This window comes from Mesocricetus auratus, unplaced genomic scaffold (genome assembly GCF_017639785.1).
Source record: "Mesocricetus auratus isolate SY011 unplaced genomic scaffold, BCM_Maur_2.0 Super-Scaffold_100037, whole genome shotgun sequence".
Classification (NCBI taxonomy): Eukaryota; Metazoa; Chordata; class Mammalia; order Rodentia; family Cricetidae; genus Mesocricetus; species Mesocricetus auratus.
The window spans coordinates 6,308,158-6,410,616 of record NW_024429215.1 but is presented as its reverse complement, the minus strand read 5'-3'; the positions used below and the strand labels follow the sequence as shown (position 1 = coordinate 6,410,616).

Below are 102,459 nucleotides of genomic sequence, written 5' to 3'. Positions count from 1 at the left end.
AAATGCAAATCAGCAACTCTGAGATACCATCTCACTCCTGTCAGAATGGCTAAAATCAAAAACACCAATGACAATTTATGCTGGAGAGGATGTGGTGAAAGGGGGACACTCCTCCATTGCTGGTGGGAGTGCCAACTGGTTCAGCCACTTTGGAAAGCAGTATGGAGATTCCTCAGAAAAATGGGAATAAACCTACCACAAGACCCAGCAACTGCACTCTTAGGCATATATCCAAAAGATGCCCATTCATATAACAAAGATGTCTGTTCCACTATGTTCATAGCAGCTTTATTTGTAATAGCCAGAACTTGGAAGCAACCTAGATGTCCCTCACCCGAAGAATGGATAGAGAAAATGTGGTACATCTACACAATGGAGTACTATTCAGCAGAAAAAAATAATGGAATCATGAGATTCGCAGGCAAATGGATGACACTAGAAGAAACCATCCTGAGTGAGGTAACCCAGTCACAAAAAGAGAAACATGGCATGTACTCTCTCATATATGGATTTTAGACATAGATCTGGGGAGTGCCAGCCTACAATCCTATTGCCAGAGAGTCTGGGAAACAGAAACTTCATTTACTGGCTGGTTAAGTACTGAGCTGAACTCAAGAAAGCCAGTATCAGAGAGGGAGGACTGATGATCAAAGGGATTAAGACTGGGCTGGTTGAACCCCCAGAAACAGCTGACCAGACAAAGGTTAACTCTTGAATCCCAGGCATCAGCCTGGGAATCCAGCATGGGACTGATCAAGACCCCCTGAATCTGGGTGTCAGTGAGGAGGCCTAGGTAATCTATTGAGCCTTGGACAGCAGATCAGTACCCATCCCAAGTATACACACGGTCTCTGGACTCCCATAGAACAATGTGAGGTGCACTCTCACCCTGAACTCTTGGGGAAGGGTCTAGGCCCTGCCCTATATGAAATGACAGACTATGGACACCCCCATGGAGGGCCTCACCCTCCCTGGGGGAATGAGGGGATAACGGGGGGGGGGGATGGGGGGAGGGCACAGGAGGAGGGGAGGGAAAGGGAGAGGGACCTCGTACTGACTTGTGAAGCAACCTTGTTTCTTATCTAAATTTAAAATGGAAAATAAAAAAAATATTAATATAAAAAAAATAAAAATAAAAATGAAAAAAAAAAAAATAGTTCAAGACTTCAAAGCTGAAATAGAAGCAATAACGAAAACACAGAATGAGGGGATGCTGGAAATAGAAAAGCTGGGTAAACGATCAGGAACTATAGATGAAAGTATAGCCAATAAAATACAAGAGATGGAAGAGAGTATCTCAGGTGTTGAAAACTCAATAGAGGATATACAGTCATTGACCAATGAAAACCTCAAGTCTAACAAAACCCTATCATAAAATATCCAGACAATATGTGACACCATAAAAAGACCAAACCTAAGAATGATAGATATAGGAGAAGGTGAAGAAATACAGCTCAAAAGAATAGGAAACATATTTAACAAAATCAGAGAAGAAAACTTCCCCAACCTAAAGAGAGATATGCCTTAAAAGTACAAGAAGCTGACAGAATACCAAATAAACTAGATCACAAAAAGAAGTCCTGTCCCCACATAATAATCAAAACACCAAACTTACAGCATAAAGAAAAATTATTAAGAGCAGGAAAAGAAAAATGTGAAGTAACATATAATGGCAGACATATCCAAAATACACCCAACTTCTCAATGGAAATTATGAAAGCCTGAGGCCCTGTAGATTTGTTCTACAAACACTAAGGGAACATTGATGCCAGCCCAGATTACTGTACTCAGAAAATCTTTCAAGCACTAAAGATGGAGTGGCTAAAATCAAAAACACCAACGACAGTTCATGCTGGAGAGGATGTGGAGCAAGGGGAACACTCCTCCACTGCCGGTGGGAGTGCCAACTCATACAGCCACTTTGGAAATCAGAATGGAGATTCCTCAGAAAAGTGGGAATAAACCTACCACAAGACCCAGTAATTCCACTCATAGGCATATATCCAAAAGATGCAAATTCATACAATAAGGACATCTGTTCCATTATGCTCTTCGCAGCATTATTTATAATAGCCAGAAATTGAAAGCAACCTAGATGCCCCTCATCTGAAGAATGGATAGAGAAAATGTGGTACATTTACACAATGGAGTACCACTCAGCAGAAAAATACAATGGAATCTTGAAATTTGCAGGCAAATGGATGGCACTAGAAGAAACCATCCTGAGTGAGGTAATCCAGTCAAAAAAGACAAACATGGTATGTACTCACTCACATATGGGTTTTAGACATGGATCAAGGAAGTGCCACCCTACAATCACACTGCCAAAGAGTCTGGGGAAAAGGGAGGACCCAAAGACGTAGGTATGGTACCCTGGAGAAGGGGAAAGAGACAGGATCTCTGGATGGGATCAGGAGCATAGGAGAGGGGAAATGGAGCTGGGAGAAAGAGAGGGGGGAAGAGGAAGGGTGAAGAGGACATAGGGGAGCAGGAAGTTTAATTGGGGTAAGAATAGAGATGAGGAGGATGAGAGATACCATAATAGAGGGAGCCATTATAGGTTTGATGAGAGATCTGGCACTAGGGAGACTTCCAGAAATCTACAAAGATGACACCAACTAACAATCTAAGTAATAATGGAGAGGATACCTTAAATGCCCTTCCCCTATAATGAGATTAATGACTACCTTATATGCCATCATATAAGGCATAGAGTATCCAAGTGACTGATAGAAGCAGAAGCAGACACCCACTGCTAAATACAGAACTGAACTTCTGGAACCCAGTTGCAGAGAGGGAGGAGTAATGAGCAAAGGGGTCAAGTAAATGCTGTTGAAACTCACAGAGACAGCGGGCCTGATCAAGGGGAGCTCATGGACCCTAGACTGAAGACTGAGAGGCCAGCTTGGAAATGATCCAGACTCCCTGAATGTGGGTGTCAGTGAGGAGACCTCGGCAATCTATGTGACCTCTGGTAGCAGATCAGAATTTATCCCTGGTCTAGGAATGGACTTAGGGAGCCCATTCCATTTGGAGGGGGGCTCTATTAGCCTGGACACATGAGGGAGGGCCTAGGCCCTGCCCTGTATGATATGACAAACATTGGAGATTCCCCATGGAGGGCCTCACCCATCCTGGGGAGCAGAGGGGTTTGGAGTGGAATGTTAGGGGCCTGGTGGGGGTGGGGAAGGAGTAGAGGGAGAGGGAGCTTGATTGACATGTGAAGTAAGCTTGTTTATAATTTAAATAAAATATAATATCAAAAAATTTTAAAAATAGAGTTGTAATGTAAAGTACACACATCAAAAAGTTACATCCAGAAAAAGATAGTGCACAAGTGATTTTGGTTTGATTTGGTTTTTAAAGATGTATTTATTTTATGGTTTTATTTAAATTAGAAACATGCATGCTTCACATTTCAATCCCAGCTCCCTCTCCCATCCCTCCTCTCTTGTTCCTCCACCAGCCCCCCAGCCCAATCCCCACATCATTCTCCAGAAAGGGTGAGGCCCTCCTTGGGGGAATCTCCAGAGTCTGCCATTTCATCCAGAGCAGGACCTAGGCCCTTCCCCATGTGTCCAGGCTGAGAGAGCATCCCTCCATGTGGAATGGGCTCCCAAAGTTCACTTGTATGCCATGGTGAACACTAATCTACTACTCAAGGCCCCAGAGATTTCTGAGGCCTCCTCACTGACACTACATTCATAGAGTCTGGATCAGTCCCTGATTGTCCTCTTAGCAATCAGTCTAGGGTTCAAGAGCTCTCCCTTGTCCAGTCAGCTGTCTTTGTGGGTTTCACCAGCACAGTCTTGACCCCTTTGCTCATCACTCCTCCACCTCTGTCACTGGATTCCAGCGGGTCAGTTCAGTGTTTAGCTGTGAGCATCTGTCTCAGCCTCCATCAGTCACTGGATGAAGGATCTAGGATGTCATATAAGGTAGTCATCAACCTTAACATCAGGTAGGGACTATTAATGTAGTCTCTCCGCTATTACTTAGTTTTCCAATTGGTGTTATCCTTGTAGATCTCTGGTAATCTCACTAGTGTCAGCTCTCTCCTCAAAGCTACAATAACTCCAACTATTATGGTATCTCTCATCCTGGTCTCCTCTTTTCTTACCCCAACTCAAATTTTGTGCTCTCCCATGTCTTCTACCCTCCTCTTATCCCCGTCTCTTTTTCCTAGTTCCCTCTCTGCTCCCCCCATATTCAACATCTGCTCTGGAGATCTTACCTCATGAACATTGATGCAAAAATACTAAATGAAATACTGGCAAATCGAATCCAAGAACACACCTGAAAAAATCATCCACCATGATCAAGTAGGTTTCATTCCGGGGATGAAGGGATGGTTCAACATATGAAAATCTATCAATGTAATCCACCATATAAACAAGCTGACAATCAAAAACCACACAATAATCACACTAGATGCTGAAAAAGCCTTTGACAAAATCCAACAACCATTCATGATAAAAGTCTTGGAGAGATCTGGGATAACAGGAACATACCTAAACATAATAAAAGATATATACAGCAGACAAACAGCCAACATCAGACTGAATGGAGAGAAACTCAATGCTATTCTTCTAAAATCAGGAACAAGATAAGCCTGTCCCCTCTCCCCATGCCTCTTCGATATTGTACTCGAAATTCTAGCTAGAGCAATAACACATCAAAAGGATCAAGGGGCTACAAATTGGAAAGGAAGAGGTCAAACTTTCACTATTTGCAGATGATATGATAGTTTACACAAGTGACCCAAGGAACTCTACCAGGGAACTCTTACAGCTAATTAACACTCTCAGCAAAGTGGCAGGCTGCAAGATCAACTCAAGAAAATCAGTAGCCCTACTATATACAGATGATAAGAAGGCTGAGAAAGAAATCAGAGGGAGAGGAGGCTGGGAGTCCAGGGAAGCGGCGGTTCTTCCAGCAGCATCAGGTAAACAGGCCGGCGTCCCGTCCTGTGCTCCAGTGCCTGCAGATCGCCTGGGACCTGCACAGAGCTCCCAATCCCGGCGGGAGCCAAGCACCCCAGACTCCGGATCTTCGCTCCCACCAACGAGACCAGGAAAGGAGAGGAGGCTGGGAGTCCAGGGAAGCGGCGGTTCTTCCAGCAGCATCAGGTAAACAGGCCGGCGTCCCGTCCTGTGCTCCAGTGCCTGCAGATCGCCTGGGACCTGCACAGAGCTCCCAATCCCGGCGGGAGCCAAGCACCCCAGACTCCAGATCTTCACTCCCACCAACGAGACCAGGAAAGGGGAGGAGGCTGGGAGTCCAAGGAAGCAGCTGTTCCTTGGACAGCATCAGGTAAACAGGCCGGCTTCCCGGCCTGTGCTCCAGTGCCTGCAGATCGCCTGGGACCTGCACAGAGCTCCCAATCCCGGCGGGAGCCAAGCACCCAGACCCCAGGTCTTCTCTCCCACCAACGAGACCAGGAAACCAGAGGACCCAGGGAGACCAGGGGAGTAGATGTTCTGGATCAAGTACAACAAGACCCAGCATAGGGTCCAGGGGACCAGGTAAGAGGATAAGCGCCCCAGATTCCTATTCTTCTTCTCCACCCATGGGACCAGCATTCGGACAAGGAATAGAAGAACCACCAGATTATTGGACTTGCTAGCACCCACCAAAAGGGAACTCTGGTCCCCAGACCAGTAAGGGGATCTTTCTGCACCCACTAGAAGAAGAGATGGGGAAGAGACAATACAAAAACACAGTCAGCAACAGAAAAACAAATATGACACCGCCAGATTCTAGAGACTCCACACCAGCAAGACCCCAACATTCCAATGCGGACGAAGCAGAAGAGAACTACCTTAAAAGCACTTTCATGAAAATGATAGAGGCCCTAAAAGAGGATATTGGAAAATCCCTCAAAGAAATGGAAGAAAAAACAAACCAAAAAATGCAAGAATTGGAAGAAAAAACAAACCAAAAAAGGCAGAAAATGGAAGAAGAGATGAAGCAAAAAATGCAAGAAATGGAAGAAAAAACAAAGCAAAAAATGCAAGAATTGGAAGAAAAATCATACCAAAAAAGGCAGGAAATGGAAGAAGAAACAAACCAAAAAAATGCAAGAATTGGAAGAAAAAAACAAAGCAAAAAATGCAAGAATTAGAAGAAGAAACATACCAAAAAAGACAGGAAATGGAAGAAGAAACAAAGGAAAAAATGCAAGAAATGGTAGAAAAATCAAAGCAAAAAATGAAAAAAATGGAAGAAGAAACAAACCAAAAAAGGCAGGAAATGGAAGAAGAAACAAAGCACAAAATGCGAGAAATGGAACAAAAAACAAATCAAAAAATGCAAGAAATGGAAGAAAGAACAAACAAAAAAATTCATAAAAGGCAACAAACGGACGAACAGATAAACAGAAAATTGCAAGAATCAATGCAAACACTGCAAGGGTTGAAAACTGAAATAGAGTCATTAAAAAAAACACAATCTGAAGAAAGGCAGAAAATAGAAAAGCTGGACAAACAGACAGGCACTACCAATACAAGCATTACCAACAGAATAGAAGAGATGGAAGAGAGAATCTCAAGTGTTGAAGATACGCTAGGAGAAATGGATTTATCAACCAAAGAAAACCTTAAATCCAACAAATCCTTAACACAAAACATCCAGGAAATATGGGACACCATGAAAAGACCAAACCTAAGAATAATAGGTATAGAAGAAGGAGAAGAAATCCACCTCAAAGGGGCAGAAGGCATATTCAACAAAATCATAGAAGAAAACTTTCCCAAGTTTAAGAAAGACATGCCAATGAAGGTACAAGAAGCCTACAGAACACCAAATAGAGTGGACCACAAAAAAAAATCCCCTCGCCACATAATAATCAAGACCCCAAACATACAGAATAAAGAAAGAATATTAAGAGCAGCTAAGGAAAAAGGTCAAGTAACATATAAAGGCAGACCTATCAGAATTACACCTGATTTCACCATGGAAACGCTGAAAGCCAGAAGGTCCTGGATAGATATTCTACCTACACTAAGAGACCACGGATGCCAGCCCAGACTACTATACCCGGCAAAGCTCTCAATCACTATAGACGGAGAAAACAAGATATTCCATGACAAAACTAGATTCAAGCAATATGTGTCCACTAACCCAGCCCTACAGAAAATTTTGGAAGGAAAACTCCAACCCAAGGAAGCTAACTACAACCAGAAAAACATAAGCATTAGAAAATCTCTCTCTACCAACAGCCAAAAGAACAAAGGGGTGAAACTCCACACATAATTCCACCAACAACAACCATCGCAAATCGAAGAAGGATGAGCAATCATTGGTCATTAATATCCCTCAATATTAATTGCCTTAACTCACCTATAAAGAGACACAGACTAGCAGATTGGATTCGAAGACAGAACTCTTCCTTCTGCTGCATACAAGAAACACACCTCACCCTTAAAGACAGACATTACCTGAGAATTAAAGGTTGGGAAAAAAATTTTCAATCGAATGGACCCAAGGAACAAGCCGGGGTAGCAATCCTAATATCTAACACACTAGACTTTAAAATAAAATCAATCAGAAGAGATGAATGAGGTCATTACATACTCATCACAGGTGAAACCCACCAAGAGGAAGTGTCTATCCTGAACATCTATGCCCCAAATACAAAGGCATCAACATTCGTTAAAGAAACATTATTAGAACTTAAATCTCATCTAAAGCCCCACACAGTTATAGTGGGAGATTTCAACACACCACTCTCACCACTAGACAGGAATACCAAACAGAAACTCAACAAGGAAGCAAAAGGGCTAATAGAAGTAATGACCCAACTGGGATTAACAGATATCTATAGAACATTTCATCCACATAAAAAAGAATATACCTTCTTCTCACCACCACATGGAACATTCTCAAAAATCGACCACATACTTGGCAACATATCAAACCTCAGCAGCTACAAAAAAATTGGAAAAACTCCATGCATCTTATCAGACCACCATGCTTTAAAATTAGAATTCAACAACAACACAAATTGCAGAAAACCTACAAACTCATGGAAATTGAATAATGCTCAACTGCACCATCCCTGGGTCAAAGAGGAAATAAAAAAAGAAATTAAAGACTTCCTCGAATTCAATGAGAATGAAGACACAGCATACCCAAACCTATGGGACACTTTGAAAGCAATGCTACGGGGGAAGTTCATAGCACTAAGTGCCCACATGAAGAAACAGGAGAACAGTTATACCAGAGAATTAACATCACAGCTGAAAGCTCTAGAACACAAAGAAGCACACTCCCCCAGGAGGAGTAGACGCCAGGAAATAATCAAAATGAGGGCTGAAATCAATAAAGTAGAAACCAGGAAAACAATACAAAGAATCAACGCAACGAAGAGTTGGTTCTTTGAGAAAATCAACAAGATAGACAAACCTTTGTCCAAACTTACCAAACAGCAGAGAGTGAACACGCAAATTAACAAAATCAGAAATGAAAAGGGGGACATAACAACAGACTCTGAGGAAATCCAGAGAATCATTAGGTCATACTTTGAAAACCTGTACTCCAGAAAATTCGAAAATTTAAAGGAAATGGATGACTTCCTGGACAGCTATCAATTGCCAAAACTAAATCAAGAACAGATAAGCAATTTAAATAGACCTATAACCCCTATGGAAATAGAAGCTGTCATCAAAAGTCTCCCAACCAAAAAAAGCCCAGGTCCAGATGGCCTCAGTGCAGAATTCTACCAGAAATTCAAAGAACAGCTTATACAAATTCTTCTCAAAGTGTTCCACACAATAGAAGCAGAAGGGTCTTTGCCAAACTCTTTCTATGAGGCTTCAATAACCTTGATCCCCAAGCCACACAAAGATACAACTAAGAAAGAGAACTTCAGACCAATATCCCTCATGAACATTGATGCAAAAATACTCAATAAAATACTGGCAAATCGGATCCAAGAACACATCAAAACAATCATTCACCACGATCAAGTAGGTTTCATCCCAGGAATGCAGGGATGGTTCAACATACGAAAGTCCATCAACGTAATCCACCATATAAACAAGCTGAAAAACAAAAATCACATGATCATCTCACTAGATGCTGAAAAAGCCTTTGACAAAATCCAACACCCCTTTATGATAAAGGTCTTGGAGAGATCTGGGATAACAGGGACATACTTAAACATAATAAAAGCTATATACAGTAAACCAACAGCCAACATCAAACTAAATGGACAGAAACTCAACGCAATTCCTCTAAAATCAGGAACAAAACAAGGCTGTCCACTCTCTCCATACCTTTTCAACATGGTACTTGAAGTTCTAGCTATTGCCATACGACAACAAAGGGGGATCAAGGGGATACAAATTGGGAAGGAAGAGGTCAAACTTTCACTGTTTGCAGACGATATGATAGTTTACATCAATGACCCAAAGAACTCTCCCAGGGAACTCTTACAGCTGATTAACACCTTCAGCAAAGTGGCAGGCTGAAAGATCAACTCAAGAAAATCAGTAGCCCTACTATATACAGATGATAAAAGGGCTGAAAGAGAAATCAGAGAAACATCACCCTTTACAATTGCCACAAACAACATAAAATACCTTGGGGTAACGCTAACCAAACAAGTGAAAGACCTGTATCGTAAGAACTTTGAATCTTTAAAGAAAGAAATTAAAGAAGCCCTCAGAAAATGGAAAGATCTCCCATGCTCTTGGATAGGTAGGATCAATGTAGTAAAAATGGCAATCCTGCCAAAAGCAATCTACAGATTCAATGCAATCCCCATTAAAATCCCAGCACAGTTCTTCACAGACCTTGAAAGAACAATAATCAATTTTGTATGGAAAAACAAAAGACCCAGGATAGCCAAAACAACCCTGTTCAACAAGGCAACGTCCGGAGGCATCACCATCCCTGACCTCAAGCTCTATTATAGAGCTATAGTCCTGAAAACAGCTTGGTATTGGCACAAAAATAGACAGGTAAACCAATGGAATCGAATTGAAAATCCGGGTATTAACCCACACACGTACGAACATCTGATCTTTGACAAAGAAGCTAAAAATATACAATGGAATAAAGAAAGCATCTTCAACAAATGGTGCTGGCATAATTGGAGACTGGCATGTAGAAGAATGCAGATCGATCCATGTCTATCGCCATGCACAAAACTTAAGTCCAAATGGATCAAAGACCTCAACATAAATCCAGCCACACTGAACCTCTTAGAAGAGAAAGTTGGTGGTACCCTTGAACGAATTGGTACAGGAGACAGCTTCCTGAACATAACACCAGTAGCACAGGCAGTGAGATCAACAATTAATAAATGGGACCTACTGAAACTGAGAAGCTTCTGTAAGGCAAAGGACACAGTCAGCAAGACAAAAAGGCAGCCCACAGAATGGGAAAAATATTCACTAATCCCACATCTGACAGAGGGTTGATCTCCAAAATTTACAAAGAACTCAAGAAGCAAGTCTCCAAAACAGCAAAGGACCCAATTAAGAAGTGGGCTGCAGAACTAAATAGAGAGTTTTCAATAGAGGAGTCTAAAATGGCTGAGAGGCACTTGAGAAAGTGCTCAACATCCTTAGCCATCCGGGAAATGCAAATCAAAACAACTCTCAGATACCATCTCACCCCTGTCAGAATGGCTAAAATCAAAAACACTAATGACAATTTATGCTGGAGAGGATGTGGTGAAAGGGGGACACTCCTCCATTGCTGGTGGGAGTGCCAACTGGTTCAGCCACTTTGGAAATCAGTGTGGAGATTCCTCAGAAAAATGGGAATAAACCTACCACAAGACCCAGCAACTCCACTCTTAGGCATATATCCAAAAGATGCCCATTCATACAACAAAGATGTCTGTTCCACTATGTTCATAGCAGCTTTATTTGTAATTGCCAGAACGTGGAAGCAACCTAGATGTCCCTCACCTGAAGAGTGGATAGAGAAAATGTGGTACATCTACACAATGGAGTACTATTCAGCAGAAAAAAATAATGGAATCATGAGATTCGCAGGCAAATGGATGACACTAGAAGAAACCATCCTGAGTGAGGTAACTCAGTCACAAAAAGAGAAACATGGCATATACTCTCTCATACATGGATTTTAGACATAGATCTGGGGAGTGCCAGCCTACAATCCTATGGCCAGAGAGTCTGGGAAACAGAAACTTTATTTAGTGGCTGATCGAAGAAGAGGCAGACTCCCTTGGTTAAGTACTGAGCTGAACTCAAGAAAGCCAGTAACAGAGAGGGAGGACTGATGATCAAAGGGATTAAGACTGGGCTGGTTTAACCCCCAGAAACAGCTGACCAGACAAAGGTTAACTCTTGAATCCCAGGCATTAGCCTGGGAAGCCAGCATGGGACTGATCAAGACCCCCCTGAATCTGGGTGTCAGTGAAGAGGCCTAGGGAATCTATTGAGCCTTGGGCAGCAGATCAGTACCCATCCCAAGTATACACACGGACTTTGGACTCCCATAGAACAATGTGAGTTGCACTCTCACCCTGAACTCTTGGGGAAGGGTCTAGGCCCTGCCCTATATGAAATGACACACTATGGACACCCCCATGGAGGGCCTCACCCTCCCTGGAGAAATAAGGGGATAACGGGTGGGGGGGAGGGCACGGGAGGAAGGGAGGGAATGGGAGAGGGACCTGGAACTGACTTGTGAAGCAACCTTGTTTCTTATCCAAATTTAAACTGGAAAATAAAATTAAAAAAAAAAGAAATCAGAGAAACATCATCTTTTATAATTGCCACATACAACATAAAATACCTTGGGGTAATGCTAACCAAACAAGTGAAAGACCTGTATAGCAATAACTTTGAGTCTTCAGGAAAGAAATTAAAGAAGACACCAGAAAATGGAAATATCTCCCATGCTATTGGATATGTTGTATCAATGTAATAAAAATGACAATCCTGCCAAAAGCAATCTACAGACTCACTGCAATCCCCATCAAAATTCCAGCACAATTCTTCACAGACCTTGAAATAACAATTCTCAAATTTATATGGAAAAACAAAAAACCCAGGATAACCAAGACAACCTTACTCAACAAAGCAACATCTGGAGGTATCACTATTCCTGACTTCAAGCTCTATTATAGAGCTATAGTCCTGAAAATACCTTGGTATTGGTACAAAAAAGATGTATTTGTTTTTATGTATAGTGTTTTGCCTAGATGTACTTAGAAGGCACCAGATCTCATTACAGAGGGTTGTGAGCCAGCATATAGTTGCTGGGAATTGGACTCAGTAGCTCTGGAAGAGCAGCCAGTGCTCTTAACCTCTGAGCCATCTCTCCAGTCCCTAGTGCACACTTGTAAGACAGGACTGTAGACTACAAGGAAGTGGATTATACAGTTTACTCCATGCAGGTGTGGACACTGAGACCTGTCACAGAAACCTTCATGTATTTTGAATGTGAAGAAGTATTTCATATAAAAATGTGTAAAGGAATAAAGCAAGCCCACATGAAACTTGTATTTCTTATGTGTAATATTCATTCATGTCTGCTATCACCTGGTCCTGACAAAGATGAGGATACAGGAGACAGATGCTGATGAGATTTGGGAAATGACAGGCATTAAATATTGATGGAGTCTCCTGCCTGGCCTAGCCACAGCCTTGGGGAAGTCAGAGCCTGGAGCCTGAGGAGGGCAGTTCCCCTTCCTGTGAGGCTGCTGAAGTACAACCCTGTCATAGGGAGGGCACTGCCTCCAGAGGCCACACCCTGTGTCTCCTGTCCCTTCAGACGGTCTCTGTAGCTCTGTCAACAATAACAGCTGCAGCCTCCAGGAGGAGATGCCATGACCTTCACCTTCACAGCTCTGCTCTGTCTGGGTGAGATGTGGAGAGGGGGAGGGGACGCTGTGCTCTGGGGTTGATGCTGCCCCACAGCTCAGCACTGCTCAGTTAGGAAACCCCAGGGTCTCAGGAGGTTCTGCAGAGGGGAGGACCTTCTCAAGCTTCAGGGACAAACCTCTCACAGGGAACTCTCTTCCAGGACTGAGTCTGCAACATGGGACACCAGTGCTGGCAGGTGAGTGAGTGAGTGTCTGCAGATGTCCTGACATCGCTTCTCATCATTCCTGGAGCCGGGCTGGGCAGTGAGGATGGAAACCAACACATGTGTGCTGACCGTGGGGATGGCTGAGGATTGTGGTCAGGTCTGCAATCTGGAGATATCTTGCCTGTGTCCTACCTGATCTTTTCCTTGCAGGAACTCTCCCTAAGCCTATTCTCAGAGTACAGCCAGACTCTGTGGTCCCTGAACAGACTACAGTGACCTTCTTTTGTGAGGGGTTCACAGGAGCCCAAGAATACCATCTGTATAAAATGGGGTATTTCAGGCACACAGAGATTCCAGCGAATCCTAACAACAAGGCTGAATTCTCAATCAAAAAAATAAGCCGTCATGAAGCAGGGCAATACACCTGTCGATACTGGACCCGTAATAGATGGTCAGGATACAGTGACTACAAGGAGCTTGTGGTGACAGGTGAGTGGACGGACAGAGTACAAGCCTCATGTATGACTGTCAAGAAGTAGTTCTGTACATAGGGATGACTCCACACAGCCCTGGAGGATGAGCAGTTTGAGGACAATAAACTCATTCCTCCTTCTCTCCTAGGGGCCTACAGTGAACCCAGCCTGTTAGCTCAACCCAGCCCTGTGGTAACTGAAGGAGGGGAAGTCACCCTCCAGTGTGTCTCAAGACAACCATATTACAAGCTAATTCTGACTAAGGAAGGACCACAAGAGTACTCTTGGATACTAGACTCAGAGTATGACCGCTCTACTGGGAAGTACCAGGCCCTATTCCCTGTGGGCTCTGTGACCTCCAGGCAAAGGTGGATATTCAGATGCTACAGCTTTGACAGTAACCAACCACTAGTGTGGTCAGAACCTAGTGAACCCCTGGAGCTTCTGTTCTCAGGTGAGGAGGCAAAAACATTCCACAAAATAATGCTGAAATGACACAGATGCTCAGGGAGGCCTTGGTGTGGTGTGTGTGTGTGTGAGAGAGAGAGAGAGAGAGAGAGAGAGAGAGAGAGAGAGAGAGAGAGAGAGAGTATCCAGGGCTCCTGAGTCCATTGACAGAAATCATGGGAGACAGAGGGACACAAGATACAGAATCCAAGGCAGACATTACAGCAGGGTCTAGGATATCTAAAACAGACAAGAATCTTCATGGATCCCTCTGTTACTCTAGATAAGCTTAACTGACATCCATAAGAACACAGGAAACTCCACAGAATACAGAGAGGAAGGCTTGTAGGAGCCAGAGCACTCAGGACACATGGAGAACACAGCCTATGGTATCAACTAAGCAGGGATCATGAGGGCTCACAGAGACTGAAGCAGTAACCAAGGTGCATGCATGGACTTTCCCTAAGTCCTCTACACACATGCTGAGCTGGTTTACCCTGGTTTCTTTTTTATTTTTATTTTTTTGTTTTTTAGAGGTTCACTGTGTATCCACATCTGTCCTGAATCTCACTCTATAGACAAAACTGGCCTTGAACTTCCATAGATCTGCTTACATTTGCCTCCTGAGTGTTGGGATTAAAGACATGCACCACCACTGCCTGACTGGCTTGGGGTTTTTGTTAGAATCATAATAACAGGAATAGGGAAGTGCCTGACTCTTTTTCCCTCTACTGGGTTGCCTTCTCCAGTCTTAACAGGAGGGTGATTGCCTAGTCTTACTGCATGTTGTTATGTCATGCTCCATAAATACCACTGGGAAACCTGCTCTCTTCTGAAGGGAAACAGAGAAGCAGTGGATCTGGGGGAGAGAAGAAGAGAGGGGTCTGCTGTGAGGATGTACTGTTTGGCAGAAGAATAAATTAAACAGAAAAAATTACTGTCCACCCTGGACAGTCTATGGGGCCTGTGGTAATGCATCAGTATTTATCCCTGGTTTACTTAGGGACTTTGGGAGCCCATTCCCTATAGAGGAATACTGTCTCAGACTAGACATGTGGGGAAGGGCCTAGACCCTGCCACATATGATGTGACAAAACTTCATCATCCTGCATGGAAGGCATCACCCTCCCTGGGTAGCAGATAGGGGAAGGAATGAGGGTTGTTAGGGGGGGGGAGGGGAGGGAACTGGGATTGATATATAAAATAAGATTGTTTGTAATATAAATTTTTTTAAAAATTACCTTCCCGAAGTGTGACTTTCTCTTTGCCATTTTCGCACAGACCCACCTCCTCCTCTCCTATTTCCTTGCAGGGACCCACCACAAACCCACCATCAAGGCTGAGCCAGGCACTGTGGTTGCCTCAGGAAGCCCCATGAACATCTCATGTCAGGGAACCCAGGATGCAGAAATGTGTTTTCTGCATAAAGAGGGAAGCCATCAATCCTGGGGTACACAGACCCAAAAGAAGTCTGGAAACAAGTCCACATTCTCCATTCCTTCTGTTGCAGACTACAGTGGGGGGGCAATATCGCTGTTACTGCTACAGCTCAGCTGGCTGGTCAGAGCGCAGTGACACCCTGGACCTGGTGGTGACAGGTGAGGGGACAGTCAGAGTCTCAGCCCCAGGCTCTGCTCTCAGGACTGTTCCCTTCCAAAGCCTACCCCTGAACAGCACTGTGACTGTGTGAGCCCATGTAACAGCCTAATCCTTCTGTCCTAGGACTCTATGACAATAAACCACGCCTGACAGCACTGCCCAGCACCGTGGTGACCTCAGGAGGGAACATGACTCTCCAGTGTGTCTCACAGGAGAGATATGAAAAGTTCATTCTCACCAAGGAAGATCAGAAGTTCCTCAGCTCCCTGAACTCACAGTACAATCGCAGTATTGGGCAGTACCAAGCCTTATTCTCTATAGAGCATGTAACACCTAACCACACAGGGACATTCCGATGCTATGGTTACTACCAGCAAAGGCCACTGCTGTGGTCAGTACCCAGTGAGCCCGTGGTAATATACATCTCAGGTGAGTCAGCCCGATCACTGACCAATCATTTTTGACACCCCAATCCGTTTGCCATGGGCCTGTCCCACTGTTTGTTTGCAGGTAAAGAGTGACAGAGTGAAAAGGGAGGGGTCTGGTTGCTGAGCCAGAGCCCCACTCCTGGGGAGAAGCAGTGACATGTGCAGAACAGGACGGGCAGGGATCAGTGCTTGTGAAACCAGGTCCCCAATCACCAGCCTGTCACCTTCCCTCTAGGCCTGTCTAACAAGCCCTCTCTGCTGACTCACCAAGGTCATATCCTGGACCCTGGAAAGAACCTCACCCTGCAGTGTTGCTCTGACATCAACTATGACAGATTTGCTCTGTACAAGGTGGGAGAAACAGACTTCACCCAGCTCTATGGCCAGAGGACCCAGGCTGGCCTCTCCTTGGCCAACTTCACACTGAACCCTGTGAGCCGCTCTACTGGAGGTCAATACAGATGCTATGGTGCACACAACCTCTCCTCTGAGTGGTCAGCCGCCAGTGACCCTGTGGACATCCTGATCACAGGTGAGCAACTAAATAGATTCAATCTGGTACCTAAGCTCTGCATGAGTTCTCATGTGGACCTAAGAGCTGATGGCTGGGATGAGGAAAGGGATCTTATTTGGGAAGAGATGGAGACACAGAGAGGAGGAGAGAGGGAAAGGCGGAGAAAAGACAGAGTCACAGGTGCTCAGATCCGACCCGTGTGAAGTCTCAGATCAGAACACTGGAGACAGCCTCTCACTATCTCTGTTCTCTTTAGGACAGTATCCTGACAGACCTTCCCTCTCAGTGAAGCCAAACTCCACAGTGCAGTCTGGAGACAACGTGACCCTGCTGTGTCAGTCAACATACACAGCTGACACTTTCATTCTGTCCAAGGAGGGAGCAACACACCAACTCCAGAAAATAAAATCCAAGTCACAAGATGGGGAGCTCCAGACAGAATTCTCCTTGAGTGCCGTGACCTCTGCCCACTCAGGCACCTACAGGTGCTATGGTTCTCATGACTCATCTCCCTACATGTTGTCACATGCCAGTTTCCCTGTGGAGCTCTCTGTCACAGGTGAGGTGACTCTGAACTCTCAGGGTGACTTACAGACCAAGCATTAGGAGAGTCCTTGACTTGGTTTGGATTAAGGCGACAATAGGAAGCATTAGTCAGGAGTCAGTTTCCCTGCAGATACATGGATGCGAGCAGGGTCCCTCAAGTACTGTGCACTGCTTCCTCTATCACAATCTAGGTTTGGGGTAGACAGCAGGAGGATCTTGGGGAGGTTACAGGTCAGATGTAGGAAAGACAGCAGAGGCAGATTTCTGAATTAGCATCTATCCCTAACCCACTCTTGTTCTGTTTCCTAGGTCACATTGGAGCCTCCATCCCACCACCCTCAAGTCCTTTGCCAACAGCTGGTAAGTATCAGGCATCCACTGAAGTCCTGATTTCTCTGTCACTTCAGCTTGTGAGTGTGGGAGGGAAAGAGACCCCATCAGAGACCCCAGAAGCCCAGGACACAGAGGTTAGGTTACGGAAGATTGTGCTCAGAGAGAGATCTTTTGGCTCAGTCTGGAGGATGGAGCAGGTACTTAGTGAGAGGGAAGGGATCCCAGACACTCACCTCTCCATCTGCCTCTAGGGTCCTGAGAACACACTTCCCACCTCATTGATTCAGGGACGAGAAGCCTATGTAAAAGTCCTGTTGGATGTGGTACCCAGATGGGCAATAGTTATGGGCTTGATACAGCAGCTTCTGGAGATGCTGACTTAGACAAGTCCTTCCCACTCTGACCTGGCTGCTGTTTCCCCGGCTATAAAGGGAGAGCCCTGGCCCATCTGTATAAATTTCTTTCTGTGCTGGCCTTGGATGTCAGCTCTAATAACACAGGAGTCCTGCACATCCTGAGTCTGCAGTAGGAATGTCCCACCTTGGTGGTGACATGGGCAAGGGTGGGACACAGGATCATGGCAGGTCATTCCTGCTCCTTCCCTCCAGCTCCTGAGGCTCAGCTCAGGTGGAGAGAAAAGAGGTGGAAGTCAGAGTCCCTCTGTTCAACTCCCAGCTCTGCCACTTCCAGTCAGGTGATCTGAGGCATGTGAACTCTGGGGATAGAAGAAGAGACAATTGCTCGATGCATGATTGTGAGGTTGGCAGATGATGAGTGCACCAGAGTTCTGTCACACAGTAGGTGCTTAGATAAGCATCAGCAGTCCCTACTCATGGTGTCCTTTGTACCTCAGGTCTGGAACAGTACCTGAAGGCTCTGATCGGAGTCTCTGTGGCCTTCCTCCTGTTACTCTTGATCCTCATCTTTCTCCTTCTCCAGCGAAGGCATCAGAGAAAGTTCAGGAAGGATGGTGAGTTCAGTGTGGATGACCTAGGTCTCAGGTGGGGATGGGTTCCTCAAACTGGGGCTGTGGAGTCTAGAAACACTTGCATGTCTCAGATCAGAAAGCATGTGATCTCAGAACCTGTGTGACATCAGGGGTTCTGTGACCTTTTCCATGTCCTGGGACATTTGCTCACTCAACCCTGCTGTAAATGTCCCTTCCTTCCTTCCATGCACATGCATGGGGGTGGCCCCACCTCCACTAGCTGAGACTCATCTCTTTTGCAGCCCAGAAAGGGACAGAATTGAAACTTCCTTCAGGAGACGCAGAGCCAGTAACCACAGACAGAGGCTGCAAGAAGAGGTAACTCGTGGCCAGGGATATAGACCCCACCTTCCTGACACAACTCACTGCCAACCAACACCTCCTTGTCTTTCCAGATCCAACCTAGCTGCTGCTGTCCAGGAAGAAAGCCTTTGTGAGACAATGAGGGTCCTGGGGTGGAGTCTGGGGTCTCAGCATTGCAGGGGTGGTGAAGAGTTTCTGAAGTCTTTGCTGTTTGTGTCTGAACTCACACTATGAACACGGGGACATTACAACACTCCCTGCTTCCCTGTCCCCACTTGAGTAAGGCAGGAAACTTGAGGTCTGAGACATCCCTAGACTCTGGTCAGGAGACATTCTGTGTTTTCTGCTATGACAGATGCTTCAGTGGAGGACATGAAACCTGAGGATGAGGTCAAGCTGAACACTTCGGTGAGGTCCCTGTCCCAATTGCAGTGCTAAGAACTAAGGGCCCATTTTAGTCCAGACAGCCTTCTTCATTCTCCTTCGCTTGGCCCTCAAAAACATCCATAGCTGACCCCTCCCTTCTCCAACCACCTGGCTCCTGTGTGCAGTGGCCTCACTCTGTCCTGGGTTTCCTGGGATCATGGGTCTCATCACTGCTGTCTGCTTTGTAGTTCCTTGTCATCTGCCTGGTTGTGATCTGAGGGGGCAAACCTGATGGAGAAACCCACAGAAACATCTAACAGAATAGCAACTGCAGACAAAGGAACTTGGGCAGAAACACGTGTGGTTCTGTAGTTTATTGTGGGGAGTGGTGTTTTGCCTGTACTTTTGTCTGTACCACGTGGCTGTATGATGTTCTAAGTGACCAGAAGACAGTCTTAGATGCCCTGGAACTAGAGTTACAGATGAATATAGGTCATCATGAGGGTTCTGGGAAGCAAACCTGAGTCCTCTGCCATAAGGGTCAGTGCTCTTAACTATAGAGCCATCACATTAGACCCCAGATATGGGATTTTGGGAAGATGGACTATGTGGGTACCGCCAAGACAGCAAGGATTAGAGTGTCAGGATAAGAGGCCAGAACTGCAGGAAGGAGGCCCCAGAAGATCCCATCAGGGATGCTGTCATCTAAATGGGTCACTCAGGCCATGCCATGGAAAACTAGACAGAAGAAAGTCACAAAGTGACTGTAACAATCTTTCTTCCCAACAGACACCTGGGTCCCATTACTGCTTTAGTGCCCAAATAACACATGAGACACTATATTAATTATGAAGCTGTTCAACTTTTGTTATATTTCTCATTGCTATCTCTGACTTAAATATTAACCCATAATTACTAATATATGTTTTATAAGTTATTATCTTTTCTAGGACTCACTCCTGATGCATCCTTTCCTCTAGGAGATCACCCCTCACTTGACTAAATTTCCCAGAATTCTCCTTGAGCCCTAGTCCCACCTATCTTGCTTCCTTATTGGCCTACAGTGATTTATACCATACAAACAAACATGCATATACTCAAAAGGACTTCGCCCATCAGGTGATATTGTCTGTACCTCACTTTTTTCCAGCTACAGAGACCATACACAGAAGATTCCCAGGGAGAGACATATGACCAGGTGAAAGACTCCAGGCTAAGGAGGGCAGAAGCTGTCCTACCTTCTGTCATCTCAAGGGAAGTCCCACAAACAAAAGATGAACAAGCAGACGAGGACAGAGAGACAGACACTCAGGTTGGTCCTGTACCCTCTGGTCCTTCAGCATCCCGCAAGTCAAGCATATTCCTTCGTCTCATTCTCTCCCACTCCAGGCTGCTGAAAACGAGGAGCCACAAGATGTGGTCTATGCCCAGCTGTGCAGCACGTCACTCAGACAGGGGACAGCTGTAACTCCTCCCTCCCAGGAAGGAGAAGCCTCAGAGGAGCCCAGTGTATATGCTGCTCTGGCAGTCGCTCAACCAAGTCCTGTTCCCAATAATGACGATCAATGACCCTCTAGCATACAGGAGACCTACGGAGACCTCTGAGGGATCCTGTGAATTTTGGGAACCTGGCTGCATTTTACTAACATCATACATTTTGCAAATGAAGAATATTACTCAATAATCAATAGGAATGAGAAATGATATAGAAAGGAAGGATTTTACTCTGAGTAATAATTTTTATGACATTCATCAAAGCCATGAAATGAGAAAAATTTCAGGCACAGATCCATAATCTCAACCCATGTGAACATGAGTTAGGAGAATTTCTTTGGTTTCTTAGCCATCTTGGAATACCTAGAGATTTCATACAAGCTTGGGCAATGGAGTAATACTTGTTTCAAACAACACTAACTTCCATGGGCCAGGGGGAGGTACATATCAGAAATGCTACCACTTTGGAGGTTTCAGCAGGTGCATCAAGAAGACAAGGTCATAGCGTAGGAAGAAGAGGCCAGCCTGGATGACATGTGACACTGTTGTAAATAAATAAATAGGACACACTTGGTGGCACATGCCTTCAATCTCAGCACTTAGGAGGTAGAGACAGGCAGATCTCCAATGCCAGCTGAGAGAATAGTGAGATCCAGAACAGCCTGCCGCATCCGCTGCGCAGCCGGTGTCCGAGAACATGCAGAGGGTCTCAGGGATTAACAACACAGAGACTTGTTCAACGATGTAAAGAAAACTTTGACCAGGCCCCAAAAAGGCTCAAGAAAACTTCCCAAGAAAGGCCTCCCTCCAGAAAAGCTTCTGCTCTCTCCTCTCCCCTGGCTGGTTCTGCTCTGACACCAAAAACTGATCTGGGTGTGTCAGAAGAGGCAGTTAGTCTTTGGACAAGGTCGAGGTCAGGGAGATTCCCGTGGGCCAGCCCTTTTCAGGAAGTTATTGCCCTGGTCATTGTATTGTTTTTAGTAAACATGTTTTTGCTAAACATTGTCTTACAGCTGCCTACTCCCAGGCTGATGGGGAAGTGGGTCTTTGAACAAGGTCTGGTGTCACCACAATTCCCCCTTTTTTTATTTTCTAATGAGGCACTCCTGGCTTAGGTCAAGTAGGGTCACCCTCCCTTGCCCGTCTTCGGGGGACCTTGAATCCCTGTCTTAGGTGGGAGGGCTCTTCCCCACAGGTTGTCTGTCAACAGAATAACCTCATCCTTAAATCATCTGTAACCAAACTTCTTGGCTATCGGAATTGCCATGGGCTAAGCTAAGCAATACTTGGTTACGGATCTCTTGCCTCTGGAACAAGGCACGTTTGAGCTCGGCATAAAGCCAGAATGCCTACCGCCACTGCCACCATTTCCAGGACCCCCATTGACATAGCGCCTCTCCATCACCGTACCCATCACCAGATCTGGGCCATAACATTCTACCAGCCTTCATCTGTTACAAGGGTAACCCGCATGTGATTTACATTTACAATTTGATGGTCAAAACAGTGATAAAGTTTACAATTGTTCTAAGATCTGCTCAGGAAAGCATTTAGAAAGTGCACTTGCACCGATACATTAGGTACAATCATTGATGTTACACATGTAGCATTATAAAAAATATGAACAAGAGGCTTGTTGCACTATCCACAGAGCACCAATTTGTTTCGGTGGTGATGCAGTTTGTTGATTTAATGTCAGTAACCTCAGCTGAATATGTGACTTGGGCCAAAGTCTCTTTTTTGTCGCATTAGGACAAGTTGCATTTCTCCAGAAAAATACACTGGCGTAGGCTCGATTCCAGAAACAGGAACCACCAAGTCTGATATTTCAAGTGACTATGTCCTGTTCAAATACTATAAGGAGGCTTTTGCCACTCATCACAGTCCATACCAATGTCCAAGTGTTTTAAATGGGTCCTTTTTTCCCCCAAAGGGAAAAACTGGCAAAATGAAACTGTTGTTTCAAGATGTGTCAAGGGCAGACAGTTAGTCTTTCCAGTTCTCCGTTAGCTTCGGGATGAAAACTCACGGGTCCGGGAGGTTGATGCAGCAGTCCTGTTGAGAAACTGGAAATCTCGAACCGACTGTTTTCCTTCTTTCTCGGGCTGTAGATTCGATGACATCAAGAGTCAGGAATACTGATTTAGGAGATCTCACTCGAACTGGCTTAGGTAGGCTCCCATGGTCTCAGATCCAGTTTTTCTCTGCTCCATGCATCTCACCAAATGGTCTGACAGCTGCCGAAGCTTTATTCATTCCTGCAAGAAAACACAAACATGCCCTCGACCCCAAGTTAGGGTCTTCTCCACTGTCTAGTGCACGGATGTCTCCATTTGACCTGAGCAAGAGTTGCTCAAGTTCCATCATGCCAAAATCTGTCTGAAGAAGATTGCTCACTGGCATTCACATTTTAAAATTTTTAAATAAGGAGTGCATTATTTGATGAATCATGTGGAGACTGGGGACATTATTCCCCCTTTTTTATTTTCTAAAAAATTTTTTTGAACTGTTGAAGTTGGACCATAACAGTAGAAGGATTTGTCTACCCTCCTTGGTTAACTATCTAGGTGAACTGGGATCACTACCTAGATTATTTGTAGATGCCCTTTAAAAAGGACATATCCATTAAGTATTTGCCAAAAACTTCTGAAAATCACTCAAAGATTGTAAACTATATTGTGTCCCAAATAACTTTTGAAAATTATTTGAAGCCTGTGAGCAGTCGTTCCCAATCTAACCTGTAGAGCTCTCACTAGCTGACAAGGCCTCATTTGCATCTTAACTTTTCTGTTAAAACATTAACAGACTGGCTGGATGTTCCTTTTGACTATATTTAAAGCAGTCTAGGTAGCTTTTTAACTGTTTTTTAAGGGATTTAAGTATCCTTTTAATCATATAAGCAGTTCACACTCACACGTTCGCAATCACATTTCATATATACCGGTGTGGCCACACCATACATTCACAATATACATGCATCTTTCAGTCATCCTTTTTCCCTAGGTCATGATTAGTCTGTTGAAATGAAACTTCCTTAATTAAAATCTCTGTAACAGAACAACTCCAGCCAATCCTTGAACTAAAAAGGTTAAAAAGTCCTGTCTGCCCCTCATCATTCCTCCATTTGAGCTACAGTCATGGGGTGCAGCCGTATCTACACCTTGTAACTCTGTAGATGCAAGGTGGAGAGGCCAGGCTTTTGGCCAAAAGTTTTTAGAGATGACTCACAAAATTGACCTTAAATGCAAACAAAATTTTCCATTCCATATACCTTTGTCTTTTTCTTTTTCTTTACTTAATACCAGTACCTCTTTACTGTTACCAAATTTTTTTTGATTCACCCATTTTTTTTCGAGACAGGGTTTCTCTGTATTATTTGGAAGCTGTCATGGTACTTGCCCTGTAGACCAGGCTGGCCTTGAACTCAAGAGACCTGCCTGCCTGTGTCTCCCGAGTACTGGGATTAAAGGCGTGTGCAACCACCGCCCAGCCATTCACCCATTTTCAATCCATCCTTCAACCCAGGATGTTCCCTCATAAAGGCATGCTGGGATTAAAGGCATGTGCCGCCAACTCCCGGCTTCTCTATTTAACACTATGCTGTTTCTTTTACTTTTTTCCTCTCAATCCTACATATATTTTTAAACACACTGTAAACCGTTAAAGGTTTTTCTTCATCCAAGTCGGAGTTTACTGTAAATCTTTATGTTTTCCTGGACACGTGTCTCATCTGTTAAAACGGTGGCTGTTTAAACTGCAGTTTTTCTAAGATGGCGGGAATAAGCATGACTCCAGACTATCTCCTTGGTCTATGCTGACATCCAGCAAAAGCTGCTGGCTTGGAGACGTGGTCACTTCCACTGCCAGATGCAGGGGTCATATACAAGTTGGTTTTGGGGCCCTGGGGCGGGGCCCTCTTCCAGTTCCCCTGATTATTATTAGCAGGAAGGAAATTTCCATTCCGGTAAGTATTAGAGTAGCCATCATTGGGCAATGATATCCCCTTCGACAACGGGGGCATAAACCAGGTCTCTTGAGACCGGTAGTACTATATTGAGGGCACACTCTATGGAAATGTCCTGCCCTACCGCAGCTGAAACATGTTTTTCTCCCTCCCTGATTAAGTCTTCCATTCCCCACTTGTGGCTGAATAGCAGCAGCTAACTCTTGGCCCTGGATGAAGTTCCCATCAATGTCCCTACAGATCCAGATATAGTCATTTAGACTTTTATTGCGATAGGGGCAAAGGGCTTCCTTACAATGTTTATTTGCATTTTCAAAAGCCATCTGCTTGATGGCTGGCATCGCAGGCCCAATGCCCCCAAATATTCTTTCTGCTACCTGACTGAGATGGTCTAGGAAGTCTTGAAAAGGTTCGGAGGGTCCTTGAAGGACTTTGGACAGATGATCCCCTCCTTTCTTGGAAGGCAATGCTTTCCAAGCCCCTTGGGCCGCTGCTGCCACTTGGGCATAGGCTGTGATGTCATATTGCATTTGTTGCTGAATGGTGGCGTATTGACCACTCCCGGTAAGCATCTCCACATTTCTCTGGGGCTGTCCAGCCTGTGCATTTCTTTGGGCTGTCTGGCTGCATCTTTCCTGAAACTCACCCCTCCAAATCAAATAATCTCCCCCAGATAGAGTCGCTCTGCAAAGCTGTTGCCAATCACTAAGTGTCAAGTTAAGAGACACAAAAGATTCCATTAAGGAAAGTGTAAAGGGAACCTGCGCTCCATAATTTAAAGTTGCCTCTTTAAGTTGATTTATATCTTTAAAACTTAAAGGGTAATGACGCCAAATGACCTGTCCAGAATTGGTCGGGTCTGGAGCTTCTATTACCGGGGCTACCACCGGGCAGTATTGGACCCCTCCTTTGGGTCTTCCATCGAGGTCCAAGAAGGACTGGGTTATATGATAGGAGGAGTCCCTTTTTTCAGAGTATGGAGAAGGGTTTCTCTCCCTATCCTGTCTTTTCTTAATTCGAGTCTTTTTTAGTTCATTTTTAAGGGCCGGATCTCAGGAAGCAACCGTTCCTTCTCAGAGTCTGACAAGTCTGAGTCTGAGCTACTTCCAGTTTTAGGTCTGACAGAGAAGGATATAACAGATTCTGACCAGAGTCCTTCTTTTTGGGTCACACCCGGAGATCTCTACCCGTTTATTTTTTGTTGTTGTTGTTGCTAAGAGACTCCTCCTCATCCTCACAAACAATGGAGTCTCTAGTTTCAGTCAGGGTCTCCTCATCCTCACTCTCTGCCCCTGAACTCAAGGAGTTCTATATACAGAAACCTTGTCTAGGCAAATTAGAGAGATCCAGTCCCCAATAAAGGGAAAAAGTAGTTCTAGGGGTATAGCTCAGTGGTATAGCACCTACTTTGTTTCTTTTGAGTCTTACTGTGTAGCTCTGAATGACCTGGAACTACCTATACCAGACTGTCCTCAAAGATATGATCTTCAGGATTTTGGGATGAGAGGCATCCATCACCATATCCAGTTTAGGATTTTCTAGTTCTTGGAAGAATGTCATTGGAATTTTCAGGGGGACTGTGCAGAACCTCTATATCACTTTGGTTCATATAGAATTTTCACACTGTTGACTCATGAAGATAGAAAAACATTACGTATTCTGTTGTCTAGAATTTCATGTATTGCGCATATGGGTGATGTGTGCATATTTGAACACATGTGTATGTAGATTCTCAGGTCAATGCAAGATGTCTTTATCCATGGGTCTCTATCTTGTTGGAAGGAAGTAGTAGGGAAATAAGATCCAATGTTTATCACTGAACCCAGAACCCTTGAATTTGGGTTGGATGGGTGGCCAATGAGCTCCAGTGATCTTCCTGTCTCTTCCTCCCCAACATTGGGATTTTTGAGAAAGTCACATGAAAACTTTTGATGCTGGCCTTAGAGCATGGCTTAAGTTACATGTTCCATTCTCTAGATATGACTATGCAGATGCTTGGGTAGGCTGAACTCAATTTCTCCATCTACCTAAGCACAATTCTTTTGTTTTTCTTTGTTTTATTTCCTTGTTGTTGTAGTTGTTTTGAGACATGGTTTCTAAACAGAGCCTTGACAGTCCTGGAATTCACTATGTAGACGTGGGAGGTCTTAAACTCATAAAAATCCACCTTCCCCAGTCTCCAAAGTGCTAGATTTAAATGGATGTGCTGCCACCATTAACAGCTGAGTAGGCCGTAGGAGAGGACACTAGCCCACACCATCAGTATACTACCTGGCTCTGTCCTCAGGGAAAACATTACCTGGTCCTATCATACTTTCATCTAACTATGATAAACAGAAGTTGTCACAGAATATAAAGCTGGTCCTGATGGATGATGTCTAGAGTGAAAATTAGACACTAATTCTCTGATAGTTAAAACATTATAGGTCAGTAGAAGGGGTACAAGGACCTGGGAAGACACAAAGCACAAACCAGCCCAGATACTCTAAGGTTGTTTTCTACTCTGTGCACAACACTAGTTCACAGGAAAGCATACAACACCATGAAGGAGGAAACTTGCTAGTGGAATCATGAGCCTCCAGGAATAAATGGTTGTCTTAACTTCTAACCCTTACCAATACTTCCTACACTTAAGATGCTTCTGCAAAGAGATGTGGGAACAGGGATAAGCAGCATCAAAGTGAACCAGAAGAGAAAGGGCTGGATACATCCAGCAGAGAATCCCAGTATCTGTGAAATTATAGACCCTCCTACTATACCTAAGTCAGAATACTATATACTGGCATCAAAGGACGTAAGTGAATGTGTCAATAGTCCCAAAATTTGCCTCCATGTATTATGCTTTTGAGTGGTAGCATCATGTTCTGATGTCTCTTTGCATAAATTAAATAAGAAAATGTCCCACAGATGAGTACAGGCTAATCTGTTCAAAGCCCTACTTCAGTTGAGGTTCCCAATACCCAGTTGGCATTAGTCTATGACGAATGACAACAAATAGCCAAAGATCAAGCCTTATGGAGTAAGGAAACTAATGCACAGAGACCAGTAGGTCTTTAGGAATATGAGCAGATAAATGAGGACAGAAACCTGTGGACACAACGAGTGAGACAGTGGCCTATCTCTAAGAAACCCAACTTTCCTGGGAAAATGGGACCTGAGGATTCACTTTGGTTTTTTGTTTTTCCAAAAGAGGCCATGATGTAAAAAGGAATTCAAGAAAAAATAAAAAAGGGCTTCAGAAGATTAATCTAGAATCTGAGCATTGGAGGGACAGACACTTAGGATAAAAAAGGACAGTGCAGAGCTAATATGGTCTCTGATGCAAATTTGAAATGAGAGAAGCAGGAAGTTTAGGAAGGGTAAAGTAGGTTCAACAAAAAGAAAAACAAGTGGGTTTTGACTCGGTGGCTAAGCAAAAGGAAGTCAGGACATGAGATTAAACTGGAATGTGATTTGGGTCTGTGGGAGGCTCTTTAACATACTTCCTACCCAGCAATGATGACCTGAGTTCAATCCTAAGGACCCAAGTTGGAAGGAGATCTGGCTCCTGAAAGTTACCCTTTGACCCCTACTGGTCCATTGTGGTACACATGACCCAACACACACACACATACATACACAAAAATAAATAAAACATTATAAAAATAGCCATTGATCTCTCCCATTCCAATTCATATTCTCACACATAAGAATCCACATACGAACCCTCCCATTAACCAGACTATTTGCTTCTCACATTAACCTTAAAGAGAGGCTATTGCCCTCATTTTACCCCAAGGAAGGGTGGAGGGAGATTATTCCCAACTTCAGTTTGAAATTTGGCAACTGGTATTCTTGGACATCAAATAGAAGTCAGATAATTTGATCCCCTAATCATTAGTGAGAAAAGATATGCAGTGTCATCAGAAATTGTGATCCAGATATAAAGTAAGCCGGGCGTTGGTGGTGCACGCCTTTAATCCCAGCACTCGGGAGGCAGAGGCAGGCGGATCTCTGTGAGTTCGAAGCCACGCTGGAACGACAGCCTCCAAAACAATACAGAGAAACCCTGTCTCGTAAAAACCAAATATATATATATATATATATATATATATATATATATACAGATATAAAGTAAAAGGAGGAAAATATAGTAAGGAGGATAGGCAGCAGAGATTGGAGTCAGAGGGCCTTCCTGTGACAGAAATGAAGAAGTCAGATGAATGAGGAAATTACAGTTACAACCACAAGCCCAGGCAAAAAGGAAATTCTGCTTCCCCAATGGGTCACCTAAGGTTTGCATAACTCTTTCTAAACTTTCTCTGTCACTACCTGTGTAGGTCATGGTTGATAATCCAATCAACCTCAGGAGTGAAGAAGTTTAAATTCAGTTTCTCCATCGTTCCATTGTCATTCAGATACTAATCTCAAACATTCCCAAGCAGAGCTGTTTCTGTCCTGTCTCTGAGACATTGCACAGCCCAAGTGCAGTGAAGACTCAAACATCTGTCTATACTCTACAGATCCCTGGCCACACATACTCCATTTACCTGATCACCTCAGTCCTGATTCTATCATTATACTCTGGTCTTTACCCTCCTCTATGATGATACTCACTACAGTCGTTTCCTCCTGCAATATCACAGAATCCCTTCCCACATATCATTACTTATCTCCCAGCAGACTCATTCTACCCAAAAGGCAAACTCAATTAGGGAACAATAAGAACCTAAATCATTAAAGTACCTGCACATCATACACTTGCTTTCCTAGGACAATGAAAAACTAGAGAAAACCACTGCAGATTCTGAACACTGATAGAAGCAGAGAAATATACTTATGTTGACTTATTGATTAGAGAGAGAGAGAGAGATTCACGTACAATTCACTACAACAATGGATGCTTTGTATTCAGATACCTCCTGGAGATTTATCACAATTCAGTTCAAATAGGTTCCTCCTAGAACTGACTCCCCAAAGCAGCCACAAGGTCAAATATTCCTTTCCCTGAAGATTGCCATAATTTATAGAAAAACCATAGATCATAACTATTGAACAAGGGTGAGAGGGAATCACAGTAACTTGTGAAAGTGTCATCTTCAGGACACCAGATGGTCTTTCTAGGTGGGTAAGCATGCCTAAGTGTGTTACCCTCTGCTCAGGACTAGACCCCACCCATCTTCAATGAACCTTATGCCTTGACTCACTTGACTTCCAACACTAGAGACACTTAACTATAGCTCCCTCATGTGTAGAAAGATGCCACTAAATTGCCCACCATTGGCACCTTCACAAATATGCTTCATCAGTCTCAGGCAGTAACCAGGTGGTAACAACAGTCAGTTTATGCCCTGGGAGTAAGTGGATGTCACATACTTTCAGGGGCTAATCATTACTACATGGGTATTTGAAGGAAGGAGCAAATCTTTCTCTATAGGTCTTCGAAGAAATTGCTTGACTCAACATGAACTGTATTCATGTGCTCAGTGACTGTGTGGACTTGCACAGCCCGGAACTTAACAGTATGTAAATTCACCAAAGCAATTTAAGGACCAGAAACATGAATAGTTGTCACAAGAAGGCAGGCACTGTCTAAATGGACAGGTTGAAGAAATGAAGGACAAAATGAAGACACTTCCACTTAAGAGTGGATAACTACTGAGCTTGTCTTTCAATGTCTGGGTTACCTCACTCAGAATGATTTTTTCTAGTTTCATCCATTTCCCTTCAAATTTCATGATGTTAATATTATTTACAGCTGAATATTACTCCGTTACATAGAGTTTCACATTTTATCCATTCTTCAGGTGATGGGTATCTAGGCTATTTCCAGGTTCTGGCTATTAAAAATAATACTGCTATGAATATAGTTGAGCAAGTTTCCTTGGGTTATGATTGAGCATCCTTTGGGTATATAACCAAGTGTGCTACTGATGGATATTGGCATAGATTGATACACATTTTTCTCAAAAGCTGTCATACTGATTTCCAAAGTGGCTGTAAAAGTGTGCACTCCCATCAGCAGTGGAAGAGTGTGACCGTTACTTGACATCCTCACCAACACAAACTGTCACCAATATTTTTGTCTTAGCCATTCTGACAGATTTAAGATGGTATTTCAGAGTCATTTTGACTTGGACTCATCAGGGAAGGTGAGACATCCCACGGAGAATCACCAAAGTCTGTCACATCAGTAGGGGCAGGACCTAGGTCCTCCTCCATCTATATGGATTGAGAGAGTGTCCCTCCACAGGGAATGTGTCCCCATAGCCCATTCATGCACTAAGGATAAATACTGGTTCCATAGCCAGATGCTCCATACAATGCCCAAGCAAACAACTGACACCTGCATTCCGGGGGCCTGATTGATCTTATGCTGGTTCCTCAGCTGTCAGATTGAGGTCTGTGAGATCCCACTTGCTCAGGTCAGACATTTCTGTGGATTCTCCAGCATGCATTTGACCCCTTTGCTCATCACTCCTCCCTGTCTACTATTTGATTCCAGGAGTTTGGACCATTGTTTAGCTGTGGGTCTCTGCTACTTCTTCCATCAATTGGTAGATGAAGGCTCTATGATGGCATTCAGGTAGTCATCATTCTCATTGTAAGGGAAGGGCATTTAAGGCAGCCTCCTCACTATTTCTTAGATTCTTAGTTGGGGATCATACATGTGGATCGCTAAACACTTCCCTACTGCCAGATTTCTCTTTAAACCTATAATGACTCCCTCTGTTAACCTATCTGTTTCCTTGCTCTCCTTCTCTGTTCTTCCCCCAACTCATCTTCCTTATCCCTCAGGTTCTTCTCTCCCTTTTCTCCTTCCCCCCTTCACTTTCTCCTTGACCCTTCCCCCCTGTGCTCCATAGTGACTCAGGAGATCTTGTCCCTTTCCTCTCCTCAGGCATCCATTTCTGTCTCTCTCAGGGTTCTCCTTCATTCCTAACTTCTCTGGGGTTGTGTTGTTATACATTTTAAACCTTAGCAACTCAATTCCCCCATACCAAACTCCCTTATCTCATTCTCCCCAAAGGAGACAAATACTGAAGCAATTCTCAGTCACAGAAACTCTCAGTTTTCAGAGTCCTCCTACAACCAACTTTTGCATAGGCTTGAACCTTTCAGGAAGAAGTCAGATAAGATTTACAGACTCACACAGAGGGTAGTGAACTCAAAAGCTAGCCATCTCAAAAGGAAAATCAAAGCCCAGGCGCTAACACTGTAACTTACATTGCACAACCAGGAGAGGGCAGCACTTCTGCTCACTAACAATGATGCCTGTGGGAAGTAGCAAAATTGCATTGAGTTCCAGCCCTATCAGGTCTACATAACCAGCTCCCAGACAACCAGGGCTCCACAGAGAGCCCTGCTTCAAAACAACAACAAATATGACTGAACACATAAGCATAAGAAAAAACAGCACATAAAAAATTTAAAGGAAGATCAGAAATTTAAAGTTACAGGATAGAGCAGATCCAGGGAGACCAGGGGAACAGCTGGCCCGGAAGGACTAGGTACAACAGGCCCTGCACCTGGGCCTGTGTTCCAGTACCTGGGGGGGGTTGCCTGGGATCTGAGCAGAGCTTCCACTTCCGGCAGGAGCCATGCACCCCAGATTCCAGGTATTCTTTTCCACCAATGAGACCAGGAAACCAGCAGATCCAGCAAAAGTGCCAGGGGACCAGGTGCGACGGTAAGCATACCAGATTCCTGGTCATTTTCTCCACCCATGGGACCAGAACAAGGACGAGGAAGAGAAGAACTACCAGATTATTTGACTTGCTAGCACCCACCAAAAGGGAACTCTGGTCTCCTAACCAACAGACCAGTAAGGGGCCTTTCCTGCACCCACTAGAAGAACAGAAGGGAAAGAGACAATACAAAAACACACTCAGCAAAAGTAAAAAAAAAACACAACCAGTGAAAGACCTGTATCACAAGAACTTTGAATCTTTAAAGAAAGAAATTAGAGAAGCCCTCAGACAATGGAAAGATCTCCCATGCTCTTGGATAGGCAGGATCAATGAAGTAAAAATGACAATCCTGCCAAAAGCAATCTACAGATTCAATGCAATACCCATTAAAATACCAGCACAATTCTTCACAGACATTAAAAGAACAATAATCAATTTTGTATGGAAAAACAAAAGACTCAGGATAGCCAAAACAACCCTGTTCAACAAGGCAATGCCTGGAGGCATCACCATCCCTGACTTCAAGCTCTATTATAGAGCTATAGTCCTGAAAACAGCTTGGTATTGGCACAAAAATTGACAGGTAGACCAATGGAATCGAAATGAAAACACTGATATTAACCCACACACATATGAACATCTGATCTTTGACAAAGAAGCTAAAAGAATTCAATGGAAAAAAGAAATCTTCTTCAACAAATGGTGATGGTATAACTGGAGGCTGGAATAAGAATGCGGATCAAGATCAGCCCTTCCAAGACCCCAACCCCAGCAAGTCCAGCTTCAGGAGAGATTGGGTCTCCAGCAGGACCCCCTGCCCAACACCCATCCCCTTGATCTTCCTGGACTGCTCCTGGCATCCAGAAGACCCACCCACACAGGAAACACATCAGCCCTTTCAAGCCCCAAACCCCAGGCAGTCCAGCTTCAGGTGAGATTGGGTCTCAGGCAGGAACCCCTACACCCCCACACACAACCCCCCCCCGGCCAACACCCATCCCCTTGATCTTCCAGGGCCGCTCCTGGCATCGAGAAGACCCGCCCACACAGGAAAGACATCAGCCCACCGAGTGAGACCAGCTTCAGGTGAGATTGGGTCTCCAGCAGGACACCCTGCCCAACACCCATCCCCTTGATCTTCCAGGGCCACTCCTGGCATCCAGAAGCCCCGCCCACACAAGAAAGACATCAGCCCTTCCAAGACCCCAAAGAAGAAACAAGGAAATCCCTTAAAGAAATAGAAGAAAAAACAAACAAAAAATCCATGAAATGGGGGAAAATTTCAAGAAATAAACAAATCTCTCCAAGACTCTAAAGAGCACCAAGAAAAAACAACCAGAAAAATGAAGGAAACAACTCAAACAATTGAAGGAATGAAAGCTGAAATAGAAACGATAAAGAAAACACAGAATGAAGGGATGCTGGAAATAGAAAAGCTGGGTAAACGATCAGGAACTACAGATGCAAGTATCACCAATAGAATACAAGAGATAGAAGAGAGAATCTCAGGTGTTGAAGACTCATTAGATGATATAGAGTCATCAACCAAAGAAAATCTCAAAACCAACAATTCCTTAACACAAAATATCCAGGAAATATGGGACACCGTGAAGAAGCCAAACCTGAGAATAATAGGTATAGAAGAAGGCATAGAAATACAACTTAAAGGTACAGAAAACATATTCAACAAAATCATAAAAGAAAACTTCCCTAACCTAAAGAAACATATGCCTATGAAAATACAAGAATCTTACAGAACACCAAATAGGCTGGACCAGAAAAAGAAGTCACCTCGCCATATAATAATCAAAACATCAAACATACAGAGTAAAGAGAAAATATTAAGAGCAGCTAAAGAAAAAGGCCAAGTAACATACAAAGGCAGACCTATCCGAATTACACCTGACTTCTCAATGGAAACGATGAAAGCCAGAAGATCCTGGACAGATGTCCTACAAACGCTAAGGGAACAAGGATGCCAGCCCAGACTACTATATCCAGTAAAGCTCTCAATTACCATAGATGGAGAAAACAAAATATTCTATGACAAAGCCAGATTTAAACAATACGTATCCATGAACCCAGCTCTACAGAGTTGCTAGAAGGAAAACCTAGATCCAAGGAAGATAACTACATTCACAAAGACACAGGCAATATATAATCACACTTTACAAAACTCCAAAAGAAAAAGGGAGGAGAAACTACACAAAATAACTTCACTAACAATAAATCAAGCACAAACAAGAAACATCAATCAATGATCATTAATATCCCTCAATGTCAACGGCCTCAACTTGCCTATAAAAAGACACAGACTAGCAGAATGGATATGAAGACAGAACCCTTCCTTCTGCTGCATACAAGAAACACATCTCAACATCAAAGACAGACGTTATCTCAGAGGAAAGGGTTGGGAAAAGATCTTCCAATCAAACGGTCCCAAGAAACAAGCGGGTGTAGCAATCCTAATATCTAACAAAATTAGACTTCAAATTAAAATCAATCAAAAGAGATGAAGAAGGACACTTCATATTCACCAAAGGAAAAGTACATCAAGATGCAGTCTCAATTTTAAACATCTACGTCCCAAATACAAAGGCACCTACATTCGTGAAAGAAAAACTACTAAAGTTCAAAATGCACATAAAATCTCACACACTAATAGTAGGAGACTTCAATACTCTGCTCTCACCGTTAGACAGGACCTCCAGACATAAACTTAACAAAGAAACAAAAGAACTAATAGAAGTCATGACCCAACTGGGTTTAACAGACATCTATAGAACATTCCACCCAAATACAAAGGGATATACCTTCTTCTCGGCACCACATGGAACCTCTAAAATTGACCACAGAATAGGAAACATAGCAAATCTCCGCAGATACAAAAAAATTGGAATAACCCCCTGCATCTTATCAGACCACCATGCATTAACATTAGAATTCAACAATAACACAAATCGCAGAAACCCTACAAACTCATGGAGATTGAATTATTAAGTTTATGTCTGGAGGTCCTGTCTAACGGTGAGAGCAGAGTATTGAAGTCTCCTACTATTAGTGTGTGAGATTTTATGTGCATTTTGAACTTTAGTAGTTTTTCTTTCACGAATGTAGGTGCCTTTGTATTTGGGACGTAGATGTTTAAAATTGAGACTGCATCTTGATGTACTTTTCCTTTGGTGAATATGAAGTGTCCTTCTTCATCTCTTTTGATTGATTTTAATTTGAAGTCTAATTTTGTTAGATATTAGGATTGCTACACCCGCTTGTTTCTTGGGACCGTTTGATTGGAAGATCTTTTCCCAACCCTTTCCTCTGAGATAACGTCTGTCTTTGATGTTGAGATGTGTTTCTTGTATGCAGCAGAAGGAAGGGTTCTGTCTTCATATCCATTCTGCTAGTCTGTGTCTTTTTATAGGCAAGTTGAGGCCGTTGACATTGAGGGATATTAATGATCATTGATTGATGTTTCTTGTTTGTGCTTGATTTATTGTTAGTGAAGTTATTTTGTGTAGTTTCTCCTCCCTTTTTCTTTTGGAGTTTTGTAAAGTGTGATTATATATTGCCTGTGTCTTTGTGAATGTAGTTATCTTCCTTGGATCTAGGTTTTCCTTCTAGCAACTCTGTAGAGCTGGGTTCATGGATACGTATTGTTTAAATCTGGCTTTGTCATAGAATATTTTGTTTTCTCCATCTATGGTAATTGAGAGCTTTACTGGATATAGTAGTCTGGGCTGGCATCCTTGTTCCCTTAGCGTTTGTAGGACATCTGTCCAGGATCTTCTGGCTTTCATCGTTTCCATTGAGAAGTCAGGTGTAATTCGGATAGGTCTGCCTTTGTATGTTACTTGGCCTTTTTCTTTAGCTGCTCTTAATATTTTCTCTTTACTCTGTATGTTTGATGTTTTGATTATTATATGGCGAGGTGACTTCTTTTTCTGGTCCAGCCTATTTGGTGTTCTGTAAGATTCTTGTATTTTCATAGGCATATGTTTCTTTAGGTTAGGGAAGTTTTCTTTTATGATTTTGTTGAATATGTTTTCTGTACCTTTAAGTTGTATTTCTATGCCTTCTTCTATACCTATTATTCTCAGGTTTGGCTTCTTCACGGTGTCCCATATTTCCTGGATATTTTGTGTTAAGGAATTGTTGGTTTTGAGATTTTCTTTGGTTGATGACTCTATATCATCTAATGAGTCTTCAACACCTGAGATTCTCTCTTCTATCTCTTGTATTCTATTGGTGATACTTGCATCTGTAGTTCCTGATCGTTTACCCAGCTTTTCTATTTCCAGCATCCCTTCATTCTGTGTTTTCTTTATCGTTTCTATTTCAGCTTTCATTCCTTCAATTGTTTGAGTTGTTTCCTTCATTTTTCTGGTTGTTTTTTCTTGGTGCTCTTTAGAGTCTTGGAGAGATTTGTTTATTTCTTGAAATTTTCCCCCATTTCATGGATTTTTTGTTTGTTTTTTCTTCTATTTCTTTAAGGGATTTCCTTGTTTCTTCTTTGAGAGTCTCCATCATCTTCATGAAATACTTTTTAAGGTCTGTCTCCTCTTCTTCGTCTATGTAGTGCTTTTCGGGTCTTGCTGGTGTTGGATCCCTAGATTCTGGTGGGGTCATGTTGGTGTTTCTATTGCTGAGTGAGCTCTTTTTCTGTCTTCTTCCCATCTCTTCTTCCAGGGGGTGCTGGTGGGGTCTTTCTGTCTCCACTGGTCTTTCCTGAAGCTGAAGCTGGGGATGCTGACAGGGAGTTTGGGGCCTGGAAGGGCTGATGTCTTTCCTGAAGGTGGGCTCGCTGGAGTTTGGGGCCTGGAAGGGCTGATGTATTTCCTGCGTGGATCAGTCTTCTAGATGCCAGGAGCACCCTGGAAGATCAAGTGGATGGGTGTTGGGCAGGGGGTCCTGCCGGAGACCCAATCTCACCTGAAGCTGGACTCACTATGGTTGGGGTCTTGGAACCCTTTGAATCCATTCTGCTAGCCTGTGTCTTTTTATGGTTGAGTTAAGGCCATTTATGTTTAGGGATACTAATGACTATTGATTGCTCATTCTTAATCGATTTGGAATGGTTGGTGGTGGTGGAATTATGTGTGGAATTTCACCCCTTTTTCTTTTGGCTGTTGGTAGAGAGGGATTCTCTAATGCCTATGTTTTTCTGGTTATAGTTAATTTCCTTGGGTTGGAGTTTTCCTTCCAAAACTTTCTGTAGGGCTGGGTTAGTGAATATGTATTGCTTGAATCTAGTTTTGTCATGAAATATCTTGTTTTCTCCATCTATAGTGAGCAAAAGCTTTTCTGGATATAGTAGTCTGGGATGGCATTCATGGTCTCTTAGTGTTGGTAGAATATCTATCCAGGACCTTCTGGCTTTCAGAGTTTCCATGGAGAAGTCTGGTGTAATTCTGATAGGTCTGTCTTTATATGTTGCTTGGCCTTTTTCCTTAGCTGTTCTTAATATACTTTCTTTATTCTGTATATTTGGGGTCTTGGTTATTATGTGGAAAGGGGACTTTTTGTGGTGCACTCTATTTGGTGTTCTGTAAGCTTCTTGTACCTTCATTAGCATGTCTTTCTTAAGGCTGGGAAAGTTTTCTTCTATGATTTTGTTGAATATGTTTTCTGCCCCTTTGAGGTGTTTTCTTCTCCTACTTCTATACTTATTATTCTTAGGTTTGGTCTTTTCATGGTGTGCCATATTTCCTGGATGTTTTGTGTTAAGGATTTTTGGACTTAAGATTTTCTTTGGTTGATGAATCCATTTCTCCTAGTGTATCTTCAACACTTGAGATTCTCTCTTCCATCTCTTGTATTCTGTTGGTAATGCTTGTATCGGTAGTACCTGACCATTTGCCCAGATTTTCTATTTCCTGCCTTTCTTCAGATTGAGTTTTTTATTGTCTCTATTTCAGTGTTCAACACTTGGAGTGTTTGCATTGTTTCTTCCAATTTTCGGTTTATCTTTTCGTCCATTTGTTGCCTTTTATGAATTTTTTGGTTTGTTCTTTCCTCCACTTCTTGCATTTTTTGGTTTGCTTTTTCTTCCATTTCTTGTATTTTTTGCTTTGTTTCTTCTTCCATTTCCTGCCTTTTTTGGTTTGTTTCTTCTTCCATTTCTTGCATTTTTTGTTTGTTTCTTCTTCAATTTCCTGCCTTTTTTAGTATGTTTCTTCTTCCATTTCTTTCAATTTTTGCTTTGTTTTTCTTCCATTTCTTGCATTTTGGTTTGTTTTTTCTTCCATTTCTTTGAGGGATTTTCCTATATCCTCTGTTAGGGTCTCTATCATATTCATGAAAGTGGTTTTAAGGTCATTTTCTTCTGATTCATTTGCATTGGAATGTTGGAGTCTTGCTGGTGTGGAGTCTCTAAAATCTGGTGGTGTCATATTTGTTTTTCTGTTGCTGAGTTTGTTTTTGTGTTTTCTCTTTCCCATCTCTTCTTCTAGTTGTTGCAGAAAGAGCCCCTTACTTGTCTGGTGGATAGGGGACCAGAGTTCCAATAATCTGGTAGTTCTTCCATTCTTTGTCCTTGTTCTGGTCCTGTGGGTGGAGAAGAAGACCAGGAATCTGGGGCACTTACCCTCACACTTGGTCCCCTGGACCGTTTGCTGGATCCACTGGTTTCCTGCTCTCGTTGGTGTGAGAGAAGACCTGGAATCTGGGGTACTTGGATCCCGCCAGGATTGGAAGCTCTGTACAGTTCCCAGGCGATCCCCAGGCACTGGAACACAGGCCCAGATGCAGGGCCTGTTGTACCTGATCCTGCCGAAACAGCTGCTCCCCTGGTGTCCCTGGCTCCTCTCAGCATACCTCTTTTTCTGTCCATCTAGACAGCTATAAATCAGTAACTTTGGGCATGTAGTAATTCTGTGTCATTGGATATATGGGAATGGCTCAGATGGAATGCTTTTGCCTGGATCCTAACCACTGACCAAATAACTGTCAATAAGGAGAATTGCAGCAAGGCATATGATCTTCCACACCTAGACTATGTGCAGAGTGAGAGACCTTGAGACAGGCAGTCCTAAATAGAACATCTTCATCAAATCGCTTCCCCAAAATATCAGAGGACCATATGGAAGTAGAGGAGGAAAGGGTGTAAGAGACAGTGGAGATAGAGAACACCAGGGAAATAAGACGCTCTAAGCACAGCTGGACTAAAGCACATATGAACTCACAGAGACTGTGATGGTAGGCAGAGGGACTGTATGTGTATAGGCCAGATAGAGTCCCAATACCAAGAGAGGAAGTGAACACAAGACCCCATCCGGAACCCAGAAGTTATCTTCAGTTGACAAGTGCTCCCAAAGGAACATTTAGTTTTCTCCAATGGAGACTTACTGATTATACAAACCACTCTTAAGGTCCAGCCCCATACTCAGAAGTAGACGCCAAAACACTATAAACTCAGTGACATTTTTGGAAGTTCTTTGTGTCATAATGCTTTGTGAGGACATTTTCCCCATTTCAGATCTTTTGAATTTATATGATACGTTCCAATGCTGTTTTTTCTGGGATTTCTGTGTCTCTACATGTATCTTGTGCTTTTTCTTTGACTTTTTTTCGTTCTTTTGTCCTAGATTTTTTATTTATATTAGAAACAATCTTGTTGGGGTTTTTTTGGAACAACTCAACAAAATAAAATCCGGTTTATTGCTGAACATTGTTTCACACATACATCAAACAGGCCAAAAACATATATTAAAAATGCAACTTCACAGACAAAAAAAGGATGGAAAAAATAAGGAAGCCTTTTATCTTTGGCCTTTTTAACCATCTCATACAAACTCTGCTTAGAGTACAGGTAGGTACCTACACAAAAATGGTTATTGGAATGCTCAGAATAAGATTGTTTTGTTGTTTTAACAGGGTTTTTATTCTACTTTGAGATTATAATTAATATGGTCAAACCACAAGTAACGTTAGAAGTAAGACAGAGAACACTCTGAAGGCTCGTTTGGTCACCCGTTACTGTTAAAAATGACTGACTCCTTAACATTATGTACAAAAATGTAAACAAAAAATACAAACAAATTTTCCTTTTAGAGTGTTTTTAAGAAAAATAGCAGGGCCTTGAAAGTTTTGGTTCTTTTTTTCCTCCCCTGTTGCAAATTCATGTTGTGGTTTTGGTGGGGTGCTGGAGAGCACGTGTCATCGGTGGGTGACACTGCCCACTACGCGCAGGTGGCGCCTGCTCCCATATTCGAAGGTGACCACATTTAGATTCTGAGACGGGAAGTGGAGGGTGAAGAGGTCACGGTGGCCTCAAGTTCAGCTTTTCCTTCCTGCTGTCTAGCCATCCTCACGGTCTTCTGCTTCTCGGTGTCAACATCACCATCGTCATCATCTTCAGCCACCTTCCTGCACGTAGGAGCCTCAGCTTCCTTATCTTCCTTTCCATCCTCTTCCTCACCGTTTCCTTCTTCCCCTTCCTCCTCTTTCTCCCCATCTGATTCCTCCTCTTCATCTACCTCATCGTCAGCCTCCCGCTCCCCATTTCCCTCATTTTGAGCATTCCCGTTGGCATGTGCGTCTCTTCCATTCACTGCCTCCTCCACAACTTCCTTCTTCTCCTTCAGGTCCTTGGTGGTGACCTCGGAGCTGGTGTCGAGGGCCACCTCTGACATGGAGGGGGGAGCACGCAGGTATCTGATGCTGCAGCAAGTGAGGAAAGAAGGTCCAGGACTCTGGAGAAAAAGCTGCCAGAGCCCGCCCCAATGGAGGAGGGGGCAGAGGGTGGCTGCAGTGAGCAGAGAGCAGGACCAGGAACAATGCAAAGACAGCTTTCAGAGCAGCAAGTCTAGAAACAATCTTATTCTACACCAGCATCCCGGTTCCCCCTCCCTCACATCCTCCCATGCCACCAAACACCCATCCCACTTCTGCTCCTTGGTGAGGCCTTCCATTGGCGATCATAAAAGTCTGTCACATCATTTGGGACAGGGCCCAGGCCCTCCCCCATGATTCTAGGCTGAGAGAGTATCCCCCTATGGGGAATGGGCTCCCAAAGTCCATTCATGCACTAGCGATGAATACTTTGACCCTTGTTTTTATTAACTTGTTTGTCCTACTTGTTTGATTTTGTTCTGTCTTGTAATTATTTTATACTTGTGTTTTTTTTTTGACAAGAGAAACAAAGGGTGGGGATTTGGATGAAAGAGCAGATAAGAGGATGTTGGGGAAGTTCTGTGTATATGTCAATAAATTACTGCTGGCCAATAGGAATCTAGATAGGTGGGGCTAGGAGTCCAGGAGGATTCTGGGAAGGAGAAACACAGGAGAGTTCGAGATGTAATGCCCAGAAAAAAAACCAACAAGGTTCTTTTAAGAGACTCTGCTAACGATTGAAAGGTGTGTACGTACAGCTGGAAGTGACAGCTTTTGCTGGATGTCAGCATGGACTGAGGCGGTAAGCTGCAATCACGCTTGAAAAAAAGGCAGTTTAAACTGCCGCGGTTTTACAGATAAGACACATGGCCAGAAAAACATAAAGATTTACTGTAAAGTCAGACTTGGATAAAGGAAAGCCTCTAAAGGTTTACAGTGTGTTTAAAAATATACGTGAGACTGAAAGAGAAAATGAAATGACAAAGTGGTAAATAAATACAAAAGCTGGCGTTGTGGTGGCACACGCCGGTAAGATTTACTCCAGAGGCAGAGGCAGGTGGATTTCCAAAGAGAAACCCTGTCTCAGAGAAAAATAAATAAAAGTAAACTAAATAAAGTAATAATAGATAAATAAATAAGCCAGGTAAAGATGGAAAATACACAGAGAGTCTGGATACTGTACTCTATTGTGTTTTTCAGTTTTTTCATTGCTAAGGAAGGAACAAATGCTAAAGTACACTTGATTATAAATGCTGCTGAATTAATTCAACTTATATCTTTTGAAAATGCCTTGACTTCAAAATTTAAGTATAAGGATATGTTACTTGGGAAAGGAGGAGGCCCGGAATTTTCTCCGGTAAGAGACATACTTAGATTAACACTTATGGGGTAATTACTTAAGTCAAAGCTAGCCAGTAAGAAACAAGTAAGGCCAACAGCTTCATAACTAATATAGCCTCCTGTGTGTTTATTTGGGACTGATGCGGGTCTAGAACCAGGCTGGCGGAAAGGCTTTTCTCAAAGAAAAAGCTTCTCTTAACAGGAGGACATTGAAGGAGATTAGGGATAAGGAACCGTAGTCAGAATACATTGCATAAAAGCCTATTTTCAATTTAAGAAAAAATAAAAATGTTGTAGCATGCATATATGCCTTGGTCCAGCTGGGACCAAACGTGGAGCGGAGACCTGTGATGAATGAAAATATTGGAACAGGAGGCGGGAGAGAAAAGACCACAAGACAGGATGCGATCAAGTGGCAATTTTACTTTTTGCTGGGCTAGCTATGTAGTCGGTTGAGCAGGTTTGGAGGGGGTAGGTATTGGGGGTAGTTGGCATGTAGCTGCAAGGAAGGCTGGATGTTAGAAGACAAGAGAAGGAGGATGCTTGGCAGGGTGCAAAAGGTGCAAGAAAGGTTGCCTTGGTAACTGTGCCTCGTGGGTTTAGCCTCTGGGGTTGAGCATGATAGGGGAGGTTTATTCCTTGTTAAGGGCAACTCTAAGGTTTCTAGGAACTGGCTGTGTAACTGTTCTAATTAGCTTGGTCCTGTGGCCAGAAGTTCTATATGTCTTAGTTGGCAATCTTAGACTGGTTAACAACTCATATATGTACATGCATATACATACATATTCCTAAATACATCCTGCCTAGTCTCTATACTATCACTTATATGTGAGTTTTAAGGAAGACCATTTGGCATTGGGTAACCATTTGGTCACCAGCTCATTCCTGGAAAGACTGTTTCTACCATTCTCGGCATCTCATAGTTGTCTTTAGGTCTCTGTGTAGAGCTGAAGCCTCACTGTCTTTCCCTCCTCACTTTCCTATGTCCACTGTTATTGTGCTTGTTCTGCTCAGGTTTAGATGGTCATCTTGGTGAAACTTTACGGGGATAACTCTGAGCATGAGTAGGAGACAAAATCTCACAGAAAATTCCCTTATCCACTGGCTCTTGAAAACTTTCTGACACCTCTTTTGCAATGCTCCCTGTGCTCAAGTGTGGGAACTGTGTTGGGTTTTTAACCAATGGGACCGGGCTGCACACCTCTGCAACTTGTTTTGTTGTGGTTTTCTATAATGGTCTTCTGCTGCTGCAAAAAGAATTTTCCTTGATGATGGGTAAGGAGTACACTTAGTTCTTAAGATTTGGGGCAAGGAGCATCTGATGGGAAAGATCACATGGTATTTGTGTTTCTGAGTCTGAGTCACTTCACTCAATATACTGGATTACACATCAGAAGAGGTGTGCCCACATACTTCTAATGACCACGATTTTAAGATAATTTACAATTAGATTTACTCATTTCACTTTTTATGTGTTTTGTCTTCATGTATGTCTTTACAGAAGAGGGCATCAGATCTCCAGGAACTGGAATTATGGATGGCTGTGAACCACCACGTAGGTTGTGGAAGTTGAACCTTAGATATCTGTTAGAACAACGAGTCCTATTACCCACTGAGCTAAAAGTCCAGTCCCTTTCCCCACACGCTTTTGCTGTTACTGTTGTCGTAAGTCTCCTGTAAACTTTTCCCCTTTGGACTTTCATGTCTCTGCTTTTGTTTTTGTTTTGTTTTCATCCCTGTAGTTAGAAACAAAGTGTATGGAGAAAGAGGTGTGTCACACTACCAAGATGACATAAATGTGAGGGAATCTTCCAGCAATAAAAAATGGAGAAATGGAAGAACAAACAGAGCCAGACAGCTCCCCAGTTAACCCCATGGTGGCAGGATTAGATGACAAAAGACATTTATCAGTATCTTTTAATCCTCATCAATAGTCATGAGGACCACAACTGATCTGTAGTTCTCTTTCTCAGTTGACTAAGCAATAGGAGAGACCAACTTAATTGCCTATCCCTGATAATGAGATTGACGACTACCTTGTATGACATCCTAGAACCTTCATCCAGTAGCTGATGGAAGCAGAGACAGACACCCGCAGCTAAACACTGAACTGAACTCCTGGAACACAGTTGCAGAGAGGGAGGAGTGATGAGCAAAGGGGTCAAGACTGGGTGGTTGAAACCCACAGAGACAGCTGACCTGAACAAGGGGGAGATCATGGACTCCAGATTGATGGCTGGGAGGTCAGCATGGGACTGACCCAGACCCCCTGAATGTGAGTGTCAGTGAGGTGGCCTGGACAATCTATTGGGCTTGGGCAGTAGATTAGTATATATCCCTGGCATACAAATGAACTTTGAGTGCTAATCCCACAATGAGAATGCTGTCTCATCGTGGAATCTTGGGGGAGGGCCTAGGCCCTGCCCTGAATGAAATGACACACATTGGAGATCTCAATTTAGATGGGAAACATTCCTTTTCTCTGCATTTCTAGCATTTGCTTTCCTTGCATTTGGACCTTTATTTCCCAGATCCTTGTCCACCCTCATTAGTCTGGTTTACGATTGCGAACAATTAGTCTTCTGCATGTGTTTTTCTTTGTTTCTCCTTACACAGACCTTTGGGGCCTCTCTCAATAACTCTTTCAGCTTCCTTCCCTTTAGTCAGGAAGGGTGTTTTTTCCTCACCCTTTTAATATGTGTGACCAACTGGGGAGTTACAAAGTGTAATTTTAGCATCCCTTACATAATGTCTAACTCCAATACTTTTTCATCTGATCCTTTAGCATTTCTAGGACCATTATGGGGCTTTTTCTTATTGTCCATTAAGGCTTCTTTCATTCTGGTCTGCATTTTGAAGAAGCTACTGACTTAACCACTGTAGGTTCATGATATCTCTCCAGGCCAATGTGGAAGAAACTGGTCAGGATACCCTGCATCCCCACATAGGCTTGAACACTTTATTCTTTGGACGCTCTACTACTTCCTTGCTGGACAGCTTTATGTCGACTTGACACAAGCTAGTGTATTGGGAAGAGGGAATCCCAACTGAGAAAAATTGCCCCCACCGGATTAGCATCTGGAAAGTCTGTAGGGTATTTTCTCGATAGATAGCTGGTGTGGGAGGAGGCAGCTCACAGTGACAGCTGCCAGCACTGGGTCATCAAGCATGAGTTGTGTAAGAAAACGAACTGAGCGAGAAGAGAGGAGGAAGCCAGCAAGCGACACTTTATCAGGTCTCCACTTCAGCGCCTGCCTCCAAGTTCCTGCCTTTAGTTCCTCCCTGATGTCCCTGGATGGTGGGCTACAAGTTGTAAGACTCAATAAACCCTTTCCTTCCCAAAGTATACTTGACCATGGTGTTTTATCACAACAGCAAAAATTACTATTGGATGATCCCTCGGAGGACCATCCCACCAAAATTATGGCCAATCTATTATTTTGCCTGTCCAGAATATTTCAAGGAGACATAATAATAACATAATCTCCCAAATAACCATTTTTTGTCTCACTATGTTTTCTAGGGAGTGAGTTTACTTTGTCTTGTATCCATTTGCTCCTCCTACAAGATGACAACAACACAAAATAGAGGGATGTAGACTCTTGATCTGCAGTTAGTAGTTGCCTATCACCCACCCTATTTACTTGTACACATTCAATGTTTACCATTCCATCCACACCCTGGAGTCTGTAGAGCTCTGCGTTACCCCTACACATGAGACTACTAAAGGCTTTTGGGGTTCTAGAAAGGGATGGAACTGAACTTCTACCCTTTTAGGTAGTCTGACCAAAGCTAAAATAAATGTATGTTCTCAGCAATCAGATAGGCATCAGCCCTGAACTGACTCCTGAGACTGAGATCTGTTGTGCTTCTGTGGTTCTTGCCTGAGGATGCCAGGAAGACTTATGTATTGTTGAGTCTACTGCCACCAGGTGAATCCACTGTCCTACATCACACACACACACACACACACAGAGAGAGAGAGAGAGAGAGAGAGAGAGAGAGAGAGAGAGAGAAAGAGAGAAAGAGAGAAAGAGAGAGAGAGAGAGAGAGATATGTTTACTATCTGTGGAAGGAAACCCCAAGAAATGGTGCAGAATTTATGAAGAGAGAAATAGGACCCAGGTGATCTTTATCATGAAGCACCCTTTATTATGTTCTAGCACACTCTCTGTGGGATTGGTCCTCAGATCCAGGGAGTCAAGTATATAGAACAGAACTTTTACAATCTTCATCTTCTTTGTCTCCATACAGAGTGAACTACATTATGGTTGGCTATTTCCTAGGGAGTGGGGTTTAAAGCTGGAATGGAGAGGAAGAGGCAGGAAAGGTGGTCGCAGAAGAGAAGGGGTATGGCTGCACCTACAGTCAACACACTGACCAGCTTACAGTCTGCTTCCTGTTTTTCCTGTTGGGTCTTGGTAACCCCTACCATGGGACCTTTAATCCGGATGTTCTTAACCTTGCTGTCTTCTCTCCAATCACACACCACCTTCCTGCTGCAGGTCTTTGCCCCTGCTGTGTCCCTTGGCTGCAGGTCCAGGTCTTTTAGATGTCTCTGTGGACCTTTACAGTCCCTCTTCCCCTCAGATGGCACATTTCAGTCATGCCTCGTGGTTCACAGGGTGTTCATTGCCGTAAGTACTCTACCCCTTGCTCTGCTTTGTACTGCATACATTGTGCATTTATTGCCATGTTGTCTCTTCATAGCTAGTGAGTTTGCTCTTTGCTCTAACTGTAACCCCTGAAGAGAGCCTGGTCTAGACGCTGTTTCTTATGACAGCTGGGTGAGTGAGTGAACAGAGGTATTGGGAGCATCTGACCTCATTTACACATGTGATCTTCTGAGATTCCCAGGAGCATGGTAACAAACAGACAGATGCCAAGAAGCCAGAAATGGCAAGTAAGGAGGAGCAATGTGGTCCAGGGAAAACCAGAAGAGTGAGGCCACAGCACACAGGAGGCAGGTGCTTGCAGAAGGCAGGGGTTAACTCTGGATGTTGCTAAACCACAAGAGAGAACAATAAAAGGTCCTCTAGGCAAATTTGGACTCCAAGTCTTCTAACTACAGATGGAGACAGGGACTTCATCCATTGGTCAAGATCCCCATCATCCTCAGGCTGTGTGTGAAGCATAAGATGGGAAGAAAAGCCCAGGTCTGTGGTGACATCCTGGGTCCACAGGGAAGGTTTGTTTCCTCAGAGTTTGGTCCCCAGAACCTCTCCAGTAGCCCTGTGAACTGAGACCTTGGACATCTCTCTCTCTCCAGGATTTTCTTTCTCTTGCACAGGTTTGCTTCATGGATAGCAGGAGCTGAAATCAATCTGTGGAGACAAAATGATGTTTTCTGGAAGTGAACCCTGTCAGGCAGGTGTGAGTTGTATCTATGGTCTGGAGTTACCTCTTCTGAGTACCTCTGTCCCTAGTCACTTGTTCTGCAAGTAGTTGTAAACTAATGGTCTCTCTCTGGACTGAAAGACAGGGAACATTGTTAGATAAAATGATGCAGTTCCCTTAAGCCCAGGCATCTACAAAGAAAAAAAGAGGACATTTACATCTCATGGGATAAGTTCCAGTAGATAGAAAATTATACAGAATACTTGACATCTGTACAGCTACTGAGACCACATTTTTTCATTTCAGATTTTACACAATTGCTTTTTAAGTTCATCTGTCCCCGTCTGGATGGTTTCCCTGGTCTTAGTGACCTGGTCCCTGATTAGATGGAACATAGGGAAATCCACCAACTTCTGAGACCCTTTTCACCTATGTTTAAACCCGCTCATCCTTTTTCCTGCATTTATCTTGATGCTTACATTGGAGAAGGAGGAGGTTGAGAAGAAAAAGCAACAGAAGTAAAGTCACAGCTATCACAAAGAGAACCTTCAGGTGCCTTTCAACTCCTAGGGAAAGGTAACATCATGAATAAGGAACCATGCTACCTGCTTGAATACCTACTGTGTGCAACACCTGTGCTGCTGGGTCTCTGCACTCATTACCTGCCCTTGTTACAATCATAAAATAAGGGTTCATTCCTCCCACAGAAAGCCAGATCACCTGGTGGAAGTGGCAAATCTGGGGTTTGAAGGGAGGGAATCTAACTTCTGACATTGCACCTTACACCAAAGATGAATCCCATGAACTAGACGGAACTAGCCTGAATTCCCTGCTATGACTCTGGTCTAGGCCTTTTCACAAACTCTGTGACTTTGTAAGAAGGGACAGCCCCAATGCAGAATCAGGTTCTGGAAGTGTCCTATGTCAGGGGAGATCCCAGCTTAGGCCACTGCTGAAGTGACTTAAAAATGTGGAACGGGCTTGTGTCCTTCAGAGTTGGCCTCTAACAGATGGCCTCCCATGTGCCTTCTATGGTGCCACACCCCAGGTGTTCAACCACAGCAGAAGCAACTTAGTGATAAAGCAAAGCACCAGAAACCTGATTGCATTTAAGGGACCCTCTCCACTATCGCTTCAATTCTTAGTTGTGGTCATTCATACGGATCTCTGGATGTTTCCCTAGTGCCAGATTTCTCTTTAAGCCTATGATGGCTCCCTATAATAAGGTATCCCATGTCTTTCTCTCCTCTGTTCATCCCCAGACTCAATCGTCCTGATGCTTCGTGTTCTCCTCCCCCTGCTCTTCTCCCCTCCTCTTTCTCCTACTTCCTTCCCCCTCCCCATCCTCCCACTTTCTTCAGGAGCTGTTGTCCCTTTCCCCTTCTCAGGGGGAACATGTCTCTCTTAGGGTCCTCCTTGTTTCCTAGCTTCTCTCAAGGTGTAGATTGTAGGCTGATTATCCTTGCTTTATGTCTAATATCCACATATGAGGGAGTGCATACCAGGTTGGTCTTTCTATGACTGTGTTACCTCACTCAAGATATTTTCTTCTAGTTCTATCCATTTGCCTGAAAATTTCAAGATTCCATTGTCTTTTTCTGCTGAGCTTCCTCTATAATGAGACTGATGACTACCTTAAGAACCATCCTAGAGCCTTAATCCAGTAGCTTATGGAAGCAGAAGCAGCGATCCACAGCTAAACACTGAGCTGAACACCTGGAATCCAGTTGTAGAGAGGGAGGATTGATGAGCAAAGGGATCAAGACCATGCTGGGGAAACCCATAGAAAGAGCTGACCTGAACAAATGGGAGTTCATGGACCACAGTTAGAAAGCTGGGAAACTAGCGAAGGATCAAACCAAACCTCAGTACATGGATGACAGGAGGCCTGGGCCATCTATGGGGCTTCTGCCAGTGGAAAGAGTATTTATCCCTAGTGCATGAATAAATTTTGGGGGTCCATTCACAATGGTGCGATATTCTCTCAGCCTAGATACATGGAGGTGGGCCTGGGCCCTGACCCAAATGATGTGATAGATACACCATGGACTCTCTGGGGAAGGAGATGGGGGTGAGATGAGGGTGTGTTGGTGGGGACATGGGAAGTTGGAAGGGAGAGGGAACGAGGATTGATATGGAAAATAAGATAGCTTTTAATTTAAATTTTTTTAAATGTTTTAAAAAGAAACCTGATTGCATATTTATCCTCCAATCATTGCCTCCAGGACACATTATTCATGGTTTATTCTCCAATAATTACAGTCACTGAAACCACAGCTGAATGAAATCTACGTGGTGTCCACTGGTGTCCAACCACCCGAGGACAGTTCTTGCTGCTCATGGTGGGAAGAAAGAGCCTCTCTGTCTAGGCTCAGTCTCAACTTGGGTAGGATATATGTGCCTGGGTCTTCAAATGGGGATTTTCCAGTGTTTGTGTGATTCCCCGTTTGGGTACTTTGTGTGTGTGTCTGTTAGGGACCTTGAGTGATTTCCTGTCTATTTCCCCGTGGATGCAGATTTCAGATGGTCTTGGTGTAAATCATGAGAAATCTCTGGGGCTGAAGGCCTTGTGCGGTGTTTGTGAAGGCTTCTTAGCTCACGACAACTTCCTGAACCCTCCTGGGTTGTCAGTGACTTTAAAAATCTGCCTTTCTTGCAGCCACAGTGGACATCACCTGGAAATGAGGTGGAGAAGCTCCTGACCCTTCTCTAGTAGACTAGGGCTTTTCCATTCTCATGGTGTGCTTCTGGTGTTCACAAATGGCTCAGACAATAAGATCTTCCCAGTGCTTCTTTTTAATTAAGTTTTCATGTGTTGTACTTCTAGTGGCTTTGATACATGCATTATCTTCCTGTTAAAAGTTGCCTGCAGATTTTCTAATTATAATATTAAGCTGTTTGTAAATAAAGGCATTTTTTCTTACACTATGCTTAATAGTTACAACAGCTTAATTGAATTGTGGCCGTCACCACTATTACTAGCCTTGTCATCTTTATACCTTTATGAATTGTTCTAGGGCAATGTGCAGTACACATATGGCATAGAAAATATGTCCCTTTATGCAACAGAAGAATATTTTAGACAGATTCTTTGTAAATCCATTTGCAATGCATGAGCACTGGTCCCAGCTTTAATATTTATAAAGGCATCTTAAATTTCATCACATTCTCACCCTCCATAACATATTTCCCTTTAACTTTTTCTGGATGGAACATATCAGGTGGATGCTTGAAATTCTTAAACCAACCTTGATTCATAGAACAAACCCATGTTTCTCATATCTGTCATTGCTCTTACATGACAGGGTATGTTCCCTGCTAAATATTTAGTCTAGGACATTATCTCTAATGTCTTCGGAGGTCCTGAGCTGTCCTGGTCCTCTCATGTAAGGAGATACTGAGGTTTTGGACTGACATGGCTGGGGAAGTTTCAGCTACTATTTTTGTGAAACTTTGTGAAGGGAAAGGAACCCATTTGAGGCAGCCAGTCCTGCCCCGCCCCACCCCCGACATACAGCCCCTGCTATGTTGTTACCAAGGAAAAGCCATTCTCTACACCTCTGTGGCCTAAAACCTCTCAGACCAAGCCAGACACTTCCTCTGTAGCTGTGTGGCCTCTGCTCCCTTCCCCCAAGCTCCAGAGTTACCCCTAGCTCTCCTCACACTCTAAGGGTCCCAGAAACAACCACCACATCCCCCACACTCATGCACCCATCCCCCCGGTTGCATCTATCTTTGCTGATTACAAAAAATCTTGTTGCTTACAGCTGTTAACAACAGCCCGTGCTTTTCTTTCTCTGAAACCCCACCGCTGTCCTTTTCAGATTCCCGCTCTCTGCCTTCCTCTGGCAACCCCTCCAACACTCCTTAAGAACCTGTAACCCAAACAAATCCAGCATCACCATCTGCTGCAGGCCCTGCCAATGTCCTTTCCCAGGACATCCATAGCTCCTTGTCCCTTGCTCCATGGCAGCCTCTGTGGTCAAGGGCAGACACAACTTTTTCCTGCCACCTTCCCGGTCTAACCCTTTCCTGTTCTGAAACTCCTCCTGAGGCTTACACAAACACAGGATCCCAAGATCTCTTATATGTTAACTCCGTTCTATATTTCCAAAACTTCCCTTCAGCAAAATTTCATCTCCCACCCTCTGTCCTCCTGATACTACCCCGAAAAGACCAGCCTCTGCCTCATTGCAGTTACTCGGAATAGCAGCGCCCTCCTGTCCCAAAATCAATTCCCCACCCATGCTCCCAGCACACTAGTCCTCTTGTCTGCCACAGACTCCTCCATCCTCCCTTCCTAAAGCCAAATTCTACACTTTTAATTACTTTATGACCCTTCTTATCTCATACATCCTTCCTCCAGGGTCCTGGCCACATCCCCAACTTAGTGACCCTTTCCTGTCCTTACACTGCCTAGAGCTAAAACTCAGTCATTCAAAACAAACACTAATATTCTGTAATGACAAAGCTTTACTACATTCATGGTTACAGAAACAACCTTATTTAGCTTCCTATTTATCAGATACACTTAGTAGATACTTTCTCCTGAAACTCTTCAGATATCTGCTGAATATGACTTTAAGCAGTTAAACCTAATGGTTTCAAATACACATCCAAGAACAGTGCTTTCCCAAACTCCTTAACTACACATCTGTACCTACTCTACCTGTCACAACAGATTTCAAACAAATTGCAGACTGCTCCAAAAATTCCAGGACAAATCAGAGAGAACCTGAACATCAACCTACAAAGCCTGCTTTTCCAAGTCTCAAACAACATGGTACCCGGCTTCCTTGGGTCCCATAACAACTATGCCACCCCAGCACCAACAGGAAGCAGTCAGAGAGAATTGTACCCACTTACCCAACACCTGGCCACCCAATAATAAAACAAAAAGTGGGAATGAAGGGACACTAGGGCTCTGATAGGCCTTGGTCTTCTCCCCATTTCCCTCTGCCTTGTTAAACCTGTTAAATTACATTGTTAAAGCAGGCTAGCAAGGTCCATTCCATTCCCTTATCTGGATAATCCCTCCTCCTGAGGCTGACTGTCAAGGTCCAGCTATCGAAGTATTAAAAATCCAGTAATCAAAACCCCCCTTGACTCACTTAATTAACATGCCAAATTAAAATTAAACATGAGGTTTCCTCTTGTAGCTTTATAAACTACCCACTTTTCTAGATGCCACAATCTGTCTCCTCCATCCAGAAGCAGTCCTCCTTCCCCAGGACAAACATCACTTTCCCCTTTCCCTAGCTATCACCTCTTTCTCCGTTGTCCTCCATCTCCTGTCTTTGTCCCTTTTCCCTGCCCTCTGTCCCTCTGGAGAAAATAACCCTGATGCTCCAATACCATCATTGAAAGTTCTATGAACTACCGAAACCATGGTGTGCAAATTTTGCAGTTCCCATCCTTCTATATAGCAGCACCATGTCCCCTGTAATCAGCACCCTTCCCTTTCTGTAAAAAAAGCACTACGTTACCAATATAAAATCCATCAGAAGAGAGTATGCATGTTACATCCTTTTGCTGCAAGAAATAAGTGAGCAGAAGGAATGAAAACTATGTTGATGGGCACGTTAGATTGACTGTGACAGTGAATTCATATGGTAGGTGATTATAAACTCATCAAAACACACATCTCAAGCACATACACTTCTACTTAGCAGTGTTTCATCTAAGATCAGGAAGAGGTTTTTGTTGTCATTTTTTTACCATTCTGTATGACCACATATCTTACAATATCTTTCATTGCAAATTTCAGTTTATATGTGAACTGTTTTATCAAATTTGAATAAAACCTAAGAATAGAAACATTTCAAAAGTTAAATATAATTATACTGTACCCGTCTACTCTCCTCCCTCCAAACACTACCAAGTCCCTCTCAAATTGATGGCCTCTAAACACAATCTACTCATTCCATTTCATGTTGTTTCTTTGGTCATGATTTCAGGGCTCACCAGTCAGTGTTGAATGGTAAACAGAAGGCCATCCCTGGGAAAGATTGATTCTTTCTCCCAACATTCCTTAGTTGCCTGTTCTTCTTTGTCTAGGGGAGGTGCCCTGTGATAGTTCCTCCTGCTCCATCGCATATCTACTGGAGCTATCCTAGCTCAGGTCCTTTTTAGGCAGATAGATTGTTGGAGTGTCATGGATTTAGCTTCCCTGCAATTCGTAGGTGACATGATCTCCCAGAAAAGGTTATTTCTGGGTCTTCTGGCACTTACAATCTTCCTATCTCTGATTCTTCACTGTTCCTTGAGCCTTAGGTGCGGAAGTGGTGTTCGGGAGGGAGCAGTTGACACTGAACAAACCGCAATCAGTTTTTCTCTGCAAGTTGACCACCTGTAGATTTCTGTAATAGTCTCTGGTTCCTGCAAAGGGAAGCTTCCAAAACTTACAAAGAACTCAAGAAACTAGTCTCCACAACACCAAATAATTCAATTAAAATGTGGGGTACAGAACTAAATAGAGAATTCTCAGGAGTCTAAAATGGCTGACAGACACTTAAGAAAGTGCTCAACATCCCTAGCCATCATGTAAATGCAAATCAAAACAACTCTGAGATATAATCTCACTCCTGTCAGAATGGCTAAAATCAAAAACACCAATTACAGTTTATTGTGGAAGGGATGTGGAGAAAGGAGAACACTCCTCCACTGCCGGTAGCAGTGCCAACAAATACAACCACTTTGGAAATCAGTAAGGAGATTCCTCAGGAAAATGGAACAAGACCCAGAAATTCCACTCTTAGGCATATACCCAAAAGATGCACATTTATACAATAAGGATGTCAGTTCCACTATGTTCATAGCACTATTATTTGTAATGCCAGAACCTGGAAGCAGCCTAGATGCCCCTCAACTGAGGACTGGATAGAGAAAATGTGGTACTTTTACAGAATGGAGTACTATTCAGCAGAAAAAAAGAAAACAATGGAATCTTCAAATTTGCTGGCAAATGGATGGCACTAAAAGAAATCATCCTGAGTGAGGTAACCCACTCACATAAAGACAAGCATGGTATGTACTCAATAATATATGGAATGTAGGCATGAATCTGGGGATTTCCCGCCTATAATCCAATAGCTAGAGAGTCTGGGAAACAGGGAGGACCCTAAGAGCGATATTAATGGTAACCTAGAGAAGGGGAACAGGACGGAATCTTCTGAGGAGACTGGGAGCATTGGGGAAGGGTGAAGAAGCAGGGAGAAAGAGAGGGGTGAAGAGGAGGGGAGAGGAGGACATGGGGGAGCAGAAAATTTGAGTCGGGAAAGAATAAAGGAGAGAAGGATGAGAGCTACCATAAGAGAAGGAGCCATTATAAGTTTAAAGAAAGATCTGGCACTAGTGAGATGTCCAGAGGCCAACAAGGATGACACCAGCTGGCAAGCTAACCAATAGTGGAGAGGCCACCTTAAGTGCCCTTCCCTAATAACGAGATTGATGACTTCCTTGTATGTCATCCTACAGCCTTCATCCAGTGCCTGATGGAAGCAGAGGCAGACACCCACAGCTAAACACTGCACTGAACTCTTGGAACCCAGTTGCAGAGGGGGAGGAGTGATGAGCAAAGGGGTTAAGACATGGTGGGTGAAAACCACAGAAAGAGCTGACCTGAACAAATGTTAGCTCATAGACCCCAGACTGATAGCTGAGAGGCCAGCATGGGACTGATCCAGACCTCCTGAACGTGGGTGTCAGTGAGGAGGCCTCAGCATTCTTTGGGACCTCGGGCAATACTTCAGGAGTTATCCCTCTCATCCAGTTGGACTTTGGGACTCCATTCCATGTGGAGGGATGATGTCTCCACCTGGACAAATGGGGGAGGGCCCAAGCCATGCCATGGATCATATGACAGATTTTGGAGATCCCCCATTAAGGGCCTCACGCTCCTTGAGAGTGGAGTGGGGTTTGGAGAGGGTTGAAGGGAGGCAGGAGAGGAAGGGAAGGACAGGGACCTGGGATTACATGTGAAGTAAACTTGTTTCTAATTTAAATTGAAAAAAATCAGGAAAAAAATCTTATCCTCTGACCTCCTTGCATGTGCTGTGACATATGCAAATGTATATGGATAAAGAAAAAGTAAATGTAATTTATTATTATTAAATAAGTGTAATTTAAAGAAGTAAGTGCAAATTACTAAATAAGTATCATTTAAATTTGTACAGAAATTACACACATTAAAAAAACAGAAAAAGTAGTGTACATGTGGTTGGTTTGGCTTTTTAAAATGTGTTTATTTTTATTTATAGTGTTTCACCTGGATGTACACCTGCCCAGCAGAAGAGGGAACCATATCTCATTACAAATAGTTGTGAGCCACCATGTGGTTGCTGGGAAATAGCAACTTCTGGAAGAGCAGCCAGAGCTCTTAACCTCTGAACCACCTCTCCAGTCCTTAGTGCAAACTTGTTACCCAACAAGGAGACTATGAGGAAGTGGTTTACACGTTTTGTTGCATGCAGATGTGGACAGTGAGATCCTTCACAGAAATCTTGTATATGAGGAGGTATTTCACATAAAAAATGTGTAAAGGAATAAAGCAAGCCAACATGAAAACTTGTATTTCTTATGCGTAATATTCACTCATTTGTGCTACCATTTTGTCCTGAAAAGAGGATACATGAGACAGACACTGATGAGATTTGGGGAATGACAGGCATTAAATATCCATGGAGTCTACTGCTTGACCTAGACACAGTCTTGGGGAAGTCAGAGCCTGGTGCCTGAGGAGGGCAGTTCCCCTTCCTGTGAGGCTGCTGAAGTACAACCCTGTCATAGGGAGGGCACTGCCTCCAGAGGCCACACCCTGTGTCTCCTGTCCCTTAGACAGTCTCTGTAGCTCTGTCCACAAGCACAGCTGCAGCCTCCAGGAGGAGATGCCATGACCTTCACCTTCACAGCTCTGCTCTGTCTGGGTGAGATGTGGTGAGGGGGAGGGGACGCTGTGCTCTGGGATTGATGCTGCCCCACAGCCCAGCACTGCTCAGTTGGGAAACCCCAGGCTCTCAGGAGGTTCTGCAGAGGGGAGGACCTTCTCAAGATTCAGGGACAAACCTCTCACAGGGAACTCTCTTCCAGGACTGAGTCTGCGACATGGGACACCAGGGATGGCAGGTGAGTGAGTGAGTGTCTGCAGATGTCCTGGCATCACTTCTCATCATTCCGGGAGCCAGGCTGGGCAGGGAGGATGGAAACCAGCACATGAGTGCTGACCCTGGGGCAGGAAGGAGGGTTGGTGTCAGGTGCTGCAATCTGAGGGTTTGCCCTGCGTCCTAGCTGATCTTTTCCTTGCAGGAACTCTCAAACCTATCCTCAGTGTACAGCCAGACTCTGTGGTCTCTGTACAGACTACAGTGACATTCTTATGTAAGGGGACCACAGGAGCCCAAGAATACCGTCTGTACAAAAATGGAAAATCCAGGCTCCAACAGATTCCTCCAAATCCTAAGAACAAGGCTGAATTCTCCATCTCAAAAATAAGCTCTCAAGAAGCAGGGCAATATACCTGTCAATATTGGACCTATGGAGGATGGTCACAGCAGAGTAATTCCCTGAAGCTGGTGGTGACAGGTGAGAGGACTCACAGAGTCCACAGCATCAGGCTTCACTGTCAAGAAGTGGTTCTGTGCACAGGGATGACTCCTCCTCCCATCCCTGGAGGATAATGAGTTCTTTGAGGACACTAAACTGATTCCTCCTTCTCTACAAGGGGCCTACAGTAAACCCAGACTCTCAGCCCAGCCAAGCCCTGTGGTGACTGAAGGAGGGAAAGTCAACCTGCGGTGTGAATCAAATCAATGGTATCACAAGTTCATTCTGACTAAGGAAGGACCACAGAAGCAATCCTGGACACTGGACTCAAAGTATGACCATAACACTCAGCAGTACTATGCCCTGGGCCATGTGGGTCCTGTGACCTCCAACCAAAGGTGGACATTCAGATGTTACAGCTTTGACAATAACCAACCACTGGTGTGGTCAGAACCTAGTGACCCCCTGGAGCTCCTGTTCTCAGGTGAGGAACCCCAGCCTTTCCCTAGAATGATGTTGAAATGACACAGGTGCTGAGGGTGGTCTCAGTGTGTGTGTGTGTGTGTGTGTGTGTGTGTGTGTGTGTGTGTGTGTGTGTGTGTGTGTGTGTGAGAGAGAGAGGAGAGAGGAGCCAGGGCTCCTGAGACCAGAGACACAGATCGTGGTAGACAGAGGGACACAGTATACAGAATCCAGGGGACACAGTGACAGCAGAGTCTAGGAGGTCCAGGACAGACAGGAATCTTCATGGATCCCTCTGTTACTCTGGATCAGATTAAATAACATCTACAAGAACTCAGACAGAAAGGAAGTGCCACACAGCCCTCAGGACACCAGGAGAACACAGAACTCAGGATCAACTCAGCGGGACCATGAGGGCTCCCAGAGACTAAAGCAGCAATCAAGGCACAGGCATGGGTTTTCCCTAAGCCCTCTGCACACATGCTGTGCTGATTTACCCTGGGTTCTTTTTATTTTTGTTTTCTGAGGTTCACTGTGTCTTGACCTCACTCTGTAGACCAGGCTGGCCTTGAACTCACGCATATCTTCCTGTGCTTGGCTCCTGTGTACTAGGATTAAAGGCATGCACACCCACAGCCAGACTAGCCTTTTTGTTAGACTCATAGCAATAGGAGTCTGGAAGTCTCTGACTCTCTTGCCTACACGGGGGACATTTTTCCTCCTACTGGGTTGCCTTCTCCAGTCTTAATAGGAGAGGTTTTGAATATTACTGCATGTTGTTATGTCATGTTCCATTAATATCCGGGGAAACCCTGAACTGTTCTGAAGGGAAACAGAGGAGAGGCGGATCTCAGGGAGAGGGCAAGTGAGGGGGCTGCTGCCAGGATATATTGTCTGAAAGGAGAACAAATTACATAGAAAAAAAAGTGCCTCCTGCAACTGTGACTTTCTCTGTCCTGTGTCACTTTTAAATAGACCTACTTCCTTCTCTCCTATTTCCTTTCAGGGACCCTCCACAAACCCACCATCAAGGCTGAGTCAGGCACTGTGGTCGCCTCAGGAAGCCCCATGAACATCTCATGTCAGGGGACCCAGGATGCAGAAATGTGCTTTCTGCATAAGGAGGGAAGCCAACAATCCTGGGGTACACAGACCCAAAAGAAGTCTGGAAACAAGTCCACGTTCTCCATTCCTTCTGTTGCAGACTACAGTGGGGGGCAATATCGCTGTTACTGCTACAGCTCAGCAGGCTGGTCAGAGCGCAGTGACACCCTGGATCTGGTGGTGACAGGTGAGGGGACACACAGAGTCTCAGCCCCAGGCTCTGCTCTCAGGAGTGTTCCCTCCCAAAGCCTAGCCCTGGACAGCACTGTGACTGAATGAGCCCATGTAACAGGCTGCTCCTTCTGTCCTAGGACTCTATGACAATAAACCACGCCTGACAGCACTGACCAGCACCGTGGTGACCTCAGGAGGGAACATGACTCTCATGTGTGTCTCACAGGATAGATATGACAAGTTCATTGTCACCAAGGAAGATCAGAAGTTCCTCAGCTCCCTGAACTCACAGTACAATCACAGTATTGGGCAGTACCAAGCCTTGTTCTCCATAGATCATGTCACACCCAACCACACAGGGACATTCCGATGCTATGGTTACTACCAGCAAAGGCCACAGCTGTGGTCAGTACCCAGTGAGCCCCTGGAAATACACATCTCAGGTGAGTCAGCCCCATCACTGAACAATCATGCTTTGACACCCTAAGTCCTTTGCTATGGACCTGTCCCACTGGGTAGTTAAGAGTTAAAGCCTGGTTGCTAAGCCAGAGCCCCATTTCTGGGGAAGCCAGTGACATGTGCAGGGCATTATTAGTGGGAATAAGTGCTTGCTAAATCCAGCTCCTCAATCACTAGCCTGTCACCTTCCCTCTAGGCCTGTCCTTGAAGCCGACCTTACTGACTCACCAAGGCTATATCCTGGACCCTGGGAAGAGCCTCACCCTGCAGTGTTTCTCTGACATCAACTATGACAGATTTGTTCTGTACAAGGTGGGAGAAACAGACATCACCCAGCTCTATGGCCAGAGAACCCATGCTGGCCTCTCCTTGGCCAACTTCACCCTGGGCTCTGTGAGCCACTCTACTGGAGGTCAATACAGATGCTATGGTGCACACAACCTCTCCTCTGAGTGGTCAGCTTCCAGTGATCCCCCTGGATATCCTGATCACAGGTGAGGAACTAAATAAATTCGAAGTGGTACCTAAGCTCTGCATAAGCACTCACTGGGGACCTAAGCACTGATGACTGGGATGAGGGACAGCGATCATGTTGGAGAACAGTCAGAGAGACAGGGAGCAGGGGAGACAGTAAGGCAGAGATAAGACAGAGTCCCAGGATCTCAGCCCATCCTTGTGAAGTCTCAGCTCAGAACATTGAAGGCAGCTTCTCATTACCTCTGTTCTCTTTAGGACAGTTTTCTTTCACTCCTTCCATCTCAGTGAAGCCAAGCTCAGCAGTACAGTCTGGAGACAATGTGACCCTGCTGTGTCAGTCAATATACACATCAGACACTTTCATTCTGTCCAAGGAGGGAGCAACAGACCAACCCCAAAGAATAAAAGCCAAGTCCCAAAACTGGAAGTTCCAGGCAGAATTCTCCATGAGTCCTGTGACCACTGCCCTCTCAGGCACCTACAGATGCTACAGTTCTCGACATTCCTCTCCCTACCTGTTGTCACACGCCAGTGCCCCTGTGGAGCTCTCTGTCTCAGGTGAGGTGACCCTGAACTCTCAAAGTGACATACAATCCAAAACCAAGAGGTGCCCTTGCCTTTGTGAGATTAAGGAGACAATAGGAAGGGTTAGTCAGAAGGCTCTTTCCCTCACAGAGAAGGGGATGCCAGCAGGGTCCCTCAAGGAATGTCCACTCCATCCTCTATTGCAATATAGTTTGGGGGTAGACAGCATGAGGATCTTGGGAAGGTTACAAGGCAGATGTAGTACAGAGCAGATGTAGGACAGACAGCAGAGGAAGGCCCCTGAGTTAGCATCTCATCCTCACCCCATACTCTTCTGTTTCCTAGGACACATTGGGGCCTCCAGCCCACCACCCCCAAGGCCCTTGCCAACAGCTGGTAAGTATCAGGCACCTCAGTGGAGAGAGTAGACTGCACAACAGGCTGCCTCACCTGAGCCCACCAAGTCATCATTGCTCTGTCACCTAGTCTGTGAGTGTGTTATGGAAACAGAGACCCCAGAAGCACAGATCATAGAGGTATCAATTCTGAAGATTGTGTCAAGAGTTGTTTTCTCTCAGTCTGGAATATGGGGCAGGTGCATAAGGCAGAGAGCAGGGATCCCAGGCACTCAGCTCTCCACCTGTTTCTGAGGTCCTGAGGACACTTTTCTCACCTGCATTGAGTCAGGCCCCAGAAGGATATGTAAAGACCCTGTTGGATGTGGTAACCAGATGGGCAATAGCTCGTTATGAGCTTGATACAGCTGCTTCTGTAGATGCTGACTTGCACAAGTACTTCCCAATCTGACATGGCTGCTGCTTCTCTGAGTATAATGGAAGAGGCCTCTCCCACATGGGAAAATTTCTGTCACTGCTGGCTTTGGATGACACCTCTACTAACATAGGAAGCCTGCAGAGCCTGAGTCTGCAGCAGGATTGTCCCACCTTGGTGGTGACATGGCCAAGGATGGGACATAGGAGCATGGCAGATCATTCCTGCTCCTTCCCTCCAGCTCCTGAGGCTCAGCTCAGGTGGAGAGAAAAGAGGTGGAAGTCAGAGTCCCTGTGTTCAACTCCCAGCTCTGCCGCTTCCAGTCAGGTGATCTGAGGCAGGTGAACTGTGGGGATAGAAGAAGAGACAATTGCTTGTTGCATGATTGTGAGGATGGGAGATGATGAGTGTACCATGATTCCATCACACAGTAGGTGCTTAGATAAGCATCATGATGTCCCTCCTCATGGTGTCCCTTGTACCTCAGGTCTGCAAATGTACTTGAAGGCTCTGATTGGAGTCTCTGTGGCATTCCTGCTGTTACTCTCCATCCTCATCTTTCTCCTTCTCCGGCGAAGGCATCAGAGAAAGTTCAGGAAGGATGGTGAGCCCAGTGTGGATGACCTAGGTCTCAGGTGGGAATGGGTTCCTCAAACTGGGGCTGTGGAGTCTAGAAATACTTTCATGTCTCAGATCAGAAAGCATGTTATCTCAGAAGCTGTGTGACATCAGGGGTTCTGTAACATTTACCATGTCCTGGGACATTTGCTCACTCACCCCTGTTGCAAAGTTTCCTACCTTCCTTCCATGCAAATGCCTGGGGGTGGCCCCACCTCCACTAGCTGAGACTCATCTGTTTTGCAGCCCAGAAAGGGACAGAATTGCAACTTCCTGCAGGAGACGCAGAGCCAGTAACCAGAGAGAGAGGCCGCAAGAAGAGGTAACTCGTGGCCAGGAACATAGACCCCACCTTCCTGACACAACTCACTGCCAACCAACAACTCCTTGTCTTTCCAGATCCAACCCAGCGGCTGCCATCCAGGAAGAAAGCCTTTGTGAGACAATGAGGGTCCTGGGGTGGAGTCTGAGGTCTCAGCATTGCAGGGGTGGTGAAGAGATTCTGATGTCTTTGCTATTTGTGTCTGAACTCACACTATGAACACAGGGATATCACAACACACCCTGGTTCTCTGTCCCCGCTTGAGTAAGGCAGGAAACTGAAGGTCTGAGACATCCCTAGGAGACATTCTGTTTTTTCTGCTATAACAGATGCTTCAGTGGAGGACATGAAACCTGAGGATGAGGTCAAGCTGGAAACTTCGGTGAGGTCCCTGTCCCAATTGCAGTGCTAAGAACTTAGGGCCCATTTTATTCCAGACAGCCTTCTTCATTCTCCTTCGCTTGGCCCTCAAAAACATCCATAGCTGACCCCTCCATTCTCCAACCACCTGGCTCCTGTGTGCAGTGGCCTCACTCTGTCCTGGGTTTCCTGGGATCATGGGTCTCATCACTACTGTCTGCTTTGTAGTTCCTTGTCATCTGTCTGGTTGTCATCTGAGGGGGCAGACCTGATGGAGAAACCCACAGAAACATCTAACAGAATAGCAACTGCAGGCAGGAACCAAAGGAACTTGGGCAGAAACACGTGTGGTTCTGTAGTTTATTGTGGGGAGTGGTGTTTTGCCTGTACTTTCTCTCTGTACCACATGGCTATATGATGTTCTAGGAGACCACAAGACAGTCTCAGATGCCCTGGAACTAGAATTACAGATGAATGTAGGTCATCATGAGTGTTCTGGGAAGCAAACCTGGGTCCTCTGCCATAACAGTCAGTGCTCTTAACTACAGAGCCATCACATTAGACCCCAGATATGGGTTTTGGGGAAGATGGACTATGTGGGTACCGCCAAGACAGCATGGTTTAGAGTGTCAGGATAAGAGGCCAGAACTGTAGGAAGGAGGCCCCAGAAGATCCCATCAGGGATGCTGTCATCTAAATGGGTCACTCAAGCCATGCCATGGAAAACTAGCCAGAAGAAAGTCACAGAGTGACCGTAACAATCTTTCTTCCCAACAGTCACCTGGGCTCCATTACTGCTTTAGTCCCCAAATAACACATGAGACACTATATTAACTATGAAGCTGTTGGCCTTTTGCCATATTCGCATTGACTATCTCTGACTTAAATATTGACCCGTAATTACTAATATATATTTTTATAAGGTTTTATCTCTTTGAGGACACCATCCTGATGCATCCTTTCCTCTAAGAGATCACATGGTGACCCCTCTCTTGACTACATTTCCCAGAATCCTCCTCGACTCCTAGTCCCACCTATCATGTTTCCCTATTGGCCTACAGTGTTTTATTAATACCAATCAGACAAACATATACACAAAAGGACTTCAACCATCAGGTGACATTATCTGTCCCTCACTTTTTCCAGCTACAGAGAACATCTGCAGAAGATTCCCAGGGAGAGACATATGACCAGATGAAAGACTCCAGGCTAAGGAGGGCAGAAGCTGTCCAACCTTCTGTCATGTCAAGAGAAATCCCAGAAACAAAAGACGAACAAGCAGAAGAGGACAGAGAGACAGACACTCAGGTTAGTCTTGTACTCCCTGGTCTTTCAGCATCCTGCAAGGCAAGCATATACCTTCCTCTCACTCTCTCCCACTCCAGGCTGTTGAATTCGAGGAGCCACACGATGTGGTCTATGCCCAGCTGTGCAGCAGGTCACTCAGACAGGGGACAGCTGCACCTCCTCCCTCCCAGGAAGGAGAAGCCTCAGAGGAGCCCAGTGTATATGCTGCTCTGGCAGTTGCTCGACCAGGTCCTGTTCCCAATAATGACGATCAATGACCCTCTAGCATACAGGAGTCCTACAGAGACCTCTGAGGGAATCTGTGAATTTTGGAAACCTGGCCGCATTTTACTAACATCATCCACTTTGGAAATAAAGAATATTACTCAATAATCAATAGGAATGAGAAATGATATAGAAGGGAAGGATTTTACTCTGAGTAATAATTTTTATGACATTACTCATCAAAGCCATGAAATGAGAAAAATTTCAGGCACAGAGCCATAATTTCAACCCATGGGAAGATGAGTGAGGACAATTTCCTTGGTTTTTTGGCCATCTTGGAATACCTAGAGATTTCATACAAGCCTGGGCGATGGAGTAATACTTCATTCAAACAACATTAACTTCCAAAGGCCATGAGAAGGTACACATAAGTAATACTACCACTTTGGAGGCTTCAGCAGATGCATCAAGAAGACAAGGTCATAACTTTGGAGTAAGGGGCCAGCCTGGATCACATGTGACACAGTTGCAATTAAATAAATAAGGCACACTTGGTGGCACATGCCTTCAATCTCAGCACTTAGGAGGTGGAGACAGACAGATCTCCAATGCCTGCTGAGAGAATAGTGAGTTCCAGGACAGCCAGCACTATATCCAGAAACCTTACCTGGACAAATGGGAAAGATCTAGTCCCCACATAAAGGGAAAAAGTAGTTCTAGTGGTATAGCTCAGTGAGATAGCACCTACTTTTTGTCTTTGAGTCTCACTGTGTAGCTATGAATGACCTGGGACTAACTATGCCAGACTGTCCTCAAAGACATGGTTTTCAGAATTTTGGGATGAGAGACATCCATCACCATATCCAGTTTAGGATCTTCTAGTTCTTGGAAGAATGTCATTGGAACTTTCAGGGGAATTGTGCAGAATCTCTATATCACTTTGGTTCATATAGCATTTTCACACTGTTGACTCATGAAGATACAAAAACATTAAATGTTCTGTTGTCTAGAATTTCATGTATTGCGCATGTGGGTGATGTGTGCATATTTGAACACATGTGCATGTGGACTCTCAGGTCAATGCAGAATGTTTTATCCATGGGTCTCTATCTTTTTGGAAGGAAGTAGTAGGGAAATAAGATCCAAGGTTTATCACTTGTTGGCTTTAGGGGACGCTGTAACAATACGCGACACACAATTACTGACAGTAAAGCTAAGTATTTAATGTAGAAATTACTCACGAGATACCAAACCCATATGAGCCAAGCAGTTTCAGCTCCGAACCGGATGCCAAACTCCAGGAAAAGAGACCGAGACGTCCTGTGTGCTGTCTTTTATGCCTTCCCCCCGTAACGCCACTAGCCATGCCCAAAAGTGGGCCTGGCTAGTGACGTAGTTCCGCCTACGTACGTATACGTCTTTACGTCCCGCCGTATACGTCTTTAGTCCTGCCTAAAGTGGGTGTGGTTAGCGGTGTGGTAAACCGCCCTTTTATTACCTCATCTGTATGCGCCTCTAGTAAGTCACATGTTTAATGGCAGCATCAGACTTCCTCCTACAATTCCCCTTTTAGTCTAAAAAAGGACAACTAACTTGTGTCCACGAACAAAATGTATCAAACATCTATTCTATCTAAACCTAAACTTATCTGAAAGAAACACCCAAATATGAACACCTCCTTCCAATCCCAACTCTAAAATAATTGAAAACTAACACTAACAGGTGTAAACTATCTTATAATATCAATAGTAGGGAGAGGGGGGCGTGTAATTCTCAAAACTACTTCCTGCTGAGATGGGGCGATGATAATCTCATGGGGACCTGTGAAAAGAAAATGTTAGTATAACAAAATCTCAGTAGATCAGACAGTCTCAGTATGGCAGGAGATGCTTGATTGAAGTTCCTGACTGGGGCTCTAGTGTTGATTGAAGCTCTCATCTGAAGCTCTGGCCAGATTGTAGAAGATGTGCCGTTTTAGTTTCTTGATCTAGAGTTGTGTAGAGTGATGTAGTTTCAAGCCAGTTTCAGGATAGTGCTTGTCAGGTGGAGTCAATGATGTGGGGCAGTTCAGATGCCTCCAGTCGAATCAGGTGAAGTCAAGGAAGTGGATCCTTATTCTCTTTCGGAAGCAGTTGAAGATTGCTGTCAGGAAAGCCCTTGTTCTCTGAAAAACTCAAACATTAATGTTAACAAAGAAATATTTTAACTTTCATATGTATGCATACAGAAGAGGTGACAATAGGGAAGATGGAAAACCTGGAGGGAATTAGACTGTTCAGAAAAAGAAATCCATAGATAACAGTCCCTCATTTTATTTCTTCTGTCTTATATCAATGGCTCTTTGATATAATACAGAAATTCTGAATCGTATTTAAATAATATGCTTGAGTTTAGAGTAGGAGAGCCAATCCAACTCCAAAGCCAGCTTCAGTTAAATGAATGGGGACTGAGGTATGTGAAGAAATAAAGATAAAAGGGTACTATGAAAAAACAAAATAGAGAGATTTAGACTTTGATACCACACAGTGAGATACTGTTTGTTTGATGGTCCTCAGGGTAGCTATTCATTCTTCTACAGGAATCCATAAGTCCAGTATTCTTTGCTGAGTTTACCTGTGAATACAAAAAACAAAACACTTCTCTTTCCTTTTAGGAGGTCACTTTACCCATGGTGGAATATGAATTTGTAGATGGGCTGTTATCTTCCTCCTCCTGAGATGTTTTCTGTTCTGATCGAATTTTAATTAATTTTGATGGAATCCAAACCTTTTCTTCTCCTGTGGAAACAAAAGCATAACTCCTTCCCCAACGTAACACATATCCTGGTTTCCAGACTAAGGTCATAACATCCTTAAAATACACCAGTTGGTTCAGTTCAGAAGTCTTCTCTGTAGTCCAGTGTCTTTCTTCTGTAGTCCAAAGTCTTTCTGCTGCAGTTTGTCCTTTTTCATCAGCATTAAGAAAATTCAACGTTAGTAAAGCATTGTGTAACCTGTGTTTAGGTATCTTTGTTTAGCATCTCTTTTAAGGTTCGGTTAGATCTTTCAATTATTGCTTGTCCTGTGGGATTGTAAGGTATACCAGTTACATGTTTTATATTATAATATTTGAAGAATTGTTCCAGTTTACTGGAGACATATGCTGGAGCATTGTCAGTTTTTATTGTTTTAGGTATACCCATAACAGCCATCACCTCTAAGAGGTGTGTAATAACAGAGTCAGCTTTTTCAGAGATGAGGGCAGTAGCCCATTGGAAGCCTGAGAACGTGTCTATGGTATGGTGTACATATTTCAAACTGCCAAATTCTGGGAAGTGAAATACATACATTTGCAAAAGTTCATTTCTGTGAATACCTTTAGGATTACAACCTGCTGGTAATGGAGTTTGATTGTACAATGAGCAACTGGGACAATTTCTTACTATTTCTTTGGCTTGTTGCCAGGTGATAGAAAAATCCTTTTTTAAACCTTTGCTGTTAACATGGTGTTTCTTATGAAATTCTGAAGCTTCCAACACATTACCTACTAATAAACGATCAATTTCATCATTGCCTTGTGCCAGAGGACCTGGCAGACCTGTATGGGATCTGATGTGTGTTATATATATAGGATGAGTCCTGTTTCTGATGATTTCCTGCAATTGTAAAAACAATGAGGTTAATTCTGTATTATCAGGAACAAATTCTGCAGTCTCAATGTGCAAGACAACTCTTTCTGCATACTGAGAATCTGTGACTATATTGAGAGGCTCTGTAAAGTCTTTAAGTACCATGAGAATGGCATATAACTCTGCCTTTTGTACGGAGTTGTAAGGGCTTTGAACTACTTTACTTATATTTCCTGATTTATACCCTGCCTTACCTGATTTGTTTGCATCCGTGTAGAAGGTAAGAACTCTAGAAATAGGTGTTTGCCTCACGATACATGGAAGAATCCAAATTGTTTTCTTTATGAATTTGATTCTCTCTGTTTGGGATAGTTGTTACTAATACTTCCCAAAAAGTCACTGCAAGCTATTTGCCAATACTCATTATCCTTCCATAAGGAGGAAATTTCCTCATTCGTTAAAGGTACAATAATTTCAGCTGGGTCTTTCCCAGTCAGTTAACTAAGCCTTAATTTACCTTTTAATATCAAATCGGAGACCTTTTCTATATATGTTTTCAATTTTTTATTCTGTTTATGCGGCAGAAATACCCATCTAGAATGATGTCTTCCCTCTGCATTAATATTCTTGAGGGGTATTCTCTAGATGGTAAAATAACGAGAATACAGTCCAGGTTTGGATCCACACGGTCCACATGTGCTTCTAATATTCTCTTTTCTACCCATTCTAATTCTTTTTCAGCCTCAGCTGATAGTACTCGTGGGCTGTTTAGGTCTTTATCTCCTTTTAAAGCCATTTTCAGGTGTTTTAAATCATGCCCTTCTACACCAATAATCGTCTGTAATTGAGAGATTTCTCCTAATAGTTTTTGAAGATCATTAAGAGTCGGGTAACGATCTCTTCTGATCTGTACTTTCTGTGGTCTAACTTTCTGAGCATCTATTTTATAACCTAAATAGTTAATAGAATCTCCTCTTTGTATTTTTTCTGGGGCAATTTGTAATCCCCAGCGAGGCAAAATTTCCTTTACTGCCTCAAACATCTTTTCCAAAGTATCCTTATTTGAATCAGACAATAATATGTCATCCATATAATGATATATTAACGAATGTGGAAATTTTTTACGAATTATTTCTAGAGGTTTATTCACAAACTATTGACACAAAGGTGGACTGTTTAACATACCTTGAGGTAGTACCTTCCACTGGAATCTCTGTACCGGACGGGAATTATTATAGGTAGGTACCGTGAAGGCGTACTTTTCTCTGTCATTTTCTTGTAACGGTATAGTGAAGAAACAATCTTTTAAGTCTATAACTATAATTGGCCAATCCTTAGGAATTAGAGAAGGTAACGGCATCCCAGGTTGTAGAGACCCCATAGGCTGAATTACCTTGTTGATGGCTCTAAGATCAGTAACCATTCTCCACTTACCAGACTTCTTCTTGACAACAAAAACAGGCGAATTCCATGCACTAGTTGATTCCTCAATGTGTCCAGCATCTAGCTGTTCCTGAACTAACTTCTCCAAAGCCTCTAACTTCTCAGATGTCATAGGCCATTGACCCACCCACACGGGTTCATCTGTCAGCCATTGTAGTGGTAGAGCTTTTGGTTGCTCTGTAGGTTTGGCACTAGCATCTTGCTTCTGTACAGCCTGTACATTTGGCATCTGTTTTCTGTACTGTCTTACTATATTCTTTCTACCACTAAGAGCTTGTCTATAATTCCTAGCTGATACAGGAGGAATGTTAATCTGCGTATTACATTGCTGGAGTAGATCGCGACCCCAGAGGTTTATAGCAATATCTGCAACGTATGGCTTTAACCTTCCTCTCTGTCCTTCTGGCCCAATAAAGTCAATCCATCTAACGCTCTGTTTAACTTCAGATAGGGTTCCAATCCCTAAGAATTGAACATTAACCTCTTTCAAAGCCCAGTTGTGTGGCCAGGACTGCTGATTAAGGATAGTGACGTCACTTCCTGTGTCCAGTAATCTGTAAATCACTCTATTATTTACCTTAACTGGTAGCTTGGGTCTATGATATTGTATAGCAGTTTGCCAAAATATATGTTTTGTATCTCCTCCTGATGTAATTGATTCATCCTCTGGAGCTAATGTATTGTCCAGTGCCGTATTATTTACAATGGGCAGTGGATCTTCTAATTGTCCAGGGAGAGGCTGTCCTCCACTGTCACTGGGAATGACCGGATAATCTCTCTTTTTGGGGCTCGTTTGAGCCCCTGAGTTCCGTTTTTTGGCTTTAAAGATCTACCTTGTCTGTCTACTGTGGAAAAGCATTCATCAGTCCAATGGCGCCCCTTCCCACACCTCCTGCATAGACCAGGAGGCTTAGGCCTTCTGTTTGATGCATTCCTGGTAAAAGCATTATTTCTAGGAATGCGTTGTCTACAGTTCCTACTAAGATGTCCTATTCTACCACAGTTAAAGCATGTTGTGTCTTTATGCCTATTAAAATTCTTAGAGATTGCCTTCCCTCCCCAGGCCTCTATATCATCACAGGTAGGGTATTTGGCATCCTGGTGCCTCCTCAAACCTGTAGAAATAGCTTCACCTACCCAAGCTCCTGTATCCTGACTTTTACATTCCAGGTTCACTGTATGTAGGACCCATTCCTCCAATGGTGCTGATCTTATTTTTAATGGCCAAATTACCTGCCTGCATTGAGGATTCGCGTTCTCATGCGCCAAAGATTCTATAAGGAGACGCCTGGATTCTGGGTTCACTACCTGTACTTCTACTGCTCTGGATAATCTCTCTAAAAATTCAGTGAACCTTTCCCTTGGGCCCTGTAATAACTTGTTGTAGGGTTGCATTATCTCTCCTGTTTCACAAACCTTATCCAAGGCATTTAAAGCAGCTGTACGGCACAAAGACAACATGTGCTCGTCATATGCAGATTGAACCTGCGTGTCAGCGTAAGGACCCTCCCCAAGAATCTTGTCTTGGGGTACTTCATGACCGTTCTGTAATTCCTGAATCTCTATAGCTTTTGCTTCTTGCCTCCATAAAGCTCTCCATTGAATTTGACAAGAATTTTCAAGCACTGCAGAGGCTAATTGGGCCCAGTCTTTTGGGGTTACTTTATTTACAGTAGCCCATGAGGTTAGGAGCTCTCTGACAAAGGAAGAATGAAGACCATACAAGACAATGGCCTCCTTAATATTTTTTAGATCCTTCATCTGTATAGGCTCCCAGTGATAAGCAATGGGACCATTTGATTGTTTTTTCATTGCTGGTTTTTCTGTTACAGATACTGGAAAAACCATAGGGGAACGCATAGCAACCTTAGGGAAATCATTCCGGCATTTGAGAAGCTTTGGGAAACTCCTGTCCTGACCTGTTGCCTGTATTTCTGATTCTGAAGTATCAGATTGAGCGTCTTCTAAATCCTGCAGTCTATTCATCATTGTTTCTCTGAGCTCTTGAAGTTCTTGGGACAAATAATTTTCTAAGGACATCATGGAATCTTTCATTTTTTACATTCATCATTTACATGTGATTCCAAATTTCTAATATTCTCATCCTTAGAAAGTACCTCAATAGCATGTAAACTGCCTTCCACAAATGATATTCTATCAGTTAGTTTATCATTGCTCTCAGACATGGAACAATTCTTTTCTGTTAGCATTTCAATTTTATGTTCCAGTCTTTGTAATTTGCTAGTGAAATCATCAAACATGGAACCGTGTTTTTCGTTAAATGTTTCAACATTATGTTCCAATTTTTCAATTCTATCTGTGGAACACATTTTTCCTGAAAATAATTCAATTTTGTGTTCCGTCTTTTTAAACCTGTTCGTCAGACCTACATTATCATTTTTAATATCCTGAATATTTTCTACCAACCCTTTCTTACTCTCCTGCAATGAATTTTGCATTTCCTGAATCCTTTGTATTAAGATTTCAAAACTATCCTGCGATGACTGTATGACCTGTATAAGTTTAGTCCTATTTTTGAGCCATTTCATTAACAAAATTATATTGATTATGAAGCTAATAATCACCATCGGGGGTAGGAAGTACCTTTCAGGTAGGTCCTCAACCCTTTCTAAAATCCCATCCATACAAAAAAGAAGAAAATTCTTAACATCCTGCATCATAATGTTAGCTGTTGACATTGTATAAAGCAGTTACATTTGTTACCAATGGAGTAATTCAGGCCGAAATCAACCGGCTGCCAGCGAAAGAGCACGTGGCTGGAGTCAGCAGGCCGCCAGTAAAACAGCACGTGGCCGCGAGAGAAATCTTGGAATACCGCCTAACCTTACCGGCAGGTAGAAGGTGCTGGTTCCTGGCGGCAGGAATCATGCCTTGCCGAGCGAAGTGGTGAGGAACTTAGCGAAAGAAGAGTCCACGTGTGCCTCGTCAGGCCGAGAGAAGCCGCTTTTCTGGGCGCCTGGATCCGGATTTCCATCCCGCTCCCGACACCAAATTGTTGGCTTTAGGGGACGCTGTAACAATACACGACACACAATTACTGACAGTAAAGCTAAGTATTTAATGTAGAAATTACTCACGAGATACCAAACCCATATGAGCCAAGCAGTTTCAGCTCTGAACCAGACGCCGAACTCCAGGAAAAGAGACTGAGACTTCCTGTGTGCTGTCTTTTATGCCTTCCCCCGTAACGCCCCTAGCCATGCCCAAAAGTGGGCCTGGCTAGTGACGTAGTTCCGCCTACGTACATATACGTCTTTATGTCCAGCCGTATACGTCTTTAGTCCTGCCTAAAGTGGGTGTGGTTAGCGGTGTGGTAAACCGCCCTTTTATTACCTCATCTGTATGCCCCTCTAATAAGTCACATGTTTAATGGTGGCAGCAGACTTCCTCCTACAATCACTGAACACAGAACCCTTGAATTTGGGTTGGTTGGGTGGCCAGTGAGCTCCAGTGATCTTCCTGTCTCTTCCTTCCCAACACTGGGATTTTTGAGAAAGTCACATGAAAAGTTTTGATGCTGGCCTTAGAGCATGGCTTAAGTTACATGTTCCATTCTCTAGATAATGACTATGCAGATGCTTGGGTAGGCTGAACTCAATTTCTCCATCTACCTAAGCACAATGTTTTGTTTTTCTTTGTTTTATTTCCTTGTTGTTGGAGTTGTTTTGAGACAAGGCTTCTCAACAGACCCTTGACTGTCCTGGAATTCACTATGTAGACACGGTAGGTCTTAAACTCATAAAAATCCACATTCCCCAGCCTCCAAAGTGCTAGATTTAAATGGAGGTGCTGCCACCATTAGCAGCTGAGTAGGCCGTAGGAGAGTACACTTGCCCACACCATCAGGATACCATCTGGCTCTGTCCTCAGGGAAAACATTGCCTGGTCCTATCATACTTTCATCTCATTATGGTAAACAGAAGTTGGCAGGGCATATAAACCTGGTCCTGATGCATGATGTCTAGAGTGAAACTTAGACACTGATTCTCTGATAGTTAAAATATTATAGGTCAAGAGAAGGGGTACAAGGAGCTGGGAAGACACAAAGCACAAACCAGCCCAGATACTCTAAGGCTGTTTTCTACTCTCTGCACAACACTAGTTCACAGGAAAGCATACAACATCATGAAGGAGTAAAGTTGCTAATGGAATCATGAACCTCCAGGAATAAATGGTTGTCCTAACTTCTAACCCTTACCAATACTTCCAACACTTAAGATGCTTCTGCAAGGAGATGTGGGAACAGGGATAAGCAGCATCAAAGTGAACCAGAAGAGAAAGGGCTGCATACATCCAGGAGAGAATCCCAATATTTGTGAAATTATAGACCCTCCTACTATACCTAAGTCAGAAAACTATATACTGGCATCAAAGAATGGCAGTGACTGTGTCAAGAGTCCCAAAATTTGCCTCCATGTCTTATGCTTTTGAGTGGCAGCATCATGTTCTGATGACTCTTGGCATAAATTAATCAAGAAAATGTCCCACATATGAGTGCAGGCTAATCTGTTCAAACCCTACTTCAGTTGAGTTTCCCAATACCCAGTTGACATTAGTCTATGACGAATGACAACAAATAGACTATGATCAAGCCTTAGGGAGGAAGGAAACTAATGGACATAGACCAGTAGGTCTTTAGGAATATGAGCAGAGAAATGACGACAGAAACCTGTGGACACAACGAGTGAGACAGTGGCCTCTCTCTAAGAAACCCAACTTTCCTGGGAAAATGGGACCTGAGGATTCAGTTTTTTTCCAAAAGAGGCCATGATGGAAAAAAGGAATTCAAGAAAAATAAAAAAGGGCTTCAGAAGATTAATCTAGAATCTTAGGATAAGAAAGGACAATGCAGAGCTAATATGGTCGCTGATGCAAATTTGAAATCAGAGAAGCAGGAAGTTTAGGGAGGGTAAAGTGGGTTCAACAAAAAGAAAAACAAGTGGGTTTTGACTTGGTGGCTAATCAATAGGAAGTCAGGACATGAGATTAAACTGGATTGTGATTTGAGTCTGTGGGAGGCTCTTTAATATACTTCCTATCCAGCGATGCTGACCTGAGTTCAATCCTAAGGAACCAAGTTGGAAGGAGATGTGGCTCCTGAAAGTTACCTTTTGACCCCTACTGGTGCATTGTGGTACACATGACCCAACACACACACACATACATGCACAAAAATAAATAAGACATTATAAAAAATAGCCAGTGATCTCTCCCAATCCAATTCATGTTCTCACACATAAGTATCCACATATGAACCCTCCCATTAACCAGACTATTTGCTTCTCACATTAACCTTAAAGAGAGGCTATGGCTCTCATTGTACCCCAAGGAAGGATGGAGGGAGATTATTCCCAAATTCAGTTTGAAATTTGGCAACGGGTATTCTTGGACATCACATAGAAGCCAGATAATTTGATCCCCTAATTGTTAGTGCTAAATGCTGTGAGAAAGGATTTGCAGTGTCATCAGAAATTGTGGTCCAGATATAAAGGAAAAGGGGGAAAATATAGTAAGGACGGTAGGCAGAAGAGATTGGAGTCAGAGGGGCTTCCTGCGACAGAAATGAAGAAGTCAGATGAATGAGGAAACAGTTACAACCACAAGCCCAGAAAAAGAGGAAATTCTGCTTCCCCAATGGGTCACATAAGGCTTGCAAAACTCTAAACTTTCTCTGTCACTATCTGTGATGGTCATGGTTGATACACCAATCAACCTCAGGAGTGAAGAAGCTTAAATTCAGTGTCTCCATCATTCCATTCTCATTCAGATACTAACCTCAAATATTTCCAAGCAGAGCCATTTCTGTCCTGTCTCTGAGACATTCACAGCCCAAGTGCAGTGAAGACTCAAACATCTGTCTATACTCTGAAGATCCCTGCCCACACATAATCCATTTGCCTGATCACCTCAGTCCTGATTCTATCATTACAATCTATCCACCATTAGCACCTTCACAAATATGCTTCATCAGTCTCATACAGTAACCAGGTGGTAACAACAGTCAATGTATGCCCTGGGAGTAAGTGGATGTCACATACTTCCAGGGGCTAATCATTACTACATGGGTATTTGAAGGAAGGAGCAAATTTCTCTCTATAGGTCTTGAAGAAATTGCTTGACTCAACATGAACTGTATTCATGTGCTCAGTGACTCTGTGGATTTGCATAGCCCTGAACTTAACAGTATGTAAATTCACCAAACCAATTTAAGGACCAGAAACATGAGTAGTTGTCACAAGAAGGCAGGCACTGTCTAAATGGACAGGTTGAAGAAATGAAGGACAAAATGAAGACAGTTCCACTTAAAACTGGATAAATACTGAGCTTGTCATTCTATGTCTGGGTTACCTCACTCAGAATGAATTTTTCTAGTTTCATCCATTTCCCTGGAAATTTCATGATATTCATATTATTTACAGCTGAATATTACTCTGTCACATAGAGTTTCACATTTTATCCATTCTTCAGATGATGGGTATCTAGGCTATTTCCAGGTTATGGCTATTAAAAATAATACTGCTATGAATATAGTTGAGCACATTTCCTTGGGTTATGATTGAGCATCTTTTGGGTATATAACCAAGTGTACCACTAATGGATATTGACATAGATTGACACACATTCTTCTCAAAAGCTGTCATACTGATTTCCAAAGTGGCTTTAAAAGTTTGCATTCCCACCAGCTGTGGAAGACTGTGCCCGTTACTTGACATCCTCACCAACATAACATCTCACCAATATTTTTGCCTTAGCCATTCTGACAAATTTAAGGTGGTATTTCAGAGTCATCTTGATTTGTACTCATCAGGGAGGGTGAAGCATCCTATGGGAGAATCACCAAAGTCTGTCACATCATTAGGGCAGTACCTAGGTCCTCCCCCATGTATCTAGACTGAGAGAGTATCCCTCCATAGGGAATGTGTCCCCATAACCCATTCATGCACTAAGGATAAATATTGGTTCCATAGCCAGATGCTCCATAGACTGCCCAAGCAACCAACTGTCACCTGCATTCCGGGGGCCTGATTTGATCTTATGCTGGTTCCTAGGCTGTCAGATTGAGGTCTGTGAGATCCCACTTGCTCAGGTCAGACGTTTCTGTGGGATTCTCCAGCATGCTTTTGACCCCTTTGCTCATCACTCCTCCCTGATTACAGCTTGGTTCCAGGATTTGGTTCATTGCTTAGCTGTGGGTCTCTGCTTCTGCTTCCATCAACTGTTAGATGAAGGCTCTGTGATTGCATTCAAGGTAGTCATCATTCTCATTGTTAGGGAAGGGCTTTTAAGGCAGCCTCCTCACTATTGCTTAGATTCTTAGCTGGGCTCATACATGTGGATCTCTGAATACTTCCCTACTGCCAGATTTCTCTTTAAACCTATAATGGCTCCCTTTATTAACATATCTCTTTCCTTGCTCTCCTTTTCTATTCTTCCTGAACTCAACTTTCCTGATCCCTCATGCTCTTCTCCCCTTTCCCCTTCTCCCCTTCACATTCTCCTCAACCCTTCCCCCCCTGTGCTCCCTATTGATTCAGGTGATTTTGACCTTTTCCTCTTCTCCGGGGTCCATTTCTGTCTCTCTCAGTGTTCTCCTTTCCTAACTACTCTGGGGTTGTGTTGTTATACATTTTAAACCTTAGCAACTCAATTCCCCCATAAAAAAAACTTCCTTATCTCATTCTCCCCAAAGTAGACAAATACTGAAGCAATTCTCAGTCACAGAACCTCTCAGTTTTCTGAGTCCTCCTACAACCAACTTTTGCATAGGTTGAACCTTTCAAGAAGAAGTCAGATAAGATTTACAGACTCAAACAGAGGGTAGTGAACTCAAAAGGTAGGCATCTCAAAAGGAAAATCAAAGTCCAGGCGCTAACACTGTAACTTACATTGCACAACCAGGAGAGGGCTGCACCTCTGCTCACTGACAAATATGCCTGTGGGAAGTAGCAAAATTTCATTGAGTTCCAGCCCTGTCAAGTCTACATAAACAGCTCCCGGACAACCAGAGCTCCACAGAGAGAGACTGTCTCAAAACAACAACAAATATATTTGAACCCATAAACATAAGAAAAACCAGAAGATTAAAACAAAAGGAAGATCAGAAATTTAAAGTTACAGGATGAACTGGGTGTGGCTTGGGGGAGGAGTATGACTCAAGGATATTAAAATACTGGAGGTCCCACCATAAAAACCTAGCTCCAAAATTAAAATAAAACAAAATAGCTTTACTGCATTCTCTATGTCTTCATCTAGGTGCTGAACAGCCACCAATATAGGGGTCTTTGACAAGGTCCTAAAGTGCAAGACCATCAGCTTCCAGATTCAGGCAAGCGAATGACTGCATTGAGAATGGTAAGGCTGTAGAGTAAAATTCCTAGCGCTAAGTGTCTACATAAAGGAAGTGGAGAAATCTCCCACTAGTGAATTAATAGGACACCTGAAAGCTCTAGAACAAAAGGAAGCAGACTCATCCAGGAAGGGTAGATGCCAGGAAATAATCAATAAAGTAGAAACAAAGAAAACAATACAAAGAATCAACCAAAAAAGTAGTTGTTTCTTTGAGAAATTGAAAAGATAGACCAATCATTATCCAAATTAACCAAAGAGCAGAGAGAGAACATCCAAATTTACAAAATCAGAAATTAAAAGGAGGATATAACAGCAGACACTGGAGCTTCAGGTGAGCTTGGATCTCTGGGGGGGACATTCCCGATCCTCCAACCAACACACATCCGCTCGAATTTCTGGGGCCCCTCTGGCATCTAGAAGACCCGCCCACACAGGAAAGACATTAGCCCTTCCAGGCCCCAACCTCCAGAGACCACAGATTTAGCTTCAGCTTCAGGAAGGAAGGAGACCAGTGGAAATGGAAAGACCCCACCTGCAACCACTAGAAGAAGAGATGTGAAGAAAACAGAATAAGAGCTCACTGAGCAATAGAAAGACCAACATGACTCCACCAGAATCTAGAGAACCAATGCCAGCAAGACCTGAAAAGCACTACATAGATGAAGTAGAGGATACAGACCTTAAAAATTCTTTTATGAAGATGACAGAGACCCTCAAAGAGGAAATGAGGAAATCCCTTCATGAAATAGAAGAAAAAACAAACAAAAAATCCGAGAAATGGGGTAAAAATTCAAGAAATAAACAAATCTCTCAAAGAATCTAAAGAGTACCAAGAAAAAACAACCAAACAAACGAAGGAAACAACTCAAACAGCTGAAGGATTGAAAGCTCAAATAGAAACAATAAGGAAAACACAGAATGAGGGGATGGTGGAAATAGAAAAGCTGGGTAAACGATCAGAAACTACAGATGCAAGTATCATCAATAGAATACAAGAGTTAAAAGAGAGAATCTCAGGCGTTGAAGACTCATTAGAGGATATACAGTTGTCAACCAAAGAAAATCTCAAAACAAACAAATCCCTAACACAAAATATCGAGGAAATATGGGACAACGTGAAGAAGCCAAACCAGAGAATAATAGAACCCATCCTTCTGCTGCATATGAGAAACACATCGCAACATCAAAGATAGATGTTACCTCAGAGTGATGGGTTGGGAAAAGATTTTCCAATGGAACGGACCCAAGAGAAAAGCGAGTCCTAATATCAAACAAACTAGACTTCAACTTAAACTCTATCAAAAGAGATGAAAAAGGACACTTCATATTCATCAAAGGAAAAGTCCATCAAGATGAAGTCTCAATTTTAAACATCTATGCCCCAAATACAAAGGCACCTACATTTGTGAAAGAAACATTACTAAGGCTCAAATCGCACATAGAATCTCACACAAAAATAGTAGGAGACTTCAACACTCCTCTTTCACCGCTAGACAGGACTTCCAGACAGAAACTTAACAAAGAAACAAAAGAACTAATAGAAGTCATGACTCAACTGGGTTTAACAGACATGTATCAAACATCCCACCCTAACACAAAGGGATATACCTTCATCTCAGCACCACATGGAACCTTCTCTAAAATTGACCACATAATAGGAAGCATAGAAAACCTCCAAAGATACAAAAAATTTGGAATAACCCCCTGTATCTTATCAGACCACCATGCATTAAAATTAGAATTCAACAATAACACAAATCGCAGGAACCCTACAAGCTAATGGAAATTGAACAATGCACAATTGCACCATTCCTAGGTAAAGGAAGAAATAAAAGAGAAATTAAATACTTCCTAGAATTCAATGAGAATGAAGTCACAACATAACCAAACTTGTGGAACACTCTAAAAGCAGTGTTGAGAGGAAAGTTCATAGCACTGAGTGCCCACATGCAGAAACTGGAGAACAGTCATACTAGAGAATTAATAGCACAGCTGAATGTTCTAGAACAAAAAGAAGCAAACTCACCCAGGAGGAGGAGATACCAGGAAATAATCAAATTGAGGGCTGAAATCAATCAAGTAGAAACCAGGAGAACATTGAGGAGAGTCAATGAAACAAAGAGTTCGTTCTTTGAGAAAATCAACAAAATAGACAAACCTCTGTCGAAACTAACGAAAAGACAAAGACAGAGCATGCTAATTAACAAAATCAGAAATGAAAAAGGGGACATAACAACGGCCTCCGAGGAAATCCAGAGAATCATCAGGGCATACTTTGAAAATCTGTACTCCACAAAATTTGAAAATGTAAAGGATATGGACAATTTCCTGGATAGATATCACTTGCCAAAACTTAATCAAGACCAGATAAACAATCTAAACAGACCTATAACCCCTAATGAAATAGAAGCAGTCATCAAAAGTCTCCCAAACAAAAAAAGCCCAGGCCCAGATGGCTTCAGTGCAGAATTCTACCAGAAATTCAAAGAAGAGCTAATTCCAATACTCCTCAAAGTATTCCACACAATAGAAGCAGGAGGCTCACTGCCAAACTCTATTTAGGAGGCTACAATTACCTTGATACCCAAGCCACACAAAGACACAACTAAGAAAAGGAACTATAGACCAATTTCCCTCATGAACATCAATGCAAAAATATTCAATAAAATACTCACAAACCGGATTCAAGAACACATCAGAAAAATCATCCACCATGATCAAGTAGGCTTCATCCCAAGAATGAAGGGATGGTTCAACATTAGAAAATCTATCAATGTAATCCACCATATAAACAAACTGCGAAAGAAAAGCCACATGATAATCTCACTAGATGCTGAAAAAGCCTTTGACAAAATCCAGCACCCCTTCATGATAAAGGTCCTAGAGAGATCATGGATAACAGGAACATACCTGATATTATAATAAAAGCAATATACAGTAAACCAACAGCTAACATCAAACTAAATGGAGAGAAACTCAAAGAAATTCCTCTAAAATCAGGAACAAGACAAGGCTGTCCACTCTCTCCCTATCTCTTCAATATTGTACTTGAAGTCCTAGCTACAGCAATAAGACAACAAAAGGAGATAAAGGGGATACAAATAGGAAAAGAAGAAGTCAAGCTTTCATTACTTGCAGATGATATGATAATTTATATAATTGACCTGAAAAACTCCACAAGGGAACTCCTAGAGCTGATAATCACCTTAAGCAAAGTGGCAGATACAAGGCAAACTCAAAAAAATCAGTGGCCCTATTATATATAGATGATGAAGTGACAGACAAAGAAATTAGAGAAACATCACCCTTTACAATAGCCATAAACAGCATCAAATATCTGGGGATAATGTTAACCAACGAAGTGAAACACCTGTATATCAAGAACTTTGAGTCTTTAAAGAAAGAAATCAAAGAGGATACCAGAAAATGGAAAGATTTCATATGCTCTTGGATTGGTAGAATCAACATAATAAAAATGGCAATCTTGCCAAATGCAGTCTGCAGATTCAATGCAATCCCTATCAAATTTCCGGCACAATTCTTCACAGACCTGGAAAGAACAATAATCAACATTATATGGAAAAACAAAAGGCCCACGATAGCCAAAACAACCCTATACAATAAAGGAACTTCAGGAGGCATCACCATACCTGATTTCAAGCTCTATTATAGAGCTATAGTCCTGAAAACAGCTTGGTATTGGTGCAAAAATAGGCAGGTAGACCAATGGAACCGAATTGAAAATCCGGTTTTTAACCCACACACCTATGAACACTTGATTTTTCACAAAATAGCGAAAACTATACAATGGAAAAAAGAAAGCATCTTCAATCAATGGTGCTGGCATAACTGGGTACTGGTATGCAGAAGATTGCAGATAGAACCATGTTAATCGCCTTGTACAAAACTTAAGTCCAAATGGATCAAAGATCTCAACATAAAACCAGCCACACTGAAACTTTTAGACGAGAAAGTGGGAGATACTCTTCAACAAGTTGGTACAGGAGACCACTTCCTGAACATAACACCAGTGACACAGACACTGAGGTCCACAATTAACAAATGGGACCTCATGAAACCAAAAAGCTTCTGTAAGGCAAAGGAGGACACATTCAACAAGACAGAAAGGCAGTCCACAGAATGGGAAAAGATATTCACTGATCCCACATCTGACAGAGGGCTAATCTCCAAAATTTACAAAGAACTCAAGAAGCAAGTCTCCAAAACACTGAAGGATCCAATCAAAAGGTGGGGTACAGAACTAAACAGAGAATTCTCAATAGACGAGTCTAAAATGGCCAAGAGACACTTAAGAAAGTGTTCAACATCCTTAGCCATCAGGGAAATGCAAATCAAAACAACTCTGAGATATCATCTTACTCCTGTCAGAATGGATAAAATCAAAAACACCGAAGACAATTTATTCTGGAGAGGATGTGGAGAGAGTGGAACACTCCTCCACTGCTGGTGGGAGTGCCAACTCGTACAGCCACTTTGCAAAGCAGTATGGAGATCCCTCAGGAAAATGGGAATCAATCTACCACAAGATCCAGCAATTCCACTCTTAGGCATATATCCAAAGGAGGCAAATTCATACAACAAGGGCATCTGCTCCTCTATGTTCATAGCAGCATTATTTGTAACAGCCAGAACCTGGAAGCAACCTAGATGCCCCTCATCTGAAGAGTGCATAGAGAAAATGTGGTACATTTACACAATGGAGTATTACTCAGCAGAAAAAATAATGGAAATTTTAAATTCACAGGTTAATGGATAGCACTGGAAGAAACCCTCCTGAGTGAGGTAACCCAGTCACAAAAAGACTCACTCATATATGGATTTTAGACATGGATCAGGATAGTACCAGTCTGCACTTCCACTGACAGAGAGTCTGGGAAACAGGAAAGAACCTAAAAGATATGCATAGTACCCAAGAGAAGAGGAATGAGGCAAGATCCTCTGAACAGATGGGGAACACGGCGAGGGTAGGGGGGGAGTGGGAGCTGGGAAGAAGAGAGGGGGAGAAGAGGAAGACAGAGTAGGTCATGGGGGAACAGGAATAGGGGGAAGAGGGAATCATAGGTTAGAAGACAGATCAGACACCATTGTGACCACTAGTGATCTAAAGGGATGTAAAGGGATGACACCAATTGGCAAGCTAAGCAATAGTGGAGAGACCACCTCGAATGCCCATTCCTGATAGTGAACTTGATGTCTACAACCATCTGGGAGCCTTCATCCAGTGACTGATGGAAGCAGAGGCAAACACCCACAGCTAAACACTGAACTGAACCCATTGACACAGAGAGATGGAGCGATGAGCAAATTGGCAAAGAATGGGCTGGCAAAACCAGCAGAGACAGCTGATCTGAACAAGGGAGATCTCTTGAACCCCAGACCGACAGCTGGGAGGGCAGCATGGGACTGATCTAGACCCACTGAGTGTGAGAGTCAGTGAGGAGGCCTTGGCAACCTATGGGGCCCTCGGCAGTAGATCAGTATTTATCCCTGGTGTACAAACGGACTTCGTGTGTCCATAACACAAACAGGGATGCTCTCTCAACCTGGACTCCTAGGGGAGTTCCTGGACCCTGCCCAGAGTGAAAGGACAGACTCTAGATGTCCCCTATGGGGAAGGAATTAGCTATAGAATGGGAGGGTGTGGGGGAATTATAGGGGGGTGCGGGAGGAGGGGAGGGAGAGGGAACATGGATTGACATGTGAAGCAAGCTATTTAAAATTAAAATAATAAAATAAAAAATAAAATATAAACATAATTTATTATTGTTACATAAGTGCAATTTAAGAAATATAGGTAAATAAATAATAAATAAGTGTAATTTAAACTTGTAAAGTACACACATCAAAAAGGAACAAACACATAGAAAAAGTAGTGCACAAATGATTTTGTTTTTAAAGATGTATTTCCTAATATGTACAGTGTTTTCCTGGATGTACGCCTGCACACCAGAAGAGGACACCAGATCTCATTATGGATGGTTGTGAAACACCATGCTGCAAATTGATCACAGGAGCTCTAGAGGAGAAGCCACAGCTCTTAACCTCAGAGTCATCTCTCCAGTCCCTAGTTCACAATTGTATGGCAGCACTTGAGACTGTGAGGAAGTGGATTATACATGTTATTCCATGTAGAAGTGGGCAATGAGACCCTTCAGAGAAACCTTCAAACACTTTGAATGGGAAGAAGTATATCACATGAAAAAATATGAACAGGAAAAAAGCAAGCCGACCTGAAAACTTGTATTTGTTTTTTTGTTTGTTTGTTTCTTTGTTTTGGTTTTTCGAGACAGGGTTTCTCTGTATTGTTTTGGAGGCTGTCCAGGAACTCACTCGGTAGACCAGGCTGACCTCGAACTCACAGAGATCCGCCCGCCTCTGCCTCCCTAGTGCTGGGATTAAAGGCGTGCGCCACCAACGCCTGGCAAAAACTTGTATTTATTATGTGTAATATTCATTCGTGCCTGCTACCACCCAGTGCTGACAAAGATGAGGATGCAGGAGACAGACCCTGATGGGATTTTAGAAATGACATCCACTAAATATTGATGGCGTCTTCTGCCTGACCTAGCCACAGCCTTGGGGAAGTCAGAGCCTGGTGTCTGAGGAGGGCAGTTCCCCTTCCTGTGAGGCTGCTGAAGTACAACCCTGTCATAGGGAGGGCACTGCCTCCAGAGGCCACACCCTGTGTCTCCTGTCCCTCCAGACAGTCTCTGTAGCTCTGTCCACAAGCACAGCTGCAGCCTCCAGGAGGAGATGCCATGACCTTCACCTTCATAGCCCTGCTCTGTCTGGGTGAGATGTGGTGAGGGGGAGGGGACGCTGTGCTCTGGGGTTGATGCTGCCCCACAGCCCAGCACTGCTCAGTTAGGAAACCCCAGGCTCTCAGGAGGTTCTGCAGAGGGGAGGACCTTCTCAAGCTTCAGAGACAAACCTCTCACAGGGAACTCTCTTCCAGGACTGAGTCTGCAACATAGGACACCAGTGCTGGCAGGTGAGTGAGTGAGTGTCTGCCCATGTCCTGATATCACTTCTCATCATTCCTGGAGCCAGGCTTGGAAGTGAGGATGGAAACCAGCACATGAGTGCTGACCTTGGGTAGGATGGAGGGTTGGTGTCAGGTGCTGCAATCTGAGGGTGGCTGCCCTGCGTCCTAGCTGATCTTTTCCTTGCAGGAACTCTCAAACCTATCCTCAGTGTACAGCCAGACTCTGTGGTCTCTGTACAGACTACAGTGACATTCTTATGTGAGGAGACCACAGGAGCCCAAGAATATCGTCTGTACAAAAATGGAAATCCCAGGCTCCAAGAGATTCCTCCAAATCCTAAGAACAAGGCTGAATTCTCCATCTCAAAAATAAGCTCTCAACAGGCAGGGCAATATACCTGTCAATATTGGACCTATGGAGCAGGATGGTCACAGCAGAGTAATTCCCTGAAGCTGGTGGTGACAGGTGAGAGGAATCACAGAGTCCACAGCATCAGGCTTCACTGTCAAGAAGTGGTTCTGTACACAGGGATGACTCCTCATCCATCCCTGGAGGATAATGAGTTCTTTGAGGACACTAAACTGATTCCTCCTTCTCTACAAGGGGCCTACAGTAAACCCAGACTCTCAGCCCAGCCAAGCCCTGTGGTGACTGAAGGAGGGAAAGTCAACCTGCTGTGTGAATCAAATCAATGGTATCACAAGTTCATTCTGACTAAGGAAGGACCACACAAGCAATCCTGGACACTGGACCCAAAGTATGACTACAATACTAAGCAGTACTATGCCCTGCGCCATGTGGGTCCTGTGACCTCCAACCAAAGGTGGACATTCAGATGTTACAGCTTTGACAGTAAACAACCACTAGTGTGGTCAGAACCTAGTGATCGCCTGGAGCTCCTGTTCTCAGGTGAGGAACCCCAGCCTTTCCCTAGAACGATGTTGAAATGACACAGGTGCTGAGGGTGGTCTACACGTGTGTGTGTGTGTGTGTGTGTGTGTGTGTGTGTGTGTGTGTGTGTGTGTGTGTGTGTGTGAGAGGAGCTAGGGTTCATGAGACCAGAGACACAGATTGTGGTAGACAGAGGGACACAGTATACAGAATCTAAGGGACACAGTGACAGCAGAGTCTAGGAGGTCTAGGACAGACAGGAATCTGTTACTCTTGATCAGCTTAAATAGCATCCACAAGAACTCGGGGAATTCCACAGAAGAGACACAGAAAGATGGGAGGAGCCACACAGCCCTCAGGACACCAGGAGAACACGGAACTCAGGATCAACTCAGCGGGACCATGAGGGCTCACAGAGATTAAGCAGCATTCAAGGCACATGCATGGGTTTCCCTAAGCCCTCTGCACACATGCTGTGCTGATTTACCCTGGGTTCTTTTTATTTTTGTTTTTTGAGGTTCACTGTGTAGCCCTGCATGTCCTGAACCTCACTCTATAGACCAGGCTGGCCTTTTACTCACGCATATCTTCCTGTGCTTGGCTCCTGTGTACTAGGATTAAAGGCATGCACAAGCACAGCCAGACTAGCCTTTTAGTTAGACTCATAGCAATAGGAGTCTGGAAGTCTCTGACCCTTTTGCCTACACAGGGGAAATTTTTCCTCCTACTGGGTTGCCGTCTCCAGTCTTAATAGGACGGTGATTATCTAGTCTGACTGCATGTTGTCATGTCATGCTCCATTAATATCCCGGTGAACCCTGAACTGCTCTAAAGGGAAACAGAGGAGCAGTGCATCTCAGGGAGAGGGCAAGTGAGGGGCTGCTGCAGGATGAATTGTTTGACAGGGGAATAAATTAAATAGAAAAAAATGCCTCCTACAACTGTGACTTTCTCTGTCCTGTGTCATTTTCACACAGACCCACCTCCTTCTCTCCTATTTCCTTGCAGGGACCCTCCACAAACCCACCATCAAGGCTGAGCCAGGCACTGTGGTCGCCTACGGAAGCCCCATGAACATCTCATGTCAGGGAACCCAGGATGCAGAAATGTGTTTTCTGCATAAGGAGGGAAGCCAACAAACCTGGGGTACACAGACCCCAAAGGAGTCTGGAAACAAGTCCACGTTCTCCATTCCTTCTGTTGCAGACTACAGTGGGGGGAATTATCGCTGTTACTGTTATAGCTCAGCTGGCTGGTCAGAGCGCAGTGACACCCTGGAACTGGTGGTGACAGGTGAGGGGACAGTCAGAGTCTCAGCCCCGGACTCTGCTCTCAGGAGTGTTCCCTCCCAAAGCCTAGCCCTGGACAGCACTGTGACTGTGTGAGCCCATGTAACAGGCTGATCCTTCTGTCCTAGGATTCTATGACAATAAACCACGCCTGACAGCACTGACCAGACCTGTAGTGACCTCAGGAGGGAACATGACTCTCCAGTGTGTCTCATGGGTAGGATATCACAACCTCATTCTCACCAAGGAAGATCAGAAGTTCCTCAGCTCCCTGAACTCACAGTACAATCGCAGTATTGGGCAGTACCAAGCCTTGTTCTCCATAGATCATGTAACACCCAACCACACAGGGACATTCAGATGCTATGGTTACTACCAGCAAAGGCCACAGCTGTGGTCAGTACCCAGTGAGCCCGTGGAAATACACATCTCAGGTGAGTCAGCCCCATCACTGACCAATCATTCTTTGACTCCCCAATCCCTTTGCCATGGACCTGTCCCACTGTTTGTTTGCAGGTAAAGAGTGACAGAGTGAAAAGGAAGGTTCTGGATGCTGAGACAGATCCCACTCCTGGGGAGAAGCAGTGACTTGTGCAGAACAGGAAGAAGAGGGATCAGTGCTTGTGAAACCAGGTCCCAAATCACCAGCCTGTCACCTTCCCTCTAGGCCTGTCTAAGAAGCCCTCTCTGCTGACTCACCAAGGTCATATCCTGGACCCTGGAAAGAACCTCACTCTGCAGTGTTTCTCTGACATCAACTACGACAGATTTGTTCTGTACAAGGTGGGAGAAACAGACTTCACCCAGCTCTACGGCCAGAGGACCCAGTCTGGACTCTCCTTCACCAACTTCACACTGGACCTTGTGAGCCGCTCTACTGGAGGTCAGTACAGATGCTATGGTGCACACAATGTCTCCTCTGAGTGGTCAGTCGCCAGTGACCCTGTGGACATCCTGATCACAGGTGAGCAACTAAATAGATTCAATCTGGTACCTAAGATCTGCATGAGTTCTCATGTGGACCTAAGAGCTGATGGCTGGGATGAGGAAACGGATCTTATTTGGGAATGATGGAGAAACAGAGAGCAAGAGAGAGGGGAAGGCAGAGAAAAGACAGAGTCACAGGTGCTCAGATCTGACCCGTGTGAAGTCTCAGATCAGAACACTGGAGACAGCCTCTCACTATCTCTGTTCTCTTTAGGACAGCATCCTGACAGACCTTCCATCTCAGTGAAGCCAAACTCCACAGTGCAGTCTGGAGACAACGTGACCCTGCTGTGTCAGTCAACATACACAGCTGACACTTTCATTCTGTCCAAGGAGGGAACAACACACCAACTCCAGAAAATGAAATCCAAGTCACAAGATGGGGAGCTCCAGGCAGAATTCTCCATGAGTGCCGTGACCTCTGCCCACTCAGGCACCTACAGGTGCTATGGTTCCCATGACTCATCTCCCTACATGTTATCATATCCCAGTTTCCCTGTGGAGCTCTCTGTCACAGGTGAGGTGACCCTGAACTCTCAGGGTGACTTACAGACCAAACATTAGGAGAGTCCTTGACTTGGTTGGGATTAAGGCGACAATAGGAAGCATTAGTCAGAAGTCAGTTTCCCTGCAGAGACGTAGATGCGAGCAGGGTCCCTCAAGTACTGTGCACTGCTTCCTCTATCGCAATCTAGGTTTGGGGTAGACAGCAGGAGGATCTTGGGGAGGTTACAGGACAGATGTAGGAAGGACAGCAGAGGCAGATCCCTGAGTTAGCATCTATCCCTAACCCACTCTTGTTCTGTTTCCTAGGTCACATTGGAGCCTCCAGCCCACCACCCTCAAGTCCCTTGCCAACAGCTGGTAAGTATCAGGCATCCACTGAAGTCCTGATTTCTCTGTCACTTCAGATTGTGAGTGTGGGAGACAGAGTTGACTCTTTCATTCTGTCCAAAGAAGGAAAAGAACAGCAACCCCAGTGAAGAAAATCACAGTTCCAAGATTTGGAGTTCCAGGCAGAATTCTCCATGAGTGCTATGACCTCTGCCCTCTCAGGTACCTACAGGTGCTATGGTTCTCAAGACTCATCTCACTACCTGTTGTCACATGCCAGTGCCCCTGCAGAGCTGTCTGTCACAAGTGAGGTGACCAAGGTCTTCCTGAGCTGGAGAGGAATTAGCATTGTATCTTTGAATACAATTAATATCTAGGATGGGGACAGTCTGATGGATATACTCTCTCGTGAATGTGGAGGCCAAGCATGGGTGTTTCTAGGCATGCTCACTAAAGTCTGTAATAATGGAATCAAGAAGGTTCTGGTAGTCTGAAAGAGCATATCGGAGAGGCCACAGACGGATGACGGGATTCTAAGTAGAAACCAGTCGCCAGTGCCAAACCTTGTTCATCCACCTCCACCTGTCAGTATTCACAGACCCTTGCTCTTAGTGCACCCTTTGTCACACAGTGGACAGAGGAGGAGGTAGCCTTGCTGTAATAAATACAAATCTTGCTACACTCTCTTCTGTTGCAAACAGGTCCACATCCACATTTCAGTTCTATCAAATAAACTTCTCTTAAGAATCTGAACATGAAGCCGGGCGTTGGTGGCTGATGCCTTTAATCCCAGCACTCGGGAGGCAGAGGCAGGCGGATCTCTGTGAGTTCGAGACCAGCCTGGACTACCAAGCAAGTTCCAGGACAGTCTCCAAAGCCACAGAGAAACCCTGTCTCAAAAAACCAAAAAAAAAAAGAATCTAAACATGACCATGATCACAGTAAGCAAGATAAAAATCCAGCAGACACCATCAATACCTGTTGCTTTGTGAAGTCTGCCTTTCACCTTAGGCTAAAATATAAAAATATAAAAAATGGTAGTGTGTGGGTTCACCTTGTATTGTGAGGTGGCAGGGTGGCAGCTAAGAACGTCTTCTGCCTGCCCTTGGTGAGCTCTTCTGAACAATAGAATGTTTTGGAATAAGACCACCAGAGACAGTCCAACACTGAGCCTTGGGTCTCCTAAAGTGGTTGCATACCATATGTCACTGCTCTGCTTTCACTATAGCCTGTCCTGCTTGTTTCAATAATCACTATTTTTAAATATGACAAAAGGAAAGGTTAGATATGTCAGTCTTGGGATCTATGCATAGTGTCTGCTAGCCATAGTATTCTGGGAACTGTTAAGTGAAATCCCACTGGCTTGTTATCTACTCTCCTTCCTGACTCTCTCTCTCTCTCTCTCTCTCTCTCTCTCTCTCTCTCTCTCTCTCTCTCTCTCTCTCTCTCTACACACACACACACACACACACACACACACAGCCTTCACACCTTCTTTTGTGAACCACATCTTCAGAACAATGTGTATGTCACTGCACCACACCTTGGTCCTGCATTTTCCACAGGATATGTGGAAGAAAAGACATGGATGGACAATCTACGTTAAAAGGGTGTGCTCCTAGCTGAGCTGGACCTAGAGAAATTTCTTAATCTGTTGTGAGAGGAACATCAGGGAAATTTGATCACCAAGACATAGGTTCTACCCAAAGACAACCTAGATGCCTCTCAACCAAAGAAACAATAAGGAAAATGATGATGCATTTACACAATTTACCCAGCAGTAAAAATAAAAACGAAAACAAAAACTAAACTGAGATCATGAAATTTGCAGACAAATGGAAGAAACTAGGAAAAACACCTTCTTGAGTGAGATAACCCAAACCCATAAAGATAATCATGATATGCATTCACTCATAAGTGGATATTAGATGTAAAGCAGAGGATAAGAAACATATAGTCCATAACCCACGAGAAGCTAGGTAACAAGGAGAACCCTAAGAAGGACATACATGAATCCCCCTGGGAAAGGGAAATAGACATCTCCTGAGAAAATTCCGAGTGTAGTGGGGGAAGAAGGGAAGGAGGAAGGAGGAAGGGGGAGGGAGTGGGAGGAGAACATGAGGAAACTAGATGGTCAAGTAGGGGGAAGGACAGAGAAGGAGACCAAGTAAAGATTTATCTTGATTGAGGGAGTTATTATGGGAAAACTCCAGCCAGGAATATAAATTAAATAAATAATTAAATGTATTTTATTAAAGAAGAGCAAAGGCTACCTAGCTATACCAGCAAAAAGATTCATCCCAGATTTCAGGAGTTTACAGGATGAGAATGATGGGTATTTCCAGTAAATAGAAAGTAGACTTCAGAAGAAATTTTCAGTTCTCTTTTTGTGTGTGTGTGTGTGTATAACTTTTATGTTTTTTCTTTTTCTTATTAATTTTTAAATTTAAATTTAGATTAGAAACAAGGTTGCTTCACAAGTCAGTTCCAGGTCCCTCTCCCTTTCCCTCCCCTTCTCCCGTGCCCTCCCCCAACGTCCCATTGGCCCCTCATTTCCACAGGGAGGGTGAGGCCCTCCATAGGGTTGTCCATAGTCTGTCATTTCAACCATGGCAGGGCCTAGACCCTCCCCCAAGAGTTCAGGGTAAGAGTGCATCTCACGTTGTTAGATGGGATTCCAAAGTCCATGTGTATACTCGGGATGAGTACTGATCTACTGTCCAAGGCCTCCTCACTGACACCCACATTCAGGGGGTCTTGATCAGCCCCATGCTGGATTCCCAGCCATCAGTCTGAGATTCAAGAGTTAACCCTTGTCAGGTCAACTGTTTTGGGGGTTAAACCAGCCCAGTCTTAATCCCGTTGGTCATCAGTCCTCCCTCTCTGTTACTGGCTTTCTTGAGTTCAGCTCAGTGCTTAGCCGTGGGAGCCTGCCTCTTCTTCCATCAGCCACTGAATGAAGAAACTTTCAGATCTCTTAAGCAAGCCCATATCCTATTTATCTTCCTCTGCTCTCAGGATCAGTTGAGATTATCAATCCATCCTAGAGCATGCCCAAACCCAAGGCAGTTGAATAAAGAGAATTCAGAATCACAGCACTGAAAACACAGACAGGGGCCCTGGGTGGATATTTACTTGTCTTGGGGACAATTTTGTACCTTGAGGGAGTTTTGATCATCCCTAACCTCTGTGACTTCTTTGTCCACAGCTACAGCCTTAGAGTACAAGGATCACACAGTGGAGAATCTCATCAGGATGGGGATTGCCGTCCTGGTCTTAATAGTCCTTGGGATTTTAGTCTTTGATGCTTGGGGCAGCCAGTGCAAGGCCCACCATGAAGCTAAGAAGTAATGAGAATCTAAATAAGTACATCTCTCAAGGTTCCAGAGTCTGTGAAATCAGTCTTATGATCCCACTGTCTGTAAGGTTTCCAGTTCTCACACTAAGGGACTGGTAGGAGAGAATGTCCAGGGAGCAAATGTGATTTGGGTGCAGAGGAAGGTGTGCGTGTTGAGAGGAGAGCCTTCATCGGCAAATGAATTTAGATCCTTCTACCTACTGTGGGCATTTGCTGATGATCCAACTCTTTTCTGAGTCTTTATCATGAGGAATATGCTTCCCAGTTTGTCTGGCTTGGGTCCTCATTTCTGCACATTTTTTTCACTCTCTCTGATGAGTCATATTTCTATTTTATATATTGCCACATGTTCTACAGATAGGGCCTCTATCTGTTGTCTAGAAACAAAGAAGTTGCATGAAAACAAAACTGATAACTGAAGTCAGAGCCCAGAATTAAATCCATCTGTCTACAATGCCCCAAAACACTTTCTATGTACATTCAATCTTTCAGTCTACAACAGGTATCATTCATGGAATTTCTCTGGAAATATAAAGCCAATGTTACCTCATGCTGGATTAACGACTATCTGTCCAGGGACGGACAGACACACCTAAAAGTTTTTCTCAACACAGAGTCCTTATGTGGCACTTTGTTTCCACTCTACATGACATCATCAAACACACCTTCACAATAGCAACGTAACATCACAAGTGTGAGTTTGGGAGTGTGGCATGAAATTGATGTGGTTTTTCATTACATTCTCCACACTGTAATATTTACATGTGCAAAAGACGCTGGCATACTGATCAATAATCCCAGAATCACTTTGCTATGATGACTTATCATACAATGATTAGAAATATATGCATAGACAATCATGTTATCTTAAAACGATGCTATCTTATTCATTTCAGTCTATCTCAATTTTTTGCCCATACTGCAAATGCTCTTTTACTGTCTTCTGTTTGTGTATTAGCTAACTTTCCAAGTACAAAGCTGAAGACGTGTGAAGAGAGGAGTGACTGTTTCCTTCTTCGGGATTTAATACAAAATGTCTGCTTTCTCATCATTCAGTATGATGCTAATTTTGGGGTGTCTGATACATGAACTTATGGTGACTCTGGAGGTCCTCTGTTCTTAATTTCCTTTGAGAGTCCATGGTGAATGGCTATTCGACATGAACAAATGGTGACACTTCATCAAAATTATATCCATTGGGCTGGAGAGATGGCTCAGAGGTCAAGAGCATTGACTGTTCATCCAGAGGTCCTGAGTTCAATTTCCAGCAACCACATGGTGGCTCACAACCATCTACAATTCAATCTGGTGCCCTCTTCTGGCCTGTAGATAGAACACTGTATATGTAATAAATAAATAAATCTTTTTAAAAAATTATCTCCATTATGCAGGGTGTTCCATTGTAATCTTATTTTCTACTGTCAATATCACATGGTTTTGAATGTTTAATGGGATTTATATGACTGATAAATTCTACTTTTTAAGGAGGTGTTATTTTCATTATATAATAGGTTCTCAGGGCTAATGGCAGGATATAGTCTGAGGAATTACATTACATAGCAGTAAGAGAATTTGCTACCCTGAGCTTAAGTGCTGATAGTATTGTGACAGGATCTGCAGTATCATATCAGGACCTGGGCGATATAAAAAAGCAACGGAGGCAAAAACACATTGGCATGATTTGAAGCAGAGAAGAAATTAAGAGAGTCTTCCTGAAGGGGCAAGAGTTCCTGAGCAAATCAGAAGCACAGGGGAGGGGGTAGAGGGAGAAGGAAGAGAAGGGGAGAATAGGAGCAGTAGGAGAGCATGAGGTATCAGGAAGATTGAGTCAGCGGTGGGAGGGGACAGTAGGGAAGGACAAGAAATGAGATACCTTAATAGAGAGAGCTATTTGCAGGTTTAAAGAGAAATCTGGCACTAAGGACATGTCCAGGGATCCACAAGGATGACTGAAACAAGAAGCAAAGGAATAGAGAGGCTACCTTAAATGCCCTTCCTCTATAATGAGATTGATGACTAAGTTAATTACCATCTTAGAGCCTTCATCCAGTAGCTGATGGAAGCAGAAGCAGAAACATACAGTTAAATACTGAAGGGAACTACTGAAATGAAGTTGTAGGGACAGAAGAATGAGGAGCAAAGGGATCGAAACCCGACTGGGGAAACCACAGAAACAACTGACCTGAGCAAGTGGGAACTCACGGACCCCTGTATGACAGCTGGAAAACCAGCCTAGAACCAAACCAGGAACCCTGAATGTGGGTGTCAGTTAGGAAGCCTGGACAGTCTATGGGGCTCTGGCAGTAGAACCTGTGTTTACCCCTCGTGCAGGAATGGACTTTGGGAGCCCATTCTCCATGGAGGGATACTCCCTCAGCCCAGATACATGGGGGAAGGTCTAGACCCTTGCCCAAATAATCTAAAAGACTTTGATGATCCTCCATGGGAGGTCTCACCCTGTTGGGGAGTGAGTGGGGGGTGCGATTGGGGATCGGTGGGGTGCATGGGAGGATATGAAGGAGATGAAACTGGGACTGATATGTTAAATAAGGTTGTTTTTAATTAAAATAAAAATTTACACGTAAACAAAGAAAGTCTTCCTGTGACAGAAATACAGAAGTCAGAGGAATGAGGAAATTACTGTCATAAACAATAAGCCCAGGCAAGGAGGGAGGACGTATCCCCAGTGAGTCAACTAAGGCTTGCATAAATGTTTCTAAACTTCTCATTCACTATCTCTGATAGCCATGGTTGACATTGCAATCTGTCTCAAGGGCACAGAGCTTTACTCAGCTTCTCCGTGGTTCCATTCTCATTGTGATTCTAATCTCAGACATTCCCAACGTGCCACTGTTTCTGTCACTGTCCCTGGAACATTGCACAGCCCAAATACAGTGAAGACTCAAACACCTGTCTATACTCTTGATCCATTCTCATTCTCCAGCACTTGAAGCCCTGTCCCCGATACATCCATTCCTCAGTAGACTTCAGTCCCCTTCTCTCATTCTACTCTGGTTCTTATGTGGATACATAGGGGAAAGGGAGGGGTCTTCTTGGGTTTTTCACCTCAAAAATATTGGACAAAAGCATCTTAGTCTAAGTTTAACTTATATTCAAAGCTTCTTTTTGGCCTTGATGCACTCTCAAATCTGTGGACACACCTGCCAACATGAAGATTAATAGAATTTAAACGAGCTGGGCTACTAGGACTCAATTGTTTTTCTTAATCATTAACTTAAGCTACACTCAATATGACTCCTCAATAGAAATTCATGTGTTCTAGCTCTGTGACACTACCTTGTTTAATTTTTTATCATCAGTACTCTTTTTAAACTAACATTATTGTAATCAATTAGACAGTACATCTTAGGAAGAAAACATCTTCCTAATAATTCAGAGGTGAAAATGTCCACAGAAAGGGACATTTCCATGAGATAAACACAACACATCAGACACAGTGGGAATGTCCCCACACCCATTGACACCATGACAGATGCCATAGAAAGATGATGGCAGCAAACATGTAAAGGTACAGCAGAAGTCAAGTCATGCTGGAGTCTGTGGTCTCAGGGTCTTATTGTTATTAAATTCTCACTTTAAAGGACAGAGATCTAATAAGACACAGGGGTTATTCCAATTTTTTGTGTCTGTTGAGGTTTACTATGTTTCCAAGTGTGTGGTCGATTTTAGAGAAGGTTCTATATGGTGTTGAGCAGAAGGCATATTCTTTTGTGTTTGGATGGAATGTTCTATAAATGTCTGCTGATCCCAACTGGGTCATAGCTTCTGTTAGTTCCATTCTTTCTTTGTTAATTTTCTCTCTGGTGGTCCTGCCTAGTGGTGAGAGTGGGGTGCTGAAGTCTCCCACTCTAAATGTATGCGGTTTTACTTGTGATTTGAGCCTTAGTAATGTGATTTTGTTGTTGTATTGTTGGTGTTGTTGTTTACCAATGTGGGTACCTTTGTATTTGTGGCATATGAAGTAATAACTTTGAGCCCTTAAAGAAAGAAATTAAAGGAGATACAAAAAAATGGAAAAATCTCACATGCTCTTGAATAGATAGGATCAAAATAGTAAAAATGGCATTCTTGCCAAAAGCAATCTAAAGATTCAATGCAATCCCCATCAAAATCCCAACACAATTCTTCACAGATCTTGAAAGAACAATAATCAACTTTACATGGAAAAACAAAACATACAGCATAGCCAAAACAACCCTGTTCAACAAGGCAACATCCAGAGGCATCACCATCCCTGACTTCAAGTTCTATTACAGAGCCATAGAACTTAAAACAGCTTGGTACTGGACAAAAATAGACAGTAGACCAATGGAATCAAATTGAACCACTGACATTAATCCACACACCTATGAACACCTGATCTTTGACAAAGGAGCTAAAATTATACAATGGAAAAAAGACAGCAACTCCAAAAAATGGTGCTGGCATAACTGGAGGCTGACATGTAGAAGACTGCAGATAGATCCATGTCTATTGCTATGCACAAACCTTAAATCCAAATGGATCAAAGACCTCAACATGAAACCAGCCGCACTTAACCTGTTAGAAGAGAAAGTGTACCCTTGAACAAATTGGTACAGGAACACAACACCAGTAGCATAGACACTGCAATCAACAATTAATAAAAAGGACCTCCTGAAACTGAGAAGCTTCTGTAAGACAAAGGACACAGTCAGCAAGACAAAATGGCAGCCCACAGAATGAGAAATGATCTTCTATAAACCCACATCTGGCAAAGGACTGCTCTCCAAAATTACAAAGAACTCAAGAAGCAAGTCTCCAAAACACCAAAGGATCCAATCAAAAAGTGGGATACAGAACTAAATAGAGAATTCTCAGTAGAGAAGTCTAAAATGGCTGAGAGGCACTTGAGAAAGTGCTCAACATCCCTAGCCATCCGGGAAATGCAAATCAAAACAACTCTGAGATAACCATCTTACTCCTGTCAGAATGGCTAAAACCAAATACATGAATGACATTTTATGCTGGAGAGAATGTGGAGAGAGGGGAACACTCCTCCACTGCTGGTGGGAGTGACGACATCTACAGCCACTGTGGAAATCAATATGGACATTACTCAGGAAAATGGGAATCAGTCTATCACAAGACCAAGCAACTCCACTCTTAGGCATATACCCAAAAGGCGCATATTCATACAACAAGGATGCCTGTTCCACTATGTTCATAGCAGCATTATTTGTAATAGCCAGAACCTGGAAGCAACCTAGATGCCCCTAAACCGAAGAGTAGATAGAGAAAATGTGGTACATTTACACAATGGAGTACTATTCAGTGGAAAAAAGGGAATCTTGAAATTTGAAGGCAAATGGATGGCACTAGAAGAAACCATCCTGATTGAAGTAACCGAGTTACAAAAAGAGAAACATGGTATGTACTCACTCATATATAGATTTTAAATATGAATCAGGGGAGTGCCAGCATACAATCCCACTGCCAGAGAGTCTGGGAAACAGAACCTTCATCCAGCGACTGAAGGAAGCAGAGGCAGACACCCACAGACAAACACTGAACTGTACTCCTGGAATCCAGTGTCAGAAAGGGAGAGCTTATGGGAAAAGGAGTTAAGACTGGGCTGGTTTAACCCACAGAAACACTTGACCTGAACAACGGGGAGCTCTTGGACCCCAGATTGATGTCTGTGTGGATAGCATGGGACAAACCCAAACCCCCTGAATGTGGGTGTCAGTGAGGAGGCCTAGGTAATCTATGGGGCCTTGGGTAGTATTTATCCCTGGAGTACAAATAGACTTTGAGAGCCCATGCCACAATATGGGCTGCTCTCTCAGCCAGGACTGTTGGGGGATGGCTTAGGCCCTGCCCTGGGTGAAATGGTAGGCCTCACCCTCCCTGGGGATCACAGTGGAGATTGCATGGGGGACTGGGGGTCTGGTTGGGAGGGCATGGCGGCAGGTGAGGGAGAGGGAGCTGGGAGTGACATGTGAAACAAGCTTGTTTCTAACTTTAAAAAATGGACGTTGGGAGCCCTTTCCCTATGGAGGAACACTATTGCAGGCCAAATACAGAAAGGAGGGCACGGGGCCTCCCCCAAATGATGTGATGCACTTTGATGATTCCCCCATGGAGGGTCTCACTGTCCCTGGGGAGTGGGTGGTGGGTGGGTTGGGGGTCATTGGGAAGCATGGGAGAGTGTTAGAGCAAGGGAATGGAGGAAGGGATATGTAAATAAGAGTCTTCCCAAAAATAATAAACAAAATTGTTTAAAAATATATAAAACTGCAAATTGTTGTGAGTGCATACATGTGCGTGTGTGATGGGTTTTGTGTGTGGGCTTCATTCACAGGGAATAAATAATGGGGAATGAGTTCCCTCAAACTGAAGAAGAAAAATAATTTAATCAAAAGAGCTGAACCTACTTGGAAAAGGATAGAAATCACTCACTGCTCCAACAGCAAGTTAATATATACAGTGTGGCTGTACTGGGAGTCACAAGAATCACAGCCTCCACTCAAGATCCAGTCAACTAGAATCTGCCCTTCATTCCACCACGAGCTGTTTGTGAAAAGCAACAGGAACCGTCCTGTCCTGCACACTCTGATGGACACACAGGTTTAAAGGAGTAACCCAGCAGAATCCATCTGGATAAGTGGTCAGCCATTGTGATGCCTTACAACACCCTTGGGTGTATGCTGTGGGGCAAGGTTGGAGAAGAATCAGGACCCTACATCCTGGACACTTCAAACACACAGGCAAATGTGATGCCCCTGCTGGAACTCTACCTCTAATGCGTCTGTGTCAGAGAGGACTGATGAGATGCCATGTGTAACCACCTGTCATCTGGGGCAAGTTCATTACATAGAACTCATCCAACCATGTCAGATGCAGGTGTTCAGTTTTGCAGTGTTCCATAGAAGAAAAGCATGGATCACCTCAGGGTGAATTTTAGCTTCTGCAGCAGTGGGGGAACCAAACTTCAGTGAACTGACTGACTTTTGCTTCACAAAAGCAGTTTTATTGTCATACAACTTACACTTAGCAAGTCAGTACCGAAACTTCTTATCGGAGTCTTCACAAAGGAGACAAATTCCAAGGCAATTCTCAGTCCCAGGACCTCTCAATTTTCTGAGACCTTCTACAACCAAGTTTTGCATAGGCCTGAACCTTTCAGGAAGAACTCAGATAAAATTTACTGACTTCAAACATAGGATAGTGAACACAAATGTTAAGAGCAACAACATACAAATCAGAGCCCAGGCGCTAACTCTGCAAGTTACACTGCACAACCAGAAGAGGGCAGCACCTCTCCTCACTAACAATGATGCCTGCAGGAGACAGGAGAATTTCTTAAATGATATTTTTGTTTTATTAATCTTAATTTTTATTTTTAAATTAACTTAGACACAAGGTTGCTTCACATGTCATTTACAGGTCCCCTTTCCCTACCCTCCTCCCACACCCTCGCACCAACGCACCCCAAATAACCCCTCATTTCTCCAGGGAGGGCGAGGCCCTCCATGGTGGTGTCCATAGTCTATCATTTCATCCAGGGAAGGGCTTAGACGCTCTCCCAAGAGTCCAGGGAGAGAGTGCATCTCTCGTTGTTGGATGGGCAGCCCAAAGTCCATTTGTATACCCAGGATAAATACTGATCAACTACACAAGGCCCAATAGATTGTCTAGGTCTCCTCAATGACACCCACATTCAGGGGTCTTGATCAATCGACAGGAAAAGTTTTGTTCCTTCCTGCCCAGTCTGTAAGAGCAAAGTTCCTAGCACTAAGTGTCTACATAAAGTAACTGGAGAAATCTCACACTATTGAATTAACAGCACACCTGAAAGCTCTAAACAAAAGAAGATGACTCACCCAAGAGGAGTAGATGCCAGGAAATAATCAAATTGAGGGCTGAAATCAATCAAATAGAAACAAAGAAAACATTGCAAAGACTCAATGAAACAAACAGTTGGCTCTATGAGTAAATCTACAAGATAGACCAACCTTTATCCAAATTAACCAAAAGGCAGAGAGATAACATCCAAATTAACAAAATCAGAAAGGAACAGGGGAATATAACAACAGACACTGAAGAAATCCAGAGAACCATCAGTCATACATTGAAAAACCATACTCCACAAAATTGGAAATCTGAAAAAAATGGACAGTTTTCTTGATAGTTACAACATACCAAAATTAAACTCAGACCCAAGACAAGGAAGGCATCCCACAAGACAGTGGCTGTATCTGCTGCCAGCAGATAGAGCATGACTGCATCCTGGCCAGTGACAAAGTGCCTGCATGGTGGCATCATAGAGCCGTCCCTTTGCCAGTCTCTTTAGAAGCACAACTGTGACAAGACCATGCACTGCTGCCCACAAAAGCTGCCCGTGCCTGCACCCCTGTGTGGTCAACACCAACAACCTGCACCCCAAGAAAATCAAATAATGCTGGGAGTTTGTTTAACCCAGGAACCCTGGGACCCAATGCAATTTTTTACTGAAGCAGAGTGTCTAAGGAAATGTGATGCTAAGATTTGGCAGTGACATGGGTCAGTGTATAAGCGCTGCTGCCAACCTCCAGTCCTGACTTTGATCCATATTATGCAAGGAGAAAACTGTGTTCTGTACCTGTCCTCTGACGTCCATGTGTGTGTTGTCACAAGTGTGAATGCACGCAAAAAATAAACATAATTTGTTATTACATAAGTGTAATTTAAAGAAACAAGTGTAAATAAATAAGTGTAATTTGAAGTTGTAAAGACCACACATCACAAAACAACAAATAGAAAAAGCAGTGTGCAAGTGATTGTGATTTTAAAGATGTATTTACTAATATGTGTAGTGTTTTCGTGGATGTACACCGGCACACCACCAGATATCATTACAGATGCTTGTGAGCCACCATGGAGTTGCTGGGAAATGAATTGAGTAACTCTGGAAGAGCAGAGAGTGCTCTTAAGCTCAGAGTCACATCTCCAGTCCATAGTGCACACCTGTAAGCTAGCACTTGAGAAGATGAGGAAGTGGGTTATATATTTTTGCATGTAAATGTATGCAATGAGACCCTTAAGAGAAACCTTCAAACGTTTTGAATATGAAGAAGTATCTCACATAAAAAATATGAACAGTAATAAAGCAAGCTGACCTAAAAATTTGTATTTCTTTTTTTTTTTTTTTTTGCTTCACAAGTCAGTCCCAGGTCCCTCTCCATTTCCCTCCCCTCCTCCCATGCACTCCCCCCAACCCCCCTCAATATACCCTCATTTCCCCAGGGAGGGTGAGGCCCTCCATAGGGTTGTCCATAGTCTGTCAATTCATCCAGGGCAGGGCCTAGACCCTCCCCCAAGAGTTGAGGGTGAGAGTGCATCTCACATTGTTGGATGGGCATCCAAAGTCCATGTGTATACTCGGGATGAATACTGATCTACTGCCCAAGGCTCAATAGATTACCTAGGCCTCCTCACTGACACCCTGAGTCAGGGGGTCTTGATCAGTCCCATACTGGATTCCCAGGCATCAGCCTGGGATTCAAGAGTTAACCCTTGTCAGATCAGCTGTTTCTGGGGGTTAAACCAGCCCAGTCTTAATTCCTTTGGTCATCAGTCCTCCCTCTCTCTTACTGGCTTTCTTGAGTTCAGCTCAGTACTTAGCCATGGGAGTCTGCCTCTTCTTCCATCAGCCACTGAATGAAGGTTCTGTTTCCCAGACTCTCTGGCCATGGGATTGTAGGCTGGCACTCCCCAGATCTATGTCTAAAATCCATAAATGAGAGAGTACATACCATGTTTCTCTTTTTGTGACTTGGTTACCTCACTAAGGATGGTTTCTTCTAGTGTCATCCATTTGCCTGCAAATCTCAGGATTCAATTGTTTTTTTTTCTGCTGAATAGTACTCCATTGTGTAAATGTACCACATGTTATCTATCCATTCTTCGGTTCAGGGGAATCCAGGTTGCTTCCAAGTTCTGGCTATTACAAATAAAGCTGCTATGAACATAGTGGAGCAGACATCTTTGTTGTATGAATGGGTATGTTTTGGATATATGCCTAAGAGTGGAGTTGCTGGGTCTTGTGGTAGGTTTATTCCCATTTTTCTGAGGAATCTCCATACTGATTTCCAAAGTGGCTGAACAAGTTGGCACTCCCACTTGCAACTAATTTTTAAAATGATCTCTTTAAAGTATCATGATCAGTGTTGCCAGGTCTTAAATTCCAACACAGCAAAAACATCTCTGAGTTTGAAGCTAATCTGGGCTACAGAGCAAGATCCAGGACAGTCAGGGTACACAGAGAAACCCTGCCTCAAATATTAATAATGATAACAACAACAACAACAATAATATATGTTTCATGGTGATACCCACCAAGGAGAATGGGGCAGGAAGACTGAGTTTGAAACCAGCCTGGACTGCAAGGACACCTTGCCTCACTGAAACAGTATTATGCAATGTAAGATGACTTTGCAAAAATTAGTAGATGAACATTCTTAGGCTTTCCACTGTTTACTAAGGAAGGTCTCCATTTGAGCCTTCTGTGCAACATGTGAGTCTGGGAGTAGACTAAATAAACGTCAATGACTTTTAATAGTCATCATTTGAGAAAAGACGTGAAAGGAGAAGACAGCAACATTGCAGTGTGCAGTATGTTACTGGAGAGCTATGAACAGAGATGACCGATGCCATCTGGGAGTTTAGGAAGCCTGTGGAGATGCCCATAAGAGAGCACTTTCATCCTAGGAAGAAAGTGACACATTTCTGGAATTTTTAGGGAATTGGAGAATTGAGGAAAACTTCAATGGAAATACGTTATAGATCTGGTGGTTGTCCCTTTAACATGTTGGGGACAGCACAAATAAAAATCAGATTTTTTTTCAATGCAGTAAATCTGGTAGCCATGCCTATCTTGGAACTCTCTACGTAGACCAGGA

The 102,459-nt window shown here is 43.6% G+C and overlaps 3 protein-coding genes, 1 long non-coding RNA gene and 1 pseudogene across 7 annotated transcripts; 3 read left to right on the top strand and 2 right to left on the bottom strand.

Annotated features, from left to right (window-relative positions):
• Positions 1-12,733: 12,733 nt before the first annotated feature.
• On the top strand, positions 12,734-21,074 carry LOC106023256 (leukocyte immunoglobulin-like receptor subfamily B member 3). Its single transcript, XM_040733924.1, is given in 16 exon segments — positions 12,734-12,845; positions 13,009-13,044; positions 13,225-13,503; positions 13,636-13,941; positions 15,247-15,449; positions 15,451-15,532; positions 15,657-15,962; positions 16,197-16,493; positions 16,732-17,034; positions 17,331-17,381; positions 18,208-18,324; positions 18,585-18,660; positions 18,738-18,775; positions 19,001-19,053; positions 20,162-20,323; positions 20,401-21,074. Coding segments are annotated over 16 exon segments (2,523 nt in total). The 5' UTR covers positions 12,734-12,811; the 3' UTR covers positions 20,581-21,074.
• A 19,219-nt stretch (positions 21,075-40,293) lies between these two features.
• Positions 40,294-40,769, bottom strand: LOC106022332 (prothymosin alpha-like). The gene is made up of 2 exons (XM_040733832.1): positions 40,449-40,769; positions 40,294-40,368 (listed from the first exon to the last, which is right to left on the bottom strand). Exons 1-2 carry the CDS (start codon positions 40,767-40,769, stop codon positions 40,294-40,296), a joined length of 396 nt encoding a protein of 131 aa, XP_040589766.1.
• A 5,457-nt stretch (positions 40,770-46,226) lies between these two features.
• Positions 46,227-53,874, bottom strand: LOC121135356. The gene is made up of 2 exons (XR_005872497.1): positions 53,659-53,874; positions 46,227-47,414 (listed from the first exon to the last, which is right to left on the bottom strand). It is a non-coding gene; the product is annotated as an uncharacterized LOC121135356 (long non-coding RNA).
• Positions 53,875-56,220: 2,346 nt separating this feature from the next.
• Positions 56,221-64,763, top strand: LOC101824744 (annotated as a pseudogene).
• Positions 64,764-83,880: 19,117 nt separating this feature from the next.
• LOC110343543 (leukocyte immunoglobulin-like receptor subfamily B member 3) lies at positions 83,881-92,855 on the top strand. Of its 4 annotated transcripts, none has more exons than XM_040733932.1 (10): positions 83,881-83,984; positions 84,148-84,183; positions 84,365-84,643; positions 84,782-85,087; positions 86,078-86,362; positions 86,487-86,792; positions 87,026-87,322; positions 87,560-87,862; positions 88,159-88,209; positions 92,496-92,855. In XM_040733932.1, exons 1-10 carry the CDS (start codon positions 83,951-83,953, stop codon positions 92,624-92,626), a joined length of 2,028 nt encoding a protein of 675 aa, XP_040589866.1. In that variant the 5' UTR covers positions 83,881-83,950; the 3' UTR covers positions 92,627-92,855. The 4 variants fall into 4 exon arrangements, with proteins under 4 accessions (XP_040589866.1, XP_040589867.1, XP_040589865.1 ...); XM_040733933.1 differs by having other exon boundaries at positions 87,026-87,241; positions 91,388-92,639; XM_040733931.1 differs by having other exon boundaries at positions 91,388-92,639.
• The last annotated feature ends 9,604 nt before the right edge of the window (positions 92,856-102,459 follow it).

Bases quoted from the DNA above. Each gene is read 5' to 3' on its own strand.
- LOC106022332 (XM_040733832.1), bottom strand. From the start codon at position 40,769: ATGTCAGAGGTGGCCCTCGACACCAGCTCCGAGGTCACCACCAAGGAC. The intron at 40,369-40,448 runs GTGAGGATGGCT...TTCCCGTCTCAG, and splicing joins ACACCGAGAAGCAGAAGACC to AATCTAAATGTGGTCACCTT.
- LOC110343543 (XM_040733931.1), top strand. From the start codon at position 83,951: ATGACCTTCACCTTCATAGCCCTGCTCTGTCTGG. The intron at 86,793-87,025 runs GTGAGTCAGCCC...CCTTCCCTCTAG, and splicing joins CGTGGAAATACACATCTCAG to GCCTGTCTAAGAAGCCCTCT. The intron at 87,323-87,559 runs GTGAGCAACTAA...TGTTCTCTTTAG, and splicing joins TGTGGACATCCTGATCACAG to GACAGCATCCTGACAGACCT.